Source organism: Erpetoichthys calabaricus, chromosome 16 (assembly GCF_900747795.2).
Source record: "Erpetoichthys calabaricus chromosome 16, fErpCal1.3, whole genome shotgun sequence".
Taxonomy (NCBI): domain Eukaryota; kingdom Metazoa; phylum Chordata; class Cladistia; order Polypteriformes; family Polypteridae; genus Erpetoichthys; species Erpetoichthys calabaricus.
The window spans coordinates 82,570,654-82,714,832 of record NC_041409.2 but is presented as its reverse complement, the minus strand read 5'-3'; the positions used below and the strand labels follow the sequence as shown (position 1 = coordinate 82,714,832).

At 41.3% G+C, this 144,179-nt stretch overlaps 2 protein-coding genes across 3 annotated transcripts in view; both read left to right on the top strand.

Moving 5' to 3' along the window:
• vipas39 (VPS33B interacting protein, apical-basolateral polarity regulator, spe-39 homolog) overlaps nt 1–2,894 on the top strand; it is a 136,428-nt gene extending 133,534 nt beyond the window's left edge. For both annotated transcript variants that reach the window (XM_051919775.1, XM_028821225.2), the window contains exon 20: nt 752–2,894. In XM_051919775.1, the coding sequence (XP_051775735.1) occupies nt 752–772 (21 nt within the window). In that variant the 3' untranslated portion in view covers nt 773–2,894. The remainder of the gene's footprint in view (nt 1–751) is intronic.
• Nucleotides 2,895–50,095: 47,201 nt separating this feature from the next.
• gpr132b (G protein-coupled receptor 132b) lies at nt 50,096–111,513 on the top strand. The gene is made up of 2 exons (XM_028821942.2): nt 50,096–50,312; nt 110,171–111,513. Exon 2 carries the CDS (start codon nt 110,212–110,214, stop codon nt 111,235–111,237), a length of 1,026 nt encoding a protein of 341 aa, XP_028677775.1. The 5' UTR covers nt 50,096–50,312; nt 110,171–110,211; the 3' UTR covers nt 111,238–111,513.
• Nucleotides 111,514–144,179: the final 32,666 nt, after the last annotated feature.

Below are 144,179 nucleotides of genomic sequence, written 5' to 3'. Positions count from 1 at the left end.
CGATTTGTACGTGTTCAGAGCCGTTCGTGAACCGAGGTTCCACTGTATAGAGTTTTCTATATTCTCTGATGTTATTCACGTAGGCAGCCATCATATCTTTTAAGTTCTCCGTGTGACATTTCTCACTGTGTTGACAGCAGCATCTCTTCAGCTTAGTTTAAAAATTCATTCAGAAATGTATGGTAATAAGCCAGAGGCCAAATCTTAACATTACTAATTAATAACATTAATTAATTATGGTATAACCATTAGTAATCCTAAATGTAAAAAGGGAAAGAGAGCCTCTGTAAAGGCTGCCACATGGCACGGTGCCCAGAAATGGACAAGATGGATGACCAAACCCTACCATTTGGCTAAATTTGTAACTAATCTCAGTATTTCTCTGCTATTTGTGCTTTTAATGTCAGCATCCTGTCTCCTATGTAATTTACACTGTACCTGAAGAGCAATTACAGCCTGTCAAATCCTGTCCACCACATTCAGATAAGTCATTGACCAGCTGTTTCCCAGAAGTATTTGGTGCACTTTTTGTGCAACATTGCTCACCATTAAAACACAAATGAAAGTGGAGAAAATTTTATTTTTATTACAAATTCTCACAGCACTTCACATTTGCATGTTCTGTATACAGTAATTATGAATATATTTATTGCAACTGATAGTTTTCATTATTTTACAGATTACTTATAAATGTAGTTATCCAGCAAGTTTAAAGTTTTAAAATACCTGTATTTTTTTTTATCATTTGCAGCAAATCCGGTGGAAAAACTGAAGCAGACCTTGTAACAACTTCAAGAAACGTACAGTGTGGAATCCTGTTAAACTGCCAAGGATTTTTTTTTTTAATTTACCCAAGATTTTCTTAATGAACAATTTATCTTCTATATTGACTGAATGTTATGCATTTTAAAACAACGTATTATGAAATTAAATGTGTTGTATACATGAAATCTGTGAAAATGTACAGCTGTATGTATATAATGTATAATTTAATTGATTAACTTTGTCACATGTCCCATGTTTATGGCAGTACAAAAAAATGCAAGGAATGCATGTTTGTTCGATTCTGAAGAAATAAGGTGAAAATCTAAAGCAAACCCAGATGGACAGTGTTTATTTTGTGATTTAGTAGTTGTCATGCTCGCACTGGCTGACCACATCTTCAATTGCTCACTCATTGCGTTTTTTTGACAATCGGCTTCATGACGTAAACACTGAGCGACTGGGACAGAGAGAAGCAATGCAGATCAACAATTAGTTTAATTAATTTAACCACTGATGTGCAATTTAAAAAAAAAAAGAAAATAGAAGTCTGTTATCCAAAAGAGAAGTTCTGAAACAGGCAATAGATTACAATATGGTCATAAAACACTAAAAAGAGGAATGGAAAAAGGGAAGGTTAGAATCCAAAAAATGGACACAAGGTGAAGTAATTAGTCTTCTACAGACTCCACTACAAACTATTGCAGAAGTGCAGTGTTAAAGCAAAGAGCTCTAGCCAGGTTCACTCTTTTATTCCCCTTACCCCTCTTAATCGTGTGACTTCAGTGCAATTAGCATTGCCTAGCAACAGACAGAAATGGTAGAGTGATTAAGCAAAGTCAAGGCCCCATCCTACCATCTGTTCATTAAAAAGACACACATTTGGCTCCAGAGTTACTGGCACACATGATGAAGATAGAAAGATAAACAGTACTTTATTTGTCCCCAAGAGGAAATTAAGACTTTACAGAGACACAGGAAAAACAAAATATTATAACACAACAATCTAACCCCCCACCCCCTAAAAACACACACAAGAACTTTAATAGCTAGGATAATGATAAGCTGTTGATGACTAATAACAGACTTGTTGGTGGGAATAAGATGAATCAGATTGTGATCAGGTTTACCCAGTTGTCCCACAGGTTTACATTTAAAGACAATTAATTTTTAAATAAAGCAGGTCAAACTTCTTGTGTCCGTGAATGGAGTGTAACACATAATGATGATGAACGTTTTTGTCATTGTTCCTTTCAAACTTCCCCTGGTTGAAGTCACCACCGCGTCAGGGTCCGAATAATTCATTATTACAGTAGAGTGTTGATGACAGAGTGAATAATTTCTGTTGTTGAGTCCCTGTTTGCAGATGGAGAAATATAAACATTAATAAGGATGATGTGATATATAAAGACTAATGAGGATAATGCAACTTTTCTCCCTATGCAGTAACATGACAATTCAGTGTCTGAATTATACAGTTTACTTTTAATTGGAATGTGCTTAGTTTTAAATCATTGTTCATTCTCATAGATGTCCAGTCCCCTTCCTGCCTTTTCCATTCTGTCTGATTATATCAAATGAAATCCATCCAGCAATAAAATAGTCTCTGAAATAAGAAGTTTAAGCCAGTACTCTGCAGTAGACAAAATGTGACACTACCTAAATGCGCCATGACTTGCCATGAAATGAAACAGTTAATCCGTCTTATTTGAAAATGATTGAACATTTCTCGTTGTATGGAGGCAAACCAGTTCTGAAACATTTCCACCTTAATTTTATCCTCGCTGTGGTTCTTGCCCTTATATCTTTGGACAAGCTGCTCCTCCAGTAAGGTGAAAAAGAGCTCCTTATGTGCCAGTAATGCACAGTGTTAGCTGACTAAGGGAAATTTCTATGTACTCCATTTTATATTTCTCAGAGTCACTTACATTTTCAGATGTTGAAAAAGTAAGGTAGCCTTCAGATCCTCTTTTCTCTGCCTGCTACTTCTTCCATGTTTGCATCATGTCTTAAAGGCAGTTGTGACAGGCCAGTGCTTGGGTGTGCAATGACAACAGCATATCTTCATTTTTCATTTTTAGTGACAAGCCAGATGATATTTAATCTTAACATGAATAATTGTTAAAAACCAAGTTTGTATGATTTTTGTTTTTAGAAATGCAGGAGATCCAATAATTTTGACACCTGTATTTTGTGTATGTTGATTAGCACATACAAGTAAGAATTTCACTGTACTTTGTACAGTGTCAGTAATGATCTATAAATAATGTTCTATCTCTTATTTAAAATTATTTCTTTTCAAGTAGTTGAATTAAGATAGAAGCCTGTAGTTTCTCCCATTTTAATAGATAGCTAAAATTGTATTTATCCCAAGAGAAAATTGAACCTTTTTATATACTTCATTTCTTGTCATCATTTTTCAAGGTTTCTTTTTGTCTGAAGGTGCCAATAAGATTGTATTAGTTTCTATGGTGTATCACTCAGTCCAAGAAGAATGGACTTTGTAGATGTATCTGGCCTTCAAGGGTAAAATAACAGCTCCCATGTTTGTTTGTAAAAACCCGACAATACTATGCCTAATAATTATTATTTTTTAAAATTTCTAATGGCAATGAACACGGGGAGTACATAGAGTGTCAATTTTATTAGGCCTATGGTTGCAGTGGGCTGAGAAATACACCCACCCATCATTGGAGGATGAGAAACACATTGTCTAATCTGATAAATACTGGTTCCTAATTCACAATTACGAAAAGACCAGGATATGGTAAAATCTCTAAATTGTTGACGACTCCATGCTGAGTTTTAACAGTGCAAGCTGGTGGCTAAAATTGTATGGGATGAGTTTTTGTGGCTTCTTTTACTATATGTAGTGTATAGATTAAGTGGCACAGGATATCCAAGCATAATTAGTCCTAAAGTGTATCCCTTCCTAACAGCAGCGTATCCATCTACCACTGGGCTTTACCAGCAAGTAATGTTCCATGGCCACAAGGCTAGGATTGGCTCCAGGAGCATGACGGTAAATTTATCTAATCTCAGTGGCTTCCTCAGTCTCCTTATCTTTATCAAAGAAAACACCTATGGGAAGACACAGAGCCAGCTATTCACTTTACAGTTCCAGGTGTGGAACTCTGGTGCATCATTGCACAGTGGACACCTTGTCAAGACTGACAAATTCAGATGTTCAGAGAATACGTTCTGAAGCAACTTGCTTTTAGGTGTCTCAATTGGCTTTAGCTGTGGTGACCAGGACTACCATTATATTCATGTTCTTCAAACTATTCATCTACCATCAGGACAGAGATGAATCAACATATAAAGAAGTTAATCACTAACCACTTTTTTATATTTACAGACATTTAATTTGTGGAATTGTTACATTTGAAGCATAACTCGTACAATGAACACAATAAAACAGACACGGTGTGTACCATACATGAGCTTGTCTGCTTGTTAAGAAGGATGAGTCATCTGAGCAGATATTTCTCCCCTGCTTCTGATCTTTGCACCACTTTAGCCACAAAAGTGCATTTTTAAGAATTAATGGGAGGTTTATGCCCACAGACTAATCATAGCACCCCTTTGTGGAGTTCTCAATTAACTTTACTGGTTCTGCCTTCAACTGATATTTGTTGTAGTATGTGAAAGAGTTTACAGTTCAAGGAGTTTGCTCTTTCATCCAAAGGTGACTTTAGCTAGTTATTTCTTTCCCTCCAAATTTCATGCTAACAGCACCTTAGGTTTGTTAAACATCAGCAAGTTGAGTTTATATGCCAACAGTCAGGATTTCTCACTATTCTTCAACCTATGGCATCCGCCTGGTACCCATGAAATTCAAATAATATTCAATGTGTCAATGCCATCTGTATATTTAATAAGTTTTACAATCTATTGTATGACTTGCTTATGAAATATTATTCTTTCCATATATAATAAATACAGTACAGTGGAACCTCGGGTCACGACCGTAATTCGTTCCAAAACTCTGGTCGTAACCCAGTTTAGTCGTGACTCGATTATAATTTCCCCCATAGGATTGTATGTAAAATACAATTAATCTGTTCCAGACTGTACGAACTGTATGTAAATAGAGATAGATAGATACTTTATTAATCCCAATGGGAAATTCACAAAATATTTAAAAAGATTTTTAAGCACAAATATAGTTAATTATACCATAGAATGCACAGCGTAATAGTAAACTAAGTGTAAAAACATTGAATAACACTGAGAAAACCTTGAACAACAGAGAAAACTAACATTGCAAGAGTTCGCGCTATGAACTATATATGCTATTAAAACCATTTTTTTAATGAGTTTTAAGCACAGAAAAAAAATGAACATTTGAAAAATCCGTTAAGTTAATAAACAACCAAGAAAAGTAACATTGCAACAATGCACGCTACGAACTGATCACTGTAAACAGAAGTGGAGGTTAAAATCCAATAGGAAAAAGTCTTCATTAAATACGAGGTTAAAAAATTTCTCGAATCTCTTTAAAAACAAGCCCGTGCATTCTTTAACTGCCTTCTTGGCCTTATGCAGCGCTCTCTCTCGTGTGTGTGTGTGCGTGTCTTTCTCTCGCATGCGTGAGTGTGTGTGTGTCTCGCACGGCTGCCTGTCTCTCCCTCACTCGCTCGCTGCATAGGAAATGCACAGGGAGAGACTGAACACGTGCGCAAATCATTGGCTCGCACAAACTGAAAGGGAAACTGCCTTGTTCGTATACAGAGTGTGTGGTCGTGAACAGATGCAAAAGTTTGGCGAACTTTTTGGTCGTAACCCGATTTGTACGTGTTCAGAGACGCTCGTGAACTGAAGTTCCACTGACCATATATATTTTCTTTCCAACTGTGGTATATCTTCAGTTAGGGCACGACACCTTCAGTTAGTGCCCGACACCCCCACCCCATCTCCCAGTAAATAAAATACATCTCAAACTCTTCTCATTAATTTAGGATATTGTTAAAATGTTTAATAGCAAACAACATAGTTGTGATCATCATTTTCCCCCAGTTTTCTGTAATATTTTCAATGCAGTTCAATTTATTTTGGAGTATGTGTGATTTTGTTTGTGTCTGGCTCCACTAATCTGTTTCAGGGGTGTTTTTTTGTAGTGTTATGATCAGTTGGTTTTTTTGCTTTTTTTTTTTTTTTTTTTACTGCTCACACGGGATCATTTGATTCACTCTGTCTATTTAGGGTTTTCGGGACCCAAGGATTATGAATATTATCCTAGTTTTGCATTTAAATAAATTAAGTTGAATGTTTTTAGTATTTCGTCTTTATTTTATGTGAGCATATCTTTATTTTATGTGAGCACTCAATAAATAAATTGTTTATTTTTTGTGAGAAAGACACAAAAGACAGAGCCACCTAGATTGTTACACAGGTTGTATTAATATTTTTTTGCCAACATTCACATTTGAACTCTGCTTATATTTTAGATAAATGATCTATGACACATAAATAAATGTGTAACTTTATCTCTCCTGCACATTGGTTGGTACTCCATCTTGTTGGTAATGTAACGTGTGTTGCAGTAGGTCTCTGCCTACAGCTATTCTCTGTCAGAGTTTAGGAGACACTTTCCAATTTACTCAAAGCCTTTAATTATAATGTTTCAGCCAGCATTTCTCCCCTGGCTGGGGTTTAAAGTGGTATTTCTTGTTTGTGTTATGTAATTTTATGGCATTTATTTATATTTATGCTTTTATTTTTATGTACATTTTTCTTTGTGTTTTATTTATAAGTGGTAAAACCTAGATTATGTCCCATGTGTTTTGTAGGTGGTTCCCCAAGGGGCGGGACCACCTGCTATTGATTTCACACATGATATGGAGTGGACTGTGTATACTGTGCTTGTGCTATTGCCTTGCGAGATTTCTGGGTTTTTTGAACTGGTATTTTCGACTGTGATTTTTGATTCTGTATTGGGTCAGTAGTTGCGTTTTCCCAAATTTACCAAAGTTCAGCAGGTCTAGCATAAAAATGGATTTCAACAGAAGCCTGACGTGCTGAAATGATTCCACAGACAAAATATCTTCGTTTTTAAAAGTTTTAGTTAAAATTCAAAGTAAAATAGTTCACACACACACAAAAGAAAATTAAAATAACAAAAAAAAGAAAATTTCTTGTTAAGAAAAGTTTAGTTCAAAGCTTAAATCTTGTTACATTTCAAATTGTTACAAAATTACTTCCAAAAGTTTCTGAACCATTTTAAAACGTTCAGAAGTTGAAAATGGGTCTTTTAAGTCCCTGTGTACTGGAACTTATTCTAAACATCGACTGACTTAATTAACACACTGTATCTTAGTTATAGCAAGAAAGTTCTATCTCATACTAACTTACAAGGGGAAGAAACTATTTTTGTCTATGACTATCCATCCATTCATCCATCCATCCTCTTCCGCTTATCCCGAGATCGGGTCGCGGGGGCAGCAGCTTGAGCAGAGATGCCCAGACTTGCCTCTCCCTGGCCACTTCTAGCTCTTCCGGGGGAATCCCGAGGTGTTCCCAGGCCAGCCAGGAGACATAGTCCCTCCAGCGTGTCCTGGGTCTTCCCTGGGGCCTCCTCCCAGTTAGATGTGCCCGGAACACCTCACCAGGGAGGCATCCTGATCAGATGCCCGAGCCACCTCATCTGACTCCTCTCAATGCGGAGGAGCAGCGGCTCTACTCTGAGCCCCTCCCGGATGACTGAGCTTCTCACCCCATCTTTAAGGGAAAGCCCAGACACCCTGCAGAGGGAACTCATTTCAGCTGCTTGTATTCGCGATCTTGTTCTTTCGGTTACTACCCATAGCTCATGACCATAGGTGAGGGTAGGAACATAGATCGACTGGTAAATTGAGAGCTTTGCCTTACGGCTCAGCTCCTTTTTCACCACGACAGACCGATGCAGAGCCCACATCACTGCAGACGCCACACCGATCCGCCTGTCGATCACATGCTCCATTCTTCCCTCACTCATGAACAAGACCCCGAGATACTTAAACTCCTCCACTTTGGGCAGGATCTCGCCCCCAACCCTGAGAGGGAACTCCACCGTTTTCCGGCTGAGGACCATCGTCTCGGATTTGGAGGTGCTGATTCCCATCCCAGCCGCTTCACACTCAGCTGCGAACCGATCCAGAGAGAGCTGAAGATCACGGCCTGATGAAGCAAACAGGACAACATCATCTGCAAAAAGCAGTGACCCAATCCTGAGTCAACGCCCTGGCTGCGCCTAGAAATTCTGTCCATAAAAGTTATGAACAAAATCGGTGACAAAGGGCAGCCCTGGAGGAGTCCAACTCTCATTGGAAACGGGTTCGACTTACTGCTGGCAATGCGGACCAGGCTTTGACACCAGTTGTACAGGGACCGAACAGCCCTTATCAGGGGGTCCGGTACCCCATACTCCCGGAGCACCCCCCACAGGATTCCCCGAGGGACACGGTCGAACGCCTTTTCCAAGTCCACAAAACACATGTAGACTGGTTGGGCGAACTCCCATGCACCCTCCAGGACCCTGCTAAGGGTGTAGAGCTGGTCCACTGTTCCGCGACCAGGACGAAAACCACGCTGTTCCTCCTAAATCCGAGGTTTGACTATCTGATGGACCCTTCTCTCCAGGACCCCTGAATAGAATTTTCCAGGGAGGCTGAGGAGTGTGATCCCTCTGTAGTTGGAACACACCCTCCGGTCCCCCTTCTTAAAGAGAGGGACCACCACCCCGGTCTGGCAATCCAGAGGCACTGTCCCCAATGTCCATGTGATGTTGCAGAGGCGTGTCAACCAAGACAGTCCTACAACATCCAGAGCCTTGAGGAACTCTGGGCGTATCTCATCCACCCCCAGGGCCCTGCCACCAAGGAGTTTTTTGGCCACCTCGGACTACTTTCTATGACTATGAAAGAAATTTATATTCTATTCAAATTAAGCAAACACTAATATGAGTTTAACTCAAAGCTTTAACTTTCTAAGATTGGCTCTTACAGAGACTTTGTTTACTGTGATTACGCAATTTCTTTGTGCTCTTAGGAGCTGTATACACTGCAAGCTTTTTGTTAAAATAAACATTGTTATTTTATAAAGACTTCAGCAAGAGTGAAAGGGAAGGTCTACAGGACGGTAGTGAGACCAGCTGTGTTATATGGGTTGGAGATGGTGGCACTGACCAGAAAGCAGGAGACACAGCTGGAGGTGGCAGAGTTAAAGATGTTAAGATTTGCATTGAGTGTGACGAGGATGGATAGGATTAGAGATGAGGACATTAGAGGGTCAGCTCAAGTTGGACGGTTTGGAGAGAATGTCAGGGAGGCGAGATTGCATTGGTTTGGACATGTGCAGAGGAGAGATGCTGGGTATATTGGGAGAAGGATGTTAAGGATAGAGCTGCCAGGGAAGAGGAAAAGAAGAAGGCCTAAGAGAAGGTTTATGGATGTGGTGAGAGAGGACATGCAGGTGATGGGTGTGACAGAGCAAGCGAGAGAGGACAGAAAGATATGGAAAAAGATGATCTGCTGTGTCAACCCCTAATGGGAGCAGAAGAAAAAAGGAGAAGATTTTATAAAGATTTTTCAAAGCCCTTTATGTGTCTAGTCATGGTTTTTGATGGTATTTTCCTCCCAGATGGCAACCTTTGAAAGTGCTTTTGGGACTCGCAACAAGTGACAACATTAATTTATTGACTTCCCGGTAATGAATTTCTTAGTCTGGTTCCAGACTCCTGAATTTAGGTTTCTCGTTTTGGTTCTGACAAAAGATTAGTTTGACTTGTTGGTTTGTTTCTTTGACTAACGTGTCTCCCAGTCCTTTTTGTGTTTTCAAAGGCAGGCTGTTAGACTTTGCAGTGCTCTCACCTGACCTTTGCTCAGGGGTGCATATCTGCAGCCTGAAATTCTCAGTTCTGACTTGGGGCATTAACATTCATTTGCGCTTCTGCTTTTATTGTTGAGTATTCGACATTGCTGTTGAAATACTCTTTAATCCTGTCCTTTGGTGGTTATATTGTAAGGTAGCATTTGATAGCTTTTTATTTGATGTGATTGTTTGTGGCATTGTTTGTCTGATATTGTATCATCACTAGCATGTCTCTCCCTCACGCCCTAACATGTCTGATCTTCCATGATAGCTCCAAAGATCTTTTTTCTGCCACATCCCCTGCCAGCACATTCACGCCACTGACGCTGCCTCACGTCATTCACATGGGGTCAGTGTTAATGCCATCTGTGCCAACTTTTTGCTATTCCATGAGCTGAGCTGATCCAAGACAGGACCCTTTCCAAAATTGCCATGGACCACATAGCAAGTCCAATGGATTCAATTGATTTTAGCAGAGGAGCAAGTCTCATAAGTTCTGCTCTTTTAGTGCTTGATTGTCATGTTTCAGCCAGCATTTCTTCCCTGGTTGGGGTTTAAAGTGGTATTTCTGATTTGTATTGTCTAATGTAAAACATTTATGAATGTATTATGATTTTTATTGTGGAGAATTTATTATAGAGAGTTTCTTACCAGTGTAATTTATTTTGACAACGTTTATTTTTGTTATCACGTGACATTTGAAGTGCTTGTGATGTTAATGGTGACGGCAGTATAAATATGACGGCGGTTCTGTGATGCATTATTCCTCCATTGGATAAAACAACAAAATCCTTAGCGTAGTTACTTTTTGAACAAGTAGGGTAAATACTAAGGCTTCGGCTTCAGTTTTGATCTCCTTTCCTGTCATTGACTTCTTTTTGGTTTTGCTCCTTTGTCTCATTTGCTTGGATCATCTCTGCTTTCCTGGTTCTTGCCTCTCACGTCCCTCACAATGTTTCTGAGTTTCGTGCTAACATATCCTGGTCTATTCTTCTTCTTCTAATAATCCCTAGAGACAAGAGTCTCGGTACAAATACTATTTGAAATTTATCAAACACGTTTTACCCCATGCTGACATTTGAGAACCCCACCACTGTTGGCCCTCAGCAGCACAACAACTGACCTGCACAACCCAGGGGCTTTTGAATTATGCCCATCTATATCCTTCTTTTCTCCAAATTTCCCTTCATGTTCCTACAGCATCCGGGGATGGATAACAGCTGGAACACTGAGAACAGCGTAGCTGGCAAAGAGAAAAGGAGAGAGAAAGTGAGCATCCTTGTTGCTGTACAGTAGCTGCATTCATCTAGTCAATTTCTAATGCAGATGGTATGCTGAATGATTATTTAATACAAGTATAAATTATTATTTGCGTTGTGACTGGATGCTATGTGCTGAGGTATCTCAATGACCACATTTGTTTTGAATGTTATTTGTCTACATCATTCACTTTAGTCTTTCCTTTATTAGTGGGTGCTGCTGTTTTGTTGATCCTGGGCTCAAGTCACTCCCCAGTCACTGTCCTTTTTGGGGTTTATATGTTCTCCCAATATCTGTGAGGGTGTTTCTCTAGCCACCCTATCTCAAACTCATGCTTTTTACACTCCTCTAATTCTCAGTTCTGAACTGGGCCTGTGCTGTGGTGTGTGTGTACAAGTGTGCCTGGTCAAATTTCTCCCTTGTTCTGTGGCCCACTGCATTCCTGAATTAGATTAAGAGGTTTCAGAATGTTGTCTTATGAATAGGAACATTTTATGTTTATTTTATCTGTTGCCTGTATCACTCACTCGTGATAATAATATAAGAAAAAATTATTGTGAGGTTCAGTCCTCAGTTTTTACTCTTTGCACTTTCTTATGTATTTACGTTTCCTTAACAATGGATATTTCTGAGCATTTAAAGAATTTAATCTGTACATGCTATTAAACAAGTACAGATATGGAAAGAAAAAATTAAAACAAATACATTATAATAAGATCTTTCCATTTGGAAAAGTAATAGATGCAATATAAGAATTTCCATAGAGAACAAAGAAAGACAAATGCATCATAATTACATTTTTTTGTACAATGGAAAAATGAATACAAACGCATTCAAGTTAAGAGTTTTCCATGTTTCTCTTTTGCAAAGCATTGATGATACAAATAAATCTGCTGGACATTCTTCTAAAATCAGCCCAGAAGCCTTGTGGTGGAAACTGAGTGGACGTCAGAAAGCAAGATGAAACTGTAAGATAACGCATCGACACAGGAAATGAATTACCAGCCCTTGGAAGTGTCAGGAAGGTGTCCAGGAAGCCAGCTGTTTATTTCTAATACACTGCTATTAGAATATGAACTCATTTAAACCTACAGGGTGGAAACAATATGGCATAATGGTCTTTAAAAGGTAAAAGAAAATCTGTTTTTCCATTTACTTTGATATGCATCAAGAATTATGATGGACCAAACTGTTTGTATCAGCACTGGTTTTTGATTGATTCTTGTTATCATTGTAAGGCAGAATTTACCAAACATGTGATTGTTCACTCACTAATGGGAACTGTGAGCTGGGCTTAGACCACCGTGACATCATAGTTTTCAACTGTAGATGATGTGTTGTCACGATAGCAGTACAAGAAGAAGCGCAGGCTGTTGACTGAGGAGCCAATGATACAAAGCAACTATCATTAGTATTATCAATGAACACATCTCTCGTGAGGATCGTGTAACAGCACCGTGATAAAACGATGTACTTTAAAAACCGATTATTGTATTTACTACAGCTCAAAGCTAGTATAAATAGGAAAGACCCGTTAAAAAGCAAGTTCTCACCAGTTGGCCCAAGGGAATATACAGGTGCATCTCAATAAATTAGAATACAGTAATCCCTTGCTATATCGCGCTTCGCCTTTCGCGGCTTCACTCCATCGCGGATTTTATATGTAAGCATATTTAAATATATATCGCGGATTTTTTGCTGGTTCGCTGATTTCTGCGGACAATGGGTCTTTTAATTTCTGGTACATGCTTCCTCAGTTGGTTTGCCCAGTTGATTTCATACAAGGGACGCTATTGGCAGATGGCTGAGAGGCTACCCAGCTTACTTTTCTCTGTCTTGCGCTGACTTTCTCTGATCCTGACGTAGGGGGATTGAGCAGGGGGGCTGTTCGCACACCTAGACGATACGGACGCTTGTCTAAAAATGCTGAAAGATTATCTTCACGTTGCTATCTTTTGTGCAGCTGCTTCCTGAAACGACATGCTGCCCGGTGCTTCGCATACTTAAAAGCTCGAAGGGCATGTATTGATTTTTGTTTGAAAAACAAACTCTGTCTCTCTCTCTCTCTCTCTCTCTCTCTCTCCCTGCTCCTGACGGAGGGGGTGTGAGCTGCTGCCTTCAACAGCTTTGTGCCGCGGTGCTTCGCATACTTAAAAGCCAAACAGCCCTATTGATTTGTTTGCTTTTCTCTATCTCTGTGACATGATCTGCTCCTGACGCACACTCCTTTGAAGAGGAAGATATGTTTGCATTCTTTTAATTGTGAGACGGAACTGTCATCTCTGTCTTGTCATAGAGCACAGTTTAAACTTTTGAAAAAGAGACAAATGTTTGTTTGCAGTGTTTGAATAACGTTCCTGTCTCTCTACAACCTCCTGTGTTTCTGCGCAAATCTGTGACCCAAGCATGACAATATAAAAATAACCATATAAACATATGGTTTCTACTTCGCGGATTTTCTTATTTCGCGGGTGGCTCTGGAACGCAACCCCCGTGATGGAGGAGGGATTACTGTATCATCAAAAAAGTTAATTTATTTCAGTAATTCAATTCAAAAAGTGAAACTCATGTCTTCTATAGATTCATTACACACAGAGTGATATATTTCAAGCTTTTATTTATTTTCATTTTGCTGATTATGGCTTATATTAATGAAAACCCAAAATTCAGTATCTCGGAAAATTAGAATATTGTGAAAATGTTCCATATTGTAGACTCCTGGTGTCAAACTCCACTCAGCTAATTAATACAAAACACCTGCAAAGGTGTCCTGAGCCTTTAAAATGTTCTCTCAGTCTGGAAGACTGCTGACTTGACAGAGATAGATAGATAGATAGATAGATAGATAGATACTTTTTTAATCCCAAGGGGAAATTCACATTTCACATTCACAGTTGTCCAGCAGACAGTCATTGAGACCATCCACAAGGAGGAGAAGCCACAAGAGGTCACTGCTAAAGAAGCTGGCTGATCACAGAGTGCTGTATCCAAGCATATTAATGGAAAGTTGAGTGGAAGGAAAAAATGTGGCAGAAAAAGGTGCACAAGCAACAGGGATAACTGCAGCCTTGAAGCACAGCCCATTCAAGAATTTAGGGGAGATTCACAAGGAGTGGACTGCGGCTGGAATCAGTGCTTCAAGAGCCAACACACACCGACATGTCCGGGACATGGGCTACAACTGTCACATTTCTTGTGTCAAGCCAGTCCTGATCCAGAGACAACGTCAGAAGCGTCTTACCTGGGCTAAGGAGAAAATGGACTGGACTGTTGCTCAGAGGTCCAAAGTCTTCTTTTCACATGAAAGTCAATTTTGCATTTTATTTGGAAATCAAGAGTCTGGAGGAAGAGTGGAGAGGCACAGAATCCCAAGTTGCTTGAGGTCCAGTGTGAAATTTCCACAGTCAGTGATGATTTGGGGAGCCGTGTTATCTGCTGGTGTTGGACCACAGTGTTTTGTCAAGCCCAAAGTCGGCTTAGCCATCTACCAGGAAATTTTAGAGCACTTCATGCTTCCCTCTTCTGACAAGCTTTATGGAGATGCTGATTTCATTTTCCAGCAGGACTTGGCACCTCTGCGGTGGGTTGGCGCCCTGCCCAGGATTGGTTCCTGCCTTGCGCCCTGTGTTGGCTGGGATTGGCTGCAGCAGACCCCCGTGACCCTGTGTTCGGATTCAGCAGGTTTGAAGATGGATGGATGGATGGACTTGGCACCTGCCCATACTGCCAAAAGTACCTGGTTTAATGACCATAGCATCACTCTGCTTGATTGGCCAGCAAACTCGCCTGACCTCAACCTCATAGAGAATCAGGCTGATCGCCTCCATGCCACTCTGCATTGATGCAGTAATTCATGCAAAAGGAGCCCCCACTAAGTATTGAGTGTGTACATGGACATACTTTTCAGTAGGCCAACATTTCTGTTTTAAACATCTTTTGCTTTATTGGTCTTGTTTAATATTCTAATTTTCTGAGATACTGAATTTTGAGTTTTCATTACCTGTAGGCCATAAGCGGCAAAATGAAAAAAATAAACACTTGAAATATATCACTCTGTGTGTAATGAATCTACTGTATATAGGAGTTTCATGTTTTGAATTGAATTACTGAAATAAATGAACTTTTTGATGATATTCCAATTTATTGAGATGCGTCTGTACATTGCAGAAATGAAAGGACATGGCGCTGACTGGCATCCAGACTGTAATGGTGGATGATGTGTGCTGAAGAACTGATGTTCTTGGAAAACAGTACTCGTCCACCGGTTCAAGAGGCGTGTTAAGAAACCACAGGATTCCTTTAAATGAAAGCAGATACAGAGGCCTAGTCTCTCACTTTGTCTTGGTGTTGCCATATACAGTTGATAGTGCTGTATGCTTCTAATATTCCATCCAATGTTCATGTCAGACCACATCAGGCCAGAGGCCAATCAACATCCTAAGACAGAGGGCCACCTGGTTATTGGGTTGTATGTTTTTGTCACTCATTGTACTCTGCTTATATGTTGGGCTTATTATCTAACATACATGAATAAATGTGTAACTTTCTCTCCTGTTTGTTCTGGTACTTTACCAAACTGCCTGAAGTTTTAGATGTAAAAGAGAAAGGGAGGTATGTAACTACAATAGCATTCAATTCTGACAATGGCCAGGCTGTTAAGTGTAAAAATACAAGGGCCACAGATAGGATTTGAGGAATCTGGTTATGGTTTATGTAGTAAAGAGTCTAAAAGGGGAAAAGGAAGAGAGAATCCCTCCTAAAATTGATAGCCTAGGATAACTGGCGGCCTCTCCACCTGGCATGGACTAATGAGGAAAGCCACTCAAGATGGGATCAGATTAGTTGCCACCCCTTCTTCCTCTTTTGCACTGCATGTTCCGGGAGATTCCAGGGCTAAATCTTAACTAGACAATCACATTCTCGGTGACACCACAAATCTTAATGTTAGTATTTCTTAAAACTCGGCTCATCTTTCCATGGCTTCTTGTTCACCTTTGTGGTTACTACTTGATGGGTGTCTGTGCTAGATCTGTGAGACCTTAACATATTGGAGTTCATGGCCTTGAGCATTGCTTCTGTTCTTCCGGTGTTTTTTTCTTTGAACGGACTCTTTTATTCATCCTTTGTTCCTCTGCTGTATTGCTGATAACATCTCGCAGTCATTCGACTCCTCTGTCCATTCAGTTCAAGGCTTTAGATTCTCATTTTAATATTGTCGTGGAGAAAATTTCTCTCTCTTTAAAGAAGGCAGTCGCGGAGCCTAGGTGGGAATGCGGAAAAAATCTTACATAGCAATGTAACAAAGTGACTTGACCAGAGTGCAAGTGCTTAAACTAGGAAGTGCTTCGGTTTATATTACATTTTTTTATCATCTATGCAAAATACTATTCTCCTTCTAGTTCTTCCCACAGTTACCTAATGTCCATCACATGACTGCAATTAGCCATTATTACTTCATACCCTGTGCGGTTTTCCGAAACGTATTCATTGATCAATTACGCAATTTAAATCGAAACCAGAACGACCCACATATGAGATACTAGGCTGCACAAATGAAAGCTACTTGATGTGAAAGTATCTTTCAAGGCTGAAGTTTTAAGCAACTGCATTTCTAAATAACGGCATGCTTAGTTTCCTCATACTGTTGTACACACTGTCCTTGGCTTTTCATTATATCTTATTGGTGTTTAAGCAAGCAAGCAAAAAGCAGTGCTAGGCCGCTGCATGTAAAATCAAGTGTAGCCATCTTCTGTCCTCTCTCAACATTATTATCTTGCCACCTGGCCCAGGAAGTGACCATCACTTAATTTGTTCTCACATTCCTAGCTGGGGGTGGTGCGGTGGCACAGTGGGTAGCGCTGCTGCCTTGCAGTTAGGAGACCTGGGTTTGCTTTCCGGGTCCTCCCTGCATGGAATTTGCATGTTCTCCCCGTGTCTGCTTGGGTTTCCTCCCACAGTCCAAAGACATGCAGGTTAGGTGCATTGGCGATCCTGAATTGTCCCTAGTGTGTACTTGGTGTGCGTGTGCCATGCGGTGAGCTGGCACCCTACCCGGGGATTTGTTCTTGGCTTGCGCCCTGTGTTGGCTGGGATTGGCTCCAGCAGACCCCTGTGACCCTGTGTTAGGATATAGCGGGTTGGACAATGACTGACTGACTGACTGACATTCCTATCATTGAGCTGATAAATATTGTTAGTTTTCTAGTTATTTAGAAGAATGAAAAATACTGTCATCTGCGGTGGGTTGGCACCCTGCCCAGGATTGTTTCCTGCCTTGTGCCCTGTGTTGGCTGGGATTGGCTCCAGCAGACCCCCGTGACCCTGTGTTCGGATTCAGCGGGTTGGAAAATGGATGGATGGATGGAAAAATACTGTCATAAGCTTTTAATATTTCATTTTTACATGACCAAAAGCTAGTGTGAGACTTGCCCGGACACCATCAGACAAACGCCGCATCTTTATAAAACTGTCATTTATTTTCTTCTCCAACACACAACTGTCCTGCACAGCACACTGTCCTCCTTGCACCAGTCACCGTTATTCCGGGCATTTCTCTCACTGTCCGTGGGCTGCCTTTCCTCTCTCCACTGGAGCTTCATCCTGCTCCTGCTCCTGCTCCCGACTCCAGCTCCCTGATTGGAGGGAGGCGGCCCCTTTTATTCTCACCCGGATCAGCTCCAGGTGCTCTGCCTGACGTCACTTCCTGGTGTGGCGGAAGCGTCAGGAGAGCACCCGGAAGCACTCCAGGTGTCCCTGGAAGGATCAACGTCCATTGGTGTGGCGGAAGTAAATGTCTGCTGGGCTCCATGAGGCTTGGGGTGCACCCTAGTGGTGGGCACGGGCCCCAACCGTCTTGAGCCTCCCTGCTCCCCTTCCATGGCCCTCTACTGGTCCAGGGCGGTTGCCCCCTTGTGGCCTGGAGGACAAATGCACCACCTCTCTGTCCTTCCAGGCGTCCCGGCCGGGTCTGACCCCCAGCCTCCTGCGACACTAGTTATTACAATTTATTTTACTTTAATTTGATTGAGATTGCATTGATACATCAGATCATCCATCTGGCGTTCGAGTATATTGCTCTGTGTTTAAACGTGGCCTTCTCTTGTCCTTAATGTAACTCTTATCTTCTTTGTATTCTTTTGCTTTGTAAAAACCCTTTGGATAGTGATTGGTGATTTTCCTTTTTACTAGCCGGGTTTGATGGTTTTCCCTCTTTTGGGAATTTTTTGGAAGTCTTTTGGACTACATGCTTTGGAACTTATTGAATTTTTTTGTGCTTTGGGACTTCTTAGTTTGCGACAGAATGAATAACCTCTACAAATAAAACTGAACATGGTTAGTAACAAGCATAGAACTTTATACAAATGAATAGGTTTTATTTCCACAAAAATGCTCCGTCAAAAAGTAAGCTCTGTAGAGCACAAAAGACATAAAGGATTTGTCTAGCCAACAAGCAAACTCTGTCCCAATACAAATTCCGAAATCATGGCCAAAAAAACAGAGCAAAAAGTCGAAAAATCAGAGATCCAAAATATCACAACAAGAGCAAGTACACTCACCAACTCCCTGGCATGTTCGAAAGGAACTGTGGAAGGCCTGCTGGATTTATATTGCAGAGAGCAGTTCCTGACTGACAGGTGGTCCACCCACAAAACACACGAGACCTAACACAGGCTGCTTATAGACAAGAGCAAAAACAAAGAACAATGCACATAATCAACAAAAGCAACCTTAGCATACAGTGGTGTGAAAAACTATTTGTCCCCTTCCTGATTTCTTATTCTTTTGCATGTTTGTCACACAAAATGTTTCTGATCATCAAACACATTTAACCATTAGTCAAATATAACACAAGTAAACACAAAATGCAGTTTGTAAATGATGGTTTTTATTATTTAGGGAGAAAAAAAATCCAAACCTACATGGCCCTGTGTGAAAAAGTAATTGCCCCCTTGTTAAAAAATAACCTAACTGTGGTGTATCACACCTGAGTTCAATTTCCGTAGCCACCCCCAGGCCTGATTACTGCCACACCTGTTTCAATCAAGAAATCACTTAAATAGGAGCTGCCTGACACAGAGAAGTAGACCAAAAGCACCTCAAAAGCTAGACATCATGCCAAGATCCAAAGAAATTCAGGAACAAATGAGAACAGAAGTAATTGAGATCTATCAGTCTGGTAAAGGTTATAAAGCCATTTCTAAAGCTTTGGGACTCCAGCGAACCACAGTGAGAGCCATTATCCACAAATGGCAAAAACATGGAACAGTGGTGAACCTTCCCAGGAGTGGCCGGCCGACCAAAATTACCCCAAGAGCGCAGAGACGACTCATCCGAGAGGTCACAAAAGACCCCAGGACAACGTCTAAAGAACTGCAGGCCTCACTTGCCTCAATTAAGGTCAGTGTTCACGACTCCACCATAAGAAAGAGACTGGGCAAAAACGGCCTGCATGGCAGATTTTCAAGACGCAAACCACTGTTAAGCAAAAAGAACATTAGGGCTCGTCTCAATTTTGCTAAGAAACATCTCAATGATTGCCAAGACTTTTGGGAAAATACCTTGTGGACTGATGAGACAAAAGTTGAACTTTTTGGAAGGCAAATGTCCCGTTACATCTGGCGTAAAAGGAACACAGCATTTCAGAAAAAGAACATCATACCAACAGTAAAATATGGTGGTGGTAGTGTGATGGTCTGGGGTTGTTTTGCTGTTTCAGGACCTGGAAGGCTTGCTGTGATAGATGGAACCATGAATTCTACGGTCTACCAAAAAATCCTGAAGGAGAATGTCCGGCCATCTGTTCGTCATCTCAAGCTGAAGCGATCTTGGGTGCTGCAACAGGACAATGACCCAAAACACACCAGCAAATCCACCTCTGAATGGCTGAAGAAAAACAAAATGAAGACTTTGGAGTGGCCTAGTCAAAGTCCTGACCTGAATCCAATTGAGATGCTATGGCATGACCTTAAAAAGGCGGTTCATGCTAGAAAACCCTCAAATAAAGCTGAATTACAACAATTTTGCAAAGATGAGTGGGCCAAAATTCCTCCAGAGCGCTGTAAAAGACTCATTGCAAGTTATCGCAAACGCTTGATTGCAGTTATTGCTGCTAAGGGTGGCCCAACCAGTTATTAGGTTCAGGGGGCAATTACTTTTTCACACAGGGCCATGTAGGTTTGGATTTTTTTTTCTCCCTAAATAATAAAAACCACCATTTACAAACTGCATTTTGTGTTTACGTGTGTTATATTTGACTAATGGTTAAATGTGTTTGATGATCAGAAACATTTTGTGTGACAAACATGCAAAAGAATAAGAAATCAGGAAGGGGGCAAATAGTTTTTCACACCACTGTAAATACATGGCACAAAAATAAATTGAATTCCTTTATTGCCATTGTGCACAGTAATCTTCATATAAAATGACAAAAACTGAGAAATAAAACAATAAAGATATGCAATATGAAAACATAACTGCAATGTACATATACAATATAGTACAAAGTGCTCTACCGGGAGCGTTTAATGGACTGATTGGAGTGCGTTTATAGCTCTTGGGATGAGATTTGAGGTGCAGAAAAGGCTCTGAAGCATTTGCCAGATGGCAGAAGTTCAAATAGACTGTTACATTGCGGAGTTGAATCCTTGCAGATACTGGTGGCTTTCCTGAGGCAGCGTGTGTTATAGATGTCTACCAGGGCTGGAAACTGCACTCCTAAAATCCTCTGTGCTCTCAACACAACCCGCTGTAGAGCTTTCTGATCAGCAGCGGTTCAGCTGAGATCCCACACACAAATACAATAAACAGGTTAAAATGCTCACTGTGGGAGGACAACATTTTTCAACATCTCTCTATTATAAAAAAAAAAATCCTGGAAAGCAAAAGCAAGGCTACGATATGTGATCTTCTCGGAAGTTCTCGGAAGACATTTAAAAGACCCGCGACACAAAAGAGACTTGCCACGGTGCGTCTCGCGTGGACCGTAAACATGAGACTTGGTGCCAAGAGATTGTCCCAGGGCCGTCTCGCGGGATCGTGGAACATGAGATTCTTGCAAGACATGCCCTACTTACAAAAGATATCATATAAGAGCTCACCCATCAAAAAACACTCAGTGGTATAGTACACACAGATCATGTGCTCTCAGCACATATAAAGCGTATATGGACAATACGGAGAATAGAGACCCAAAGGCGTTGGAGAGAAAAAAAGGCAGATAAGAGATTATGAAAGCAGTGGAATTCGAAAGGCTCAAACAAACGATGGCACAATACACATGCAGAGAAAGGTACAGAATATGAAAGGAGTAAAATTCGAAAGTATTGTAGCGTCCCAGCCAGGTTGAGGGCTTTTTGGTTTTAAATGACTGTTAGGTCCGATTGAGGGAGGGTGGAGTACAGCACGGAAGACTGATAGCGGGGTATTGATTGATGCAGTAAGGGGGGGGGGGGGGGGCGTTGGAGAGGGTGCTAGAAAGTTATGTTTGGGGTTAGGAAGTCGGCGATTGTTCAAGTAAAACTTTTGTGACACTTTATCATGTCAGTCGCTACAGTATCAAAGAAAAAAATAGAAAAGATCGCATTACTGCAAACAAAAGGTGATTAATCATAAGAACCAGGTGTAGCTGAAAAAATAGCAGGACAAATCGAGGTCAGAAATAAAAGGCAAAGAGTAAACAACAAAGTCATTCAATGCACAAAATGTGGATTTACACAATAATGGACCATACGCTATGAGAATCTGTGGTCCCGGAACAGTTAAAGCAACGACAAGTTAAATTTCAAAGAATACATAATTTGGTCAGGTGTATATTGATGATCACGGAGAAGCGATGCAAATTTTAACAGGCAAAAAGAAAGGTAATGTATATATTCCGCAAATAACATAACACACCAAAGGAGATCGTGATATGCCATCCGTATTAAAATGTTTACAGTTTACCGTGAGAATAGCGTTTGCTACGACAATCAATAAATCACAGGAACAAACATTAGAAAAACTAGGATTATCCATATTACTAACCGAGAATGCTAAACCGGATGATGGACGCAGGCACATCCGGCCATGGGCCGTAGCTGCAAAAAGACGTACTGCGCCGGCGCAACAAACAGTCCGCGAGAGTCGGCTGAGGACCCGAGAAAGGCGGACAAAAGAGGGCGAGAGAGGCAGATGAGGGTCCGCGAGAGACGCAGGCGCAAAAAGAGTCCGACAAGAGCACAGAAAACAGGAGTAAGCACATACAGAAAGGAGTCACAAAAATGAGGCTCAACAAGCACCAAACCGGATGATGGACGCAGGCACATCCGGCCATGGGCCGTAGCTGCAAAAAGACGTACTGCGCCGGCGCAACGAAGAGTCCGCGAGAGTCGGCTGAGGAGCCGAGAAAGGCGGATAAAAGAGGGCGAGAGAAGCGGATGAGGGGTCGCGAGAGGCGGACAAGACCACAGAAAAAAGGAGTGAGCACAGGAAAAATGGAGAAATGAGGCGCAAAGAGCACCGAAAAAAGGAAAAGGCACATAAAAAAGTATTCAAACGCAAGCAAAGCACGAAACACATTGCACACGAAACTAGACCCAAAAAAAAAAAGAGGCTCGCGCACAACAGCAAGGCACCCCCCCCCCCCCCCCCCCCCCCCCCCTACAGGCACCGGACGGGACACACACCAAGAGGGGGATTCAACAAGACACAGGAACACAAAAAGAAAGAAGACGCTCGCGCGACAACAATCCTCAGCCCCCCCCCCCACACACACACATCCATAAGAAGTGACACCCAAAGCCACATATTCTAAAGTGAACATCAACACCTACACACTAATCAGCATAGGTGACAGCATTGGTGGATCTCCTTACAATAAAGCACTATTAACCGTTCAACTGCAGAAAAAGAAACATATTAACAGTGACTGCGATCCTTCTTATTACTTATCCATATTTCGGATGCTGAGAAAGAAACAAGTCATGAATACACGGTCACGGGTACAAAACGAAAAGGAAAGGATAACAGGAACAAACACACGAACACGAAAGAAACAACAAAATAGACGGCTATGCAGCATAGGTGGATCTCATTACAATAAGGCACTATTAACCGTTCAACCGCAGAAAAGGCTCCATATTAACAGTGAGTGCAATACTCCTTATTACTTATCCATATTTCTAAAAGAAAAAATGTCTCGACTCCAAAAACGCAAAGCTCAACTAAAGCTTCTAACTAACGATGTACCTAAAAGTAAAAACTTTATGAACTGCATTACATCCTACAATGGTTCATTTGCTTTTGCATATACCGGAGTAAATATCAGGCCACCAAAAGGCAATGGCCCATACTACTTTCGCATATGTGCACAAATACTGCATCGCATTGGAACAGTGCACCCTGAAACAAATCAACAACGCAAATATGCACAAATCTACATCCTAGATCCACATGACGCAAACTATCAATCAAAGTGCTGCATCGCAACAGGCACGGATTCAAAACGAAACACCTCCCGTCTCAGACATACGTTAATGGCAGCGAAGGCTACAACGGGCTTCTCACACAGCACAGGCAAATCGATTACAGCTCCAAAACAACACGTCCCAAATACTACACATGCAACAACGCGCCTCTCAAACGGCACAAGCAAAACATACACCAGAAAAATTCATTCGGATTAATGAATGTCATTTGCAATCATTGTCATTCAGTTCACTTCCCTGAAGAAACAACTGGCAATACAAGTTATACATTTACACGTTGTTGTCAAAAGGGTCAAATTAGACTGCCTTCTTTACATTCATATCCTGAATATCTACAGAAGATTCTAACTGACGATGTACCTGAAAGTGAAATCTTTATCAACTACATTAGATCCTACAAATCGGTATCCACTATGAACATTAACGGTGGCACTGCACGTGACATCCGTCTTGAAATAATGTTGTTTATTGATGAATGTTCAATGGCATGAAGTCACTTACTCAACACCATTCAGAAACTTCTACAAACGTTTATGAATAATAATATTCGATTTGGAGGAAAGTTACTTTTATGAGGAGGAGATTTTAGACAGTGATTAGCTATTCTTCCAGATGCCATGCACTCAGCTATTGTTCAGTGCACCTTAAAATACGCAGACAATTGGCATTGCTTTCAAAAGATACAGTTAGTAAAAAAGATACGATGTCCAGAACCAGATCATAACAATTGCTTATTACAACTGAGAGATGGTACACTCACCAATACAGATGGACTTCAGCCACATATTATTACAATTCCTCAAGCGTTTATCTGCGACAACTTAGTTACAGAGACATTTGGAACAGCAATCTCATTAGACCAAATGCCCCTTTTAACACAACGCACTATATTATGTCCAAAAAATATTAATGTGGAAAACATAAATACCCAAGTCATTCCATTACTTCCTGGAGAGACACAACTCTTTCTAAGCTCTGACAAACTTGACTCTGATCACAACAATAACCATCTTAAATGACCTTACATGTTCTGAGCTGGAATTACCTTTTACACTTAAACGGCGTGTATAAAGAAATTTTCAAATAAACCTTTACACTGTGCCACACACTTTATTGTTTGCTTTCTATTTGCATCATCTACACCGTCACACTATTCTATATCTCATTCATACATCACGCTCTTTCTCATTCCCAACACCAGGGGTTGGCGAGCGAAGCGAGCAGGGGGCAGAGCCCCCTAGTGATATATACCCCAGGAACCTTAAGCTTCATACACACTCCACCCTGTCCCCATCCATGAAAAATGAAGCATGATCTTCGTTGCATGATCTTCTGAAATTGATGATGAGCTCCTTGGTGTTCCCTGTGTTGAGGGACAGGTTGTTCTCTGAGCACCATCTCACCAGATTTTTCATCTCCGCTCTGTAGGCAGATTCATAATGAGTGAAATCTAGCCCAATCACTGTTGTGTCATCTGCAAATGTTGTGATGGTATTAGTGATATATGCAGGTACGCAGTTGTGAGTGAAGAAGGAGAAGAAGATGGAGCTCAGTACATAGCCTTGTGATGTGCCTGTGTTCACAGTTATGGTGGAGGAGAAATGGGGGCCCAGCCGTACCACCTGATGGCACTCCATCAGGAAGCTGAGGATCCAATTACATAGTGGTAAGCTGAGACCCAGCTGGTGCAGTTTATGCATGATCTTGGAGGGGACAACAGTATTGAAAGCAGAGCTATAGTCCACATATAGCATCCTCACGTATGTGCCCTGTAAACTGATACGAGTCCAGGGAGGTGGGACGTTGGCTTTAAGGCAACAGAACCAGCCTTTCAAAACACTTCATTATTGTTGGTGTCAGAGCAATTGGATGATAGTCTTTGTTACCATCTCCATTATATGTTAAGGGTGGGATAACCGGTTTATTAATATTATTGAATCGATGGAGGAAAAAACACCACACACATGCAATAATTGTCTCATTGTTCTAAAGATGAAGAAAAACTTTATTTAAATTTCCGTTATTAACACGGATATTGTTTCACCTTTAGAGCACAAAGCCTTGTTCTGTATTACCAAAAACTCCAACCAAGCAACAGTTTTTCATATTACTGATGTTGGTTTGTTTTGGCACTGGCACAATAATGACTGAATGAAGGGATTCATGGACCATTTCCAACATCAAGGAGAGGAGGAGGAGGTGGAAACATGCACTAATACAGAATTAAAGATATTTGCAAAGACCTCAGAAAGCTGCTCAGAAAAAAAAGAGATGAAACCAGACTTTGAACCCCTAGCCAGGAGTGGAAACCTGGCTTAAACATGTCAAGACCTGAAGATGGCAGTTTAAGGATGCTTTCCTTCCAGTCTAACAGAGCTTGTAGAGATTTACCAAGAAGACTTGAAGCTGTAATTGCTGCCAAAGGTGGTTCTAAAAAGTACCGAATTAAGGATTATGAATACCTTTAGGAATAAGAGATTTCATTTTTTTGATGTTTAATAAATTTGCAAACTTCCAATAACATGTTTTCACTTTGCCATTACGGATTGTTGAGTTGTAGATTAGTGGGCAAAAATATCACATGTATCCATTTAGAATTAAATCTACCACACAAGAAAGTGTGCAGAAAATGAAGGGATCTAATAACTTTATGAATCCATGGTTGCCTCCGAGTTTTGTCCGGACGGTGTGCTCAGTTTCATCCCTCAGGTTTTCATGGGATGCAGGTTTCCAGCCATCAATGGAGACGCAGTGTCACTTGCCAGGTGAGTCAGCTCCAGGGTTGTCCTCTTATATCTGGGTGAGCTCAACATCAGGAGTGTGTTCAAAGTTCAAAGAGAAAGTTAAAATTCAAAAACACAAAATTGATCTTTATGTTGTGTTATAGCCAGGGTTATTTTGATTTCTCTTGTTTTTTCTGACTTTTTTTGTTATTTTTAAATTATAATTTTGATGTGCTTATGTAATTTCTGTTATGTTTGTCTATGGTTTAATAAATGTGTACTGTAACTTTAAATGTGCCTCCATTCCATGTACTGTGAGGTCACCCTGACATCACTGCTGGTGCATGGGGGCTCCTATCTAATCTCGTCTGTCAGCCTGTCCATCATCTTTGCAAATAAGAAAGGGCTCAGAGCCGATCCCTGATGTAATCCCACATCCACCTTGAATATATCCGTCACTCCTACCACAGACCTCACCACGGTCGCACTTCCCTCGTACATATCCTGTACAACTCTTCTCTGCCACTCCCGACTTCCTCATACAATACCACAGCTCCTCTCGAGGCACCCTGTCATTTGCTTTCTCCAGGTCCACAAAGACGCAATGCAACTCCTTCTGACCTTCTCTAAACTTCTCCATCAACATCCTCAGAGCAAACATCGCATCTGTGGTGCTCTTTCTTGGCATGAAACTACATAGCTGCTCACTAATCATCACCTCACTTCTTAACCTAGCTTCCACTACTCTTTCCCATAACGTCATGCTGTGACTGATCAATATTATCCCTCTGTAGTTACTACAGTCCTGCATTTCCCCCTTATTCTTAACAATTGGTACCTGTACACACACTTCTTCTTCACTCCTCAGGCATCCTCTCACTTTCCACAATCTGGTTAAAAACTCCACTGCCATTTCTCCTAAACACCTCCATGCTTCCATAGGTATGTCATCTGGACCAACAACCTTTCCATTCTTCATCCTCCTCATAGCTGTCCTTACATCCTCCTTGCTAATCCGTTGCACTTCCTGATTCACTATCTCCACGTCATCCAACCTCTTCTCTCTCTCATTCTCTTCATTCATAGGCCTCTCAAAGTACTCTTTCCATCTGCTCAACACACTCTCCTCGCTTGTGAGTACGTTTCCATCTTTATCCTTTATCACCCTAACCTGCTGCACATCTTTCCCAGCTCGGCCCCTCTGTCAAGCCCACTGGTCCTTTTCTCCCTCCTTTAGTGTCCAACCTCTCATACAACTCATCATATGCCTTTTCTTTAGCCTTCACCACCTCTCTCTTCACCTTGCGCCTTATCTCCTTGTACTCTTGTCTACTTTCTGCTTCACTCTGACTATCCCACTTCTTCTTTGCCATCCTCTTCCTCTGTATACTCTCCTGTACTTCCCTATTCCACCACCAGGTTTCCTTTTCCTCCTGGCTCTGTCCAGATGTCACGCCAAGCACCCTTCATGCTGTCACCCTTACTACATCTGCTGTAGTTGCCCAGCTGTCTGGTAACTCTTCACTGCCACCCAGTGCCTGTCTCACCTCGTCCCTGAATTCCACCTTACAGTCTTCCTTTTTCAACTTTCACCATTTGATCCTTGGCTCTGCCCTCACTCTCTTCCTCTTCTTGATATCCAACATCATCCTACAGACCACCATCGTATGCTGCCTAACTACACTTTCACCCGCCACATTGCAGTCTTCAATCTCCTTCAGACTGACCCTTCTGCATAGAATATAATCTACTGGTGTGTATTTTCCTCCACTCTTATACGTCACCCTGTGTTCCTCCCTCTTCTTAAAATATGTATTCACCACAGCCATGTTCCTAACCCTAACCCTAACCCTAACCCTTCTTCATTCCTCTCCTTGACACCATACCTACCCATCACCTCCTCATCTCCTCTGTTCCCTTCATCAACATGTCCTTTCAAATCCGATCCAATCACCACTTTCTGTCCCTTGGGTACACTGTTCATCACCTCATCCAACTCACTCCAAAAATTTTCTTTCTCACCCATTGCACACCCAACTTGCGGTGCATATGCACTGACAACGTTCATCATCACACCTCCAATTTCCAGCTTCATAATCATTACTCTGCCTGGCACTCTTCACTCCAAAACACTCTTGACATACTGTTCCTTCAGAATAACTCCTACCCCATTTCTTCTCCCATCCACACCATGACAGAACAATTTGAATCCACCTCTGATCCACCTGGCCTTACTCCCCTTCCATCTGGTCTCTTGCACGCACAATATATCAACCTTCCTTCCCTCCATCATATCTGGTAACTCTTTCCCCTTACAAGTTATACTGCCAACATTCAAAGTTCCTACCTTTCTTGCCTTGAGCATGGGAAAGGCGCTATAAAAATAAAATGTATTACTATTATTATTACCCTCACTTCCACTCTCTTTATCTTCCTCTTCTTCCTTTGCCTCCGGACACATCTCCCCGGTCTTCTATGGCCAACAGTAGCCCATTTTTTACCAACACCCTGTTGGCTCACAGTACTGGTGGCAGCCGTTGTTAACCTGGGCCTCAGCCGATCCGGTATGGAAATCTTTATTGTTGTCCTCATATTGATGTAGCAAGTACACGAGATGCCCTTCCTGATGTAATCCTCCCCATTTATCCAGCCTCAGAACCTGCACGAAGAAACACACTGGTTTGTGCCTACCCTGTTGCTGGGTTTATACTATAAATAGGCTTCAATTTTATTTTAATTCTTACTTTGTCTTTTATTTTTCTTTTCTAAATCATGTAAAGCACTTTGAGTTACTGTACATTATTTTTATGAAAATATGCTATATAAATACAGTAAATGTTGTTGTTGTTATAAATAAAGAAACCGTGATAACGTCTGGATATAGGGAGGTTGAAGGAGCAATGATGTACGTATTTTAAATATTTCATTAAAATACACAGAATATACATAATTCCCCTTGGGATTAATAAAGTATCTATCTATCTATCTATCTATCTATCTATCTATCTAGATAATTGTATACCAAAAATTAGAATCAGTAGGATGACTAGTTGACATCCTCAGTGCATGTGTATTATTAAAAAATAAAAAAAGATGTGAAAGGCACTTCTGTAAAATTGTAAAGACGAATATCAGCCGTGATAACTCCATGCGAAGGCATCTGTTAAAAAAGGAAATGAGAAACACCAAAAGGTTACTAGAGAAAGCGCAGTTCACTTCGCCATAATGTCTGAGAGGTGCTGGTCGGGCTTTTAGATTTTTTGGCTCACACTACACAATGCCCATTATGCCCAGCTTCACCCTAAGCCAATTGTAACGGCCACATTGGCCTAAGGTCGCTATTTCTTCAGGAGCACCTTTTCTTTTTTTGCTTTGTCCAAATCTGATTACTTAAAGACGTCACTTCCTGGTCTGGTTTCATTTCCCTTTTCTTTACTCTAATCAACGTTCCCGTCACACGCGGCGCACAATCTGATAGCCACGATTAAGTTCACTGCTTCCCACCAGCAGCTCCACGTGTGCGTCACACTTGCTGTTCTGTCATTTTATAATCATTCCATTAACTCCTTCAGTAGAGTACTGCTACAAGCGCTGCTCTCTATAACGTGATCTTCAGCCCTCTCTGCTTGTCAGCCAGTATCTGTCTCTCCCACATTTCTGTCCAGTTCTTGACGACTCTCTTCATTCGTTAATCCACTCACACAATGTGCATTATCCTGACTTCCCCACTGGTTACAGTTTTACGCAGATCTGTGTGCCGCGGTTCTCAAGTTCGGTCCTGGCCTCAACTGTTGCTCTAAGTATTTGTTCCAAGCAGTTTGACAAATCCGCGAGTCATTTAACGTTTATCTGATCTCATTCTTTAATTTGCTGGGCTGTTAGTTGTCTTCACAGAATAATAATAATAATTTATTTATGTAGCGCCTTTCATACACTCAAGGACACTTTGCAATTCAATAAACACATTAACAAGACAGTAGAAATTACATACAAGAAAATGAATAACACTCATTGAAAAGATGTGTTTTTAACAGAAGTTTGAAACGAATAAGAGATTTTTCCTCATGAAGGTTGAGAGGAAGAGCATTCCAAATTTTAGGGGCCATCACACTGAAAGCTCTGCCCCCCACAGTTACTAACCTGTATTTAGGTACAGTGAGTAAGCTAACGTCCAATGATCTTAATGCACGGACAGGAGTGTAAGGGAGCAGCAGCGCAGACAGATAATGAGGGCTTTAAAGGTGATGAGAATAATTTTATATTTGATTCTTGAAGAAACTGGTAACCAATGCAAATCATGGAGGACAGGAGTGATATGATTTTTTTTAGTGGGTGTAAGTAAACGAGCAGCAGAATTCTGAGCATACTGTAACCTACTGATACATTTAGTCGGGAGGCCATAAAACAATGCATTGCAATCGTCCAGACGGGTTATGATGAAAACATGAATCGGTGTTTCAGTATCCTTCACACTGAGGAAAGAATGCAGATGAGCAATGTTACGGAGATGATAAAAGGCCGTCTGTATTATTGAGCTAATGTGTGGTTGAAAAGTAAGAAGCTGATCAAAGATGACACCCAAATTACGGGCTGATGCTGAGAGTTCAACCAGGATCACATCTACGTCAATTTTTAGCCCACGAAGGGTAGAAGAGAGGACAGATTTGGTACCAACTAATAAGATTTCTGTTTTATTGGGATTGAGTTGTAAAAAAGTTATCTGTCATTCACTGATTGATTTCCCAAATGCAGTCAGTCAGCGCAAGAAGATGTTACAGTTGCATCAACACTTACAGTACATAAAATTGTGTGTCATCGGCATAGCAGTGGAAGCTCAGACCATACCGACGAATAATCTCACCTAATGGGAGCACAGAGATGTTAAAGAGGATTGGAACAAGAACTGACTGTTGAGGGATACCTTGTGTGAATGAAGTAGTGGTAGATTTGCATTCCCTAATGAAGATTATGAGAAAAGCAGTAACTGTGCATGTCTGCTCATCCGTCCATCTGCATGCAATAGCTTGGCTGCCACTGGGCGACTTTTATTGAAACACTTGCTCTTCAAGGATATTCCTTGGAAAAACAGTGGCATTGCTGCATTAGTGGCAAGTGGGGCACTGCCCCCCTCATCTCCCAAAAGAGATGAGATATTTTGCTAAAGTGCAAAAATGAAACTAGTATTCAGTTTACCTCAGTAATTTACCATACAGTATTGCTGATGCCTTTATCCAGGGCGACTTATAACATTTATGATACAATACAATACAATACAATTTATTTCTGTATAGCCCAAAATCACACAAGAAGTGCTGCAATGGGCTTTAACAGGCCCTGCCTCTTCACAGCCCCCCAGCCTCGACTCTCTAAGAAGACAAGGAAAAACTCCCAAAAAACCTTATAGGGAAAAAATGGAAGAAACCTTAGGAAAGGCAATTCAAAGAGAGACCCCTTTCCAGGTAGGTTGGGGCGTGCAGTGGGGGTCAAAAAGAAGGGGGTCAATACAGTACAATACACAGAACAGAACAAATCCTCAATACAGTATAAAAAATAACAGTAGATGATATCCCATAATATGATTGGGATTTGTTTAGAGTCCTGGAGACATCAGCTATCAAGCTGCCTCCCCCATTTGGGCATTCCACAGCTGAAACAGTGCTGTGCCAGCCAATCCGATGAAAGGACCCCTCTACCCCATGATTCCTGTAATCCTCCTTCAGGGATGATTTCACCTTAGGCAGGTAAAACAACTTGGCAGTGGCACCAAGTGCCACATTTGAGTACCGAGAAGAGAAACCGAATAGGTGAGGGTTAGTATCCAATTCTAACTATCATGTTACTTATGTTTTAGTGCTAATGACTAACAATAGAGATGCAGTCTGTACAGTTAATCAGCAGCTCTAGTCAGGGTGTGCTAAACTGAAGTAGTGAGTCTTCAGCCGGGATTTAAAAGCTGAGACCGAAGGGGCATCTCTTATAGTAGCAGGCAGACCACTCCACAGTTTATGGGCCCTGTAACTAAAAGCTTGACCTCCCATTGTTATTTTATTAATCCTTGGAACCATAAGCAGACCGGCATCTTGAGATCTTAATGTGCGCTCTGGTTTGTAAGTCATGATAAGTTCAGATAAGTAAGCTGGACCTTGGCCATTTAATGCTTTATATTGTAAATGGAGGATTTTGAAATCTGCCCTAAACTTAACCGGGAGCCAGTGTAAGGATTTAAGAACTGGAGTGATGTATTCGTATTTTCTTGTTCTTGTAATCATTCTTGCAGCAGCATTTTGGATTAACCGGAGGCTGTATAAAGAACAGTTTGAACATCCAGTGAACACCGCATTGCAGTAGTCAATCCTACTAGAAATAAATAAAGGAATTAATTTCTCAGAATCCTGTTTATTTAGAAAGTGCACTGCCGTACCCATCACACGATGAACCATCTGGATTAATTAGTGTTCCCTAATTCTATTTTCTTATTTATTTTGTCTTTTTTCTCCTTCTTCATTATGTAAAGCACTTTGAGCTCCATCATTTGTATGAAAAATGCTCTAGAAATAAATGTTGTTGTTGTAACAGTGCCCTGGATTCCTGCAGGGCATCTTGGGACTTGGGAGTTCGGTTGCTCAGCCCTGTTGGGTCCCATAGGTGCCCACCCCTCAGCCGGCTGCGTGTTTCTCGGATTCGCAGAAATAAATTTGGTACTGCAAGTGAACTGTGATACGTAGCGAAATGAGAGAAGTCATACAATTGGTTACATTTCTTTTGTTTTTCCAGTTGGAGCAGAGGCAGGTCAAGTGACTCACTCAGGGTCACCCAGCATCAGTCAGAGGATCTGAACCCAAAACCACAGGGTGTGAAGTTCACAGCCTTAACCACTGCACCACACAACCTGTCACCATAATGATATTTTCCGATCTTCAATGATCTGCTCAATGTAATTTTTTTTCTCTAGAAAAATATTTCTTTTTAGAAAATGTGAAATTTCTGGCTCAGCTGTCCTGTTTTTGGGCTGGTTGGACCCTTCAGTGTCCTCGCCATGCATCTGCTTGTGTTTGCAGCCGAGACTTTTCACTTCTGCCTTGCGGCTTGAAGCCGGAGCTCTGGAAAGTGTCCTATTGATTGACTTTTTTGTAGAGCAATTTAAATTGTATACACTTCTACAGTGCATCTGGAAAGTATTCACAGCGCATCACTTTTTCCACATTTTGTTATGTTACAGCCTTATTCCAAAATGGATTAAATTCATTTTTTTCCTCAGAATTCTACACACAACACCCCATAATGACAACGTGAAAAAAGTTTACTTGAGGTTTTTGCACATTTATTAAAAATAAAATAACTGAGAAATCCCATGTCCATAAGTATTCACAGCCTTTGTTCAATACTTTGTCGATGCACCTTTGGCAGCAATTGCAGCCTCAAGTCTTTTTGAATATGACGCCACAAGCTTGGCACACCTATCCTTGGCCAGTTTCGCCCATTCCTCTTTGCAGCACCTCTCAAGCTCCATCAGGTTGGATGGGAAGAGTCAGTGCACAGCCATTTTAAGATCTCTCCAGAGATGTTCAATCAGATTCAAGACTGGGCTCTGGCTGGGCCACTCAAGGACATTCACAGAGTTGTCCTGAAGCCACTCCTTTGATATCTTGGCTGTGTGCTTAGGGTCGTTGTCCTGCTGAAAGATGAACCGTTGCCCCAGTCTGACGTCAAGAGCGCTCTGGAGCAGGTTTTCATCCAGGATGTCTCTGTACATTGCTGCAGTCATCTTTCCCTTTATCCTGACTAGTCTCCCAGTCCCTGCCACTGAAAAACATCCCCACAGCATGATGTTGCCACCATAATGCTTCACTGTAGGGATGGTATTGGCCTGGTGATGAGTGGTGCCTGGTTTCCTCCAAAAGTGACACCTGGCATTCACACCAAAGAGTTCAATCTTTGTCTCATCAGACCAGAGAATTTTCTTTCTCATGGTCCGAGAGTCCTTCAGGTGCCTTTTGGCAAACTCCAGGCGGGCTGCCATGTGCCTTTTACTAAGGAGTGGCTCCCGTCTGGCCACTCTACCATACAGGCCTGATTGGTGGATTGCTGCAGAAATGGATGTCCTTCTGGAAGGTTCTCCTCTCTCCACAGAGGACCTCTGGAGCTCTGACAGAGTGACCATCGGGTTCTTGGTCACCTCCCTGACTAAGGCCCTTGTCCCCCGATCGCTCAGTTTAGATGGCCGGCCAGCTCTAGGAAGAGTCCTGGTGGTTTTGAACTTCTTCCACTTACGGATGATGGAGGCCACTGTGCTCATTGGGACCTTCAAATCAGCAATTTTTCTGTAACCTTCCCCAGATTTGTGCCTTGAGACAATCCTGTCTCGGAGGTCTACAGACAATTCCTTTGACTTCATGCTTGGTTTGTGCTCTGACATGAACTGTCAACTGTGGGACCTTATATAGACAGGTGTGTGCCTTTCCAAATCATGTCCAGTCAACTGAATTTACCACAGGTGGACTCCAATGAAGCTGCAGAAACATCTCAAGGATGAGCAGGGGAAACAGGATGCACCTGAGCTCAATTCTGAGCTTCATGGCAAAGGCTGTGAATACTTATGTACATGTGCTTTCTCAGTTTTTTTATTTTTAATAAATTTGCAAAAATCTCAAGTAAACTTTTTTCACGTTGTCATTATGGGGTGTTGTGTGCAGAATTCTGAGGAAAAAAAATGAATTTAATCCATTTTGGAATAAGACTGTAACATAACAAAATGTGGAAAAAGGGATGTGCTGTGAATACTTCCGGATGCACTGTAAACAGACTTGCTCCGCTAGTGCCTCTGGGGTCTTGAATCCCCGCACTTTCTTGAGAAAGATGGCTGCCCTTTTAGAGTGATATCAAATCATTTAGTCCGGGAATTTATTGAACAGTTAGTTGTACCTGAAGTACATAGGGACATTCTTTTGCAGTTAGCCCACTCTCACATCTTGGGTGGGCACCTGGGGGCTGATAAGACTAGAGATCATTTATCAAAACGATTTTATTGGCTGAATATTGGAAAAGATGTGGAGCGAGTCTGTACTTCATGTCCTGATTGCCAGATCGTCTCTGCTTGTAAACCTCCTTGGGCTCCCCTTTCTCCTATGCCTATTTTGGAAGTCCCCTTTCAACGGGTGGGATTAGATATTGTAGGCCCCCTTCCTAAGAGTAAAAATGGGTATCAATATATGCTGGTGTTGATTGACTATGCAACGCAATATCCAAAAGTGGCTGCTTTGAAAAAATCCAATTCCTCCACTGTAGCCAAAGCTTTGTGTGAGATTTTTACTCGTATTGGCATACCTAGTGAAATTTTAACCGATCAGGGCACACCTTTTACTTCTCACGTAATGAAACAATTGAGTACCACTGTTTACCATCCACAGACGAATGATTTGACTGAACGATTTAACAAGACTTTAAAATAGATGATCAGGCGAGTTGCTCATGATGATCCGACATCTTGAGACTCTGTCCTGCCTTTTACTATGTTTGCAGTGCAGGAATCACTGCAGGCGTCCACAGCCTTGAGTCCGTTCGAGTTGTTGTTTGGTAGGCACCCGCGAGGCATCTTGGATGTTGTACGTGAGGAACAGACAGGAATCGGGACAAAAGCTCATGGGCCGAGCTTTGTGGATTGGGTAATATTGTTGCAAGATAGGATTTCTAAACTTTCTTCTATCGCTGTGGAGCATCAGCGACGTGAGCAGGAAACCCAGGAACGTCTTTACGATAGGCGCTGTAAGCTCCGTGAATTCAAACCTGGTGATCGTGTTCTGGTTCTGATTCCATCTGACCCGCACAAATTCCTAGTAAAATGGCAGGGCTCTGCCATTATTGAGGAGCGTATGGGGCCGGTGAATTACAAGGTTAGAATATTGGGCCGGTGCAAACCATTCCAGATTTTACTTGATAATCTCTTGCAGGAATGGCATGACCCGCAGGGGGTTTACGCTTCCTTGGCTGCTGTCTGTTGCCATTGGTGACGATTTGACTGACTTGCAAAAAACAGAGTTGCTAACTTTGATTGAACTGAACACTGATGTTTTTTTCAGATTTGCCAGGCGTGACTAACCTTGCAGAACATGAAATCACTACTGAACCCGTTGTTAGGGTGCAGACGCACCTGTTTCAGATACTGGAAGCACGACGGAATATTGTGCGTGAGGAAGTCAAAAAGATGCTGGCATAGGGTGTAATTCGTGAAAGTAAAAGTGACTGGTGCAGTCCGGTTGTATTAGTCCCAAAACAAAACGTTTCGGTTCGTTTTCAGGTGCTTGAATAAGGTCTCTAAATTTGATGATTATCCAATGCCACGTGTTGACAAGCTGTTGGAAAAACTGGGTCAGGCGACCTATATCTCCATGCTAGATCTCATGAAAGGTTACTGGCAGTTGAAAGAAATATAGCATTTGTGACTCCTGACGGACTTTATGAATTTACTAGACTCCCGTTTGGTCTTCATGGTGCGCCTCTAACTTTCTAGCGTATGATGGATCAGATCTTGCATCCTCATTCCGAATATTCCGGGGCATACCTCGATGATGTCGTGATTTTCAGAAATGATTGGCAAACGCATTTATATCGTCTTCAGGCTGTCCTTGAAAGCTGGAGACAGGCTGGCTTGACAGCTAACCCTAAGAAGTGTAAGTTGGGTATGTCTGAGACTCATTATCTGGGTTATTAAATGGGCAGGGGTTTACTCTGGCCACAATTTAGAAAACTGTAAGAGATGCTTGCTTACCCACGTCCAGAAACGGAGGAACAAGTTTGTGCTTTTCTGGGACTTGCCGGTTGTTGTAGAAGATTCATCCCTGACTTTGCAAATAGGGCTGCTCCTCTTTCTGATCTTACTAGAGGCAGAAAGAACCGCCATGTTTTATGAACAGAAGTTTGTGAATGTTCCTTTTGTGATTTGAAAACTGCTTTGTCTTCTTTTCCGGTTTTGCGGAATCCTGATTTCTGTAAGGATTTTGTTCTACAGACAGACGCAAGTGCATTTGGTTTAGGTGCCGTCCTGTCTCCATGCACCATGGAGCAGACTTTCTTCAGCGAGTTCTCTGTATTTGGCTGCATTCATCCTTTCCTGACAATGAGAAGCACCTCCATAACATGATGCTGCCACCACCATGCTTAACCATAGGGATATTCTTAGGCATGTGATGACCAGTGTCTGGTCTTCTACAGACATAATGCTTGGAGTTCTGCCTAAAGAGTTTAATTTTTGTCTCATCAGACCACAGAATCTTTTTCCTCATAATCTCAGAGTCCTTTAAACCATCATACGCCTTTTAATCAAGAGTGGCTTCTGTCTAGCCGCTCCGCCATAAATGTCTCATTGATGGAGGGCTGCTGAGATGGCTGACCTTCTGACTGGTTCTCCCACCTCAGCAGGGCACTTCTGAAGCTCTGTTAGACTGGCCATTGGGTTCATGGTCACCTCCCTGATCAAAGCGGTTACTCATTTGAGCCAGAGATTCACCTCTATGATGAGTCCTGATGGCTCCAAACATTTCCTTTCATAATTACAGTGGCCATTGTGCTCCTTAAAACTTTAGAAATGGTTTTATACCTTTGCTCTAATCTGTGCCACACCACAATTTGACAGTGGAGGTCTACAGAGAGCCCCTCGGACTTTATGGCTTGGTTTTTGCTCTGACATGCAGTGTGAATTTATTGGAGTTTTGTTGTTGTTTTTTTTAAATATTTTTTATGTTTTTATACATTCATTTTACAGGTTATCGACGCTCCTGATTATAATTATGGCAATTATTTTTGGAAATTTCAACCATGTAAAAAGTTTGGTCAATTTTTTAAATTTTTTTTTTACCATTTCATCCACCATTTTACATTTTGTGTTATTGCCGCTATATTCTGTTCCCATTGTCAGGACCGCTTCACACATTGCTAGGTGTGTGTCCTCAGAGTTTGCGACCATCAGGTGCCACACAATGGGATAAAAGATTTTCCAGGAAGTTACTTCCTTATCTGAGTCGCTGACCATGATTTGTGTCTCTCATTTTGGATTTGACGCTCCTGTCTTTAATCTCCCAGTTTGACCCCTTTTCTGCCACTTGTCATCTCTCAAATCTCGTCAGTTCACTGACATAACAAAATTGTGGGACCTTCCATACACAGGTACATGTGGGCCTTTCTAAATGATGTCCAGTCATTTCAGTTTGCTGTAGGTGGATTCCAATCAAGTTGTAGACACATCTTAAGAAGAAGGCAAGTAAATATGATATACAGTAACGGACCACAATTCAGTGAGCCGCAGCAAAGAATCTGAATACTTTTAATAATTAAACGGAGGGTTCAGTTTTTGATTTTTTAATAAAATTGTAAATTACTCTCCAAACATGTTTTCATGGGTTGAGTACGGATTGATGGGCAAAAATGGAAAATATGGCCATTTAAATTGAAACCTACGACACAGTAATGTTGGCAGAAAGTAAAAGGGTCTCAATACTTTCTGAGCCCCCTGTGTCTATCAACCTATCATTTTTTCATCAAGTCACAAGATGCCTACAGGCTGCAAATCATTTCATGTTTTATGAACACACTCAATTTGATTCAGAGGGTGGCCCAGTGCTTTCCACCATTTAATAATGAAACCTTAGAAGTATTTTCCTAATAAACCCACCCCACTTCCCCGATTCTTTACCCATTTCCATAGCTATTCTGTTTTAACACTTGCTTCTCAGTTCATAACATCATTTGAATCTTCACAGACATTTTCAGCATTTCCTCCAAAATCAATTTCTTCCTGTCTGCTTGCACATAATAAGCACACACCAGAACCCAATCTTCATGTCCTCTCACCTAATGCAGAACTGATTTGAGCAAAGGAGCTAAATACCCAACAACGGTAGATTGAACAATGGAAAGTAAAAGTCAAATTTATTTTGTATAAAATCGCTGCTTGATGTTTGATAACAGACTGTGCCCATTGTGGGCTTAGAGTCCTGTTTGAAAGTTTAGTGACAGTGCTATCACATTACCATCAGGCAAATGAGGAAACTAAGCAGGAAGCTGATGCTAAAAAGGATACTTTGAATGTGTGAAACCACAAAGAGTTATTTCACACGTGCCACTCTGGGTGTGTATGGCATCGAAATTATATGAAGGTTGCACGTTCCCCTTTTTGTTTCTGTTCTGCAGTTTGGAAACCAATCTAGATAGCTCAGATCTAATATGCTGTCTGCATGATGTTGAACAAATCCAGTTCACAAAGCATTACTTGCTGGATGGTGTAGATATGGGCACTAAAAGTTTGTTGTATGTTAATCATGGCCCTTTATCGTAAATGAGCACCTCTTGGATTCATTTAAACACTACTGAGGACTGCCTGGAGTTTTAGTGGCCTGAATGGAACCATCAACCTTGATACCAATAAGGCCGACTGTACACTTCAGCACACAAATGTCTTCATATGTAAATGGTATTTCAGTCAACACAGAACTTAAGTTAGCAATACGTCATTTTCTGAAACTGTTTATACCACTATTGGCTCCTGAGGAATCAGAGATAATCCTGAATGAGATGCCAGCCCACCACAATGTATATTTATACGCACACAGTATCATTCACACATCTGGACAACAGGATGAGGGAATAGTATGTGGATGCTATTTATTGTATAGACTATAGTTCTGAATTTAACACAAATTAACCCCTCTTTGCTCAACACTAAGCTCAGAGACCTGTATCTGATCATCTCACTGTTCAACTGGGTTTTTAACTTCTTGACAGGCAGACCTCATGTGGTTTGAGTGGGTGGCCACACTTCATTATTCTTCATTCTCAACACATGTGATCCACGGGGCTGTGTGCTGAGTCCTCTGCTGTACTCCTTCTACACATACAGTAGGACTGCATGGCTATACTTGGCTTTAACATCATGAGAGCACAGCTGTGGTGGGCTTGATCACTTACAACAATAAGCAGGCTTACCTGGATGAAGTGGAGCATCTGGCACACTGATGTCAGGACAACAGTCTACTCTTGAATGTCAGAAAGACAAAGGAAGTGACTGTGGACTTTGGGAGAGCACAGAAGAGGCACTACCACCCTGTCAGTATTAATAGAGCTCAGGCAGAGAGGGAGGGCAGTCCACGTCACAGAGGACCTGACCTGGTCCAAACACATCAACACCTTGGTGAAGAAGGCAGAACAACTTCTTAGATGCCTTGGAAATTTCAGGCTACACTCCCAGATACTAAAGAACTAGAAAAGCGCTATATACAGTAAATGCAAAGAATTATTATTAATTATTATATTATTAAATCTCTGCGGTGGGTTGGCACCCTGCCCGGGATTGGTTCCTGCCTTGTGCCCTGTGTTGGCTGGGATTGGCTCCGGCAGACCCCCGTGACCCTGTGTTCGGATTCAGCGGGTTGGAAAATGGATGGATGGATGGATATTATTAAATCTGCCATTGAAAGTATTATGACAGGAAGTATTACCACCTAGTTTGGAAGTGGCATGCAGCAGGACCATAAGGCTCTGCAGAGTGCGGTGTGGGAAGCTGAAGGCATCACTGAGGGTGCCCTCTTTAACATCCAGGGCATCTATACCAAGTGATGTCGGACCAGAGAAAATAAAATTATCAGAGATCTGTGTATCGGTCAGGGAAATGCTACGACTACCTGAAGATCAGTTCAGAGAGACTGAGGAGGAGCTCAGTCTGCATCCAAAATTAATACAATATCTAGAGTTCCATGAAGTCTGATAAATAATCTCATGAATAAAAGTTACCAAAAGTTATTAGGTTATTTATTTATTATTTATCACAATATTATATAACCAGTAACGGCACACTGCATGATAACGTGCAGTGAATACACTTGACTTGAGCATTCCTAGTTTTCATCCTCTTTCTCTGTACATATAGCATTCGTTTGCTCAGAAGTTGATACGCTTGCTCCATCCTGAGCAGATCTTCTTTTCTCCACCCTAGCGGCCCGCTTCTTCTCTTCTTTCGTCGGCATCTTTTTGCGTTAAAGCTGATTGTCAGTGTTGCAATTACTTAGTACGTTTTATTTAATTTTTCACTTAAGCTGGTACTTCAGTCTTCAATCTGCTTCAAGAATGATTTAAGATAGGAAGAGGTAGGGGAAGTAACGGTGAAGGAAGTATGGATGAAAACGGCGCCCGTACTCATGCGCCGATTCTACAATAAAATAATTAAAAAAGGAGTAACCGTAGAGGCCAATAATCACCCCGAAAGTGGATAGTAGACATCACGTAGTATATGTGTACCAAATTTCAGGTCAATCGGTCAAACGGTTTGCGAGCTACAGGTGATTTAAAATCCTGAACAGACAAACGAACAGCCACAGTAGCGTACTATACATAAAGATTCTATTATAGTGCATGCTATTAATTTAACATAATGGTTTTTATTAATATTTATAAAATCATGTATTGCTAGTATGCTTGTATATATTTCTTAAAGACTAAGTCTTGGAGTTAAAGAACTATTTTCACTGTACAGTAATCCCTCGCTATATCGTGCTTCGCCTTTCGCGGCTTCACTCCATCGCGGATTTTATATGTAAGCATATTTAAATATATATCGCGGATTTTTCGCTGCTTCGCGGGTTTCTGCGGACAATGGGTCTTTTAATTTCTGGTACATGCTTCCTCAGTTGGTTTGCCCAGTTGATTTCATACAAGGGACGCTATTGGCAGATGGCTGAGAAGCTACCCAACTTACTTTTCTCTCTGTCTTGCGTGGACTTTCTTTGATCCCGACGTAGGGGGATTGAGCAGGGGGGACTGTTCGCACACCTAGACGATACGGACGTTCGTCTAAAAATGCTGAAAGATATTCTTCACGTTGCTATCTTTTGTGCAGCTGCTTCCTGAAACGACATGCTGCCCGGTGCTTCGCATACTTAAAAGCTCGAAGGGCACGTATTGATTTTTGCTTGAAAAACAAACTCTGTCTCTCTCTCTCTCTCTTTGTCTGCTCCTGACGGAGGGGGTGTGAGCTGCCGCCTTCAACAGCTTTGTACCAGCGGTGCTTCGCATACTTAAAAGCAAACAGCACCATTGATTTGTTTGCTTTCCTCTGTCTTTCTGACAGACTCTGCTCCTGACACGCACTCCTTTGAAGAGGAAGATATGTTTGCATTCTTTTAACTGTGAGACGGAACTGTGATCTCTGTCTTGTCATGGAGCACAGTTTAAACTTTTGAAAAAGAGACAAATGTTTGTTTGCAGTGTTTGAATAACGTTCCTGTCTCTCTACAACCTCCTGTGTTTCTGCGCAAATCTGTGACCCAAGCGTGACAATATAAAAATAACCATATAAACATATGGTTTCTACTTCGCGGATTTTCTTATTTCGCGGGTGGCTCTGGAATGCAACCCCCGCGATGGAGGAGGGATTACTGTACTCTGTTTATAATTAGTATGTGGCAAATAAATGCAGGACCCATTTAGATTGATCTAAACCTACATGTCTTTGGAACAGAAGAGCTGTCATTTGGTTTTACACTCAATAGATGCGTGTTTGTCTCAGTCTTTCAATCTCGGTTCACGTTACTGAATTATTCTTCACGTCATTGAGAAATGACAACAATTTACGTGCAACTTAGTACTCTATGTTATTATGCTTTGACTCCCCCTGTTCTCCTGCTTTTTCTTCTTCTTATTATTATTATCTTTGTAGTGAAGCCTTAGAGTTTGTATCAGAACACTAGTACTGGGGTGTGCCAGATCAGAAGACAACAAAACACTCATCATGAGTGCCAATTTACAGCAAGGGGGTGCCATAAAATCATGACATCATTCGTTCTCAGACTAGTGATAGCACAACAGACAAAAAAGACAATTAATACAATCTCATACTTGGAATGCAACATATATATGTCCTTGTATATACAGTGACTTGAAAAAAATTCACATAAATGATCGTCATATCCTAACATTTTGATCAGTTTGATTGGGATTGCTGGGATAGGCTCCAGCTGCCCCACGGCCCTGCCTTATTATAAGCAGGTTAGGAAGATGGAAGGAGGGATGGAAATGCTCTTTTGTGAATCAAATACTTCACAGCACTGCCCAAAGAAAAAGAGAAACATTTAAACCTTTAAAAAAATTAAAAAAAACTGGTGGTGGAATGAGGAAATACAGGAGAGTATACAGAGGAAGAGGATGGCAAAGAAGAAGTGGGATAGTCAGAGAGATGCAGAAAGTAGACAAGAGCACAAGGAGATAAGGTGCAAGGTGAAGAGAGAGGTGGTGAAGGCTAATGAAAAGGCGTATGATGAGTTGTATGAGAGGCTGGACAGTAAGGACCAGTGGGCCCGACAGAGGGGCTGAGCTGGGAAAGATGAGCAGCAGGTTAGGGTAATAAAGGATAAAGATGGAAACGTACTCACAAGTGAGGAGAGTGTGTTGAGCAGATGGAAAGAGTACTTTGAGAGGCTGATGAATGAAGAGAACGAGAGAGACAAGAGGTTGCATGATGTGAAAATAGTGAATCAGGAAGTGCAATGGATTAGCAAGGAGGAAGTAAGGACAGCTATGAGGAGGATGAAGAATGAAAAGGTTGTTGGTCCAGATGACATACCTATGGAAGCATGGAGGAGTTTAGAAGAAATGGCAGTGGAGTTTTTAACCAGTTTAATGGAATCTTGGAAAGTGAAAGGATGCCTGAGGAGTGGAGAAGAAGTGTACTGGTGCCGATATTTAAGAATAAGGGGGATGTGCAGGACTGCAGTAACTACAGGGGGATAAAACTGATGAGCCACAGCATGAAGTCATGGGAAAGAGTAGTGGAAGCTAGGTTAAGAAGTGAGGTGATGATTACTGAGCAGCAGTATGGTTTCATGCCAAGAAAGAGCACCACAGATGCAATGTTTGCTCTGAGGATGTTGATAGAGAAGTTTAGAGAAAGCTAGAAGGAGTTGCATTGCGTCTTTGTGGACCTGGAGAAAGCATATAACAAGGTTCCTCGAGAGGAGCTGTGGTATTGCATGAGGAAGTCGGGAGTGGCAGAGAAGTATGTAAGAGTTGTACAGGATATGTACGAGGGAAGTGTGACTGTGGTGAAGTCTGCAGTAGGAGTGATGGATGTATTCAAGGTGGAGGTGGGATTACATCAGGGATCAGCTCTGAGCCCTTTCTTATTTGCAAAGGTGATGGACAGGTTGACAGATGAGATTAGACAGGAGTCCCCGTGGACTATAATATGTGCTGATGACATTGTGATCTGTAGCGACAGTAGGGAGCAGGTTGAGGAGACCCTGGAGAGGTGGAGATATGCTCTAGAGAGGAGAGGAATGTAGGTCAGTAGGAACAAGGCCAAATACATGTGTGCAAATGAGAGGGAGGTCAGTGGAATGGTGAGGATGCAGGGAGTAGAGTTGGCGAAGGTGGATGAGTTTAAATACTTGGGATCAACAGTACAGAGTAATGGGAATTGTGGAAGAGAGGTGAAGAAGAGAGTGCAGACAGGGTGGAATGGGTGGAGAAGAGTGTCAGGAGTAATTTGTAACAGACGAGTATCAGCAAGAGTGAAAGGGAAGGTCTACAGGACGGTAGTGAGACCAGCTATGTTACATGGGCTGGAGATGGTGGCACTGACCAGAAAGCAGGAGACAGAGCTGGAGGTGGCAGAGTTAAAGATGCTAAGATTTGCATTGGGTGTGACAAGGATGGACAGGATTAGAAATGAGGACATTAGAGGGTCAGCTCAAATTGGACGGTTGGGAGACAAAGTCAGAGAGGCGAGATTGCGTTGGTTTGGACATGTGCACAGGAGAGATGCTGGGTATATTGGGAGAAGGATGCTAAGGATAGAGCTGCCAGGGAAGAGGAAAAGAGGAAGGCCTAAGAGAAGGTTTATGGATGTGGTGAGAGAGGACATGCAGGTGATGGGTGTAACAGAGCAAGATACAGAGGACAGAAAGATATGGAAGAAGATGATCTGCTATGGCAACCCCTAGTGGAAGCAGCTGAAAGAAGAAGAAGAAGAAGAAAGACATTACATTCTGAAAAAATGAAATGACAGCAATTTCTTATCGCAGATACAGTCTCTCAGTTTTTGCACAGCATGGTTTGACAGTTCTTCCTCAGTTGGCTGGAGAGTGGTGGCAAACAGCAATTTTTAGGTCTTGCCAAACTTGTTCAATGTGGCTAAGGTGAGTTGTTTAGCTTAGTTACTCTGTGACATCAGTTTTCTTTATTTTAAGCGTTCCATTTTTGCTCTGGCAGTGTAGTTTGGTTCACTGTTCTGCTGAAAGACAAACTTCCTCCCCAGTTTACGTTTTCTGGCAGAAGGGTGCATATCACTTTCATTAGACCACAAGACTTGTTGCCACATCTTTGCAGTCATCTTCAAATGACATTTTGTAAATTGTTTACTAATATATAATATATGGTTTATCAATACATAAAATATTGAGAGTCTGACTATGTCTATCATGTGTACAGCCCATCGGCAAGGATGTGCCAGGGGGGAATTCTCAAGATATAAAAAAAGGCTCTTTAAAAAATGACATCTCCAGGCCAGGACAAAAATCCTGGTTTAAAAAGCCATAGAGCTTCCCACCCTACTTTACAGCTCAGAATCCTAGACAACATAAAGTGGACTCCTGAGGTCCATCAACAAAGATGCCTCAGAAAAATCCTCAACATTAGCTGAGATGACAAAAGTATAAACTCCAGCATACTGGAAGAAGCTAAACATCCCTAGTATGACTGCTGCTATTGCTCAACACCAGCTCAGATTTATGGGCCTGGACATCCCAGTGCCAGACTCACATATGCTAAAACAAGTCCTTTACTGACAACGTCTTACAGGGTGTGATGTGCACGAGGAGATGAAAAGAGGAGATACAAGGACAACATTAAAATAAATATCATACAGTGCCACATAGACCTCAACAGCTGGGAGTGACAGGGTGGCCAGGAGAAAAACACTTCTGTGAGGGCACTTAACGTTACAAACAAAATCTCCACAGCGTCACAGAAATCAAGTGTAGATTCACACAGGAGAGAGCTTCTGCCACAAAGACACAACCGATAAACACCATTTCCTTTTTGTCTGTGCTGCACAAAAATATATGGGGGTAGGACTGACCTCTTTAACAACCTGAAGAGCGATAAGAACCAGGACCTCGAAGGAAGACATAGAGTTCAGGTGACCATTGATGAGGTGTGTGTGTGTGTATATATACACAGTATATACAATACATAAATATATATATTGTGATAAACCCAGGGCGTCAGTGAGCCCCAAACCCGAACATGAACACACTTGTACAGTAGTCCCGGGTTCAAATAATCAAAGGTTTTTATTTTAACTATTTCCAAATGTGACATAAACACAAGCAAATACGAGTCTCTCTCACAATAGCTCTCTTTATCTCTCTACCGCACTGCTGTCCTCCACTCCCTCACTCCACATACATACATACATACACATATTATAATATATATATATATGGTATACTGTATATATATATATATATATATAAACAACCTGTATTGTGGGTGGGCGGCACGGTGGCGCAGTGGGTAGCGCTGCTGCCTCGCAGTTGGGAGATCTGGGGACCTGGGTTCGATTCCCGGGTCCTCCCTGCGTGGAGTTTGCATGTTCTCCCCGTGTCTGCGTGGGTTTCCTCCGGGCGCTCCGGTTTCCTCCCACAGTCCAAAGACATGCAGGTTAGGTGGATTGGCGATTCTAAATTGGCCCTAGTGTGTGCTTGGTGTGTGGGTGTGTTTGTGTGTGTCCTGCGGTGGGTTGGCACCCTGCCCAGGATTGTTTCCTGCCTTGTGCCTTGTGTTGGCTGGGATTGGCTCCAGCAGACCCCCGTGACCCTGTGCTCGGATTCAGCGGGTTGGAAAATGGATGGATGGATGTATTGTGGGTGTTACTATTTTATTATTAGCAATGCTAATAAAATGAAGGCAACGAAAGATAACAAAACCTTGTTGTGAAACTCCATCGTCATTCCCTGCTCTTTTCTAAGGCACTGCCTTTGCAGGCTAGTGGGTCCAAGTGTCATAATATGGTTTTTATTTTTAACGTCGTTTTTCTGCAGCATGGTCTTCTTTTCTCTGTGAACACCAGCAGGTTGATGATTGGTTGCTAGGACCTGAGGCCATGTCGCTCGGAGACCGTTCTCGGAGGTCATGTGCCCTGACATCAGGCTGATTACAGCTCATTATGTCACCCACCAGACGACAAACAGCCCGGATTGTTACCCGAGTGCAGCCATGCAACGACGTCACTAGTGCGACATTTTTAAAAAAGCTGATGTCATGCGTACCTAATTCATCCAACACTGGATTCCTGACAAATCTTTGCGTCATTTCATATTGTCAGTTTTTGATTCTACTGGTTCTGTCCTCTGATTGCAGTTTAGATCTCATGTTTCTTGGCTTTGGTTACTTAACACCCTTTCAGCTTATGATTTACCACTTTGATTTCTCTGGCTACATGTCCAGAGTTTTATTTTTTAATGGTTGCCTTTCTAGTTATGACGTTTCTCTTTTGTCCTCTGATTACGGTTTACTGCTCTTGTTTCTTGGCTCTGATTGCATCTTCTCTTTTTGTCTTATGATTTACTGCTCTGTTTTCTGACTATGATTCTGGTTTCCCGTCTTGAGGTTTGCCATTTTAATTATTGTTTTTCTGGTTACAATTCCTGCACACATTCTGACTTGCAGCAGCCATACCACATGCACTTCAAAACAGGTCATCCACCTGAAGCTAAGCATATTCAGGCCTGGCCAGTACTTGGGTAGGAGACCAACCAGGACAAGATTGAGTTACGACTTTGAACCCTAAGGTTGTAGGTTCAAAGCTTACTGCCGACACTGTGTGACAAATGAGCAAATCATTTCACCTGCCTGTGCTCTGATTGGAAAAACAAAAGAAATGAAACCAACTGTGTTTCAAATTGTGTAAATTGCCTTGGATAAAATCATCAGCCAAATATGAAACATTAATAATACTGTTTGGGTGTCATGCAGCCAGTGAGGATGGAAAGCACCATAACATAACTAAGAGAAGATTTACATTGAACTTCATCCCCTCTTATATGGAGACGCCACATATATAAAACAAACTGTCTTGCAGTAAATCTTATTACATACCAGTATGATTTATAGTCATAATGGGAATAACAAAAAAACAGAATATTCCATCATTAAAACCAAACCTTATGCTCTCCAGCCTGGTGCTAAAGCTCAGAGACCCTCAGTTTGACTTTCTGACAAACAGACCCCAGTCAGTGAGGATTATCAAAAATGAATCCTCTGCACTGTTCACCAACATGGTGTTCCACAAGGCTGCTGCCTCAACCCACCGCTATAAAGTCTATTCATCTCTGACTGTGTAGCAAAGAATGAAGTCAACCCCATCATCAAGTTCATAGACGACACCTCTGTGATTGGCCTCATCAGCAGCAATGATGAGACTGCCTGCAGTAAGGAGGTAAAAGACCTGACTGTATGGTGCCATAACGACAACCTCGCCCAGAATGTCGGACAAAACAAAGGAGGTCATGGTTGACCTCAGAAAGAACAAAGGCAGTCACACTCCACTCCACATCAATGCCTCCCCTGTCCTGACAATTAGTAGCTTCAGGTTCCTGGGTGTCCCGATCACAGACTGCTTTTCGTGGTCTATCAACACCATCTTCTCAACCAGATGTCTGAGGAGAGCCGAATCCATCACCTCTGATGGCAGCCATCCAGCTCATCCTGTTTTCATTTTTGCCTACTGGGATGCGCTACACGAGCCTCACCACTCACTCCACCCACTTCTTTCCCGAGGCCATGATGTCAGTGAACTCCCAGTAACCCGATCCTACCTGCCCAGAACTGTGTACTGTACCCACCAATAGGTTTATGTGTAACTGTGCTGTACATTCTTACAAATACTGACTCTTTAATGGCATTTTATGGTTCTTTACTGGGTTGTGTGGTTCCACTATTGCTTGGCAAAGCACCACTTCATTCTGGGAAGGGACCTTTGCAAATGAAGTTGGTTCTTTGTGCTTTGAAAAAAACTCCTCATATTTAGAAAACAAAAACCTGAAATCTTTCATGTATGGTAGGCTGCCTAGCAGGACACCAACAGATTAAGAAAACCTGCACTTAGTCTGTGTTACTGTATGCAGTTGAGGGTCCTTTTAAATTAAATCAGGAGCCACCAGTATTTCACAAATCTGTTACCATCTATTTATGGTAATTTACTGTGTGGAACCTGTTACAGATCTTAATAAATAAAGGGTTTTTTTTCCAGATCCTTCATCTGGATTGGTCTTTTGGGAACCAAAAATGGCTCCCCTATTGCATCAATTTGAAGAGCCACTCTGGCACCTTTACTTTTAAGAGTGTATGTTACGGTTTTTATTTTTATTTTTTAACTCTTATTTATTCCTTCATTTATCTTCTACTACTCTTGTTTATTTTCTGTATTTTTTATACATCACCTCAGCTGTGACACAAGAATTTTATTATGCTCTTGCAGTGCATGTGACAGTATAGATTTCTAATCTAATTTTGGAAAAGGCACTATTTAATAAAACTGAATAAACAGAAAGCTGCTAAGCTGGCCTTAGTGCGTGGATGGTGTGTGTGTGTGGATGTGGGGGAGTCTGCCCTGCGATGGACAGACACCCTGTGCCTTGCACTCTATGGGGTTGGCTTCAGCAGACCCCGCAACCCTGTTCTGGACTAATTGGGTTAGAAAATGACTGACTGGTTTCACTTTAGATTGATTTTTAATACTTTTGTTTAATGTTAGCTAATCCATTTGTGCAGTTCTGCGGGCAGTTCTAGAGTGTTATCGTATCATATTTTAAAGGCATACGTCTTAAAAGCTTTATCTGCTTCATGGCTTTCCCTTTGAGAACCCCGAAGCATTTCATTTTTAATATCTTTAAGGAAAAGCAAGCCCTTGCATCATAATTTATGTAATATTGTGTGTTTTAAAATAATGATAATTATTTCTTAGCTATGGATCTCTCGAGGACTTAATAAGCAGAGGAAGTTTGAGAAGCCCCGCCCGGCTGGTGCAGCCCGTCTGTTCTCACTCACACGCGGCATTCGCTTTCACTGAGGCCGTTGTCAGGACAAACCCCGCATTACGATTGTCAGCCCTCGGAACAGAAAAATTCTTTATTTAATGATAACAAACCGATCACCTCTCGGAAGATCATAATGGGTCCCAGAGGAGCGCTTTAATGATGCTTTTCACAAAACGGTGAGTCTGAAATTCTTTTTGTACAAAATTTAAGACGCGCGGTGTGCTTGCTGTTCCTCGACCCATGAAGAAGCGTGCTCGCACAACCGTTATCTATGAATTCTTAAGAGGAGGAAGAAGATTAAAAAATAGAGAAAGAAAGGGTCGTCAAGTGGCGTCAGATGCGCGCACTGTGTAAGCATGAGCCTGACCTGAACGAAGCCGGTGTGAGAAGTGATTTGGGGCCGCCGCCTTCGGTACCGGAGCTGGCGCCTGCAGGAGAAGATCGCGGCTGGCTGCCGCTTGTCCAAAGGTGCGGTGAGCGTAGCGCTGGGTACATCTGCAGCACAAGGGTAGATCGCTAAATCGATCTTTTATTACCCAATTCTACTTTTCTCTTGATTGTGCACTTTTTTTTTTCAATACCGGATACAAATCAAACTAAAACAAATCAAGTGCGGTGGGTTTCATATCTCCGTGTACGTTTTCTCGGTGGGGTGCCATCCAGACAGTGTTTAATTATTAAGGGGTCTGGCACAAAGGCATCTGGTGCCATGGTTTTATGATGGATCAATTTACAGTTTATTGTATTTTGATTTGTCACCCCTACCTGAAATCTCCCAACACCGATCATGAACCTTCTACCTTCCGCGGATGTCATTTTGCCATTTGAATTCGAAACATTTCGCCGTTTATGGCCGATGATAACCAAAAACCCCGCCACCACCAACCTGGATAGTATGAAAATCCTCGGATGTGCCACAAGAGCAGAACTGGGTAATAAAAATCGTTTGACTGGCACGTATACTTATTGAAAATATGCCATCCTCCCGTAAATCGGGGCACAAAACTTCAAATCTAAGTACTGTAATGACTGGCCTAAAATGTCTTGCTACCAAAATACATCACAGTTTTTTTTTTTATTGGTGCTGTGGTTTACGATGGTGCACAGTATAGCTTCAGCAGTTTGAGTATGGGCCGGTCAATTTCTATCTGCTTGTGGTCCGAATGTCCTCTCAGTGCTGACTTACTGCAGCTCTACAAGCAGCACCCCGCGTACGTTAAACAGCGGCCCTTATCTGCAAGTCCATCCATTTTATGAGCCCCTTTAAACCCTGCTTTGGGGTCGAGGAAACCTTTGAAAGCAAGAAAACCACTAACGGCTGGGCGCCCGGTTTTTTTCAGTATCAGTTTTCTTCATTTGCAGTCAAAATGTGATCCTGACGTGAACTTGAATTGTTTCTTTATTGTCTTCAAGTACAATGAACTTGAGAAGAGCTTTTGGAAAAATTAGATAGATAGATAGATAGATAGATAGATAGATAGATAGATAGATAGATAGATAGATAGATAGATAGATAGATAGATAGATAGATAGATATGTAAGGCACTATATAATAGATAGATAGATAGATAGATATGTAAGGCACTACATAATAGATAGATAGATAGATAGATAGATAGATAGATAGATAGATAGATAGATAGATAGATAGATAGATAGATATGTAAGGCACTATATAATAGATAGATAGATAGATAGATAGATAGATAGATAGATAGATAGATAGATATGTAAGGCACTATATAATAGATAGATAGATAGATAGATAGATAGATAGATAGATAGATATGTAAGGCACTATATAATAGATAGATAGATAGATAGATAGATAGATAGATAGATAGATAGATAGATACTTTATTAATCCCAATGGGAAATTCACATTCTTCAGCAGCAGCATACTGATACAATAAATAATATTAAATTAAAGAATGATAATAATACAGGTGAAAAAACAGAAGGAATAAGAATGGATGTTTATTTCAGTTTGATCTTTATAACTGAAACACGCCCAGCATTAAAAAATATTGTTATTGAAATGTGTCCAACTGTAAGTGTTTATGGGTCTTTTCACTTCTTTACTTGTTATTGTGTTATTTATTTATATGTGACTTCCAGTGCTCGGGAGTGTCAGACGAGAGGCTGCTGTCGTAACCATTCTAAAGTCCCCTCTTTCAAGTACAAAACTATATCTTTCTCATCATTCACTGTCTTCATATACGTGGAGATCAAATTTTTAGGGTCGCAGCGGCAGCCAGCTTTTTAAGGATATGTTCTTAAATGCAAGCCGGGGCCGTCAGAGCCAAAACTGGTAACGTGGTACAAGTGTGCCAGTCCAGAATGTATGCTCTTAAAGTAAAGGTGCCACAGCGGTTCTTCAGTGCGATGCCATATATAGTGGGACCATTTTTTAGGTCGCAGAGTAACCGTCCACAATAACGTTACAGAAAGAAAAACCTTCATATATTTAGATCCCTAAAAATCGACGACGACAGATTTGTGAAGTAACAATGGGTTTCAGATTTTTAAATGTCTCACTGCTACTTGCAGTATAACATGGGCTAACTTCAGGTTGTCTTGCTCTATCATGCCTGCTAGACATTAAATATTTCATTGCAGTCCACATATTAGGAACCTTAAAATGAAAACTGTACCAAGAATTGTCACGCAATGGCTATACGAGGAACCAAGCAACCCCGTGAAGTGACCCTAAACACCTGTTAAGAAACCAGAGGTATAAATCTGCACGGGGAGAACGTGCAAAGTTCACACAGATAACGTAGATCTTTGAGGTGGAGGCACCATTGCCCTGTCGTCAGCTTTACACGCTTGATTTATTGAAAAGAACAAATCGGTTTTTTTCCTTACACCCCTCATAGAATCATAAACATCAAAAAGGGAGGTGGCAATACTTTTGGCAAATGCCATTTTAAAAATTCAGAAAACGGGCAAAGATGATGGGTGCTTTATAAATGGAAAGGTTCCAAGGCGTTACAGATTTAGAGGAAGCTGGCATGATATGATTATAATAAGAGAAGACAGGCCAAGAATGGATGCCAGCTAATAATGAGGTCATTCGACGGCGGCCCTGTCTCTTTAAGGGGGCTGCATCTCCTGGTGTATTCAACCAGGACATTGAGTGCTGGCTTTACGTTTTGTGCTTTTAATCATCGACTGGAGGTGTCCGTCTGCCAAGGGCAAAAGAGGCCCGGCACCTACGTCGTCCAACCCCGCGGTACTCCTTGACTGTCTGAAGGCTTTGTATGGCGGACGTGTTGTCAGGCTCGGGGCGACGGCTGTGCAAATGAAGGCTTTGTGGCGGCGGCGGAGTATCAAAGCGGCTAATGCCCAGACTAACGCATACATGGGCTTGTCTGTTATTGTTTTGCTCCATTTGTACCTGAAATGAATTGAAGTCGGCGGTTAACGTAGCACTGCCCTCTTCTTGTACCGTGGACTGCTAATCTGTTTCTGTTGATCTGCGATCAGCGATTCACCGGAGCAGCTCCTTGTCTTCAGCAGTAAGTCCGTCATCCATAGGTGTTCTCTCAGAGGATCCTGTCAGCAGCCCGTCTGCCTTTTACAGATTTTTTTAGGCTGACACACTTGCTGATTACGTATTCACCAGTACACCTTTAGATAACGGAATGGCGCTTTAATGAGTTGTGTGGTTCCTCGCAGAAGCATTTCATTCTGGGAAGAGTTCTTCAAACCTGGAATTGATTCTCTAGACTGTGAAGAATGTTGGACAGAACAGAAATCTTTCATGTCTAGCATGGTACTTATAAATAATGCAAAATTAAACTGTGTTACTGTACGTAGCATCGAGACCTTGCAGGAACCTGTTAGTAGTTCAGGAATCTGTTACGATCCATTCAGGGTTATTTATGGAACCTGCGCATGGAGCTGAATACACTCAAAAAAAGGTAACTAAAATTCTTTCAGTTATGGACAGTGGTTCTACTTAATTAGAGTACTTTTAAAATAAAACATTCTTTTAAGTTAATGCAGTCACTGTGTTTGGAAAACATAACAAGATGAATTAAATGACTGACATTGTGTAGAATGATAGAATTAAACCAACAGAGTTCCTTTCAAATTACACATATTTATTAAACATTGTCTTTTTACCTGAAGATACATCCATCCATCCATTTCCCAACCCACTGAATCCGAACACAGGGTCACGGGGGTCTGCCGCAGCCAATCCCAGCCAATCCCGGGCAGGATGCCAACCCACCGCAGGACACACACAAACACACCAAGCACACACTAGGGCCAATTTAGAATTGCCAATCCACCTAACCTGCATGTCTTTGGACTGTGGGAGGAAACCGGAGCGCCCGGAGGAAACCCACGCAGACACGGGGAGAACATGCAAACTCCACGCAGGGAGGACCTGGGAAGCGAACTCAGGTCCCCCAACTGCGAGGCAGAAGCGCTACCACTGTGCCACCGTGCCGCCCATAATAATAATAATACGTTTTATTTATATAACGCCTTTCCCATGCTCAAGGCGCTTCATATAGTTTCAGAAAGAAGCAGCAGGTACATATAACAAATGGATACAAATGTTTCCTGAAAAGAACACTAAAACAGATACAGGATATACAAAGCATTCATAAAAGACGAACCAGAGTAAAATAGGATTTTCTTTTAGTGTTGAAAATAGTAACAAATAACGTCGCTATAATCCACACACACAAGTTACCCTGCCAAACTCAAAGAAGGGACAGAACAGGTTCGGTTAAAAGCCTTCCTGAATACAGGAGTTTTAAGTTGTTTTTTGTAGTACTAGGGTGTTGTACCGTGTTAGCCATTCTGGATGTAATGAATGAAGTCAAGCAAAATGACCCCTCTTATTGGCCAACTAGAAAGACTACAATATGCAAGCTTTCGAGGCAACTCAGGCTCCTTCTTCAGGCATTTTGCCTGGAGTTGTTTTTTAAAAGAAGGAATTGAGTCAGATGATCCATGTATAGCTAACGGCCCTGTCACCCATATAATTTATAAGTAATTTATATTTTCAAAACACTTTTGATATTGGATAACATCTTGCTTGACTTCCCTTGGGTTTAATAAAGTTTATCTAATCTACTCTATTATGAGAAGTTGAAAAGTGGATGCTCTTCATTTATTTATTAATGCCTGCCGTTTTGATTATCGAGAACTAAATGCAGTTACGGCTGATCAGAATGTTCCCTTCCCCTGATTAGATCCATCCATCCATTATCCAACCCGCTATAGGGTCAAGGCAGACAACAAATTTGCGCGCACACACACACCCCAAGCACACACTTGGGGCAATTCAGAATCGCCAATACACCTGACCTGCATGTCTTTGGACTGTGGGAGGAAACCGGAGACAGACAACCCCACGCACACACGGGGAGAACATGCAAACTCCGCGCAGGGAGGAACTGGGAAGCGAACCCGGGTCTCCTAGCTGCGAAAAGCAGCGCTACCCACTGCGCCACCCCCCGATTAGATCTCTTAACAAATACTAATTGCAGGCACACTCGCACACAGTGAGCTGTATACTGTCTGTAGGGAAAACACGCTGAAAAAAATCACGAGCAAGCCGCAGTCAGAGAAATGACCCGACATCGGACTTGAGACTCTCGGGCTAGCAGACGGCGGCACCAGCCAGCCCAACCCTTCTGACTGAACCAACAAGCCCCACGTTCTGAACTTGCAAAGCCTCATTCGGGGTCGCAAGTGTGTCGATCGCAAATGGGGACAACAAATCCATTGAGGTGAACACGCGCGCATCACTCAGGTCTATAAAGTCGCCGGTTAACGTAAATCTTTGAAATTAGACTGGAAAAAATGATAACACACAAACACACTTTATATACGCAGTATACTGCACAATACCGAGACTTCAAATCAAGTTAAGGGTGTGCAGCAACAAATATAATTTAGGAGGATACATCTCGCAGGTAATTTATTGTTTTGGTGTCAAAGAAGCTCTTAAATTTGGGACCAGAGAGAATTTGTGGATATAGTGAAGAAGAAAGTTTTGAACTTCTATTTGAAATTTTTGGATTTCTGGCACGGTGGCGCAGTGGGTAGCGCTGCTGCCTCGCAGTTGCGAGACCTGGGGACCCGGGTTCGCTTCCCGGGTCCTCCCTGCGTGGAGTTTGCGTGTTCTCCCCGTGTCTGCGTGGGTTTCCTCCGGGCACTCCGGTTTCCTCCCACAGTCCAAAGACATGCAGGTTAGGTGGATTGGCGATTCTAAATTGGCCCTGGTGTGTGCTTGGTGTGTTTGTGTGTGTCCTGCAGTGGGTTGGCACCCTGCCCGGGATTGGTTCCTGCCTTGTGCCCTGTGTTGGCTGGGATTGGCTGATTCAGCGGGTTGGAAAATGGATGGATGGATGCATTTGTATGTCCATCCTGGGCGGCATGGTAGTGTAGTGGTAATGCTGCTACCTCTCATTAAGGAGACAGAGGTTTACGACCCAGAAGCTCCTGTGTGGAGTCTGCATGTTCTCCCTGTCTTTGGCAAGTTTCCTCCCACAGTCCAAAGATATGCAGTTTAGGTAGATTGGCGATTCTAAATTGGCCCTAGTGTGTGCTTGGTGTGTTTGTGTGTGTCCTGCGGTGGGTTGGCACCCTGCCCGGGATTGGTTCCTGCCTTGTGCCCTGTGTTGGCTGGGATTGGCTCCAGCAGACCCCCGTGACCCTGTGCTCGGATTCAGCGGGTTGGAAAATGGATGGATTTCTTACAAAAGGAGCGACGCGCTCTCAGGTATAGCAGACACCTTGCCTGCTCGGTTGCAGATGCGCCTTCTGTCTGTCGATGTGATTTGTTTATCACTTGCTAAAAATACAAAACCAGTGGCCGCCAGGATAGGATCCAGTACGACGCGATAAAATGCGGGTATAAAGTATGGACATGTGACATTAAAATAATAATAATAATAATACGCCCGAGCATAGGCTGGGAATGTTTTCCGACTGCCGGTGACTGTTCGTCCTCAAGTGGTCTCCGCAGCCGATCCATTCTTAGGGCCAGCGGACTGTAAAGGCGATTGTGCATACGGCAAAACAGGCGAATATTCAATTTAACACACATATTAAATATGTACCAGTTCTAAAATTACTAATTAGTATAATCTGTAATTGTATTTAACTGAGAATTCTCCACAGCGCTCTGCGCCTGCGCAATCACTTAAGAATCAGTTAAAATAAGTCCAGCCTTCCATTCATACATTCATTCATTCATTAGTTTCTTTTTTGTCTTTCGCTCTTGTGTAACTGGAAGTCGAGCAAAATGACACCTTTTATTAGCCAACTAAAAAGATTACAATATTGCTTGAAGAAGGGGCCTGAGTTGCCAGAAGGCTTGCATATTGTAGTCTTTTTAGTTATCCAGTAAGAGGTGTCATTTTGCTTGACTTCTCATAATGGCTAACACGATACAACACCCTAGTACTATTGATTCTGGTGGATATTTTGTAAATAACAATGACCTCTTTTATGCTATGTAAACCTGAAACTCCTACAATTTAATCCTGTCCGTGGCACTTGCCAAAAAGCTAATTATCGAGCGAAATCACACTCATGGATATGACCGGCATGCCTTTTTGTAGCAGCAGTAATTCACCTAATTAAATGGATTAAATACAGCAAAAGATCAAACCTGACTCGTGTCTTCAACTCAGCAAAAGGGGTGCCATTCTAATAGAGACACGAGTGGGGGTTTGTACGCCTATTTGTATAAAAGAGAACCCCAGATAATAGGATCAAAGCTGACATGAGACAAGCGACACATGGAGCGTTTACTGTGCGGCCATCATTAATAAGATCAACAGCCATTTTACAATTCCAGGGTTTAGCCCAAAAGGAACAAGCAAGCAATCCGTTAAAAGTAACAATAAAAAGAGAAGATCGGGGAGGGCAGGCTGTCAAGCCACCAGCCTCCTGTCTGGGTTTTAATGGCTGATGAAATATTAATCCGATCCTGCACTTCTATTGTCTCCTTGATCCATTTTCAGTATGCCGCATGTGCTTCTGCTGTGCTGATGGGCTGGTGTGACAAATGATGTGCCCCTAATTGCCTAATTACCATAGTTTGGGGGTGTAGATGACAAAGTGGAGATCTTGATAGGTGAACATTAATTAGACGAAGAATAAAATGCACTCCTTGTAACATGTAAAGTGGTGTGAGAGTAAATTTACTCCATGTAAACGTTTTAATGATTTTAGAATCGCCATGATAATAATACTGATAGATAAATAATTTTTAAAAGCAACTTTGAAATGTCACATTTGGCACTCCTACTGTTTTGTCAGTCAGAAATACAATTTAATCTTACAGAAAAAGTTGTTGTATCTCTCTACCTAAATCAGTGCACCAAATGCCTAAAAATCGAATCAGATGGAAATGATTGCAACATCTTTAGGGAGAGTCCTGCCTTATATAAATATATTGTGCCTTCAGAAGGTGTTCGGGCCACCACTTTGTACACATTTTATTATGCTGCGGCCTTGTGCCAGAATCATTTCATTTTTTTTCGAATATCCCAGAATGACGAAGCAAAAGCAGGATTTTAGAAATGTTTGCAAATTTATTAAAAATAGTAAACTGAAACACCACATTGACACAAACATTCAGACCCCTTGCTATGACATTTGAAATCGCTCCCATTCTGTCGATCATCGTTGAGATGTTTCTGCTCCTTGTTTTGGAGCCCACCTCTGAATGGCAGCACACCAGTCTATAGAGGGTCCTACAAGCGAGCCCTAACCCTGAAGGAATTGCCTGCAGAGCTTAGAGATAGGATTGTGACAAGAAACAGACCTGGGTAAAACTACAGAAAAATGTCTACATCATTGAAGGTTCCCAAGAGCTCAGTGGCCTCCATACGTCTTAAACAGAAGATTTGTGGAACAAACACAACTCTTTTAGAGCTCCAAACTGAGCAACCATGTTAGAAGGGCCTTGGTAAGAGAGGTGAAGAAGAACCCAATGGTCACTCTGGGTGAGCTCCTCTAGAGAAGAAACTTCCAGAAAGACAACCAACACTGCAACACTCCACTAATCTGAGCTTTATGGCAGAGTAGCCTGCAGGTGACACACAATAACCCACGATGAGTTTTCAAAAGACACGTAAAACACTCTCGGACTATAACAGTGGTTCCCAACCTTTTTTTTGGCCATGCCCCACCTAGGCCTCTCTAAAATCATGATGTCCCCCACTGTAACATAGACCTTATTCTTATTCTTACCAATTCAAAAAGTGAACTCCTACTCACGTGGAGGAAGCCCATAATGTCATTAATTTGGTCTAAACAAGCTTCCAAAGAACATGGAAACAAAAGAGGGAAAGGAGAGTTGACATAGAAATCACTAAGAAATTGTTAAAAAAAATGATATGACGTAATATGAAAATACAGCAAATACAGTTTTGAAAACATATAATAAGAGACGTGATATTCAAAAATATAAAATAACTTTAATGACAGCTTTTTCTGTAATATTTTGATCATTTTATATTTTTGTTATATTGCAAAATTTTATAATCATTGTTACAATTCATATTATTTTAATGGTAAAAACGATTTCTAAGTAGAAAAACCCAAGCCAGTTGTAAAATTATAAACTAAACGGTTGTTCACCATCCCTTCTATGTTTATATAAATAATATAAATGTCTCTGTAAATAATAAAAATTATTTGTTTAGTTTTTTCTATCATTTTTAACAGTGAATTTCTGATTTTTCATTTTATAAATTATTTAACGTACTTAAATTCTCGAATTGCCCCCCTAAAAAAATCAAATTGCCCCCCAGTGGGGCGTGCGCCCCACATTGGGAATCACTGGACTATAAGAAACAACATTTTCTGGGTTGAGAAAATAAGATCGAACCGTTTGGCCTTAATTTTAGGTGTCACATCTGGGGGAAGCCAAGCAACGTTCATCACTTGTGCAGTACCATTCCAACACTGAAGCATGGTGGCAGCAACATCATGCTGTGGGCTTGTTTTTCAGCCTGAGTCAGGGATGAGTCAGGGTTTAGCTGAATGGAGCAAAGTATAGAGATATCCTGAATTCTGCAGAGTACTCTGGACCTCAGACTGGGCTGAAGGTTTAACTTCCAACAGGGCGATGATCTTAAGCACAAAGCAAAGATAACAGGTGTGGTTTAAGAACAATTCTGGGAACGTTCTTGAGTTTCCAGACTAAAACCTATTTGAAAATCTCTGCAGAGACCTGAAAACAGCTGAACTCTGATGGTCTCCACCCAACCTGACAAACCTTGAGATGATCTGCAGAGAAGAATAGCAGAAAAATCCCCAAATCCTGATGTGTGAAGCTTGTCACGTCAGACCGAAGAAGACTTAAGGCTGTAATGGCTGCCAAAGGGGCTTCAACTAAGAATCTGAATACTTTCATCATTATATTTTATGTTTAATAAATTTGCATAACTCTCTAAAATTCTCTTTTCACTTTGTCATTCTGGGGTATTGAATGTCATTTGATGATGCAAGAAGATACATTTAAACGATTTTAGTCAAAGGCTGCAACATATAATGCATAAAAAGTGAAGCAGTCTGAAAACTGCCTGAAAGCACGGCATATGTTTGTGATTTGGTTTGGTCTTAGCAATTTGTGGCCGTTGTCTGTGAAGATTAAAGCAGAGATCTCTGAAGTCCCCAGAAGAAGCATTTTTGATACCAAAGAGTCTGCAAAGAGTTTTGAAGCCATTTCCAAGCAATTTTTTGGCAGTCTCCATGCTGTCAGAAAGATCATCAAAAAATGGAGAAATTTTCATAACACTGGCCATCTAATCAGGTCACGTTGTCTCACCAAAGTCTTGAAGATCCCCGGGGTAATTTTCAGGCAAGTCATGCTTTAGTCAACAGCAAAGTGCAGTGAGTCAACTGTTTGAAAGAGACCGCACAACCTTGCAATGTATGTGAAGTCAGGAAGGAAGAAGACTATCAAAAAGAACAGAAGTGCATGACTGAAGTTAACCAGACAACACCTACATGAAGAGCAGCACTAGCTGGAATAACATACTCTAGAAGGCATAGTTGTTTGGTTACAATGGTAGGCATCATATTTGGTGAAAGCCAAAAGCTACCTTTGATCTAAAGAACCTCATATCAGTTGTGTAAAGCACCATGGTGGAAGCATTATGGTTTGGGGTTGCTTTTTCTACCACTGGGCCTGATCAGTTTGCCATCATTGAGTCAACAACACATTCCATATTGTACTAGAGAGAATTTGAGAAAAATATGAGGCCATCAGTCAAACAACCGATGTTGAACTACAACACCTTGCCACAACGTAAATACCCCAGAAACACTCAAGCAAATCCATAAAAGAATGTCTGAAAAAGAAGAAATGGGAGATTATGGCATCACAAAGTCAAAGACCAGACCTAAACCCCATAGAAATTCTGTAGGGGGGACATATAGTGGGCAGAACTTGTCAGCAAGCCCTCAAAACAATGTTGAAGGAGTTCTGTAAAGAGCAACGGGAAGAATGAACCATTAGAAAGAAGATATTACTGGCAAAGATGGAACATCTGCTATTTAAACAATGGGATATTTCCAAAGCAGATTGTTGTTGAATACATGATTTCAAAGAATACAATCCATTGCTATTTGGTAAATCTGATCATCTTTCTATCAGTATTTTTCAAATGAAGATCAACTGTCTGTACATACAAAAATATCAAGGAACACAGACCTTTTTTACTTTTTCACAGCACTGTAACCTAATACTGTACAGTATTCTCAAATACACCTAATCTAATTCAAGGTTATGGAGTAGTACCTCCTAGAGCAGTGTGGGCCGTAGTGGCATTGCAGGTGGTAGTCAACTGACCACAAATGAAATCCCATTCTCCCCACCGCTCCGATGATTGCACTCAATTCACAGTGGCAGCATCGCATGTGGATCATGGCCGATCCTAGATGACCTCCCTCTGACGATCATGCTCAATTCATCTAACACTCTGACTCTCTGGTGATCATATGTGGCCCCCTTTCCTAATGTGATGATTGTGCTTGATTTCACTGAGGGGGACCACCCCACTCTCCCTACTCAGGTTATCGTGCTAAGTTCACATTTGGGAACCCCCCCCCCCCCCCCCCCCCCCCCCACCAGGGATCCTGCCCTGTTGGTCACAAGGACACTGGCCTGTGAAAAACTAGGTTGTGACATTACAGAGGTTGGGAAACACTAGCCTAGAGAGACCATCTTTAAAGGTAAAGTGAATAATTGTCCTGCAAAAACAACCTTGATGTTCTTTCACGATATCCAGTCCACATTCAGGGCCAAATCACACATCCACACACTTCCTATTGCTCACACTTGCTTAGGTTCCAGTTTGGAGTTGCCAATTCATGAGACGTGGGAAGAAATGGGTAATCAAACTCCATGGACAATGACTGGGTGCAGGGTTGCATCCAGGGCACAGGAACTCATACCCTGTCCAGGGTTAGGGTTGCATTTTCTCTTTCATTATGTGGTTAAGATTGGTGGAGCCGAGAGTAAAGGTCCAAGGTGGTCAGGCAAATTCCATGGTGGCCTAGTAGACCTCTGAGGGGAGTATTCCAGTTGTAGTAAATGGGATAGAACTTTGACATTTTCTTTATAAGTTGTGTTGACCATGAAAGTCCTAAATGGCTGAAATTGCATGAAGATCTGAGGAGGTTGGGAAAATCCTAGAGCAGGCCAGTTGTGCTCCCATAGGAGTGTTCCCATTCTAGTCAATGGGCCTGGACTTTGCACCTCCATGGTCAACCTAACCTGCAGAAAGCGCCCCTCTGCAGCTGAGGGAAGGTCCATGGAGGTGGAGCATATTCTTGGGTGGCCCAGTAGACCTCTGAGGGGAGTATTCCAATTGTAGTAAATGGGATAGGACTTTGACATTTTCTTTATAAGATGGGTTGACCATGAAAGTCCTAAATTGCTGAAACTGCATGAAGATCTGAGGAGGTCAGGCAAATCCTAGAGCAGGCCAGTTGTGCTCCAAGAGGAGTGTTCCCATTCTAGTCAATGGGCCTGGACTTTGCACCTTCATGGTCAACCTAACTGCAGAAAGTGCCCCTCTGAAGCTGAGGGAAGGTGCACAGAGGTGGAGCATATTCTTGGGTGGCCCAGTAGACCTCCAAGATGAGCATTCCCAATACTCCTCCGCAGCTGAGTGAAGGTTCCATGTGGTCTGACAAATCTTGGTGTTTTGAATAAAATTTGAAATGATTTAGGAAGTGTTACATGAAATGGAAGCCTGACCATTTATTAAAATCTGATCAAACCTGACTGCATTGCATCTAAAAATAAAGAATTGAGCGAAACAGAAAACAAGACATGATTAATTGTAAATTCTTCTTGGCTAATTCTCATCAGTTTGTTGGTCTTTTTTAGCCTGGCTTTAGGGGTCACGAGGAGCAAATGTCTGTCAGCAGCTTTGGGTCACCAGCTTACTGCAAGACACACTCAAGCACATATCCGCACTGGCCTGTCTTATGAACATTACTAGGGGGCTCTGCCCCCTGCTCGCTTCGCTCGCCAACCCCTGGTGTTGTGAAATTACAAAGAGCGTGATGTATGAATGAGATATAGCATAGTGTGAAGGTGTAGATGACGCATATAGGAAGCAAATAAAGTTGTCCATGTCCAAAAACGGGCTCAGAGAGGTCATATTTTTTGGACATAATATAGTTCGTTGTGTTAAAAGGGGTATTTGGTGTAATGAGATTGTTGTTCCAAATATCTCCGTAACTCTTTTGAAAGCAATGCCAATTGTCTGCGTATTTTAAGGTGGACTGAAGAATAGCCGAGCGCATGGCATGTGGAACAATCGCTAAGCACTGTGTAAAATCTCCTCCTAATAAAAGTACCTTTCCTCCAAAGGGAATATTATTATTCATCAACGTTTGTAGAAGTTTATCAATGGTGTTGAGTAAGTGACTGGATGGCATTAGATGCAAAAGCAAATGACCTATTGTAGGATCTAATGCAGTTCATAAAGTTTTTACTTTCAGGTACTTCGTTAGTTAGAAGCTTCTGTTGATATTCAGGATATGAATGTAAAGGAGGCAGTCTAATTTGACCCTTTTGACAACAACGTGTAAATTCATTACTTGTATTGCCAGTTGTTTCTTCAGGGAAGTTAAGTGAATGACAATGATTGCAAATGACATTCAGTAATCCCAATGAATTTTCATGAATAGTGGACTCATTATTGAACGCGTTGTCAGCTAACTGGCGCAGTCGTTTAGCAGGTGTCAGTCGTTGATGTCCTTGACGTGTATGTTTTGTCTGTGCCGTTTGAGAGGCGCGTCGTTGTATGTGCAGGATTTGGGACGTGCTATTCTGGAGCTGTAATCGATTTGCCTGTGCTGTGTGAGAAGCCCGTTGCAGTTTACCGGCGTTCATTGTTTGTATTGAGCCTTGCCCGTTTTTGTATGTCGGTTAGTCGACCGACATGTATTGTTTTTTTTCATGCGGGTTCGTGTGTTTGGTCCCGTCACTCGAGCCGTATCGTTTTGTACCCGTGAGCGTGAATTCATGACTTGTTTGTTCTTCAGCGTTAGAAATATGGATAAGTAATAAGGAGGATCGCACTCACTGTTAATATGGAGCCTTTCTGTGGTTGAACGGTTAATAGTGCATCAGTGTAATGAGATCGACCTATGCTGCATAATTTGAATGTGTTCAGATGACGTATATTTAATACGGACGGTTCGTTCAGTAATGGGGCTTTGTGTCTCATTTCTTATTTAGGTTAGTGTGGTCGTGGGTCCGAATCCTGCTTTTTGTGTATGTTTCGTGTGCTATGTCCGTAGTCTGTCCCGTTTCGTGTCCAATGGGTTTGTGTGGCGCTCGCGTCTGACTTCTTTTTTTTTTGTGTGCTAGGGGGCGTTGCTCACTTTATTTTATCTCTGTTAGTGGAGGGGGTGTTTGTGTGTCGTGGGTCTCAATTCTCTTCTTTGTGTGTGTTCCGTTTCGTGTGCCATTGGCTTCGTGCGGCGCCGGCGTCTGACTCCTTTTTTCTGTGTGCTATGGGCGCCTCATTTCTTATTTTACGTTGCTTTGCATCCGGTTTCCGTTGCTTGGAAGGGGGGGTTTTGTGGGGGCGCCTGCGCAGTACGTCTTTTGCGTCCACGGCCCATGGCCGGATGTCCCTGCGTCCATCCGGTTTACCATTCTCGGTTAGTAATATGGATGAGTAGCCAATTAAAGTAACACACACATCATAAGGTAACTGAGAAATGAGTAAGGCAACTATGTAGATATAAAGATGTGGAAAACTGAGAAGGGGGTCCGAAAATGAACTGCCAAAGGAAAGTTAACACATTGTATTCCTTGTAGCAGCAGAGATTAAATTCAAAGCTTTGAATTCATTGGGAAGACACTTGGGAGGTCCTATGGCTCCTTTCTGCTTATTCAGGTCTCTTCACTTGTGGTGATCAAGTTTGCAACTTTGTCCCGTAGCACTTCTTCTCAAACAATCCCCCAGACTGATGGTTACTCGATTATGTTGACATTTTTTGCAAGTTGTTTTAAATAAAAGCGTCTGCGAAGCAAATTAACGCAAGTGTAAATGCACAATGTAGCATCCTGGGTCCTGACCTGAGAGCTCCACGTGTCGCAACTGACCGAGGATGACCATAAGGAGAAGGGTTGAGAAGCTGGCCATTAAAACAGCTTCTGGGTGGAAGGATAAAAAAAGAGGAGTGTGTGTGTTAACCACTTACTGAAGCACTCTGAAAATGTCACCCCACTGCCTAAAGTCCGTCGGTCTAGGTGTGTGACCTCAGGCCAGCCTCGGGTGTGGCTTTGGAAGTGTGGCAGGCACTGGCACAAAGCAGGCAGGAACGCAAGGATCCTCACAGAAGACCTGGACAATGTAGAGAAGTGGCTGATGAAGGAGTTAGTCATAAAACAAACCAAAGGTCCTCGAAAGAAAAGACAAAGTGAACATTCATTAAGACATTCTTTCTATCATTAAAAAATACAGACGTAAACACACTTCCAGGTAGTGTTTAATTACTACAGCTACATAGAATTCATGAATATTTCCTTTTGAAAAGTTCATCGGCAACAATGTTTTAAATTTGGAGTATTAGCAATTTTAAGACTTTCATTTTCACAGTACTCTGATTTTTTTCATGTGATTATATTTCTAAGAGAAACAACTAATTCAAAAATGAGTCATTCGTAAATTATGTATGTTGGTCTCTGAAGAGCATAGAGGGACACTTATTTCCCACAGTCTAGTGGATTGACACTGATTTGTGTGCGCCTGCGTGGTGGTCCCTTAGCATCTATTTTTACAAAAGTGTCACAAATGGGGTGGCCCAGCACTTTTTAACCTTTTACAGTCAAACATCACACTGCGTCCCATTCATTAGATGTAGGAGTGAGCGTATTACACCAGTCCTTTTGACCCAGGTTACCCACATTAGGCAAAACTCAACTGAAACTTTACAAAGTTTTGCGAAACTGTGACAACTGGGGGGGCTCAATGCTTTTTAACCTTTTACAGTGCCGTTTAAACATCACAGTAAAGATTCAGAAGTGTGCCAACTTTGCAAGTCCTTTTGACCCAAGTACCCATATTGGGCCAGGAAAAGGTCTAGATAGATAGATACTTTATTAATCCCAAGGGGAAATTCACTATTCTACTGCAGCTTGACAAAGTTTGCACAAAGTGTCAGGATTAGTTGACCGGAAATGAATACGGAGCAGGAGCTGCAAATAAGTAGCCATCTTCATAGTCATGTCTTTTCTGAAAAGTGTGACAATTGGGGTGGCTAGGCTTCTTCTTGCCCACTCAGGTCTGCCAGTGAACAGTGTCTGGTGATGCCACCTCTGTGTGGTATCAGGTCTTAAACCAGACTCTTTTCTTGTGTACTTACCACTTGGTAGAGCGGGCTGCCAACCTCCATATGTACTGCTGACTCCCTCGATGTATTTAAAAAGCAATTGAAGACCCCTCCGTTCTGTGATTTGATAGAAAAAGAATTCTTTAACTCTGTGATCCTTTATATTGTTGGTTAATTTGTTGTTTAAATTTAATAGCTTTATTGAGCAATTAAGATAGTAAATTATTAGTTATCACATCTTTTCACTTGCTGCAATCAATTTTTGTTACCTGTCCAAGACTTGCTGAACAATTGGGCCCTAGCCTAATGTTATTCCTTTATGTTTACCTCTGTTGTCTGCTTAGCAAATTAATGTAAATGTAAATTTTCAGCCTACTGATACACAAATCGGCCTGGAAAACTTTCACGCCCTGTTACAATTCAAGTAAATTATACTAAACCAGAGCGCCTCCTCGTTGACTCGGGCTCATCTGTATCCATTTGGGTTAAGTAGCAGATACTTGTACTTTATCTGCTCCTCTTGTACGTCAGTTCTGTTATTCCAAAAGTGAACGGACTATCACGGGATGCCTCCAAGCTCGAGTTTCATACGCAGCTGTCACGGTGCCGGTTACTTTCTTCATCGTGCAAATCGGTGCCCCCTTACTGGGCATGGACTTATCATGGAGGTAAGAGTACTTTACTGGTGCCGCGCTTGCCGATATCTTTACGGACTGAACTAAGCCACTTGCTTGATGCGGGAATTACTGAGTCTGTGGACGTTTCGCCGTGGGTGTCACTGATAATCGTCACACAAATTAAATCTGGTGATATACGCTTATGTGTGGACCCCCGTGAGCCTAATAAGGTTGTTATTGCGAATTCTTTTCCGCTGCCACATACTGACTAACTGCTTTCTCAGTTACGAGGTGCTACTGTATTCTGCATTAAAGGTCTTGCAAGCGCTTATCACCAACTGCTCTTGCACGAGGAGAGCAGGACGCTGACTGCATTTATAACACACGACGAGAGTTCCGTTTTTGTTGTGTCCCCTATAGCAGTGCTCCGCAACCTTTTCTCACCTACGACACACCAAAGTTCTTCCTAGAATTCCGCGGCACATCAAAAGCCAAAATATATAGCAGTGGCGTAGCTGGGGGGGGGGGGGGGGGTTTTATGGGGGTGTGGTCCGCTCCGAGCGCCAGCTATTTAGGGGCGTCCAAACTACGGTAGTTTCCTTTTTTTTTTTTGTTCCTTGAGGAGGCGCAAAAAAAATTGCTTTCAGCTTTGGGCCGTCAAATTTTTCACCAACATGATCTCCAGCTACGCTACTGATATATAGATATTAATTTAATACACAAATTTTACAATAAATTTTCATTTTTTATTATAAGTATACATTTATTATAAGTATACATACATAAAAACTATACTATATTTACTTTTATGCAATCTTAATAATTATTATAACATAATGACTGATTAATGTGATACCTGCGCTTGTTTCAATGAACACAAAAGTTTTATATTCGGCTCAATATTTGACAGCGCAACCCGAAGTTCTTGGTCAAGATCTTTTAAGAATGACCGCTTATCATTTTTAATTAACACAAGAGTTGTTTGTCTTTTTTGGCGTAACTGGGATGGTTTGAATTTAGATGGCGATTTAGTTTACTGGGTGCCATTGCCTCGTTTGATAGCTGATCGCCGCAAATGATGCATTGTGGCTTTGGAGCCGTTTCGTCACCACACCACGAGAATCCGTATCGAATGTAGTCTTCGTTGTACTTCCATTTCACAATCTTCTTTGTTTTTTTTGCAACACTTGTGCTGGGTTCTTCATCATCTGTACGTGAAGACGAATCTTTTCCACGTAGAAATTTATCCATATTTAAAGGGGTATAAAACTAAATATGAATCACACGAAGGACGTTAACCATACACAATTCAGCAACACAACTAACAGTAATGAATGATAACTACTGTCGCAAGACGAGTGAATGCGACGTAGCACGACTAACACGTCGGCTTGAATTGAATCTAGGTGAGGGCACGGAGCGATCTGCCTATCAAAGCATACTACGGAGTTGTCTGGCGACTACGTAGGGCCTACGTCGTAGGCGCCAGGCGATGGGATTTATTATTTCAGAGAAAAGACACATACAATTATGAAACCTTTAAAAGGCTATTTACGCGAATATTTCATTGCACGTATTCTCGTTATTGTGTTTCTAAGGAGGACCGTTGAAATATTATTTAGTTAGAAAATTGTCTTATTTGACCGCGTCACACCTGTATCGGCTCAAGGCACACCAGTGTGCCGTGGCACACCGGTTGCGGAGCACTGCCCTATAGGCTGGCGTCAGCTCCAGTCGCGTGTCTAAAGTTCCTGTCAACCCTTCTCCACCATCTCCCGGGTGTCCAGAATTACCTTGATGATATTATTATCTACGGATCTCCGGTTGCAGAACATAATCTCAGCTGTTTAAGAGCGCCCAGAGAAGGTGGGGCTACAATTAAACAAAGGCAAATGTCACTTCAACCAGTAGTCCCTTCGTTTTTAGGGGCTTGTAATTTCTGCGGAGGGTATTTTAACACACACGGAGCATGTGAATGCTTTCCTTAATGTTTCCCTCTACACTGATGCTTCTGCCCTGCGTTGATTTTAAGTACTAACGTCATGGTATGCTAAGTTTACACCTTATTATACCACGATAGTGGAGCCTGTGCCTGCTTGTTTACGTGTCGACAATCCAACTTTGACTTCATGGAGGAGACACAGCTTAGCATCCATAATGTCAAACAATTAATTTTGACCAGTCCTGCTCTGGCAATTTTGGATCTTGATTTGCCTTTAACTGTAGCAACTGATGCTTCAGTCTACTGGCTGGTTACAGGATTTACACAAAGGCAAGCCGGCGGAACAAAGCGCACCGTCGCCTTTGCTTCTCGCAAGCGTTTGGGCAGTTGGAAAGTGGCGTACGTATCTGTGGGACACCGATTCACTTTGAAAACAGACCATCAGGCCCTTACGGCACTTCTTACTACAAAAGGTATACCCAGACCCAGTTTTGCATATTGCCCGTTGGTCAGAACGTCTCCTTTGCGGAGTGGTGGTTCTGTGGCTAGGGATCTGCACTGGCAATCGGAAGGTTGCTGGTTTGAATCCCGTAAATGCCAATAGGGACTCTGCTCTGTTGGGCCCTTGAGCAAGGCCCTTAACCTGCAATTGTTGAGCGCTTTGAGTACTGAGAAAAGCACTATATAAATGCAAAAATTATTTATTATTAATTGTGATGTGTTGTACCCAGTGGCGTAGCTCGAGTTCGCGCCACTCGGGGCGGGGCGGGGCTTCAATTTGCCGCCCTCCAACGTATCTGAATATGTTAACCCAGGGGTAGGCAACGTCGGTCCTGGAGTGCCACAGTATGTGCAGGTTTTTGTTCCAACCCAGTTCCTTAACGAGAACTCAATTATTGCTAATGAAGCACATATTGCTTAAGTGACATTTTAATGCTTCATTTTAGTGGTCTCGCTTGTTAAGGTTCTCCAACCTTAATTGCTTATTTCAATCTTAAACTGCTGCATTCAGTGTTTTAATTGCTCCTTATTAGCAATAAGATGTAAAAGACAAAGCAGCCAGCAGTTCTCCACCTAGCTTTTTTCCATCTCCCTCATCTACTCATCGCGAGCCTGTAACAGGAGCTGCATTTTCACTTGCGGAGCACGAAAGCAGAAGCGAACTGTCCGAACTGAAAGAGATGATCGCTACACAGAAAGAGATGATCGCTACACAGTCCACTGCCATAGTTACGGCCATGAAGGAGCTTAAGAAAGATAACACAAATGATCTTAAGAAGGTGGCCACTGAGCTCAAGAAGGATAACAAAGATAAGGAAACGCGTCTATTTGAACGTTTCGACGTGAACTTTAAAGGCACGTTGGAGAAATTAGTGGAACACATTGAAGAAACTAACTCCAAACTGAAAAGGCTTGATGATCATATTAATGACGTTTCAGATCAGCTGGAAGACGTTAAGCAGGGACTCACGGCTCGAGTGGAAACAGCGGAACAAATGGCATCTAACGCCGATGAAAAAGCCACAGCTGCGAACTCGGAATACAAAAAACTTGGAGACAGACTTGCAGCCCTGGAGGATGGGTGCAGAAGAAATAATATAAGAATTGAGGGTATACCTGAGAAACGAGAAAGCTCAAGCCCAGTGAAATTTGCAGTAGAATTACTGTCTAAAATAATTGGAGATGACTTTAAACTCGACAATGAGATAGCCATGGCTTATCGCACAAAGATACCAAGCGCCTTTAAACCTAGGTCTTTTATTGTCCGCTTCGAACGACTAAGATGTAAGCTTGATGTGATGGCACTTCTCAGACATAAGCAAGAGATTATATTCGAAAATAATCTTATTCGTATTTTTCCCGACTTCTCACCATCAACAGCTGCAAAACGCAGATCCTACAACGACATTAAAAGGATGCTACGGGAAGCCGATATCAAATACAGCCTCTTGTATCCTGCCAAACTGAAAGTGGAAGTTCAAGATGGACATTATATTTTCTTCAGCAAAGAAGAAGCTGAAAAAGAATTAAAGAAGCTGTTTCCGACACTTTTTTGAAAGTTAATTAAAATTAAAGAGCCGTATTCTATCAAGGCACGGGAAAGACCTATGATCTGATCGCTGGATCCATGTTTAAAGAGACTGGTCAGAGGAGTTGTGTCGGTTAAACTGAGTCAGGCAATTGTGGACCAAGCACACGGAAGTCATCAAGGAATTACCTGCCTCCGATTCCAACAGTGAACCCACCTGCTTTATTGGCCCATGAAGAAAGTGGGAGGACCCAGGGCCATCTTAACGTATGGGCACTGGCTGAGGTCCCCAGGCAACACAGGGGCCCACGATGTTTATAATTGGATGGATATAATTTTAATTGTCATGGCATTATATTTTTTCATACTGAATATGCTTTCTGTTAGTGGAAGTTACACTCATTACACAGAAAGATAACTGAGTCAACATCGCACCACCATCAATCAATGTGGCAGACGTCTAGACTTTGATTAATACCTTAAAGGCCAGTCATCGTATGGCAGACAGACTTACCACTTAGATTATGCAATTTGAAAGTCTACTTGTAAAGTGTATGCCTGTGTTCATATGGCAGATCAGGGGGCAAACACTTTATAGGGTTGTGCCAAAACTGAACTCCTTCTTAGTGCTGCTAAATCTTTGTTGAACACACATTTTATGTGTTGTAGTAGACCTGCTATGAGCTTCCAAATTGTTTTTTTTTCATGCAAATCATATAATGAATGTGCAATGGAGTAGACAAAAAACAATTGGACCATGCGTAATATTTTTGCACATCTTAGTTTCAGACGTTTGATTTCTATTATGCCGTCAGTCATCTTTTTGTTCCATTACAACGCTCCATCAGAACTAAGAAGCTCATTTCACACAAGGTATTTACTGCAAATGGCCGCACTGAAGCCCATTTAAATGGAGTACTGTAATAATCTTGATTTTGAAATTTCCCAGAAAAGCCCTTAATAGAACTCTTCAGAATTCACTGGCTTGTATATGAGAAAAGCTGGAATATTTCCAGTTCAAACATACAAAACATCACTATGGCATAATGGGAGATATGATGGCATTGATGTACCTCAAATCTGATTATAGCACTCATCAATATGTCAAGAGTACTTTATAGAGATTTACAAATGCACTTTTGAAAACCAAGCAGCTTTGATATACAGTTGAGTACATAATCACACACATTAAAGCACATAAATGGTAATGCTGGAATCAATAAAGTTAGAGAAAATGTAGTCAGAGTCTTGCTATCTGAAGTCATGGATAATAAAAGCTCTGGCCATTTGACAAGGAGTTGAAGGAAAACAAAAACTCCAGTTGACATGTTTCCTGGAGAAATACACCCCTTGGTGGTCTATGGGCCTTTGGAACAAGAAAGTTAAGAGTTCAGATGAGCCAGCCCACCTGGTCACCCTCTCCTACAACATCATATCCCACACGCTGGAGTCCGCATCTGTAGTATACAGAGTTGAGGCCTGGGGTAGTGGGGTGACTGTTGTGGGATTCGTGGAGTGATGGCAGCAGGGGAGCGGCAGTGAGCTGATGAAATCGGAGCATTCCTGGCCTGCGTGGTTGTTGCTAGTGCTGCTAGTTACCTTCAGGTGTCTCACTAGCTTCCCTCTTGTTAAGATCTCCACTCGTGTCTTTTTGTCCTTCACTCCTGGTTTTTATAATGAACCTTTTAAAAGACTCTTTAACTGCCATATTTGTATCCTTCCTCTTCGACTAGCTTTTTATTTCTTCAGTGGACTACTGTAATTTGTCCTGATCTCTGCTTGTTTCTGCCATTTTTACATCTGTTTTATTTTCCCAGCTAGTATGGTTATAATAGCTTTGAGCTTGTTAGTTGTGATGTGGTTCATGATGGAAGTGCCCTCAGTTTTGTGTAATGCCTCTGACCTCCCACTAATTTACAACTCATTTTGAATAAAAAAAAGTTTTGGTGCCACTTTATGAAAATATGTATGTATGTACTGTATATATAAACCACTCAAAATATTAAAGGAACACTTTTTAATTAGAGTATAGCATCAAGTCAATGAAACTTCTGGGCTATTGATCTGGTCAGTTAAGCAGCAGAGGGGATTGTTCATCAGTTTAATGAAATGAACAACAGGTGCACTAGAGGGGCAACAATGAGACGACCCCCAAAACAGGAATGAATGGTTTAACAGGTGGAGGCCACTGACATTTTCCCCTCCTCATCTGTTTTGTCACTAGTTTTTTATTTGGCTATGGTCAGTGTCACTACTGGTAGCATGAGGCGATACCTGGAGGTGGTGGCACAGGTAGTCCAACTTCTCCACGATGGCACATCAATACGTGCCATTGCCAGAAGGTTTGCTGTATCTCTCAGCACAGTCTCAAGGACATGGAAGAGATTCCAGGAGACAGGCAGTTACTCTAGGAGAGCTGGACAGGGCCCCTCATAGAAGGTCCTTAACCCATCGGCAGGACCGGTATCTGCTCCTTTGGGCAAGGAGGAACAGGATGAGCACTGCCAAAGCCCTACAAAATGACCTCCAGTAGGCCACAGGTGTGAATGCCTCTGACCAAACAATCAGAAACAGACTTCATGAGGGTGTCCTGAGGACCTGATGTCCTCTAGTGGGCCCTGTGCTCACTGCCTGGCACCATGGAGCTAGACTGGCATTTGCCATAGAATACCAGAATTGGCCGGTCCACCACTGGCACCCTGTGTTTTTCACAGATAAGAGCAGGTTCACCCTGAGCACATATGACAGACGTGAAAGGGCCTGGAAAAGCCGTGGAGAACATTATGCTGCCTGTAAAATCGTTCAACATGACCGGTTTGGTGGTGGGTCAGTGATGGTCTGGGGAGGTATATCCATGGAGGGATGCACAGACCTCTACAGGCTAGACAACAGCACCTTGACTGCCATTAGGTGTCTGGATGAAATCCTTGGACCAATTGTCAGAACCTATGCTGGTGCAGTGGCTCCTGGGTTCCTCCTGGTGTACGGAAATGCCCGGTCTCATGTGGCGAGAGTATGCAGGCAGTTCCTGGAGGATGAAGGAATTGATACCATTGACTGGCCCCCACGCTCACTCGCCTGACCCAAATCCAATAGAACACCTCTGGGTGTGACATTGTGTTTCGGTCCATCCAACGCTGCCAGGTTGCACCTCAGACTGTCCATGAGCTCAGTGATGCCCTGGTCTAGATCTGGAAGGAGATCCCCCAGGATACCATCCGTTGTCTCATTAGGAGCATGCCCCCCCCCCACCCTGACGTTGTCAGACATGCATACAAGCACGTTTTGAGCAGTTTATTTTCATGTGTGTGGAAAGAGGACTTGCAGACTGGGAATGGGGGGTGGATAAGGGGATTTTAGATTGACCAGGGTGGGGCCCCTCAACCCCAGAGATGGCTCTGATAATATAATAGTCCAGTGCAGGATCAATAACAATTAATGCTTAAGTTTTCCAAACAATCTGATATTTCATTGTCGTGACTGTCAATTTTCCCCGAGAAGTGTCACTAAGAGCCGAGCAGGATACCACGAAGAAAAGCAAAATGGAAAAGAGGCATTTAATAAAAAATAAAGAAGATTCTTGACAGAGACCTTTGTAAGTCTATGCCTGGCTTAACTGTTTTAATGTATTGTACAAGCATGGAAGTGTTTGTTTGCAAAGTTAGCAGTGTGTGGAAACTGTGTGGACTAGAAAATACTCCAGTTACTTTCAATCATCTATTAAATGAGAGTTTTCTCCCTGAGGGGTCCCTGTTGTGGCTTTTATGTCGCTTTTATAGTGACGTGGTTATGAAAAAAGGGAGTGTGCTCTGTTATGTTATACATTGTGGCTTTCCTGGTGTTTGTACCTGGCTCTTCTGTTTTTTAAGTGTTTCATTCATCGTTACATTTATGTCATTGTACATGCAGTATGTTTATCTGGAAATAACAGTAATTGAATAAATGCAACACTTAACTGCTGGCACTGATCAACCACAGTTTATTTTCGACGAAATCAGAAACACGTGTGACTTTGATAGTCATGGAGTTTTTACGCAACAATCAAGATTCCCACCCTTTACTTCAGAATGTCAAGTGTGTTCTTTTTTGAGTTTGGGAATTTCTGGGTCATCCTGATGTGGTAATGAATTCATCCCAATAAATCCCTTGGATAGTTAACTCAGGAATTTTCCAGGTTCTGTGAGTGCAGATTGTTGTGGATACCACTAAGATCTTGAAAATTCACCCGAAAAACGCTAGAGAAAGATCATTGACATCACAAGCTACATCAGAAGTCAAACACGGTTACAAGTAGAAAGTGCAAAGCCAGAAACATGACAAGTGTGACAGAGGTAGGTGTTGGCACAGTGGTAGCGCTGTTGCCGCGCAGTAAGGAGACCAGGCTTTGAGTCCCGGTCCTTCCTGCATGGAGTTTGCATGTTCTTTAAGGGTCTGTGTGGGTTTCTTTCCAACATCCAAGGACATGCAGGTTAGATGAATTGCCAATCCTGTGTGGCTGAGGTGTGTGTTTGCCTTGTGATGCATTGGCACCCAATCCAAGGTTTGTTCCCACCTTGCACCCTATGCTAGGTGTGGTTCACTCCAGAAGACCCCTATGATCCTGTACAGGATGAAGCGGTTAGAAAAGGACTGATTATATATACACGTTTAAAGTAGACGTTTAAAAAGCGAGCACGTTATTAAAATATAAAGATTTAAAAAAATTAAGAAAAAGGAGTACAGGTGTAAAAGTAGACATATAAACTTTACTGGCAATGTAATAAAGGGGAAGAAAACATGGATAAAATGTAATAATGTCCCGACAATACTTTTTTTTAAACCTGTGTAATGTAATAAGTAAAGTAACAGGAGTTAGAATTGTGAATACAAAGCGTTAGGTCTTAAGTAGTGGGTTTTAGATGAGGAGCATTAAACCCACAGTTTCACATGGGATCTCAAGCAAATACCTCATTTGTTTACTGTGAGACCTCCACTATAAGCTGTCCAAACTTAAAGAGCGCATGATGATAGTTCTACCTCATGACCACAGTCCTATGTTCAAGGGTGCACAAAGCAAAATAAGTGAATATGTAATGAAGAAAAGAGGCGGATTGACGGGACATCACACCCCACACTCTACTCTACACGTACCTGCTCTGATAGACTCGGAGAATTAAACCTGTTTAAGGCGTGGGGACCTATTTCAGGTCTTCAAAAATCTTCAAATGCATTGATAAAGTTGTTCTAGTAGAACTCTTTTGGTTGAAGGGTAAATTGTGTACTCAAGGACATCAGTGGAAATTAAGGGAAAGTGCGATGAGGATGGACAGGATTAGAAATGAGGACATTAGAGGGTCAGCTCAGGTTGGACGGTTGGGAGACAAAGTCAGAGAGGCGAGATTGCGTTGGTTTGGACATGTGCAGAGGAGAGATGCTGGGTATATTGGGAGAAGGATGCTAAGGATAGAGCTGCCAGGGAAGAGGAAAAGAGGAAGGCCTAAGAGAAGGTTTATGGATGTGGTGAGGGAGGACATGCAGGTGATGGGTATAACAGAACAAGACGGAGAGGACAGGAAGATATGGAAGAAGATGATCAGCTGTGGCAACCCCTAACGGGAGTAGCCGAAAGAAGAGGAAGCATTTCTCAAAGCCAGGAAACACTTCTTTATGCAAAGAGTTGTGGGACTCTGAAGCAAACTACCGAGACATGGAGTTGAAGCAGAAACCTTGACAGCCTTTAAGAAAAATCTGGACAGTTTAGCTATTAGCTAAACAAGCAGACCTGATGGACAGAATGGTTTCCTCTCGTTTGTCAAATTTCTTATGTTCTAGAAAAATAGCTTGATTGTGATTTCAGATGCATCGACATTGTAGGGGCCTGTGAATCTCACATTTTTTTAGAACGTACTCTGGTTTCTCTGTTTGCTGCTGTCTCAACTCCACTGAAACCTGGTGCTGAAAGGCAGGCCTTGCTTTCTCAAACGAAGGCTATGCAGGTGTGGGGTGACACATTTCAGGACTTTGTGAACCTAACACATCTGATGTCATTATGCTCATATTCTCACTTTAACGCAGTGGGACCGTGTGAATTAATGCTGACTTGTTTTTTTTTTATGAGTAATCATTTTTTTTACAACATTTTGAAAAAAAAATTCTGAAAGCACAGAGTTCTCCAGTTCAGACTTGTGTGGGCCAGAAAGTCTCCCTGCAGCATTAGGTTCAAGGCAGGAAACATCCCCGGGTAGTGTGTTACTCCAGCGAGTGGCCTTCTCACGCACTCATCTACACTCACGCATATGCAGGGCCAGTTTAGACTTGCGAGTTAAACAAACCTGCACATCATGGAGCGGTTGAGAGGAAAATCCATACGCACTCGGAGAACATACAAACTCTCTGTGGAGAACAGCCAGAGCAGGACAAGACTCAAACCCAGGACCCTGGGACCACAAAACAGCAGTGCTAAGCATTTGCACCTGTGCCTTCAAGCATTGATACTATTACCTACAAGTAGAACTCATGTCTTCAGCAGTTTTTTTTTTGTACTGGAAGAAAAATATGTGTTACTTACTACCACACTGACTTTTAGTGTGTTAAAATTCTTTAAAATGAAAATGGCTATGTCTGCCCATCTGTTGTCTGAACCCACTATAGTCATTTTCAGAGTAAACATGGAGCTTGACCTTTCCTGGGCAGCTTCAAACTCAAGGTGGAAAGCAGGTCTGGAAACTATAGCAGTACTTAACAGGACATACTCATGTTACCTCCACACAGCAGGGACGTTCTCAGGCGTACGCGAACTACGCATCCGCGTAGGGCCCGACCATGAGGGAGGCCCCCGGCCCGGCCCCAGCTTACAATTTTTTTTTTTTGTCAGGCTGTGGGCCTGGGGCTGCAGCCATCTGTGCCAGTCCCAGGAAATTCAGTTCAGTGCATCTCTTAGTCTTATTAACGATGGTAATTTATTATCCAAATTGCAGTCTTCACCTAAATCCCTACTAATATTGTCACGCCGTTGTAACTTTGCCAAATGCACTATAGCAAACATTAATTTTAGAGATTCGTTTTGGATTCATTCAGAGAGATCCCCATAAAATCATGAAATATCCCTATATTACCGGCCTTTACCAGATCCAGAACAAAATCAATATTTTGCCACTCTGCATACACACAAGCATACATGTAGGCCTACTGGTCATCTAAGGCCTTTTCCGGATGTTTTATTAGAACACCTTCCTGAGCTCCAAGGGGGGCCCCGCCCTCCCGGACCCCTTTCCCCCCCATACGGGGCCTGCACATTTCTGAACCGCGTAGGGCCCCCAAACTGCTAAGAATGGCCCTGCACACAGTCTTTTCACCCTGGAAAAATTTAGAGCCTTTAGTTAGATAGACAGATGGAAGTTTGTCTTCCAAGATGAAACTTGTCAATCTAATTAATTAGTCTAATGCACTTGTCTTTGAGGCGAGGGACAAAATCCTCTTTTCAGACATGGGGAGAACATGCAAACCCTGCACATGCGGTAACCGGGCTGAGGCTTATCTGCAGCACCAGCTGGTCACAGGCCGATGTGGGAAAGATCCAGATGGACTTGACCAGGGATGGCCAAATGGTTAAATGCGAGGGCTACAGAAACCAAGTAAGAGGCCCCATACTATATACATGATACAAAATACAGAAAGATTTGTTTATTAACACTAACACATACCTGTAAATGCTAGCATATTGCTTGAGTATACATAAGGCTGACAGTGCGGAGAAAATTGTTACAAAGAAATTGTTGAACAATGGACTTGAACACAGAAAGCAGCTTCATGTTAATCAAAATGTACTCTCTACACTGAGTCTAATCAAGGAATATCAAATAAAAGTTATATTAATACAGTGTAACAAACACAAATATCATTTCACAGCTCATAAATGTTCTCTGTGGAATAGAGAGATAAATATGAATGGCACTATTGTGGGTTCACTTCCCAGTTCCTCCCTGTGTGGATAGCGCTTTGAGTACTGAGAAAAGCGCTATATAAATGTAATGAATTATTATTAGTATTATTATTATTATATAATAGAAAGTGACCTAGATATGAAAAGCACTATATAACATATAGATGATAGATATGAAAGGCACTGTATAATAGTTAGATAGATAAATATGAATGGCACTATATAATAGAAAGGTAGATATGAAAGGTACTATATAATAGACAGATATGAAAGGCACCATATAACAAATATAGATGATAAATAGGAAAGGCACTGTATAATAGTTAGCAAGATAGAATGAATGAACTAACAAACTTTACTTGTCATCAGGGGGAAAATTATTGAACAGACGGTAAAATAATCGCCCATAAAGTGCTAGACGTCCTAAATGATATGCCAAATTTATACTTTGTTAGTATAAAATCCGTGGAGGAGTTATAAAGCGAGTTTTGAAGAATTCACCCTACGTGTATGCATACGTCTGACTTTAACTGTGTTTAACAATGCTCCTTAACTTCTATGTGTGTATCACATGTGAAATGTAAATTCCTAACAGAATTTTACTGTGTAGATCAGTTTCTACGTGATTAACCTGCAGTAACACTTCTTATCATTTGGAGTGTTTTTCAGCTCTTGAAATGCGCCATTGTGAATTCAAGTTACATTCAGCTGTAACTCAGTGCCCCGTGAAAATACTGATGTAAAACTGTTCCAAATCATGTAAAACATACAGTAGTTCCATGATGGGTAAGAACTGTTTGGATGGTTTCCTAAGTGTTACTCAAGGTACACATCAACATCTCAAGTTCACTTGTTTTCCCCATTGAAAGACATAGGGCGAAACTGAAGTTGAGTGTTACTCAATGTTCCTTAACTTCTATGTGTGGAAACCACTTGTATCACATGTGAAATGTTGGTTCCTAACAGAATTTTACTGTGTAGATCAGTTTCTACAAGATTAACCAGTAGTAACACTTCTTATCATTTGGAGTGTTTTTCAGCTCTTGAAATGTGCTACTGTGACTTTAACTGCCTTATGAGCAAATCTGCAGAGTGTCCAGCCTTCTTGGATATGATGGCTGTGGTGGGTGACATGGTACCCTGCACTGATACTGTAGTCTTACTGGGACAGTTGAGTGAGCACATGGTAAATGAAACATCATCGAATGTTTAGTTGTTATTGGGTGTTGGTGCCATGGACCATCCATAACAAATTCCATTTTTTTTCCATACAGACTGGAGCACCGTGAGTCAACAATCAACAAGTCAATAATTGAATTTGTAATCTTGTCAAATGTTCAGTAATGAGGCACCGTGAGCCCTAGACAAAGTGCTTTTTTTGTTATCGTTTTTCTTATTAAGTAATAGGAAAATTGTTTGTGCTTCTAAATTTTATTTTGACTGTGAAATATATTCTTATTAGAGGAAGATAAATACTTTGATAATATCTCAACAGCACTGCAGCACAGTGGTTAGCTACTGTCTATCTCAAGTTAAAACGTTCTCCAGTTGTCCAGCTTACTCTTAAATAACAAAGATGTACTTGTTAGATCGACTGGTATCTTTAAACTGGCCAGGAAGTATCCAGCGATGGACTGCTCTTCTATCCAGTGCTGGTTCCAGTGTTTAGCCTGGTAGTTTTCACTCGCTGATGCCTTGTAATGAATCATGTGAGTGCACAAGTCAAATAAAAGAAAATATTGTGCTGCCAATTTCATAGAAGTATAACAAATGGTCTATCCATTGCTTTTCTTTTAAAGCCTGTCTCTATATCAACAGGCAGGACTACTCCTGGAGGGCAATGTCATTTCATTGTGTGGCTGTTGCTCACAAGCCCATACATGACACCTTAAATACAAGTTCATACAGTGAAGAGTCTCCCTGCAGTCAAGAGTCAAAAAGGTGGGGCAAAACATGAAGAGAGATCAAGAAAACCTAAAGAAAGTGAGAGAAGGGTAGACAGAGACAAAGAGAAATCCAGGTGTGCTCTCCATGCACCCAACAAGGGGTGTCTGACCCTCTGAAGATGAGAATGAGGTTTGGAAGGGTAGGCAAGAAAATCAAACTCTTCCTGTGTGCTACTAGCACCTGAGAAATGCGATCAGGTTACCCTTTTAAAGATGAAGACTAGGAGGAGGTCAACCATTTCTCTAAGCCCTTGGTTGAAGTACCAACCACTCCATGGAGCAGAAGGAGTGGAAATGTGAGCTGACATCCCTCAAGTAGGCCTAAGGCCATCGCTGACCCCAGATGTACTTCTGGGACTTGGCCCTATCATGATTTTGTTAAAATGTTCCTGGCTTCAAATCTTTTACTTCTGAAAATTTTTTTGTCCTAAGATTTTCAAAGTCAATGTTTTTAGTTTTATGGTAATTTTGTTGTTTTATTTTCTCCTAGCACCAGCAGTGTTATTTTATAGTTATCTCTAGACACCTGAATGTCTTTAGGTAGGTGGTGGCATTTTGTTGTACGGCTACTTGGATGCTCGTGCCAGTTTTATTTTACTCGTCTGGGAAGCTGAGCCGCGTCGATGGCACAATTTACTTAAACCAGTGGCACATATTAAGTGCTATATATCAGTGCTTTTTATTTTGACGTTGTCACTTACTGACTGCTTTCTGACTTGTTAGCTAGACACCCGTGCAGAGCATATTTAATTAAACTGACAGGAATATCTCTGAGATGGAGGAAGAAGCTTTAGTAACATAGAAAACATACAAGTTCCATATTATGACCTGCCTGGCAATCAAACCTTAATCCCTCGAGTACTGAGGCTAAGCACTTGGTCACCCACTCCCAATTTACACAATATCTGTATTTTATATAGTGTCTTCTCAGAGCTCACCATCGTAAGATCTTCTGCAATGCACCCCAGAATCAGGTCTCATTCAAACCAATAGCTGGCCTTAACAGTTTATTTATTTATTTATCTATTTATTTTACTAACCCTTTGGTATATTTAGTCACTTGAATGATACTGAAAATAATGACTTAATTTTTGTCTCTTTTTTTTAGCTTCAGAGTCCTCTATTCTTTGCTTAAATTACTAAATGCTTAGCATGCTTGCATAGTAACACCGTAGGAGAAGTTGCAGTGATGCAGAATTACTTAATATGCTGATATGAGACCGATGGATTATTAAATTCTGCTGTCTAGCAACGTCGTGTAGCATTTCTCTCTCATTCCAGCCACTCACACTCAGCCACACAGCCTACTCAGACGTTGTAAAGTGGTTCCTGTTTCTCGGACTCTTTCTTTTTCTATGTTTGTGGCAGATGAGCTTGAGGCATTCTGTGGCTTTTCTTTGAAATGTGTTTTTGTTGTGTGCATGTGCTAAGTACAAAAGTTTACTAATCTGGTATTGCTCGATTTAATAGTTCAAAGGTGTTTTAAAGGTTCTATACAATTGTTACCATTTATCTGTACCTGCAGCACTGTCAGGCGGTTACTTGCTCAGGGTGGCAAAGTGAGTCAGGTGAGTGGATTGCTCTGAATATGAAATTATACACGTTTTTTATATAGCGCCTTGTCTCTGCTCAAACTGTTTACAAGAATACTTTCCATGATGAACACCATCTTATGACACTTTAAATCTGCTTCTTTATTTCTACAATGTGAATGTGCCAAGTAACGAGACTCATTCAGAGACAGAGTGACATAATGAGCCATGAGATAGATAGATAAATAGATAAATAGATAAATAGATAGATAGATAGAATTTTATTTTTCTTCGGGAAAAATTTGGCTTTTTACCAAAGCCTTGTTTACTGAAGCCTTTTAAATAAATAGATAGATAAATAAATAAATATATACACTACGGTCTGAACACACACCAGAATCACTAAAAAGCAAGAAAATCTGAAATTTTCTTTCTTTTTGACTTTGCAGTCCCAGTCCCAGTGAGGCATGATCCAGACATATTGCTGATGATATAAAGGAGCCCTCTTAGCGTTTCCTGAGACACTTCTGCTGAATGATTTGTTGGCTGAAAGTCCTCAGAGTTAGTGGGTCAGAGAGAAGTTGTGCAGCTTTGTTCATAAGGGCATTCAGTTTTGCTTTAATTCTCTGCTTTGCTATGACCTCCAGAGGGTCCAGAGGATGTTCCCTAACTGAGCCTGGCTGTTTAATTAGCTTGATGATTTGTTGGGCCTCTCTTGAAGTGATGTGACCCACCCAGCACACCACTGCATAACAAAGCACACTGGCCACTACAGAGTTGTATTAAGATGTGAAGGATGTCACTGACCCCATTAAAGGAACACAGTCTCCTAAGGTCTGCTCTGCCTTTTGTTTATATAGTTCATCTGTGTTACGAGGCCAGTCCAACCTATCATTGGTGTGGACCCTCAAGTACTTGTGAGAATGGTCCACCTCTACATTCAGTCCTTGAATAGCGATTGGTCATAGAGGCTATTTAACCTACTCCATGGCTGGTAACACTTAACAACACACTCTTTTATACCAGGCACACTTTTTATCTACCCATCTATCCATTTTCCCATTACGTGTTTGCAGATAAACTAGAGCCTTTACCAGCACTACTGGACTCAACCATCCAAACCTGAATAAGATCTTCTGTCCATTTTGGGTCACACTGCATGCAAACATCCATCCCCCCATGGCAGGACTTTAGGAAACAAACTCTACTCAGAAAGCTTCAAAGGCCTCGCTGATGAGCCTGTTCATTATAAGCTGAAGTTAAATAAAATCTAGCATGCACATCTTTGGATGACCGAGGAAGCCGGAGCATTGGTGTTTACTGCCACTGTCCCAGACACTTTCTTAGCCAGTCTGCCAATCGTCTACCTCGGAAACAGATTATAACCAGTGGGTAAGATTTGTACAGAGTTCTGGAATGAATGGATGAACTAAAAAGTTTCCAACTTAAATCAAAACCCCTGTTATTCTTATGATTTTTGTTCAGTATGCTTTGTAAAATAGCCTGCCTCCTCAGCACTCGCCTCTCTTTCTTTTTTCTTGGCATTTACGGGTCGCTCACAAAAGGAAATGACCTTGATTTAGAATACTACAGTTTTGTGAAAAATTAGATTAGAATCTTTGCAAAAACAAAATACTACTTTGTTTGCAGTTATTGAAGCAAAGGCTCATGACCTTTGGCTGATACAATGCTGCTGGCATGCACAATGTGGGCAGTAGAGCCATTGATCAAAGTTTATTTTATAGGGCATCTTTAACAAGGCATAACATCACAAAGAACCTTACATGGTGACAGGATGACATCAGATTATGAATTATAGCAATTAAAGAGTATAAAATAATCACACCAAATGCACAAAGTGTCTCGCGGGCATAGAACCTACTGGATAACAAGCACCAGAAGGACATCTCCAATTCCAGAACAGCTAGGATTACAGTGACAGAAAGTGTAGTGTTAGGTAATAAAAACACTGACCATGCACAGTAATAGTATAAAACTACAAAAGAAATCAAAACATGGCACAACTAAATCTATTTGCTTTGATGTTTTTACTTCCATGTGAATGAAAGGTTGGTGATGGGGGAGTGTTGGCTCTGAGTATCTGAACGTTGCCTGTTCAAATCCTCTTACTGCCAGAATGGATCCTACTCTGCTGTCCCCTTAAGCTAGGCCCTTCACCTGAAAATTGCTCTAGGGGGTGCTGTACAATGGCTGACCCTGAGCTCAGACCATCATAGTCAAGTCAAGTCAAGTTGGGGAGCATGTACTGGTACAGTGCGTTGCCGCACCCACTACACAACGAAACAACTCGGGATCCCAGTTTGCAACCCCCTGGTCCAGGCAAACACGCGGTCCAGTCCCACTCTCCGGAAATGACCCTCTATCTGCTGCAGCCAGGTGTTACGTGGGCGACCCCTTGGTCTGGTCCAGCCACTCGGGTCCCCAACAATGAGGATCTTACAAGCTGGATCACCCTCGGGGGAAACGTGCCACATGGCCGTAGTGCCGTAACTGACGCTACCTCAAAATGCAGGTAATGTGCCTCATTTGGGACTCCGTGAGCAACCACTCATTCGACACAAAGTCAAACCAACGGTACCCAAGGATTTTCCGGAGAAACATAAGGAGTCCGGTCTTCGTCTCAGGTCATATGAAAAGACAGTTTTCCCCTAGGGGCTTGATAAAGTATATTAAATTAAAAAAATTCACTATGGAGTTAAGTTCAGCTTCTGATTCTGTGATGTTCAAAACGCTCATAGCGTGGTGTCTGGGGATGTTAGTGGAAAACTGAAAATGAGCTTCACATGGTAAAATTAAAAATTTAATTGGATTTTTTTTTCGCCTTGTATAATAACACTCCCTGCGGTGGGTTGGCACCCTGCCCGGGATTGGTTCCTGCCTTGTGCCCTGTGTTGGCTGGGATTGGCTCCAGTAGACCCCCGTGACCCTGTGTTCAGCTTGGAAAATGGATAGATGGATAATAACACTCCTGAATGACAACATCTTAAGAAAGAAAGATCCTTTAAGGACAAACAGTTTCCGAAACATCCGCCCTGAGCACTGAGACCTTCGTACAACAATAATGTCAGAAAAAACAAAATGGACTTATTTTTTTTCAAACGAGTTGCGTGTGTTTCAGTTGTTTCAGGCTCTTGTCTTCAGTGCAGTTTGGTTCAGTACTTATCTCCATATCTTTCAGAAACAGTTTGATACGATAAATGCCATAGATGTTGATTAAATTAACCAGAATTTTTACAGCCTGCTCTGTCTGATCATGGGACCAGGTTTATTAATTTGCAAAATGTACCCACAAATAGTTTTGGAGACAGATAATTTATTTAAAAATGCATGTACACCCGCATGGAGGCACACACAAGAGCCCGCATGCACACACTCACTGAAAGAAATTATAAGTGAAGATGAACACACACACACACCCACCCACACACACACATAGATCTATAAAGGTCGACGTTTCACAGAGGCTTTAAGCCACCCCTGTACTAATCTTTCTATTTATGCAGCTTGTTTAAATCTTTTCATCCAATGTGTTAATTTTCACACATAGTTTACTTGAGTCAATTTCCGGCTCATTTTATTCTACATGTATTTGTGTACATAATAAATATTATATAAGTTAATGCATTTGATTGTATACTTTTGTACAGTAAAGTCGGTTATTTAGTAGTGTAAAATCTTCTGTTATTTCTGCAGTATCACTAAAGTGTATTTTATATGGACATATTGGACGGACTATTCCGTAATGACTTTTACTTGTAAAGTTGCAATACTGGAGACACAGACAGGATGCAGTCAAGCTGCCTTGATGAACTACAAACACACAAGCACAACACAGCAACTACCTTCGTAGATAAGTTAAGCTTTTATTTTGCAAAACTGTCACTAGTGTCCTTTTTATAAAGAGAAGACAAAATGGAAGGTTTCATGTAACAAATAACGTAGACTTACAGCACTTGCAACAATCTCCCTTTTAAATTAGCCCATTGTTATAAAGAAAACCGCTGTTTATAACATTCATTTCCAAGTTGACTTTGGCATAGCAGAATTTTAGCGTATCATTACAGTGAAAGTGCTGTCAGTTCAAGGGATTGTTTCAGGGTAACACACTGAGTTATTACTGGGGACTGAATCAGCATCCTTGTGTTTTTACAGCTCCACACCACCGTCACGATATCATAATTAGCACATTGCCTTTAAAAATGTTTAAACATGTATGTTACATAATTCACTTTCCATGGTGAACACTATCACCAGCTGTTTTAACTGTACTATACTATACATTTATTTTCATACGTCTTCAATGTGAGAATTTCAGATTGTTAGTATTGGTGTAAAAACCCTTTTGGTTGGTGATGCACTGCAGCATATAATGATACTGGTGCTGGATGTGGTCCTGGGACACTTTCAATTACACACATGACACAATAGTCCACAGAAGGTGAGGAGTGGAGTATAGTTGGCATCTCAAAATGTCTCCTAACAGGGAACAACAACAACAACAACAACATTTATTTCTATAGCACATTTTCATATAATCAATGTAGCTCAAAGTGCTTTACATAATGAAGAAAGAGAAAAAAGACAAAATAAATAAGAATTAAAATTAGGGAACACTAATTAACACAGAATAAAAGTAAAGTCCGATGGCCAAGGAAGGCAGAAAAAAAAAAAAAAAACTTCAGACAGCTGGAGAAAAAAATATCTTCAGGGGTTCCAAGGCCACGAGACCACCCAGCCCCCTCTAGGCATTCTACCTCACATCAATGACCTCAATCAGTCCTCATTGTATTCAGGGTTCTCATGGAAGGACTTGATGATGACGGTCATGTGGACTTCTGGCTTTTAATCCATCAGTGTAGGGACATCACGGTGCTTTGATTAGGTGGTGGTGGTGCAGATCTCCACCACAGAAAACCGGAAAAAGAACTGAACAGAAGGGAAGGGTGCAAATGTCACACAGGCATTCCTAGCAGTCATGCACGGTTACGGATTACATTTGGAAAATGTGAAAACAACCAGGCTTCTCATTATAGGTTATACGTGTTTGAATGGGTCATCTTGGCATGTTATACTGGGATCAGCCTGCCCTTAACAAACAGCAGAGATGACCTGTTTATGTCCTACAACCTTCACACTTGCTCTTTCTTTGGTGTGCTTTGTCACAGTACCATCTGGATTGCATCTTTGTACATGTTGATCCCTCAGAACACACCACAAATGATAACCCTTCAGCCAGTCATATCAGTCCAAACTACTCAAAGCCAACATCAGCCAGTTCACAGTTGCTGATGGTGAGTGGATAATAGCCAATGTTTAAAACGGACATCTGGAGTAAAGACTCACCTTTTGTGAGCATTTGGTTCTTGCTCCACCAAGATTAGCATCACATCTCTGTGATTGTTTTAAGTGGTGATATGGGCACTATGATGGCCTGTCTTACAGTCTCTCTGTTTTTTCTGTGCCATTGCTACTTTGGGTGTCCCATATCCTTCCTGATGGGACTGTGAGCCTTCATGCAAACCATCATGCTCAGCATTGTCCCACAGACATGTTTGCTGTCATATTCTCCAGACAGAAGAGCAGCTTCAGCGACAGACTGCTGTCACTGTCCTGCTCCACTGACAGACTGAGGAGATCGTTCCTCCCCCAAACTATGTGACTCTTTAATTCCACCCGGGGGGGGGGGGGGGGGGGGGGGGGGTAAACGTTAACATTTAACATTATACATAGTTATTGTCTGTTTTTCACCTGCATTATTATCATTCTTTAATTTAATATTATTTATTGTATCAGTATGCTGCTGCTGGAGTATGGGAGTATTTCCCCCTGGGATTAATAAAGTATCTATCTATCTATCTATCTATCTATCTATCTATCTATCTATCTATCTATCTATCTATCTATCTATCTATCTATCTATCTATCTATCTATCTATCTATCTATCTATCTATCTATCTATCTATCTATCTATCTATCTATCTATCTATCTATCTATCTATCTATCTATCTATCTATCTATCTATCTATCTATCTATCTATCTATCTATCTATCTATCTATCTATCTATCTATCTATCTATCTATCTATCTATCTATCTATCTATCTATCTATCTATCTATCTATCTATCTATCTATCTATCTATCTATCTATCTATCTATCTATCTATCTATCTATCTATCTATCTATCTATCTATCTATCTATCTATCTATCTATCTATCTATCTATCTATCTATCTATCTATCTATCTATCTATCTATCTACACTTGGATACAAAAAGAAATGAATAGCTGACTGTTTCAGACATAACCAAATATAAGAATGACAAACACTCTGCTGTTACATTTTGGCATCATTTTTCCATGATCCATGTGTACCTAGTTGTTATCTTACATCAGGCTCCATGAGTGGCCCATTATTGAGTGTAACAGACATGCAAACCTCATAATTTGCATTTATGGTCGTACTGATCTCTCATGTCAGTTTTCATGCAAATCAGACCATTGCTTCTGGGTCAGTGCAAATAAAGCAAAGCAGATTTATCAGTCACTTTAGCACAGAACAGGGACAGGCAACCAAAAATGTTGTGTTAAATGCTGACAGACTAGTAGGATGCAAAATCTGCTAGTCCTAAGAAATCTATATTAGTACTTATGGTAAACATCAGAAACATATCAAAATGAGCAAGACATGTTAAAAGGTTTAGAATTAAAAGTGTTGTCCTTTAATAAAACTAGTGGGCTCTGCTTCCTGCTCGCTTTGCTTGCCAGTCCCCGGGCTTGCCACTTCACGGATCTGCCGCACCCGTATGGGGAAGCTGATGTACAATTTAAACAGATTGCTATTTTCATGGGAATTGTTACACATGCATAATAGAACTAACTATTTTACATTACAGCGAGTAATTAACCATAGTAAAAAATAGTAAAACATAATAAATTGAAAGAAAATGATATTCCATGTTGCATTAGAGGTATTCGTTGTGTTATTTGTTTTCATTCTGTTTGGCATTGAAATTAACACACAAATACTTTTTAAGCTTACACTTTTACTGTAAAACTTGAGTAAAAACAATTTTTTGAATTAACTTTTCGTCAATATCGCATTGAATTTTGATTCTGTGTTTGGACTTACATTGTGACAACGCGACGTACAGTATAACTTCCCGTGAGTGAATATCATGTATTTCTCTCTAATAAATAAACCGACGTTTTCGAATGTATGTCCCTGTGACTTGTTAATTGTCATAGCAAAAGCGATTCTAACGGGAAACTGTAAACGTTTTAATACGAATGGCATATCAGGATCTCCTTTGGTGTCTAATGTTATCCACGGAAGATGTACTATATTACCTTTCTTGTCGCCTGTTAAAATTTTACATGTTAGAATTGTTTGACAGCAAAGTCTATTGATACGCATTTAACCAATTTGCCATGTAACTGACAATTTTAGCATTAATTCGTTTGACTTCATTGTTTCTCTGTGCTAGGATTGCCCATGTACTCTTTTACTCTGTTGATGACCCTTTGGGATGAAATTCTTCAATAAGATATGGATATAATAAGTCTTCTTTAATTGTGAACTTAAAGTGAGGAAAACGTAAAAATTTATAAGAGCTGAGAGGACATGAACTGTGTCTGACAAAAGCATTCACACGAATGAGAGGTGAGATGGCCATGTGCGTGGTTGTAAATGGTTGAGAGGAGGGCGGGAAATCTCTTGGCAATAGTCTCGTCTCAAGATTTTCTTTTATAATAGAGATATGAATTTGTTTCTTAATCCAAATCAGCGTATTCAAAGTTGAAACCATTTTAACATGTAATGTCTTGTACTTATTTATTGTACTGTCCTGATTTATTTATGACGACTGCAGTTTTCTAAATCTACAGCTATTTTGATTAGTCAAAATTCTAATTAATGGTATCTAAAAATTAGATTTTGGCTACCAGTTATTTGAAGTGCAGTCATTTGTAATTACATTTTGATTAGTGAAAACTAAGTGATTTTTCAAATTGAAATTAAAGGCCAATTGAAAATTAACCAATTAATAAAATCTGAATCAATCAATTAATCAATTAGGCTAATTAAGAACTAACCAATTAACAAAATCAGAATCAACCGATTAATCATTTAGCCCAACCTGCATATGTTTGGGGTGTGGGATGAACAACAGAGAGTACCAAAAGAAGAATCCACACAGACACTGGGAGAATGTGTGAACTTCAGACCAGGGTTGCCAGGCCCTGAAAAAATCTATAGCCCAAAGACAGACAAAAAAATAGAAAAATTGCCCCCAAAAAATAGCCCAATACTTGATATAGACAAAACGACACACTGGAAAGCAGAGCCTGAGGGTTAGGTACATACCATCTAAGCCTTGTCCCTTCAAAGATATTTCAGAGACATAGAACAGTTATATACTGTCAAATAACTGGGTCCCCCTTGGAGATTTTACAACAGTAAATAACATATACAAGGGAAAATAGTGCAGGAAGGGCTGCCAGATGGATGAAAAACATGGTAAAAATGCAGTGGTTTGAAAAGTAGCCCAAAAATACTGCATTGTTTTAAATAAAGTAGCCCAAAAAAACACAACCAATGAAAGCCCATTTTTTCCCACAAACAGTGATCAAAAATAGCCCAATTAGGTGGGAAAATCACTGTCCTAGCAACACTGCTCCAGAGAAACAAGGGCTTATAAGGTGTATGGCAACCCCATGAGGTAAGCAGGTGTTGACTTATACTCAATTTGCTTCTTCCATGGCCAGCTTTATGTGGCATGCTGAAACATAAGTAGCAGCACCACACCTTTGAATATTTGTGCCTTTAACATAACTTGAAAAATTTGTGCAAAATTTCTCATGTTGAGATTTGCTGATGGCATTGTGATCTGTAGCAAGAGTAGGGAGCAGGTTGAGGAGACCCTGGAGATATGCTCTAGAGATGAGAGGAATGAAGGTCAGTAGGAACAAGACAGAATACATGTGTGTAAATGAGAGGGAGGTCAGTGGAATGGTGAGGATGAGGGAGTAGAGTTGGTGAATGTGGAGGAGTTTAAATACTTGGGATCAACAGTACAGAGTAATGGGGATTGTGGAAGAGAGGTGAAGAAGAGAGTGCAGGCAGGGTGGAATGGGTAGAGAAGAGTGTCAGGAGTGATTTGTGACAGACGGGTATCAGCAAGAGTGGAAGGGAAGGTCTACAGGACGGTAGTGAGACCAGCTATGTTATATGGGTTGGAGACGGTGGCACTGACCAGAAAGCAGGAGACAGAGCTGGAGGTGGCAGAGTTAAAGATGTTAAGATTTGTATTGGGTGTGACGAGGATTGACAGGATTAGAAATGAGGACATTAGAGGGTCAGCTCAGGTTGGACGGTTGGGAGACAAAGTCAGAGAGACGAGATTGCGCTGGTTTGGACATGTGCAGAGGAGAGGTGCTGGGTATATTGGGAGAAGGATGTTAAGGATAAAGCTGCCAGGGAAGATGAAAAGAGGAAGACCCAAGTGAAGGTTTATGGATGTGGTGAGAGAGGACATGCAGGTGATGGGGGTGACAGAGCAAGATGTAGAGGACAGGAAGATATGGAAGAAGAAGATCTGCTGTGGCAACCCCTAATGGGAGCAGGGAACAGCCAAAAAAAGTAGAAGACATACAGTATATGTGAACAAGGTGGGGAATGTCTGGGTAAGTATTTAAAATGTCACCCCGTCTAGATGTACACACTGAGCATAATGGGCCAAGAAAGAGGCCACATGGATACAGAGACCACATGCTTAAATGACCTGAAAATGTATCCCTAGTGGGGCAAGAAGGGAAATGAAGCTGCATTATAGCTGGCAGTTTAAATTCATGTTGTTTCCCTAACCTCTTCAGTACTGGAGCTGTGTATTACTCTCTTGGGCTAAGATTTAATAGCAGAAAATGTGGCCTTCTCATAATATCTTGCAGTGCTTTAGTGGTCACCTGCCACTGCCAGGGAGTTTATTAACATAGGAGTGTAAGATGAGCGGGTAGTTTGGCACGTTAACCTAACAATGGTGGAAATGCAACTTAATGCAAATCAGTAAGGACAAAGATAACACACAAATGGATTTCCTGTAAACCTGAATGCTTGAGGCAAACTAATTATTAGTGGAGTGGAATAAGAAGACTTTGTACACAAGCAGTTTCCAGATTGCTGCTCTCAGTAGACCCTCTTTGATATTTTGTACACCCACTATAGGTTTCCTCTCTTCTAAGCCTTCGGTGACGCCAGTTCTTCAAGTGTGCTGCCCTTTCCTTCTTCTCTAATCAAAACTGTTTTCAGGAAGTAGTTTGAAAATCCCCACTGAAAAGAGATGATATATTTGGAATTCCCAAGTTGCAAATATTTGGGTCACACTAACGTTAGTCCTTTCACAAGTTTCATCCTGTCCTTTAGGGGATTTATTGTGAATTAGGCATTTGTTCAAATGGTGTAGATTTTTATCTTGTCTTTGGGCAAAGCGTATGCCTGTGGCATAGCTGCATAATGAAGGCAGCTTTTATATAATACTTTCTTCATACAAGTTTCTTTCGTGTTTTTATGTAGTTTTGATACTCTTGAACCATTTTTGAAATACAGTAATATTTGGATCATTGAATTAGTTTCTACTCTTACCTTTCTTAGAAGTGTCTCTCCTCTTGTGGCCTTACAGATAGTGCAATTTTTGCTTAAATCAAGTGCATTCTGAGCACTTTATATAACTATTTGCTTCCTAACAAGCCCACCAAACCACCAACCATTGAATTTGTTTGAACAGTGAATACGAAAGGTCATGCTGTCTGTGGCACTTGATCTACTTTCAGTTCAACTATTGTTGTAGAAAAGTAGAGAGTCCCACACAAATGACAATGATGACAGGAATAGCTGTGTGACAGGGACCCGTGTCTGACTGAGGGAAAATATGAATGTTTGCCAGTCTTCGCAGCTTGGTGAGAAATTTTGACTTCATAATAGAAAGTACATCTTTAGCTATTAACAAATAAAGGAAAGAAGAAGAAAGTCATTTGGTGAAAATGAGTGGGGGTGACAGTTGCAGACCATTATAATTACAGTAACTTGCATATGTGAATCATTTATTCAACGACAGGTTAAGAATCACTTTTTTCATCATGGAGAATTTTTTTCAGCTGCTGTCAGAGAACAAACTGGCACTCTTTGAAGTTCACCATTGCATATCAGTTGGTTGTATGAGAAAAAAAGAACAGATTTATATAGGTTTGGCTAAAGCATGCTTTATTTAAAGGAATACTCCATCCAAAAATATGTTTTCATGTATGTTAAGTACCCATGTAGTTTGTTGTGATGGCCAGGCATTTTATGGTATAGTAGAAATCAATAGTGAACAATACTGTAGATCTGCAAACCATGTGAAAAATGTCCATAAAAAGACAACTGGCCTAAAAGGTAAACAATAAAACTAAAGGAAAAGTAATTTGGATTAAATAACAATACCAAATATAAGTGGAGCTCTCAAATTTAAAAAAATTTCACTGCTATCAATTGAAACTGAAACAACAGCTGTCTTTTTTTGATAACCTGAAAATATACGTTTTGTGGGATAACCAAGATGTCCAGTTATTCTAGCTGTACAAGTTATTATAGTGCCAGCTTTATCAAAAGATAGACAGATTCAAGTACCAGTCCACACCAGACCTGATAACTTAATTATCCTCAAGTGCCTAAAGAGGTTAGTGATTGTTAACCGGTGATGCATATATTTTTCACATTTTATTGATTATAATTAGAAGCAGATAACATTCCATACAATCAAATCAAACTTAACAAAGCACAGCAAAATTCTTTCTCTTGGGTGGAGGTTGAAAGGAGAACCAGCAACCAAAGCTACTCTTACCTGTATAAAAGGATCAAGAAAGGAAAGGTATCCTTTTCGCCGAAGTGGAAGCTTATTCTAAAATGTTATTGATTAGATCCTGCCATATTTTTAAAAAGTTATGAACAGATGCTCTATGTGAGAATTAGATTTTTTTCCATTTTCAAATAGTATATAGGACATCTGTTACCCACCAACTTAAAAGTGGTGGGGTGGGATTCTTCCAGTTGAGCAAGATAAGTCTACGTGCTAGTAGTGTAGTAAAGGAAATTCCAGTTTGTCCTTCTCCACTTTAAGCCCATCTGGGAGTCCACCAAACACAGTTGTCAATGGGTTTGGAGTGTTTGTGATGCCAAGGCTGTCAGAGAGGCATGCAAAGGTTTTCGTCCAAAGTGTTGTAAATTTGGTGTACATCCAGAACATGTGAGGATGGAGCTCGATTGCAACGTTCACAGGTTGAATCTTGTCCTGGAAACATTTTAGATAGTTTTAAACAAGATTATTGCAGTAGATAAGATTTTTAAGTTGAATGATTGAATGCTTTGCACATATGGAGCTCAAGTGTGTTCTGTGCATGGCTGCCTTCCATTTCTTTTCTGAAAAATTAAGTGACAGACCCTTTCCCCAATGTACTCTGGCATCTTTGAAAAGATGGGACTTTAAAAGATTTTTTATAAATTATAGAGATTGTATCTGACTCTTCAAGTCTGATCAGTATTTCTTCTGGAATAGGACAAGGTGGGATGTGAGGAAAATTGGCCAGGTTCTGTTTAGCAACGTTTCTAGCTTGAAAGTAGTGAAAGAATTCTGTTGATGAGAAGTTGAATTTAAACCTCAAAAGTCTCCTAGTGTTTTAATCTTGGACATTTTCCAGACATTAAATGGTGTATACGTCTGAGAGGGTGGAGAAAGGTGGTTGTCATGTAGAGGTGCAACACATAAGAGCTTCTCTGTTTTAAAGTGCTTCCTGCATTGGTTCCATATTCTGAGAGAATGAAGTGCAATTGGATTATTAGTGTATTGATGATAATTTGTATTAACTGGGACACACAGCAGGGAATATAAAGAAGTACTGCAAGATTGTATTTCTATTGCAGACCAGGCTTGTGTATATTCATCGATGTGTGTCAATGTCCAGGTCTTTATAGCTTGTAAATTTGCCGCCTAATAATAGAATTGATAGTTAGGTAGTGCCATGCTCCCTTCTGCTTTAGGATGTTGTAGAGTTGCCTGTTGGATGCATGGATTTTTCGAATTCCAAATAAATGACGTTATGATTGAGTCTAAGTTCTTAAAAAATGATTTGTTAATGTAAATGGGGATGCTTGGAAATAGGAAGAGAAACTTGGGAAGATTGGCCATCTTAACAATGCTGATTCTCCCTTCTAGTGTGAGATGGAGGGCGGGCCATTTATTCACATCTTGTTTAAGTTTTTCCATGCAGACAGCAAAATTTATTTTTGAAGAAGAGCTTTATATTTGCTTGTGAATATCAAATATTAATAATTTAGATAAAAATGGTGATCTGGCAGATCCAAGTAACTGTAGACCAGTAAGCTTAATGTGCATCACAGGCTAATTAATGGAAGGAATTATTAAGCAGGAGATTAAACAACACCTGGCAAGAACAGTAGTTTTACTGAACAGTCAGCATGCGCTCAGATGGGGGATGTCGTGTTTTACTAACATGCTAGAATTCTGTAAGGTAGCAACAAAAAGATACAATCAGAGTGATGCATATGATATTATTAATCTTGACTTTCGGAAATCATTTCACAAGGTGCTACATGAGAGGCTGGGCGTCAAACTAAAGTGGGAGTTCTGAGTGTTGCGTGTAGATGTGTGCAGAATTGAATGAAACACAGGAAGCAGGGGGTTATGGGGGAAGGAACCATATCAGAATTGGGTGAAGTTAAGAGTAGTGTCCAGCAGGGGTCAGTGCTGTGGCCGTTGCTATTTTTAATATATACAGGGTGAGTCAAAATGATGTTAACACTAATGGTACTGCTATGTATATACATATATACAATTTTTGTGGACAATTTATGTGCCACATATGGTACATGTGTTGAACATGATGGCGAACAGGTTGAGACATTCCTGTAAATCATCTTGCACATATGAAGTAGGTTTTGTGAATACAGTAATCCCTCCTCCATCGCGGGGGTTGCGTTCCAGAGCCACCCGCGAAATAAGAAAATCCGCGAAGTAGAAACCATATGTTTATATGGTTATTTTTATATTGTCATGCTTGGGTCACAGATTTGCGCAGAAACACAGGAGGTTGTAGAGAGACAGGAACGTTATTCAAACACTGCAAACAAACATTTGTCTCTTTTTCAAAAGTTTAAACTGTGCTCCATGACAAGACAGAGATGACAGTTCTGTCTCACAATTAAAAGAATGCAAACATATCTTCCTCTTCAAAGGAGTGCGTGTCAGGAGCACAGAATGTCACATAGATAGAGAAAACAATCTCTAGCAAACAAATCAATAGGGCTGTTTGGTTTTTAAGTATGCAAAGCACCGCCGGTACAAAGCTGTTGAAGGCGGCAGCTCACACCCCCTCCGTCAGGAGCAGAGAGAGAGAGAGAGAGAGAGACAGAGTTTGTTTTTCAGTCAAAAATCAATATGTGCCCTTCGAGCTTTTAAGTATGCGAAGCACCGTGCAGCATGTCGTTTCAGGAAGCAGCTGCACAAAAGATAGCAACGTAAAGATAATCTTTCAGCATTTTTAGACGAGCGTCCGTATCGTCTAGGTGTGCGAACAGCCCCCCTGCTCAATCCCCATACGTCAGGATCAGAGAAAGTCAGCGCAAGAGAGAGAGAAGAGTAAGCAATCTAGCTTCTCAGCCATCAGCCAATAGCGTCCCTTGTATGAAATCAACTGGGCAAACCAACTGAGGAAGCATGTACCAGAAATTAAAAGAACATTGTCCACAGAAATCCGCGAACCAGCAAAAAATCCGCGATATATATTTAAATATGCTTACATATAAAATCCGCGATGGAGTGAAGCCGCGAAAGGCGAAGCGCGATATAGCGAGGGATCACTGTAAATTGCTTCTGTCATTCAAATGTTAATATAAATTTGACTCACCCTGTATATAAATTATTTGGATAGGATAAGAAGTAACACGCTGGTTAAGTTTGCAGATGATGCCACGCTAAGAGGACTGGCAGATAATCGAGAATCTGTTGAATCATTACAGAGGGTCTTTGACAAATTTGTGGCCGATGAAATTTAATGTAAGTTAATGTTAGGAAGTAGGATGTAAAAATGTTAGACTTTAATACACTTTTGTGAGGCCTCATACTTGAAAGTACCCCTTATGGGAAGAACCTGAGAGTCATCATGGACTTGTTAACCTCTAGGGTGTTTAGAAGCCATTAAGAAGGAATGTTAGCAGAATGTTAAGTTACATAGCACCCTGATGTGTGGAGTACAAGTCCAAAGAGGTTCTGCTTAAGCTTTATAACACACCAGTGAGGCCTCATCTGGAGTCCTCTGTGCAGTTTTGGTCTCCATGCTACAAAAATGACATAACAGCACTAGAAAAAGTCCAGAGAAGAGCGACTAGGCTGATTCCCGGACTGTGGTGGACAAGTAATGAGGAAAGATTAAAAGAGCTTGGAGCCTTTTCAGTTTAACCAAATGAACATGATTGAAGTATTTAAAATTATGAAAGGGATTAGCACAGTAGATCAAGACTTTTACTTTAAAATGAGTTCATTATGAACACAGGGACACAGTTAACTTGTTAAGGGTAACTTTCACACAAACATTTTTTTTCACAGAGAACTACAGACACATGGAATAAGTTATCAGAGTGTGGTAGACAGCAGAACTTTACGGACCTTCAAAACTCGAGCTGATGTTATTTTAGACGAAGTAAGTGGATTGGGCTGGTAAGCTTTGTTGGGCTGAATGGCCTGTTCTTGTAAACTCACTAGCACTTTTTTACTGTTTGATACTGCCGACCCCCAGGGCAATAACTAGTTCACCTCTAGCTTTGTCCGAACCAGCTGTTCACCAGACTACAATTAATTTAACATTAAACTTACTGAGAACAACTGGTGACACAGCCAGAGCTATGTATAATTTATTTCTTCGTTACAGATTCTACAATTAGTAAACAAAGTGGTTCAGACTTTCTAGGCATATGCCTTATTTATTCTTTGCAAATCACTTTGATTTGATCATTTTTATTATTTTGAGTCAACTAATTAGACAATTACAAAACCAAAATGTTACTTAAAATGCATTGGTGTCTTTATTCAGAAAAGATCGTATCTGTGCATGATTACAGTGAGGCTTAGCCAGGTTTGCAAAAGTCATATCTTAGGTGTTTTCTGTCACTAGCGGGTAACAGTGCTGCATTCCCCCGTAGAACCAACCTGACAAGCTCAGATATTAGCGAGTAATGCATTCACAGTGTGACTTGTCAGGGTTTCAACAGGCATGCTCCATGATTCTTCATCTTAGCTCCCAGAAATAACCAATCAATAGAAAGTGAGAGCCCTGCTCTTCTTCATCCATGGCTTACATCAAGGACAGGAATGACGTGTCCTCCCCAGGCAAGTTTGCCATGAAAGTTATAGATTTCTTGTGAAGGAAGTACAGCATTAAGTATTTCCACATATACTGGCCAAAAGGTTTTTTCTGGTGCATTTTAGATCCTGGAGAGGTGGAGATATGCTCTAGAGAGGAGATGAATGAAGGTCAGTAGGAACAAGACCGACTACATGTGTGTGAATGAGAGGAAGGTCAGTGGAATGGTGAGGATAGGGGAATAGAGTTGGCGAAGGTGGATGAGTTTAAACACTTGGGATCAACAGTACAGAGTAGTGGGGATTGTGGAAGAGAGGTGAAGAAGAGAGTGCAGGCAGGGTGGAGAAGAGTGTCAGGAGTGATTTGTGATAGACAGGTATCAGCAAGAGTGAAAGGGAAGGTCTACAGGATGGTAGTGAGACCAGCTATGTTATATGGGTTGGAGACGGTGGCACTGACCAGAAAGCCGGAGACAGAGCTGGAGGTAGCAGAGTTAAAGATGATAAGATTCGCATTGGGTGTGACAAGGATGGACAGGATTAGAAATGAGGACATTAGAGGGTCAGCTCAAGTTGGACGGTTGGGAGACAAAGTCAGAGAGGCAAGATTGCGTTGGTTTGGACATGTGCAGAGGAGAGATGCTGGATATATTGGGAAAAGCATGTTAAGGATAGAGCTGCCAGGGAAGAGGAAAATAGGAAGACCTAAGAGAAGGTTTATGGATGTGATGAGAGGGGACATGCTGGTGGTGGGTGTTACAGAGCAAGATGTAGAGGACAGGAAGAGATGGAAAAAGATGATCTACTGTGGCAGCACCTAACTGGAGCAGCCGAAAAGAAGAAGAATTTTAGGTCAAGTCTATAATGAAATTTACATTTGTGGTTCTGTTACTATATTGGTAAAATAGATAGCGGAAACAGTTTTTAGTTTTTAACCAAAATGTATCTGTAGAAAACCAAAAATATTACTACTTGGACTGCCTGAAAATTATTTGATTTTCATTATAATTTCCTCACATCCTGTAAGCAAGCATATCATTTTATGACTTATGTAAATTTTAACCTTAATATCCGTATTCGCTCTTTGCTGTGGTAACTGCATTTTCAGCTCACATAGCCGACGGGCCGCTTGTACCTAACCTATTTTACTTTCCGCTCACTGACAGGTGTCTTTAAGCAGAGCCACCAAGGATGAAACTGCAGTTTTGATATACAGAAACAAGTGATCACAACACAGGCTTTGGTCAGGATGTTTTTGGTGTGTCTATTTCCATAGTTAGAGGCCTTTTAGTACATGATGCTCAGCACTTCACTAAATCACCTGCATTTGATCTGAGTCAGTGCTAAACGGAGCCCCTTTGGGCGTTCATTTGCATTTTCAGTTCCATTCAAAGAATTCCTCTTGACAAATTCAGTCGTGAAATGAAGACAGCCTAACAAGTTGTTAGAGTCATTGCTTTAATGTGCTTGAAAATATAATCAGTTACACCAGGAGATCAGATTATGATTAATAAAAGACACTCAGTATGTTCACTAACAGGTGCTCAGCAATGTCCTTCCTGCAAGTCAAAAGGCAGCAGGGAGTTTCACTGACATTTATGGTTTATACATGCAGGTCTATCGTTGTTCTTCAGAAACGTGCATACTGTTCAATGATAGATATGTTTATTTACTCATCATGTCTACAACCAAGTTTTCAAAAAGCTGAATGTTCAACAACAGCATGCTTTTTTTGTTTGTAATAAAGGAGACAGCCTTTCCAGGCTTGTTCACAGCTCCAGTCTTTTTATCAACATTGGACCAAGTAATACATTAAATTCAAGTGTACTTATAACATTATATCTGCATTTGTTTTCACAAACTTAGCATTTCTAATCTTGTTTGAAACTGTATTCTTGTGTGTAGGCAGTAAAATGTGCCATATCTACAGTATATACTCTATAATAAAACCCTAAGGTTTGTGTGTCTTGCCCCTCAGAGCAGTCTGATTGGTCAATCTGGCTTTTTTTATGTGATTGGTCAGTTTGGCTTTTCTAAAGCAATCAAAAAGTTGAATTGTGAGTGTGAGACACATGACGAGGAGTAAAGGCGTAGGAGGCTCACTGAGAGTCGCCTTCAAAGACAGGAGGTATAAAAGCAGACAAGAGGTGAGCAAGGCGCCTCAGAAACAGCAAAAATCTTCGAGGTAGGCTTTACGGTAACGCATTTCAGAGAGGGAGTGTCAGTTAAGCGAGGAAAGGGCCTGAATGTATACATAGGACAAGATAAATCAAATACTTTTAAATCTATTCACTATGACAGGTAACATGGCTAGTTGTATATAAAGTTTAATTGACTGAACAACAGACGAAAGCCATAATAGGTTTCCTGCATTATGAAATTCCTCTTTCAGTCCGTTTTTTTTTTTTTTTCACAAAAGAAGTGAAAAACGTTTTTTGGCTTACACGTCTAGATATCAGTTTTCATTGACACTCTAAAAAACATGAAGTCAGTTTGATCGGAGAATCAAACAATCCTGCCGGCAGGGTTTAGATTAGATGGGTGTGTGTGTGCAGAGCTGGCTTCTTAAACAGCAGGTGAGTCAGCCAAACAGTTGACAAATTGCTATTAATGTACAACATATTTCTCTTTTTAGCTGTCTGGTAAGGAGATTCTATCCTTCAGGATCTGTTTTTTGGCATTAATTACTAAGGTGATTGTGAGTCTAAGCAGGACGATAATCTTACAACTGTTCATCTATTGACTATAGAAGGAGTGGTAGCTCTGAGACTTTCCAGTTCAAATCCCGTAAATGACAGGAGTGACTCTACTCCCTTGTGCCCTTGAGCAAAGCCCTTAACCTGCAGTTGCTTCATCCTGGGTATGACGTTAATTTGCATCTAGTCCTGCAAACAGGTCCCCCAACTTACAGGTAAAACCTGGGGGGTGGTGGCAGAATTGACACCCCAGCCACTGTAAAAAAAACTCACACTGTTCCAGTGTGGTGCTGAGGTGTCACCCGTCGTGCTCGGGTCCCAATCCAGGTGGTTCGTTGTGTGCAGCAATGCTCTACCAGCGCGTGCTTCCAACCTCTTTATTGACTGTGTACGTTTATAGTTGAGTTTGGTTCGTGTAAAGTTTTCTAGTACATCAGTGAATTAGACAAATTAACCTCATATTTCAAGACCTGCAGACAGTCATTAGAAGTAATAACATTGCATAATACTGGATACAAAGACAGCCCATACAAGTAGCAACATGATCTAAATCCTTCTGAACACAGCGCTCTCTGATGTTAACTTTCTTTGTCACTGTGTACTTTCAGTTATTGCAGGAGTGCATACAAATTAGTCACTCTATACATACATTAACCGCTGCAAGAACCTATAAAACGTCAACCCACAACCCACCAACTCCACATAGAAGTAGAAAAAGATGAAGGGGGAAGAAGAATAGTCTGTCCTTCAGGCTTTTAGTGCTGGGCTGCAAATAATTTTGCATGTGCCTGCTTTATTAACTTATTTTTATTTTCCCTAATGTATAAAGGTGGTTTGATATGCATTTCCTATTGTAGGAGATGGCCGGCAGTTCAACCCGGCCCGGGATGCCCCTAAAATGGAAGGATGGGGGAAGACAGCTACTTGTCAACACTACCTCCCCCAAAACCCTAGATGGCAGCTCCCCTGGAGTGTAGCGGTGACCTAGATTCCCGTAGGGCATCCTGGGACTTGGAGTGTGGTTGCTCAGCCCTTTTGGGTGCCGTGGGTGCCACGAGGGGGAGCTGTTAAAGGACCTGGGGAATCGCACTTTCCCTATAGCCCGGATTACTAGTGGATCATGAAGATGGGAGCCCTGAAGGACTTCCGGGCTGATTAGAAGAACTTGGATTCTCCGGCTGACCCGGAAGTGCGGGCTAGTCATGTGGGCAGAAGAATGGAAGCACTTCTGGGTCAAGGACTGTTTAAAGGACTGCTGGTAACCCAGCAGGCGAGCCGGAGTTGGAAGGTGTAGAACAGAGCTTGCTGGGAGGTGTGGTGGAGAAAGAGAGAGAGAGAATTTATTATTGTACTTGTGGGCACTTCATAAGAAGGAAAAGAAGAAATTAAATAACTTCTTGGTGTTTTTAACCTGTGTCCTGCATCTGTCTGTTGGGGTTAAAGGGGCAACAGTGACCCCTAGCGTCCACACATTTACACCATAAAAAAGTATTTACCACTTGGAGAAGTTACATTTTTTAGTATTATGTAACATTTAATCCCCGTGGATTTAATTTGTCTGTTTTGACGCTGATCAACTGATAAAAAGACTGTTTAATGTCAAAGTGAAAACAGATCTCTGCAAAGTGGGCTAAATGAATGTACATAATTAAAGTTAAGGATGTCTATCTGCTGGCGCCCTGCCCGGGGTTGGTTTCCTGCCTTGTGCCCTGTGTTGGCTGGGATTGGCTCCAGCAGACCCCCGTGACTCTGTAGTTAGGATATAGCGGGTTGGATAATGGATGGATGGATGGATGTCTATCTGTCTGAGTGTCACTCAAGAACGGCCACTACTATGATCAGTTGGCTGCAGCCTTGAGGATGTAAGGGTGTGTTATATTACTTATGAGATCGATTATTTTGTGCTTTACATTTGTAATTAATTTAGACCACTTTATAGACATCTGTTTTCACTTTGACACTCAAGAGTCTTTTTCTGATAGTCAATGTCAAGAAATCCAAATTTGGTCCACTGTGATTATTATTACTTCAGAGGTTAGGAGCACACAGTGATACAGGGCATTGTTGCACCCACCACAAAGCAAACCAACTCAGGACCCCAGGTTAGGACCCGAGGGCATGCCATGCAATGGGTGATACCTCAGCACCACACTAGTCCAGATGGAGTGGAACCAGTGTGAGGTTTTTTATGGTGGATGGAGTGTCAATTCTGCCACCAACCCCCAGGTTTTGCCCTGCAGGGTGTAGGGCCTGCATGCAGGGCTGGATGCAGATTAACGTAATACCCAGGGCGATTATTACTTGGCTGATGGCTTTAGGCGGCACAGTGGCCCAGTGGGTAGCGCTGCTGCCTTGCAGTTGGGAGACCTGGGTTCACTTCCCGGGTCCTCCCTGTGTGGAGTTTGCATGTTCTCCCCATGTCTGCGTGGGTTTCCTCCCACAGTCCAAAGACATGCAGGTTAGGTGGATTGGCGATTCTAAAGTGGCTCTAGTGTGTGCTTGGTGTGTGGGTGTGTGTGTGTGTGTCCTGCAGTGGGTTGGCACCCTGCCCGGGATTGGTTCCTGCCTTGTGCCCTGTGTTGGCTGGGATTGGCTCCAGCAGACCCCCGTGACCCTGTGTTCGGATTCAGCGGGTTGGAAAATGGATGGATGGATGATGGCTTTATCCAAGGTGACTTACACATTTGAGATACAATTGCTTACGTTTCTTTTTTCTTTCTTACCAATTAGAGCTCCAGCTCATGATCACACAGTGCCAGTAGTAGGATGTACACCCATAATTTCAAGGTTAAAGTCCAAAGCCATAACCACTATGCCATTCTGCACTGATTGAATGCTGTATAGTAATAAAGTGTGAAAACTTTCAAGAAGGCTCCGTATGTGACACAGGCTGCATGGCTTTTAATCCTTACCAAATATGAAAAGCAAGGCCAAATCATTATTGTGTGTTCATTTTTGTTGTCTGCTTCAGCTTTAGCCAGACATGCAATTCTGGTTATTGTATTATTTTTAGGCTTGAACCATTGTTTTATTTTCAGCTCATTTTCATTTATGACTGAAAATGTACTCAAAAAATCCAGCAGCCTCTATATTAAAGTCATTGTATGAACTTTTCTGGAAATGTCATTTTCTCCAGCACCTTGTATTTGTGTGCTTTGTTGTAAGATCTGATTTTGGTAATGATGCTGCCCACCGTCAGCAGCAGCAGCATATCTGCCCCTTTCTTTGTGGAATCTGTTCCATTATGGTCGCTATGTAATACTTTAGCAGTGACCCTCATTCCATTAGCCTGTATTCTTGCTTTTAACGTTTTGTTAAGAATGACTTTCTTTATTGTTCATGAGAGCCGTAAGTCAAATTCCATTACATGCCCGTCCTGTTAGTTTCCACACGTGTCCATCACTTCATTTGTGCACCTTTTTTGTATTTAGTTTCCTGCCTTTTTTGGTTAAAGAAGATGTAAGAACATTTTTATCTCTGTTCTCCCCTTGCTGTGTTCCATTCTGCTTGTATTTTGAAGACGGCATCTCGTCTTTCTTTAATCATTTCTTGCTTGTTTCTTTATGTCGAATGCTTGCTCCAGTTCTCTCTGGACATTTCCTATAATTACTGTACGCTGCCCACCTTTTCTCATGTCTGGCATCTGAATCAAACCCCTCCATTGTTCCTTTGACGGCCTCCCACCATTTGTTGTCTTAAAAATGTCTCGTTGGATTCCCTCACTATTATTTCATCCTCCAGAAAGCTGTTTCCAAATCAGTGCACTCTTGCTACTCCATTTCCGCACAAGGCGATGAAAGAGAACGCTGAATTTAGCTGACACTGCCCACACAAATGCAGTATTTCAACTGTGAAGATAAAGTTTATATTCTCGGCCCCCTTACTCCATTAGCCCGTCCCTCCCCACCATTTGTGTTTTTCAGCACAAATCAGTTTCTTTCATCTTTTTGCTGTTTTGTCACATATGTCCCTGTTTCTTTTTCCTCTTTTTGAACAGTTCAGATCTCCTGCTAATATGGTTACTAATTCTTTTGTTGACAATGCTTTTAGTTTTTTTAAAGCACTTCCACTTCTTTACCTCTGGGCAGGTGTGCATACTTGAATTACTGTTAATATTTCTCCTTTCTTAAATTTCATTTTCAGCAGTGTAACCATCCCACTAACCATAGTTTCCTCTTTTTAACGACAATTTCAGGATTTCTAATAAACACCGCCATTTCTACACTTGTTTGAGCCCAGCCCTCATCCTCCTCTTCTTCCTCCACGTATTCCTCTTTAAAGGAGATACCTTACATGTACGCCAGTATTTACGGCTGTCTTGACTTCTGCCTTTTCGACTTACACGTTTTTCTGTGCTTCCTTCTTTTAAGTTGTGTGGAAGATCAGCCTCGACACAGACAGGCAGACACCAAAGTTCAAACCCACCACACGTTTATTTACAATAATTTACAGGTGTAATCAGTCCCGCACGCAACCCAGTGCCCCTGCACCAAACACCCTCCAGTCCAGGCCTCTTAAAAGTCCTGTCCTCCTTCACCACCTCCACTCCTCTCCTTGAGCTTCATCCTCTTCCACCCGACTCCAGCTGATGACTAGAGGGAGGTGACCCCTTTTATGTCCACCCGGATGTGCTCCAGGTGCCCTCTGATGAGCTTCCTGCGGCACTTCCTGGTGTGACGGAAGTGCCACATGAGCACCCGGAAGCACTCCGGGTGTCCCTGGTAATACTTCCGTCAGCAACTCCGGGTGTGGCGGAAGTGCTGACGTCCAGGGCTTCACAGTCTTCTGGGCACTCCCTGGCGGTGGCCACAGGCCCCTAAGGGATTGAGCTTCCATGCTCAATTCCCGTGGCCCCCACACAAACCCAGGCTGCTGCCCTCTTGTGGTCCGGTCCTTCTCAGCAATCTGGTTGGCAAAGCCCCCAGCTGCCCGCCACAGTTGGTAATTCAGAATATTGAATTCAGCAGATATAATTACCTGGGTTTGTTTCTCCTTCCTCATGCCTCTTTTCTGTTGTTTCTAGTTATTTCTTTTTTGCCTTTGCAAAGTTCCTCATTTTTGCTTTCCCCTTCATATTTCCTTTTATATACTGTTACACTATACTTTAATTCTAGTATGCCCAGTGCTTCCCTTTGTTTCTATAATTTGATGCTCAGCATATCTCTGATATCTACATCCCTAAATGATCTGCTAACGTTTGGGTTTTCTCCATTTCTATTCCACAGACTTTGTTCATGCTAAATGAATTCTTTCCTTGCTCATCTGCCTGTCATTTATTCACTTGTCCTTTCCTGGCCCAGATCTTTTCTATTTCCCATTAATTATGTTTTTCTTTTTTTTTGGATTACCTTTTCTTTTTTCTTTTTTCTGCACTGTTTCAATTAGCATCCCATTAGATTTAACATTGACCTTTCATGAGATGGTCTCCCACTTTCTCCTCCTCCACAGCCTTCACCTTGTTCTTTTTTTATTTTACAGTCTTGGCTCGTTCCTTCATTTATTTTCCTTTCATTTGTTTCCTTCTGCTATTTTAACATTCAAAACTCTTTCATTTTCTAAGCCTGAAAAACGGCATCCTGGAATCACCGTCATCTGCAGCAGTAAAAAAGATGGTGACTGGTGTGTTTTTAAGGAAGAAGCCAGCTGAAGAGCTGGCAGGCATCTGTTTCTCACTACACGCTCTCATGTCCTTATTCTCTTAGCCAGTTGTCCATCTGGGCCTTCCTCTTCTTCTGTTCTGGTTATGCACTTTGTCATTTCTAGAGGGAGCGGTTTCATTTTGGACATTTTGGAAGTCAGAACTGAACTTTAGCAATGCCAGTACATTGTAACCCAAGTGAACAGAATAACAGGTGTCAGCAGTGCTAATGGAGTTACAAAGGTTTCTCTAATAACCAATTAGGATTTAAACATGAATAATTAAGGATGAGCTAAGGGAGTTCACCATTAGCACACTGGTGGAATGGCTGTTGAAAATGGGGCTTTGTGGTCCTATTTAGTTTAATTTTCGAGCAGTAATTGACATTAGCAGTACTAGTAATTTCTTGGCTGTATTATAAAATCAAGTTAATGGTATCTTGATAAAAAATGAACAAGACGAAGATGTTAAGCATGGTAGGGTTGGATGAGAAACGTTTGCTGCACAGAGATCCATCACTGCAATTTATTTTAATATAAAGAAGATTTGATTACATTACTCTTGTCAAAATAAACCCTAAGTGGAACAGTGCTGATCATCTTCCAAGCACAGCCTGGTGACATCACAATCTCCTGTTAAAAACTTTGCAATACTGCCGCATGGTAAGTATATTAAGATTATTGCAGTCTGACCATTTGCTATTAATGGAGCATTTAACACAGAGAAGTTCATCAAGATAATGTGACAAAAATGTGCTCTGTGACACCTCACTAGCCACACTGAAACATCAGTACTAATATAACCCGAGTAAAACTAAATGTATACCTGTATTGTCGGCTTGGTTGATAGCATTGATTGCATGCTACGTGTCTGAATAGCTGCGGTGTCTGTTCAAACTTGGGAAATCCTACATGGCTCAAAATTTTCAAACTACTTAACTTTATTTTCCAAAGTAACATGTGGCATGCTTTATACACTTTTTCATTGAAGTTTTGTAAAAGCTGAGAACAGAACATCTGTGAGTGATTGTCCATTATGGCCAATAATATCCATAAAATAAACCTGTGGTGAGTGATGAGGCTTTGGTGATCACTTTCAGTTCAAGAAGGGAAAGATGACAGGTAGCTGGAATGACCAATGAAATCCACAGATTCCAACTTCAGCGAGTCTGGTATCTTTGCAGCTTTGAGCATCCACCCTGGAGCTTCAGGAATACAAAGTTAAATTAATGGACTATCGTCACTGTTTGAGTCAGATAACTCTCCCACAACCCTGATCTTAACCATAGTGTAGCTAGGCAGAGCTCTGGAGGTCTACAGTTAGACCATATCAGCACCCATTGGAGTCGCATCCACCTGCTTTGGAGCTCCAGGGTGGAGGTTCTGGGCTGCACAGATGTACACTTGGTGCCTCCACTCTGGAGCTCCAACTATGTGCAGTTGACTTGATGGACTCTTGTCATTTTTAACCATTAGTGTAACAGGAAGGAGCTGTGGAGGTCTGCAGTTATACCCTTTTGGTGCCCATTGGAGTCATATCCACCTGCTCCAGCAGATGTATAGTTGGAGCCTCCACCCCAGAGCTCCAAGCACGCATAGTTGACTGTCGTAATTATTTGAGTCAGATAACACTCCCACAACCCTAATGTTAACCATAGTGTAACAGGGAGGAGCTCAGGAGGTCTACAGTGTGGAGGCTCTGAGTTGCTCCACCCTGGAGCTTCAAGTACACTGAGTGGACTTCATGGACTGCCATCATTATTGGAGTCAGATAACTATCCCACGGCCCTAATTTTAACCATAGTAGTGTATGGCGGAGCTGTAGCGGTCTGCAGCTGGACCATATTAGCGCCCATTGGTACCTACTTAGAGCTCCAGTGTGGGCTGCAGAGATGTGTGGGTTACTTGTACATGCACATGAATCAACACTCTTCTAAGCTAATATTACGTCTATGTGGTTTTAAATGTGCTGGCAACAGTAAGATCATATTTATATTATGTACAAAAGCTAGTATGCTGAAAATCAAAATGACAAACAATAGCTTTGATTTCATTTTTATTTTCTTGTTTGAAGTTTGTTCTAGTTTTCAAATATTTTTTCATTTAGGTAATGAAGTGGTTATTTTTGTCATGAATGACCAGTTTTGTCTTTGTTTCCACTGGTGCTCTATGTGTACAGTGTAAGTGTGCCCACGTGTAAGTGTGCCCAGATGTTGTCAGAGTGGTCTCTGCCTCTCCATAACTGTGCACCGGAAAACGAGGACTGTGACTGCGAATTGTGGTGTTGTCTACCATGTGAGTGTTTTGCTTGCCTGAGGTCAGCCTAACTTAATTCCACATTTCAATTAAATGTTGACTTCGTACTAAATGACTGGAAATCACAATTAAGTTTGTTTTGTTGACCATTTTGTTTTTCTTTTCTATGGTTTAGGTACCTCCACTTGAATATATTACAAGACAGCCAGGAAAGCCATGGATGAGAATACGTCCAACTGCTCGCTACCGTATGAAAAGGACAAGATCCCCCTAATGACTGTCTACACTATTGCCATCATTATTGGAGTCCCAGCTAACTTGATAACCATTGTTTTGACGTTTCAACAAGTTCAAAGGAAAAATGTGTTGGGAATATACCTGCTGAGCTTATCTCTGTGTGATATGATGTACCTGTGCACGTTACCTCTGTGGTTGGTCTACGTATATTATGAACATTTTTGGATATGGAGTGACATGGCATGCAAGATTACTGGATATGTGTTTTTCAATAACATGTACATTAGCATTTTCCTCCTGTGCTGCATCTCTGCCGACCGCTATATGGCTGTGGCGTACTCGCTGGAGTCTCGAGGGATACGACAACAGAAGTTGTCCGGTTTGATTACCTGTTTTATCTGTATAGCAGTTGCTATAACTCACAGTCCTGTGTTTATAATGGATGAAGGGAAGACAAACCAGAATCACCACAAATGCTTTGAACCACGCAATTCGACGGCAAAAGTGGCGGGCTTTAATTATGCCCGTGTCTGTGTTGGATTCTTGATACCATTAGGTATCTTGATTTACACAAACCGTGGCATCTTGGCAAACATCCAGGCCAGCAGTGGACTGCAAAAGCATCAGAAGCTGAAGATTAAATACTTGGTCCGTGCTGTGATCATCCTCTTTTCAGTTTGCTTTGCCCCTTATCACATCATTTTGCTCCTCCGAGCCATGATGTTTCATGTATTGAGCAATGATAATGACAGCTGTAATTTTGAGAGAACAATCTATTTGCCATACACATGTTTTCTGGGCTTGTCTACAATCAATAGTGCACTAAACCCTATACTGTACGTCCTGGCCAGCGACAACATCCGAAAAGAGTTACGACGTGGCCTGTCCAGCATCAGGAGTCGAACTTCCTCGCAACACCGAGTCACTGACAGCAGTCTTCCGAAACAGCACTGCTCTAAAAACTCACTGGATTCAACTCCATCCCGAGAAAACAACTCCTCCTGAGCAGCTGGCCAGCAAGTCATTCGGTGGCCAGCCTTTCTGCTTCTTCAATTTACTTTTTTTGGAACAATTTTGTTTGTCATATTCATGCACTGTCCGTGGAAATGTCTTTGATATCTTTAACTCCAACTCCATTCCCAGTCCAGACACTCCACAGTAGATCAGCAGGGTCTTACCTGTATGTAAAGTGGCTATTTGATTTTATTCATATGCAAATGTTTATCTGTTTTTGTACCGTATTTTGTATATTTGCAACAAATAAACGCAATGACACGTTGATTGTTTTTTTTGTACACAGTTTTTTTTTTTAACATTTTTAAAAATTAGTTTTATAAATTATGTTAAAAAAATTAGTGAGAAATAGGTCAGGCTGACAATGCTGTATTATATTCTAATCCAGTCTGAAAGTCCCTCCACTGGCGAGCAAGAAATTAAAAGATTTAATATGAAGAAATGACTTAAAGGTACTGAGCCACCTGAAAGGTGAGTGCATTTTGCACGCATAATTAATTTAGGACAAATTTCTGCCAAATTCCAAAGCGGTTTTGGAGAGTTCCTCATGAGCTGATCTTAAATAAACAAGACGCATGATGATGAAGATGATAGGTGGGGTAGGATTTGTCTAGCTGAGCAAAATAAGGCAACATGTTAGCAATGCAGTATACGATACGTCAATGAATTGTTCATTAAGAATTGAGTCAGAGCTGTTAGAGGATTGGGTGTTATTGGGAATCCAAACATGTTACTCTGATATGTCCCATGTGTAGGGCATTCTAAAAACATGTCACCCACTGAGACAACTGTCAACATTTCAGATAATCCAAATCAAGGGGAACGCACGTGATGCACACTTATAACCTGAGTTAGACTGTCCTTCACACAAACTGGGAAGGCCATTAGTAGAGTGGGTCCTAGCTGTTACTTTAAAAGAAATTCAACAAGACGCAGGGACAGAGATGGAAACTCAATAACGGTAGATTGGCACACAAACAGGAGAAGTGCTGTGGTAGAGAGCAGGACCTTATGGGCCTTTAAAACTCAATAATAGTTGACAGTAATAGCAATATGAATAATGAGAAGTGATTCACATTGAACATACTGTACTGACTGTAAAAAGGATTATCAATCTGATTAATTAAAGAGTGAAAATCAGGAGAATTAAACAACTTCTATGACAGACTCACTGCAATTGTCCTGCAGAACCACAGCTTCTTACAGCAGTGGGGTTTGGTGCCGCAGTCTGTGTATTGATGTTTATTGGTGGTAATGGAAATGATGGGCTGCTTCACCCTCAGCCAGGCAATTGGATAGATAGATAGATAGATAGATAGACAGATAGTGTGGTCAGGTGGTGGAAGGACAGACTGGAAACAGTCAGAATGTTGGGACACCAACCGGGTCGTCCCGTTTTAATCGATGCGAGATGAACAGACAAACAAAAGTAACGAGAATAGCGCTTCAGCGCTCTCCCGTACAGGGACTTCTTTCACAACAATCAGTCCTTTCAAAAAGTCACGGGCTTCAGAGTGCGGCTCGTTCAGGTATCCCGGCAGAAGCCATCTTCCTCTTTGCCGACGCTTCCTTTATATCGGTATTTCCGGAAGGGGAGGGGTTAAGTGCCCTTGCCGGGTGGCTTCTCAGAGCTGTGGAGGAAGAGGAAGAACCTTTCCCTTTTGCCCTTAGAGTAGTCCTCTGATGCCCATGTGTAACAATAGATAGAAATGTAAGGCACTATATGATAGATAGATAGATGGATAGATAGATAGATGTGAAAGGTGTTATATAACCGATAGATAGATAGATAGATAGATAGATAGATAGATAGATAGATAGATAGATAGATAGATAGATAGATAGAACTTTTTTTTGTCCCCAGGGTGAAGTGTGGCTTTTTACAGAAGCTCTTTAAATAAGATTAAGGTATGTATATACACTCACACACACACTGTGGTCTGACCACACACCAGAATCACAAAAAAGAAAGAAAATTACCTGACTTAGAGGCTCTTGGTGTGATGAAAATCAATAAGCAGTTCCTTGGTTTTGCAGTTGTTAATCTGCAGACAATTCTCTTTGCACCAAGTTCTCCATCTGACTCCTTTCCTCTGTCTCATCCCACTTATCAATACCAAAGTGTGATTTGTAACAAACCTGTTTGTGTTTTATGTGTTGTAACATTTACATTGGATAAGGGTAGGTCTTTGTCATTTGTGCATTATCTTCTCCGCACACTGAGATTGATAATATAATGAATTATCCACCTTCATAAAAGGACATGTATTTGCATGTTCATCCAGTTCCTGTGTCTCTGTTACATGCCATTTGGTATGGGATTCATAAAAGCAGTGCTAATGTTTGTGATGCGTCATCTGCTGAAATGAAAAATGCAAAGCATTTTATTACTACATGCATTACAAAATACATTCCAATAGATGGTGCACTGCAAAAGTTAATGTTGATGTTAATAACCTGAAGTCTACTTTGATTGCTTAGATTTCAAAGCATCTTAGACAAGTAGCACAGCTTGTGCACCCAGAGGTCTGCATGAATGTGACTACTAGATAGGTGGTTCTAATCAGAATCCCATTCTTCTGGATTTATCACTTAGAGAAAGGTCAAGAGCACACGCTGATACAGTGCATTGTCACACCCACCACATGACAAACCACCTCAGGATCCCAGATTAGGACCCGAGTGCAGCCATGCAACGGGTGACACCTCAGCACCACACTAGTTCAGATGGAGTAGAGCACTCTGAGGTTTTTTATGGTGGCTGGAGTGCCAATTCTGCCACCAGGACCGGATTTTCCTATAGGCTAACTAGGCTTCAGCCTAGGGCCTCAAGATCAAGAGGGGCCTACATTCAAATTGTTAGCAAAATTTTATTATCTCTCATGTAATTTACAAACTTAAAAATGGAAGGTGAAAGGGCCTCATAAGTGGAATAGCCTAGGGCCTCTTTTCATATAAATCCGGCCCTGTCTGCCACCATTCCCCAAGTTTTCCCTGCAGGTTGGAGGGCCTACTTGCAGGGCTGGATGCAGATTAACGTCATACCCAGGACAGATGGAGCAATTGCGGGTTAAGGGCCTCGCTCAGTGGCCCAACGGGGTAGAGTGACTTCAGGCATTTACAGGATTTGAACCAACAACCTTCTGATTGCCAGTGCAGATCCATAGCCTCAGAGCCACCACTCCACCCAGTGCTATCGCTTAGATAACATAAAAGTTATTAATTTATTTTATTTTATTGATTTAATGTTTTCTACATCTAGTCATGGCATTATTCTACTTTTGAAGGAAGGTGTCTCCATAGTTTGACCATTTCAGGTAACTCATGAACGTTTTGACACTAGATACATTTAATTGTCTAAATTGCACTGTGACGTGGAGTACTACATAGAGTTCAACTGGTTATATTTTTGTGTATTGATTGGTTTGTCAGTGTTTTACAAATCAAGGATGATCCTGACAGCTTTCTGATGATGTGATAACTGTTATTGTCAGGTCTTAGCTAATCTAGCAGGAATATATAAAACTGAGCTATGTGACAGGACATAGTGTAAATAACATGTGCTCTCAGAGTCTGAGAATAACAGGTCAAGGTTAAAGGAGTAAAGCAAATGTCTGGTGCAGGGAAGCATGGGATACTTGACATCTCCAACTGCTTCTGGTGGCACAAGCACAGAGAAGAAGTTTATGTTAAACCCTTGAAAACATTTTCTGCAGCTGTCTTACAAGGTACACTCTTTCTTGTATGTACTTTTCAATTAGTCAGTTACTCCTCATCCAAATGCTCTCAGTCTCATTGATGTGCCTTTGTCGTTTCGCTCTTCCTCTCATGCATGTCTCAGTCCTTCCAGGTGGCTAACGCCTCTACACTCAAAGGGTTAACTACGACACCCAAGAAGGAGGTGCAACATGGCACCAGTTACAGTTAACACGTTCCCATCACTGTTAACACGTTTGTAAGAGTAAATCCCAGAGGTGAAAAGTTCACAAAGTTCAATAAAAAACCCAGTGCGACTGACTTACTCACAGCAACAGTCAAAACCTAAAGGTTACCAGCACATAAGTCATAGCCCACGTGTCTGGGAAAGTGCTGGGGCGAGGAGAAGACATCCACACAACTGCGGAGTTTGTGTGTATTGACAATGCGCTTCACCGCCTTAACATGGGGCACAAACAGATCTGTGCTTCACGTGTGATGAAGGCTAAGCTGCACCCATCACTGTGAACATACAATGCAGGACTTTTATGGAGGCAGGATTTGTGATTCTCGGCCAAGTTTTTTTTTTTTTCCCCTGAATTGTTCAAAAAAAAGGAAACGAAAAAATGTGACTTGAATATATCAGACTTGTGGGCCTTTTGATATGTCACCGAAAGCTGCTGAGGTTAACATGAAGAAGCAGCGCCTTCAGAAAGTACTCAGACCCCTTCACTTATTATGCATTTTGTTGCCTTGCTTCCTTGTGCTAAAATCATTTCAACTCATTTTTCCCTCATTAAGCAACACTCAGTACCCCAAAATGACCAAGCAAAACCAGGATTTTAGGAGTTTTTGCAAATTTATTAAAAATAACAAACTGAAATATCCCATTGACAAAAGTATTCAGACCCTTTATTCGGTACTTTGTTGAAATTTTTGGCACATTTTTAGCAGATCAGTAAGAATTTCATCCAGTATAGCAAATCAACTGGTTTATTGCGCACTCCTAGTGAAGTTACTGGATATCATGGCCGCCTGTACACTGGTATTGTGAGTGCTCTGCAGAGTGGAGGCAGAACCTCTGCGTTTTTCCCAGTTGATTCAGGGGTTCATCAGGGGTGAGTTTTTGCTCCTACTCTGTTCAATGCTTGCATGGACTGGGTGATGGGCAGGGTCATTGGGGGGCATCTGTTGGTGATTGACTGATCTTGACTTGCTGTATGGTTGTGAGACATGGATGCCATCCATTGACCTGAAATGAAGACTGGACTCCTTTGGTACTGTGTCTCTTTGAAGAATCCTTAGGTATTGCTGGTCTGACTTTGTGTCGAATGAGTGGCTGCTCATGGAGTCCTGAATGAGGCACATTACCTGCATTGTGAGGGAGCGTCAGTTGCAGCACTACGGCCATGTAGCACAATTCCCAGAGGATTATCCAGCTTGCAGGATCCTCATTGTTGTGGACCCGAGCAGCTGGACCAGGCCAAGGGGATGCTCACGTAACACCTGGCTGAAGCAGATGGATGGTCATTTCTGGAGGGTGGGACTGGGTTGTGTGTCTCTTTGGGGAGTTGCCAACCAGAATCCCAAGTTGTTTCGTCATGCTGTGGGTGCGGCAGCAACACGCTGTACCAATGTAAGCTCCCCAACCTGACCTGACCTGACCTAGTGAAGGTACAGTCGCCACACTGTAGTGCACTCCTCCATTTATGGGCTGCTCCTTATTCCCACGGGGTCACCATGCCCTCTCTGTGGAGTCAGTACCTTCTTCCCTTGAAGGTTACCTACTTACCTCCAAAATTTCCAAAGAGATGCTGTTAGATGGGATATGTGAGTGGACTTGTGTGTAGGAATGTAAGCCTTGCATCCACTGCTTTTGAGAAATGTTCTTGATATTCACCACCATAACTGGAACGAAATATTTGTAAAAAAGGCCGATTTACTTCTTAGAGCCACACAACCTATTAGATGGTATCCACTTACAACTGCCCTACCACAACCAGATACTTCTTGGGTCCGATTCCTGTTCTGTTCTTTTTGAAATATCATTAATTATTAGAAATGTAAAAGTTAAGTAATGCCAGCACCATGGGACATTATTGAAGATAAAGACTGTACGTGGCATGTTGATGGCACATTATTTTAATATATTCTGCAATTTCAGGCTAATCAGGATATGAATTCATATTTTTTGCCAGCCTATCTGACTGCCATATTTTATTGATGTGTTTAATGAAATGAAATATGTCTGACATGTTTATGGGTTGTAGATAAGCAGTAGCCTACATTGAAGGTAAAATCCACTAAAAATGGAGAGTGAAATCCTCTGGATAGACAGATAGATAGTTGAAAGGAACTATATGATAGATAGATAGATAGATAGATAGATAGATAGATAGATAGATAGATAGATAGATAGATAGATAGATAGATAGATATGAAAGGCACTAAATGAAAGATAGATAGATAGATATGAAAGGCACTAAATGATAGATAGATAGATAGATAGATAGATAGATAGATAGATAGATAGATAGATAGATAGATAGATAGATAGATAGATAGATAGATAGATATGAAAGGCACTAAATGAAAGATAGATAGATAGATATGAAAGGCACTAAATGAATGATAGATAGATAGATAGATAGATAGATAGATAGATAGATAGATAGATAGATAGATAGATAGATAGATAGATAGATAGATAGATAGATAGATAGATAGATAGATAGATAGATAGATAAAGGCACTCATACATTTATATAGGACTTTTCAAGGCACTCAAAGCGCTTTACACTTCAACTGCCACAAATGTGTAGCACCCAGTATGCAGTATGCTCACCACTCATTAGCTGTTAGGTGATGAACTGGTGAGAGGTAGTTAGACAATCAGAGACGGGATGATTAAGGGGCCAGGATGATAAGGTCATAGTGGACAATTTAACCAGGATATTGGGATACACCATAAACTTTACAAAGGATGCCCAGAGATCTTTAATGACCACATAGAGTCAGGACCTCGGTTTTAAGTTTTATCTGAAGGTCGGCGCCACTTTTACATCACAATGTTCCCCCATCAATGCATTGGGGCATTGGGATCCATATTCAGACCACTGGGTAAGCGCCTCCTGCTGGCCTCACCAACACCTCTTCAGCAGCAACCCAAGCTTTTCCTAAATGAGCTCCCGTCCAAGGCCTGGCTGGGCCTGAACATTCTGAGCTTCAGGTGGTTGATGACCTTTTCTGAAGTGCAGGTGGTATGGCTGCTGGCTGACAGATAGATAGATAGATAATGAAAGGCACTAAATGATAGATAGATAGATAGATAGATAGATAGATAGATAGATAGATAGATAGATAGATAGATAGATAGATAGATAGATAGATAGATAGATAGATATGAAAGGCACTAAATGAATGATAGATAGATAGATAGATAGATAGATAGATAGATAGATAGATAGATAGATAGATAGATAGATAGATAGATAGATAGATAGATAGATAGATAGATATGAAAGGCACTAAATGAATGATAGATAGATAGATAGATAGATAGATAGATAGATAGATAGATAGATAGATAGATAGATAGATAGATAGATAGATAGATAGATAGGAGCATTTACAAAAGAAAATAGAAATGAAATATGATGGGTCAAACTTGACCCCATCTACATGGCAGTGTTCAAAATATGTAGCAGATGTACAAAAATTTAATATTTTTAAAGTTTCATTTGTAAAGTTTTATTTTAGTCTTTATTAAAAAAAGGTAGCTGAAGAGATTGCATTCAGGATGCTTTTCATGGATTGTAAACAGCCATTAGTCATACCACCTGCACTTCAGAACATGTGATCGGCCTGAAGCTAAGCATGTTTGGGCCCAGCCAGTACTTGAATGGGAGACCACCGAGGAAGTTATAATAAGTTTGTTATAATAAACAAAGTCAAACACAGTCATTCTTGGAGACCTCAGCCAACTGGCTGCCCACCCCCTCCTGGTCATTCTACTGTAGAGCCTCAGGTGGCTGTCTACTTTAAACAACTCCGCCTTTCCATCTGATGACACCAGTGCTTCCAGTATCTCAGATGACTTTCCATGGGCTTGGCAGTAGTACAGGACACCAAGAAGAGAAACAGGACAAAGGAGGGTTAAAGCGGTTCAAAATTCTGTCGTTGGGGTGTTTCTTTTAAATACATGGGAGGTTTCCCCTTTGTTATTTGCTGTTCTGTTACATGCACATGTCCTGTGGATTTGGCTGGCTGCTCATTTCGTGTCTTTGAGACAAATCATTATTTCCATGCCATACCTTCAGCTCTATGGCTGCCCACTCGCCCACCCCCACATGGAGTGAACTAGCTGAGCTTATGAGAAGGACGCCTCTTTATTTTTCCCTCAGCAGTCCCAAATGGAAACTCAGCTTTGTTCAGATCACAGAGTTGTTTTGTTGCTGTCCGCTCAAATCATATGTAATCTGCAAACTATGTGTGCAAATGGCTGAAGCAAGTGAAAAATAAATATGGTGAGCACTGAGACGTCCATAGTGGAATGATGGGGGTCAGGCCTGATGCAGGAATGAAAAAGAGACTATGGTGACCACATTTTTCTTTTACTTATTAGCTTTTTTAACTTTAATCCCATTTGCTAGACAACTTCAGTATTTTATGAGCAGATTTGATATTTTATTGACATATTCGGTATAATTACAGGGTTGCTGTTCTTGAGGGTTGCAGTAGGTTTTCCTGTAGTCAGGCTTCTTTGAGCTCACCATGGACATGCTTGGCTAGTGGTACTCCATGTTTACTAATTGGTGCAACATGGCGGTGCTGCCACTTCCCAGGTCCAGGAATCTGTTTTTGTAATTGTAGTCAATTGTTTTCTGCATGATGTTTTATCTTTCAGCTTTGAAAGAGTTCAGATTTGTGTGAGTAGAGGGGCATTCTGTCCAGCGTTTCTCCTGTGTCCTGAATCTAATGTCACTTGAAAAGTTTGGGGGCCCCAACAGCCCAGAACTGTGATGAGTGACTTCAGAAAACGAATGAACTATCAAGACATAGTGAAAAAGCAATACTGTAGTGGAGAGACAGACATGAGATAAATAAAATCTAAAATGACTTCATTTGTAAAAGGTGGGTCTTTGTGACAAGTGGACATCTTTGTGTATTGCTGTAAGTCTGAAGTGTAACAGAGGGTTGTTTATAAGTTGTTTCCACTTGCAATACATTTTTCTAATGCTAGACTTAAATTTTTACACAATCCCTACATTGTGAAGGCTATTATTCTTTGTTTTTTTTTTTTTAATTGTTATGTAGTAAACTTGAAATGTTTAATTGATTATTATTTATCATTCTGCCGCGACCTCCATCTTTGTTTTGGGATGAGCACCGTCACTGTAAGCTCTGCCTTTGTCAAGGCTCAACTACTTGATACTAAGGAGCGGATAAACGAAATCAGGCCAATTGAGCTCATCAAGCCTGATGGTATTGAAACTGATAAGTGAGTTCCACTACTGTCCCAGTTTTTGGGGGCAATTCCTAAATAAAAGATGGTTTTGTCTTTGAACTACAAACCTTGTGGGACATTTTTGACTTTGATTTGTGGCTGACGTTTTGGTCTGAGTGCCTGTCTCTTTTGATCTCCTGGTTTTGACCATGCCCGTCTGCAACTTCGTTTTGATTAACGTTCATTTCCCGGTCGTCTTTTCTCACTTGCATCGCCTCTCTTTGCAGGGAGGCACTACATAATCTAAGATCTTTCAACAATGTAGAATACAGAAATGAACAACAACATTAAGAACAACTTCGAGCTCAAAAGACATACAGTACGTGGGCACAACTCAGTAATGACTCACGTGTGTGTGAATATGTTAGGATTAGCCATAAGTGTTGGTGAATCGAAAGAAAAGAGGAGCAGGAAATGACCGTTAATCAAAACAAAATCGCAGAAAGAGTCAAAACTGGGAGATCAAAAGAGGCAGGCACCCAAACTGAAACACAAGCCAAAAATCAAAGTCAAGAATATCAGAGTTCAAAGACAAAACAATTGCTGATCTTTTGTTTAGGAAATGCCCACAAAATTAGAAGAGCAGTAAAACGGACTTACTTGTTTAATCACCATTGGGTATGATGAGCTCTTCCCTGTGTGGAGTTTGCATGTTCTTCTCGTGTCTGCGTAGGGTTCCTCCGGGTGCTCTGGTTTCCTCCCACAGTCCAAAGACACGCAGGTTAGGTGCATTGGCGATCCTAGTGTGTGCTTGGTGTGTGTGTGTCCTGCGGTGGGCTGGCGCCCTGCCTGGGGTTTGTTCCTGCCTTGCGGCCCTGTGCTGGCTGGGATTGGCTCCAGCAGACCCCTGTGACTCTTGTTAGGGTATAGACTGACTGAGCTCACTCGGTGTTATCTGCTCCTTAGCATCGAGTCGTTGAGCTTTGACATCTGCAGCACTTACAGTGACGGTGCTCATCCTAAAACAGCGTTTCTCAACCTTTAAGTATTCGCGACCCGAGTTTTCATAACAGTTTTAATCGCGCCCCCCCCTAACGTTTTTTTGAAAGGAGCCCACTAATACCAATTTGTTCTTTTTAAATTAATGATATATCATAGATGCATATTTTATTATACCTACTTAACCTTTATCGACATTTATCTAACTCTATATTTATTTTTCTAGTATCAGAATGTAGTTTAAGTTAATTTGTTTTGATTTCAATAGATGTATTTTTCATATTTTTGATTCTTGTTTTCTTTTTTTCACATCTTCGTGCCCCCCCTTTTTGTTACTTCGTGCCCCCCTAGGGGGGCCCAACCCACAGATTGAGAATCACTGTCCTAAAACAAAGATGGCATCATGGCCTAATGACAAATAACAATTAAATATTATAAGTTCAGTACACAACATACTAATATAGTAAAATTAGAATAATAGCCTTCACAATACAGAGATGATGCGAATTGCAAGAGGAAACAATTTATAAACAATTTTGGGGAATCCTCCTCACTCAAAGGCCCAATCGAGTCACTTCTGGTGTTCGAATCCTGTAAACCCCAGAAGTGACTCCACTGTGTTGGTTCCTTGAGCAAAGCCCTTAACCTGCGGAGTCAGCATCAAGTGACTCCGTGAAAAACCCGAACTACAAAGAGGACTATTTCATTTATGTTAGGTAGAATGTCCAAAGGGGACTGGGCGGTCTCGTGGCCTGGAACCCCTGCAGATTTTATTTTTTTCTCCAGCCTTCTGGAGTTTTTTTTTGTTTTTTCTGTCCACCCTGGCCATCGGACCTTACTCCTTTCTATGTTAACTAATGTTGTCTTATTTTAATTTCTTATTTTGTCTTTTATTTTTCTTCTCTTCATTATGTAAAGCACTTTGAGCTACTTTTTGTATGAAAATGTGCTATATAAATAAATGTTATTGTTGTTGTTGTTGTATCTGTCCTGGCTATCACGTTAATCCTCATCCAGCCCTGGAAGCAGGACCTCCATCTTGCAGGGAAAACTCAGGGGTTGGTGGCAGGATTGGCACTCCAGACACTGTAAAAACACTTACGCTGTTCAGTGTGGTGCTGAGGTGTCACCCGCTCCTCTTGGTCCCCAGTCTGGGTAGTTCGTCATGTGGTGGGTGCTGCAATGCGCTGTAATCAGTACCTGCAACCTCTCTCTCTCCCACAAAATACGAGGCACTCACTGATACTAAATAATAACCAAATAGAATAACAGATACTAAATGATTAAATTATAAATGAAAATGACAATACAGTACTATAAAAAATGGTAAATGAACAAAAATGAAAAAAGGACAAAGATGATAAAAAGAAGCACTTTAAACAGAAGCCCTGGCTTGACCATAACAACTATACTGCACTCTAATATATAACAGTACTAACATATAATGTATCGAAAACCTGTGCACTGTCAGCCCATGCAGTCTTGTTTATTTATATTCATGTTGTGTGTAAAATTGCAATATTCCATGTAAGGAATACATTCTGTACACATTTTAATCAGTGCTTACATTTTCGTACAAGGAGCACACAATTGTGCTTGCCAGACCTATTTTTAATTCTTCACGCCCGTATACATTTTTCACATCCTGTTGCCTTTTCGGTGCTTTATTTTTTATTCTACTGGTGCATGCAATGCACAAATATGGAAATCCTCCAAAAGTAATTAACTCTTGAATCACTGGAGTCAATTTGTGTAGCACTGATGTCCATGCAGTTGCTTTGTCGAGTGACAAGATGGTCTTCTTTGCACATTATCTTAGGATCTCTCAGGATGTTTGGTCTCCTGACCTTCTATCCACAGGTTTTCTGACATACCTGAAGGCTGTCGTGTTCTCACAGCTTCTCCGGTGGCTCATCGCCCTGTTGGCTATCAGGCTGATCTTCTCCTCATGCCTGCTCCTCAGACACCCTCATCTGTCTTTTGTCTTGTCCTTTGAAGGCTTTCATGTCTTTGCTGCTTCGAATCCCTCCAACCGCCCTCACCGCCAACACACTTTAATATCAGGATGGCGCAAGTGCTGTGTTTGGTTTCATTTGTCCAAAATGATCTTCTTTTCTTTTCATTTTACAACAAACCCCTGCCGACAAGTTATTAAAGCAAAGCTGAGTGTCACTGACCAGATTTTTGTTTTTTTAATTAGGTACTTTCTTTTTGCTCCCCCCTCCCACAGAGGGCCATGTCTGAGGAGTCATCTTGAAATTTCCGTACAGTCACATTTCTTTCCAATTACAGTCACAGGCCACCATGGCTCCTCTAGAAGCAATGTCAAATCTCGGTGACCCAGGGTCACTGATTCCGGAGGGACAGCCCGTTAGATTGTGGGGTCCAGGGGAAGGCCAAGCGGCTTGCACTGAACAATGATGGATAGGATGGATGTTTACCTACAGGATAGCCAACCAACACTGAAATCTTTTTTTTGCCATCTTTCTCCAGTCTGTGTCCAATAAAAGGAGTTTTTTTTTTCTTTGCCATGTTTAGCTGTTTGTTTCAAATTCCCTTCATACAACAGGAAGAGCTGGATAATTGAGCTGGAAGTCCTGGATGAGTGGATCTCCATGGCCAGTCTGCCTTAAGCAGACATCTGAGCTCATCTGGACGTGCAGAAGTCTCTTTCAGGACTGATTTCATGTTGAAGATGAGAGTGTGTTGTGTCAATTACAGAAACTCCTTCTCTTTCTTTATGCATGTTTGTAATGACCTTTTCAAGGTCTGGTGGATATTTATATAAGAATATTTAAGTGTTAAAGCCAGGAAACCATTCTGAAAATGTTATAAATGAGTTACCTTTTATGAAGGGTGAGGGACCACCAGTAAAACCAACGTGGGAGAAGACCCAAGGAGCTGAAGTGGAAAACCAATGGACGGATTGTAACAACTTGTAACTTCATTTATAAAATGTGGTTGCTCTGTAAGAATACATTTATTTCTATAGTAAATCCATAAAAGATAATGAATTAACTCAGTGGTTCTCAAACTGTGGGGCAGGCCCCCCTATAGGGGGGCGCGAAGTAACAAAAAGGGGGGCGCGAAGATGTGAAAAAAAGAAAACAAGAATCGAAAATATGAAAAATACATCTATTGAAACCAAAACAAATTAACTTAAACTACATTCTGATACTAGAGAAATAAATATACAGTTAGATAAATGTCGATAAAAGTTAAGTGGTTATAATAAAATATGCATGTATGATATATCCATCCATTTTCCATCCCGCTGAATCCGAACACAGGGTCACGGGGTCTGCTGGAGCCAATCCCAGCCAACACAGGGCACAAGGCAGGAACCAAACCAATCAAACACACCCACACACCAAGCACACACTAGGGCCAATTTAGAATCGCCAATCCACCTAACCTGCATGTCTTTGGACTGTGGGAGGAAACCGGAGTGTATGAATTAAAAAAGAACAAATTGGTATTAGTGGGCTTCTTTAAAAAAAAAACGTTAGGGGGGCGCGATTAAAACTGTTATGAAAACTCGGGTCGCAAATACTTAAAGGTTGAGAAACGCTGAATTAATTTAACAAGCAAGCTTGATTGTCTGAACTTTTTCTTATGTCTTTAATGGATGAATATTAGCCCCATATGATGTTTCAGATGACAGGACTTCATTATCTAAATACCATTCTAAACTTTGTTGGTTTGATAAAACAAATGTTAAAGAGGTTAATAAAACGATCAAATTTACAGATTGATGCAGATGTCTAATATGCTGTCAAAATATGTATAGGCCTACTATAAAATGTATGGAATCTCTACTGATGCATATTTTTTAAAACACGTGGTCAGTCTTTATCATATCCTTGCTATTATATTTCAAAACGAAGCAGGCCATTCACTGGAAGAAGTCAAAAAGGCTAACAATAGCATAATGGAGACACCGGGGGTCCGCATCTGCGCAGCCGCTCGGCAGGCACCGAAGTCGCACTTTCACGTGACAACATCGTGCACGCGCTTCTCAACCTCCACCTGCCTCGGTGCGCACGTGATGCAGCGATTGCTAAAATGCTCTTTTCATTTACTGCTCATCATTTATTCTGCGATCTCTAATACGCACAAAGATCAACAGAATCACCGCAAAAGCTGACTAGTAAGAATGTTCTTCACGAGCAGCTCCAATGTGAGTAAAATGTGAAAAGGCTTTACTGTATTGCACCTTGGCGTTCAGTTTTTGTATTAAATATGCAGGCAGTCGTGTGGTGTCGAGTTACTGCTCAGCACGTGCCGGACTCATCTTGTAATTGTTTACAAGGCCTCGTCACTGCTTAAATAATTGAGAACTTTAAAGGGTGCAGGAGCAGCATGCAATTCTTTTTTTTTTTTGGTTATTGCATCTTCTGCACCTGGGGAACTTGTGCACTTCGTGACATGATAGTGTTTAAAAAATACCAAGTTACCTTCTCAACCAAAGAGAACAACAGTATATAAAAATTAGGAAAGGCAGAAGACATGAAGATTTGATTGATACTCTGAAACGTCCATCGCGCAGTTAAATGACGACCAGAGCAGCACAAAAAAATCAGATCGGGGATGAGTAATACGTGGAAATAAATAATTAAAACACACACATTTTTAAACAGTCAATTAGGCTCAAGAAGGGAGAAGCTGAAAATTCTATAAGTTGTGGTCTGCATTTCTTGTCAGTCTTCATATAAAACCCGAGGGTTAGTTGTGTTTGTTTAAAGCTGAAAGAAGTACAAGCAATGTGCACTCTAAAGCTGCCTTTTTGTTCTTTGCTCAGTATTTAACAGCAAAGTCTGAACACGCATTGTCTTTTTAAAAGAACCACCCAGCAATGGCTATTTCAATGTAGATGTTACTAAGTTTATATAAAATGTTAAATTTTCTTAGCACACTCTTTTAAATCCCTTTTGAATAAAGGCATTCATATAACTGCAGCCTATAGAACAGGGGTGACGAACTCCAGGCCTGGAGGGCCGCAGTGGCTGCAGGTTTTCATTCTAACCCTTTTCCTAATCGGTGACCAGTTTTCACTGCTAATTAACTTTTTCCCCATCACTTTAATAGCCCTGTTAGAAGAGTTCAGCCCTCTGAATTGATTCCTTTCTTCATTAAATGACAGCCAAGCAGGAATGAGATGTGAAACGAGCCAACAGATGACCAGCTAAACTGGGGCTTCAAACTCCAACCAATTTCACTCCAATCACTTTCTTAATGAGAAGCCAATTCTTGCTGTTAATTAAACCCGTTATTTAATTTCATGGCTCGTTGCTGCTCTCATTCTGCCACAGCACACATTTTGAAAACTGTTGTTTTTCTGTTCTTTTGTCAAAAAATTTTGGCAACCTGAGAGATCAACCTTACCGAGACCATCATCTCTCTTTAATTTCAGATATTGTGTGATGGGCACAGGGGAGCTGATCATGTGGTGGCTTGTTTTGTGTCTCATTATTGTTTGGCTGCTAATTAAAGAAAAAAAAATAACTATGGGGCCTGAGTCAAGTTAATTAAAAGAAGTAATCAGCAGCAAAAACTGGTCACTAATTAAGAAGATGGTAAGAATGAAAACCTGCAGCCACTGCGGCACTCAATGCCTGGAGCTCGCCATCCCAGCTATAGGCAGTGGGCATAGCTGTGTCAAAGAAATGAAGCATCTAAACACAGAGAGTATAAGGTATAAATAAAATAACAAGACGTCATAAAGGAATGAAGTTCTAACCTGTGCCAAAGAAGTCAAGTGTCTATACATGACACACACACACACATATATATATAAAGAAGTTACAAAAGAAAGAACTTGCTCTGTCAAAGAAATTTAGTGTCTACATATACAGTATATAAATATATATAAATAGCAAGAAGTTATATATAAATAGATACAATCAGTTGTTAAAGAAAAAAATTATAGGCTGTGTCAAAGAAATGTAGTGTAATATACAGTATATATATATATATACACAAACACACACATATATATATAAATAAGAAGTTATAAATGAATAAAGTTATAGCCTGTGTCAAAGACGTGAAGTGTCTAAACTTATACAGTAAATAGAATTACATTATTAAAGAAAGAACTTATATATAAATAAAAAGAAGTTATAAAAGAAAGAAGATAAAGGCTATGTCAAAGAAATGTAGTGTAAGATATATAGCATATACATACACACACACATATTTATATACACATATATACATTTACATAGATACAGTGGTGTGAAAAACTATTTGCCCCCTTCCTGATTTCTTATTCTTTTGCATGTTTGTCACACAAAATGTTTCTGATCATCAAACACATTTAACCATTAGTCAAATATAACACAAGTAAACACAAAATGCAGTTTTTAAATGATGGTTTTTATTATTTAGGGAGAAAAAAAATCCAAACCTACATGGCCCTGTGTGAAAAAGTAATTGCCCCCTTGTTAAAAAATAACCTAACTGTGGTGTATCACACCTGAGTTCAATTTCCGTAGCCACCCCCAGGCCTGATTACTGCCACACTTGTTTCAATCAAGAAATCACTTAAATAGGAGCTGCCTGACACAGAGAAGTAGACCAAAAGCACCTCAAAAGCTAGACATCATGCCAAGATCCAAAGAAATTCAGGAACAAATGAGAACAGAAGTAATTGAGATCTATCAGTCTGGTAAAGGTTATAAAGCCATTTCTAAAGCTTTGGGACTCCAGCGAACCACAGTGAGAGCCATTATCCACAAATGGCAAAAACATGGAACAGTGGTGAACCTTCCCAGGAGTGGCCGGCCGACCAAAATTACCCCAAGAGCGCAGAGACGACTCATCCGAGAGGTCACAAAAGACCCCAGGACAACGTCTAAAGAACTGCAGGCCTCACTTGCCTCAATTAAGGTCAGTGTTCACGACTCCACCATAAGAAAGAGACTGGGCAAAAACGGCCTGCATGGCAGATTTCCAAGACGCAAACCACTGTTAAGCAAAAAGAACATTAGGGCTCGTCTCAATTTTGCTAAGAAACATCTCAATGATTGCCAAGACTTTTGGGAAAATACCTTGTGGACTGATGAGACAAAAGTTGAACTTTTTGGAAGGCAAATGTCCCGTTACATCTGGCGTAAAAGGAACACAGCATTTCAGAAAAAGAACATCATACCAACAGTAAAATATGGTGGTGGTAGTGTGATGGTCTGGGGTTGTTTTGCTGCTTCAGGACCTGGAAGGCTTGCTGTGATAGATGGAACCATGAATTCTACTGTCTACCAAAAAATCCTGAAGGAGAATGTCCGGCCATCTGTTCGTCAACTCAAGCTGAAGCGATCTTGGGTGCTGCAACAGGACAATGACCCAAAACACACCAGCAAATCCACCTCTGAATGGCTGAAGAAAAACAAAATGAAGACTTTGGAGTGGCCTAGTCAAAGTCCTGACCTGAATCCAATTGAGATGCTATGGCATGACCTTAAAAAGGCGGTTCATGCTAGAAAACCCTCAAATAAAGCTGAATTACAACAATTTTGCAAAGATGAGTGGGCCAAAATTCCTCCAGAGCGCTTTAAAAGACTCATTGCAAGTTATCGCAAACGCTTGATTGCAGTTATTGCTGCTAAGGGTGGCCCAAGCAGTTATTAGGTTCAGGGGGCAATTACTTTTTCACACAGGGCCATGTAGGTTTGGATTTTTTTTTCTCCCTAAATAATAAAAACCACCATTTACAAACTGCATTTTGTGTTTACTTGTGTTATATTTGACTAATGGTTAAATGTGTTTGATGATCAGAAACATTTTGTGTGACAAACATGCAAAAGAATAAGAAATCAGGAAGGGGGCAAATAGTTTTTCACACCACTGTATATATATATAACAAAACGTTATAAAAGAATGAAGTTATATCTTTTGTCAAAGAAATGAAGTGGCTATACATACACACACACACTCTCTATATATATATATATATCATATGTGTGTGTGTGTATACATTCACACACATATATAAATAAAAAGAACTTTTAGAAAAAAAGAAGTTATAAATTAATAAAAGGAAGTAAGCGATGTGTCAGATAAATGAAGATGGAGCTGATGCAAATGAAATGTGTTTCTAATTTTCTGTTTATGTATTAGTATGAAAATATGAAATTATTTATAATACTGAATATATATATATATATATATATATATATATATATATATATATATATATATATATTACTTGAGATTCATAATTTTATTTATTCAGATTTAGTCACAAAATAAGATGTATAGTTGCGTACAGTTTAAACACATATATACAGTATGGTGTGTATTATGTATAACATATGTCTATTAAACAGGCACTCATCTGCTCAACCAGCACAGTTGTGAAGTCAACTTTAAATGTCTTAATTTTTTGATGTCAGCCTTTGTTCTCACGACGTTAATTTTTGTCATTTTTTTATATCTCTGTTGTGTCATCAACATATGCAAAGAAATGTATGGAAATTGAAATGGAACAAGAAGATAAAAACTGTTTTTATTCTACAACATTTTTAAAAAATATTTAATTCAGTAAATACATTCTCAATATATTGCCAGTATATAAGAAGTGTTTCGTATATAAAATTAAACTCCGTGGCAGCGGGAGTTGCTGCATGTCGAACATATTTGTAAACTCTGAAGTGTATCAGTTGAACCAAAACTGATACGAATATAAATCTGTTCTGAGTCTTTTCTCGGATGCTCCTGTTGGCTTTGCATTTCAAAATGAATCTGATGTTTGAATGAAAAATAAATTAAAAGGGGCAGCGGAGACAACAGAGCTGAAGAAGAGCTCCAAGAAAACAAGTTATTTCGCAACCATGACGGTGTTATTTTTAATTAACATGCAGAACAGTATAATTTATAAGAGTAAAGGGAGTATCAGTTTCTTGTAGAAAGCCCCTTTTTTTCTCGGCCCGATCACTTGTTAGTTTCACGGTTATGCCAAGTAATTTCTCCGGTAGTTAAACTTTAATCTTCATTGTCACAAATCAGACCTGACTGATTACTGTAATTCTTATATTGTGGCTAAACAGATAAAAAAAATGTATCCCACAACTCAAATGGCAATTTATTACAAATATCGATCGTGGGCTGTCTTTAACATGCTTTTCTTCGCCGATTCTTTTTCGGGGTTTCTTTCGCCGGCTGTTTTCATCTACTTTGCTGTAAGCGGCGCAGGAAACCATTGACACAACCAGCAGCACGTAGCAGACAGGAAATGTATCAACAAGTGCGCTTTGGGGTTTTAACAAAGATTATTCCTGCTACTGGAAAAAAAAGGTCTCAGGGTTCTGTCATTTATTTAAACACAAGTTGAGAAGAGCACTTTCAAATGGCGGAGTTATTGAAAGACGTCAGTCTGTGAACGCAACAAGCTGAAAAGATAAAGAAATAAGAGAATTTCATCCCAAAAGTGAAGACCAAGTATGTTGATGTGGCCTAACAGCGATTATTAGACTGAAAAGAAAGATAATGTCTAAGTTTTAAAGAACTGAAAAACCTCTCGCTTGAGAAAGATTCAAGTGGAAATAAAACATTTGGAGAATTTGATGCAAGCTTGATCACATTTGTAGATTCTCTAAGAACTTCCAGCTTTACACCAAATATAATATACATACAAATATAACAAAAATAAAAAAAAAACAACCAACACCCTCAATGTGTATTTGGTAAACAAACACCTTTATCGAAGATGACTTTCAAACCCGATGACATTGCAGTTGCTTGGTGCGCCTTTAGTTCTTTTGGGTAAACCGGTGCGGTCAAATACCCAGGACTGGTAAGCCCATTTGTGATATTCAGCTGTGACAAGTTCAATCTGCTGCTAATTCATAGTCTGTTAGGTGCTTCCTGTAAAAACGGACACGAAGACTTATTTGTCTCAGATATATTGGTGGGAAATCAGATCAACTTGTATCTCCGTTCAGCAGAAACCACCCAAGCTCACGCCACGCGGACCAATCACACAGTGTATTGTGCAATGTTTTAAAATCCATGGTGTTGCCTTTTATGCATTTTAAATACGAACTTCTGAAAAAAAGAAAGCTATGACAAAAGAAAAGAGAAACATCCTGATGAAGCTTCAGTCCACTTGTTGCTTTACAGAACGCCCACGACAAGACAGCAAAAGAGACAAATTACGAGTCTTGTCAGCTTATCGCTTAAGAAGAGCACACGGCGCTTGCAGCAGTTCTTTCTGCACAACTCAACTCCACTCCACTCCTCCATCCTGAATATTTTCTGACTGGTGCCCTGAAATAAACTGCAATTGGTCCTCAGTAGGCATCAATTTAAAAGTTCACATGATATATCCTTGTAATTTTCAATTGGTAAAGATTATGTTTTGGTACCTCTAGAGCTCTTTGCATTGTTCCGTTTTACTTCTTTTTTTTTACACCCTTTTCACATTAGTTTTACTCTCTCATGTTTCTTGTGCTGACTCCATCCTGGTGTTTTTGGGTTATATGCAGGGGCGTGCGGTGAGGTTCATGGCTGGTGAGGCACTGACTCCTTCAGAGTCAGATTTACAAATACATGAGCCCAAAAGAGTATAACTTATTCACTATTTAGTTGGTAGCATGCATTGACTACTGGTTATGTTTCATATTTCTTCAGCATTCTTTACACACACAGAGGTAAGGCGCATATTTGGCTAAGAAAGAACGTTACATTTATAGCTGCTAAGAGAGAGCGAAGAGAGCGCATTTGCTCTGCGCCCTCCACGTGTTCTAAATTTGCAGTTGAAATTCCACAATTCAAACTATTCAATACAAATGAAAGTATAGAGAGGTGTACAAAAATATGGATTTCAGTTTTGAAATTAATTGAAATATTTAGTTGTTTTTAAAAGCTTTTAATTCAGACTGCCCAACAAAAGGATAAAAAGAAAAACAAAATTATATTTTATCTAAGGTCAAAATTTAGTTTTTAAATATTGGATTGTTTTCTTTTCTTAGTCTCATCCTTTTTTTTTTTTTTTATAAAATTGAAAACCGTTTATAGTCTTACCTTTATTTGTAAACTAGCAAAATACCCGCGGTTCGCAGCGGCGAAGTACAGTACTGCCTTAAAATTTTTATTAAGAAGAAAAGTAAACCTTTTTAAACTGAGGGAAAACATACCAATAATTATTTGTTAAGGAGGCGGCACGGTGCGCTGCTGCCTCGCAGTTAGGAGACCCGGGTTCGCTTCCCGGGTCCTCCCTGCGTGGAGTTTGCATGTTCTCCCCGTATCTGCGTGGGTTTCCTCCGGGTGCTCTGGTTTCCTCCTACAGTCCAAAGACATGCAGGTTAGGTGCACTGGCGATTCTACATTGTCCCTAGTGTGTGCTTGGTGTGCGTGTGCCCTGCGGTGGGCTGGCGCCCTGCCTGGGGTTTGTTTCCTGCCTTGCGCCCTGTGTTAGCTGGGATTGGCTCCAGCAGACCCCCGTGACCCTGTAGTTAGGATACAGCGGGTTGGATGATGGATGGATAAAATGTTGATTTTCAAAAACAAGGGCGGCACAGTGGTAGAGTTGCTGCCTCTCAGCTGCTGCATGGAGTTTGCATGTCCGCTCCGGTTTCCTCCCACAGTCCAAAGACATGCAGGTTAGGTGGATTGGCGATTCTAAATTGGCCCTAGTGTGTGCTTGGTGTGTTTGTGTGTGTCCTGCGGTGGGTTGGCACCCTGCCCAGGATTGGTTCCTGCCTTGTGCCCTATGTTGGCTGGGATTGGCTCCAGCAGACCCCCATGATCCTGCGTTCGGATTCAGCGGGTTGGAAAATGGATGGATGGATTTGTTAAGGATCTCTTTGTATAGCACGTTGTCAGTTCGGCCATCCGGTTGTAATATGACCAAGCTGTGAGCTGAGCTTACTTTTGAGCATGCAACGTACAAGTTGGCCATGTGAAAAGCAATCTTGCCTCAAATCAATGCCAACCTTTTGTAGGGTCTGTCCCTGAGACTTATTGTCATTGCGAAGCAGAGCCTTACTGGAAATTGGAGGCGTTTGAATTGAAATGGGTTTCATCGATAACTTCACATCCAGCTTTTGAGAGTTGAAACATTCATAAACATCAAAGTGTCCACTACTCAAATCGTCACCTATGAATCTAAGATGTTTAAGAGGCATTGGTGGTTGTCCAAAGGTGTAAAATATTTGGCCATTTCGGTACACTTGAATGCGACAACCGAACAATTCAGCGGCAGCCATCAACTCACATGCAGAACCATAGGTGAAGGGCTTAAGCATTTCACTCTTGTAGTGCTCCTGTGTAGTATAATTATCTCCTGTACCGTCATCAGTCCACACCTTGAACCTGTCCCAGGCATTCAATACATAAGAAACAATCTTCCTCCGGATATCAAAAGTGAGCCTGATATGGCCGTGCAATATGTAACACAGAGTATGGAAAAGGCAGTCGCCATCTCCGGGCATGGAAACCACTTGGTATGTGACAGTTGTTTGATCGATGGTGATCACCTCGATAGACATGTTAAAATGCGTATCTGAACAATGTAAACTAAATCTAAAATACCTACACAATAACTATAATCGTAATAAACAAACAATAAAACAAGAAGCCGTGGATTAAATAAAAAGGCTACAGTTATCAGCAGGGAGACGTGAACACCGTGGCGAAGCAAGGAAGGGAATGAAGAGACCGGAGCGACGGACGGCCAATTAGCGCACCGCATTTGTGCTTCCTTTTCATCGTCCCGGACGAAATAAAGTTGCAAAAATTTGTGTTCCTCAGTCGGCATAGATAAAAGACTGCCAATCAAGTGATACACTTGTCCCTGGACTTTAAATGAAGGCATATAATTTCCCTCAACGATTTGGTTAGCACCAAATGATGTCATTTGAAATGCGCGGTTGTACTTTCGACTTGCTCAAGAAAAGCTCACTTTGAGGAGCTTCGCCATTTAACAGGCCCTGAAGAAGGTCAGGAAGCTCATGTAAAGGAGTGAGAGAGACTTTACCACCGTTACAGCACAAACCAGGAGACTCGCATTTCCACCTATGAGCTTGACAATACTCACAGTCAACATCTATGGATCCAATGTGTACTGTTCTGTTGGTTTCGTATGAGCCGCTTTAGACGCGCTATGAACTTGTGGATTTTTCTGCGAGTATTTGGCGGCAGCGTCATGAAGTTGTTTCCGTCTAGCTGCATCAGAACATGTATGACAACGTCTGACACGCCTCCTTTTTACTGTTTTCTCACAGCTTCCGAAATAAGTACGTACATCGGGAAGCTGCCTACCAAATTTCATGAAGATGGGGCCATAAATACGAAAGTTTAACATGGCGGACGTTGTCGACTGTTATGACCGTTACGCGTAGAATTTCGAAATGAAACCTGCTTAACTTTTGTAAGTAAGCTGTAAGGAATGAGCCTGCCAAATTTCAGCCTTCTACCTACACTGGAAGTTGGAGAATTAGTGATGAGTGAGTCAGTGAGGGCTTTGCCTTTTATTAGTATAGATGAAGTCCATGCGCCTATCCTTCTCCACGAAAATCTCGGTCACTTTCTTTTAAAGGGCGGCACGGTGGCGCAGTGGGTAGCGCTGCTGCCTCGCAGTTGGGAGACCTGAGGACCCGGGTTCGCTTCCCGCGTCCTCCCTGAGTGGAGTTTGTATGTTCTCCCCGTGTCTGCGTGGGTTTCCTCCGGGCGCTCCGGTTTCCTCCCACAGTCCAAAGACATGCAGGTTAGGTGGATTGGCGATTCTAAATTGGCCCTAGTGTGTGCTTGGTGTGTGGGTGTGTTTGTGTGTGTCCTGCAGTGGGTTGGCACCCTGCCTGGGATTGGTTCCTGCCTTGTGCCCTGTGTTGCCTGGGATTGGCTCTGGCAGACCCCCGTGACCCTGTGTTCGGATTCAGCGGGTTGGAAAATGGATGTCTGAAAACCTTATATTGGCAACACAGAGAGACAGCAACAGGCATCGATTACAGGCATCAACCCCGTGTGTGAGGGAGAGCGCAGTCCGAGGTGAGGCTAGTTGCTGACGCACCTCACGTTTCTCCCCTGTATTTGAACAGGAAATGTGCCAATTCAGCGATTTTGACTATAAAAATGATCAAAATGTATTTTATGTTATCATTATTAGTTTTTTTACTTTTCATGATGACACCTGCCTCCCCTGACTGCACGTCCCTGGTTTTATGAACCCCATTCTTTTGTTAGGATGTGTCTGGAGCTCCGCCCCTGGCCTCTCCTTTTACCCCTCCTGTTAGTGTCTGTGGCTATGCAACGGCAACAGTGTTAATCAAGCTGCAGTCACCTGATGGGAGTGGGAGACTAACAAGGAGTCTGTAGTATGTGCATCAAATCTGTACTCGCTAAAGAGAACAGGTCATTCTTTAACATCCTGTTATTGTAGCCATTTAACTGGCACAATGTCTCACAATGTAACATTTCATTGCATTGCATGTCAGAAGATGGTGCTGTGCACAACTCTACACTGATGTGCAATCGCTTACTGTAATGGGGATTACAGTCAGGACAAAGGCAGGACATGACCGGATAAAAAGGCCGATTGGGCAGATCTGATCCAAGTATAGTGGTGCTTCGTACTTCGAAAATTTCTAACTTCAGACATCAGAATTTAAACACTAAATTTGAGAGAAATATAATCCGGAGTTCGAATGATGCTTCTATGTTCGAACAGCGTGCACAGTGAAAAAATCCAGCCATAGATGGTGCTTACGTAGCGAGTGTAAACGTCATCTATTCTCTGCCAAAGTTGGCTCTTGCTGTGAAAGCATCTCTTGCGTTACATTCGTGTGTTTTCAGGCCTTTATTGACTTTATTTTTGGTGTGTTTGGTTATACTGTATAAAACCCCAGTCTGTTAACCACAGCATCCACATGGGACATCACCACTCCACACTAAGGTACAGTATATGCAATTTTCATTTTATTTTACAGTCTTTGTGTATTTTATTTATTGTTTTCCTGTTTTAATTTATTATTTAAGACATTTAATTGTGTTATTTTTACCTTAAATTATGTGTATTTGCTGTTTAACTTTATTAAAATGGGTATTGTGTAGGGTCTGGGAACGGATTAATTCACCTTCCATTATTTCTAATGGGGAAAACTGATTCAGACTTTGAACAATTCAGAGTTCAAACAGCCTCCCGAAATTAATTAAGTTTGAAGTACGAGGCACCACTGTAACTATGAGCCAGTAAGCTTAACATGCATCACAGGTTAAATAAATGGAAGCAATTATTAAGAAAATGATGGAGCAACACACAACAATATCATGAGGATTAAAGATCAGTCAGCATGGGTTCAGATGAAGAAAGTTGTAGTTCACGAATATGCTAGAACTCTTTTGAGGAAATCAACAAAAGGATACATAACAGAGGTGTATATCATATTTAGCTTGATTTTCAGTAGGCTTTGATAAGACACCACTTGAAAGGTTAGTGATCAAACTACAGTAAACACAGTGGCCGTTTAGGGCATAGTGTGTAGGTGGTTATAAAACTGGCTCAAACACAGGAAGGAAATGAATTAGGTGATGATAAATGTCATGTCCCTCAAGGGACAGTGCTGGGGCTGTCACTTTTTTTAATATATACTGTATAAATGATATGGATAGGAATATAAATAACAAGCTGATTAAGTTTGCAGATATACCATAGTAGGTGGATTGGCAGATAATCTGGAATCCGTTGAATTATTACAGAGAGACTTGGACAGCATACAGACTTGGGCAGATTTGTGGCAAATGAAATTTAATGTAAGTAAATGTACAGTATTACATGTAGGTGTCATGAACAGTCCTGGGTATGTCCTGTCCTGTCCTAGGTAAGACGTTAAACTGCATCTGGCCCTGCAAGTGGTCCTCCAAATTGGCACTCCAGCCTACAGCTCCAAAATGGCAGACAAGACTCCGTTCTTCTCTCCGTGGGAGTAGCTCTGCTGCACCTGCCCATAGCAAGACTCGGTAGCCTTGTTAAACCGCCAGTGAGCCAATGAGGTCAGGCTTGTTGGGGATCGAAACTGGTGTGGTGCTGAGGCGCTGCCCGATGCACGGCAGCACTCAGGTCCCAATTTGAGGTGGCTCATCCGGGTAGGCACGTGGAATGTCTTGTTTCTCTGGCATGATGATCATCTTCCTCTGTTGTCAGAGGAGATTCGTAAACTCTGTATTTCTTTGGCGGCACTCTCTCAGGTGTGCAGACCTAGTGTGAAATCAGCCCAATAGTGGGTACACCTTTTATTGGTCTGGTCACTCTGATGGCTGTCATACTCAGGGAGTAGCTGTTGCTATGGTGGATTGGCTCCTTCTGATGGTGTCACTCCTTTCAATGAGCATATTATGAGACTCAGATTAAGGCACTCTCTGTTGTGGCTCCATGTTCCTTGACCTTGCAAAAGGTCAGGTGCTGCGGATCATTGGATCCTAGTTCCAGCGGCCTGAGATGCATCGTCTGACTTGGTACTCCAATATTGGTGGTGCAGTGAAGGAGATTGATCACATCCTCATGAGCAGATTCTGTGGTCTCCTACAGAACTGCAGGGTCTACAGAAGTGCCCAGTTTGTGAATTCTGACCACAGAATTGTTACTACTCTGAAGACCCATCTTAGGTCCTACTAGGAGAATGAGTCTAGACCTGGCCAGACTCCAAGAACAGGCTGTGTCTGATGAGTTTGCATGCAGTTTATGTGAGGAAATTGCAGACTTGGGTGTGACTACTAATCCTAATGTGATGTGGGAGACGATCTGTGACAAGACCCTAAAGGTTGCTGAGGGTTCTGTTGGTGTTGCTGGTGTTCCCAGAAGGAGGTGTTTCATCTCGCAGGGCACCCGGGATATCATTGAGAGGAGTCACTGCACACAGCTTGATGGCAACTCTGGTCTGTACTGAGAACTGAGAAGGATGACTGCAATGGCTCTGAGGGCAGATAAGGAGACATTAAGAGGAATCTGTGAGCAAGTGACACATCATCTATGGTTCAGTGACCCACATCCTGCTTACAGAGGAATCGAAGCATTATGCACATTCTAAGCTGTTCCTCGGAGAGTTGCAGTCAGGGCGGCTGATGAAATGGTCCTTACAGATGACACTGCAGTTGTGACCCACTAGGCTGGCTACTTTGAGCAGCTGTTTGAGCATCTAGGACGTTGGACATCACTGGGTCCACGGACCTTGAGGCTGATCCTCCAATTAACTGTGAACCACCCAATCTCATTGAGATCGCACAGGTAGTGAATGAGCTGAGGGTAGGGAAGGCTGCAGGGATCTGTGTAATCCGGGGTGTGCTTCTCCAGGCAAGTGGTAAGGCTGTCCTCCTGGCATTGCAAGCAATCTTTTCTTCCATTTGGGAGATGGACGCCATCATAAAATGGGACTTGTTGTCACTATCTGGAAAGGGAAGGGTGATTACCTGGATTGCTGTAACTACAGTAGGATAACACTGCTCTCGGTGCTGGGTAAGGTCTTTGCTAAGGTCATCCTTAATAGGATCCGTGATCACTTGTTCTCCTACCAGCAGCCGGAGCAGTCTGGTTTTATGCCTAAGAAGTGTACTATTGACTGCATCCTAGTTCTGAGGGTTCTCATCAAGCGCAAACTTGAAAATCGGTAGAGATCCTTTGCAGCCTTTGTCGATTTTCAGAAACTGATCCACTCAGTTGATTGAGCTGCCCTATGGGACATCCTGAGACATTGTGGGATCTGCCCAAAATTGCTGGATATCATGGCTGGCCTGTACATTGGTACTGTGAGTGCTGTGCAGAGTCGAGGCAGAACCTCTGCATTTTCCCAGTTGATTCTGGGGTTTGTCAGAGTGTGTTCTTGCTCCTACTCTCTTCAATGTGTGCATGGACTGGATGTTGGGCAGGGTTGTGGGGTCCAGTGGCTATGGGGCATCTCTTGGTGATGAAAGATTCATTGATTTTGACTTTGCCGATGATGCTGTAATCTTCGCAGAGTCAATGGAGGCTCTGATGGGGGCACTCGAGAGACTGAGTGAGGAGTCTGAGTGTCTGGGCTGTTAATGATCTCTTGGGCGCAACCATCAGCATTTTGTCAGTCTGCAAAGGGACTGTTGACCTTTTCGAGAGGTTTACTTACCTCGACAATGACATTCATGTCTCTGGTGACTCTTTTTATGAAGTCAGTAGACAGTGTGAGAGCATGGGGGAGTCATGAGGTTGCTGGAAAGGGATGTGTGGTGCTCCCGATATCTCAGTAAAAGCACGAACGTCCAAGTCTTTAGAGTCCTGGTGCTTCCTGGTTTGCTATATGGTTGCAAGACATGGATGCTATCCAGTGACATGAGACGAAGACTGGACTCCTTGTGTCTCTTCAGAGAATCCTTGGGTAATGCTGGTTTGACTTTGTGTTGAACGTGCAGTTGCTCATGGAATCCCAAATGATGCACATTACCTGCATTGTGTGGGAATGTCAGTTATGGCACTATGGCCATGTGGCGCAATTCCCTGAGGGTGAACTGGCTTGTTGGGTCCTCATTGTTGAGAACCCGAGTGGCTGGGCCAGGCCAAGGGGACGCCCACGTAACATCTGGCTACGGCAGATAGACCATCATTTTCAAGGCAGACATGTGGGACTGGACCACATGTCTGCCTTGGGGGTTGCCAACCAGGATCCCGAGCTGTTTTGTTGTGTGGTGGGGGCAGCAATGTGCTGTACCAGTGCATGCTCCCCAACCTGATTTCACCTGACCTGACCTGTCATGATCAAGTTCAATTTTCAGGGTTTTGCTCAGATCTGATTAAAAATGATATATTTTCGACTAAATTTTTGGTCCTTCATTAGGGTTATGTCCTGCATTTATAGGGGTCTGGCATACGAGGTTGTGACCTCCAGTTCATTAGCACTGCAGGATAAAAGATCAGCTAGGATCTCATTCCTTTATCTGAGCAATTTAGCCAGGATGTTGTGGGACAACCTTCTTTTTTTGAAAAATGCCCAGGGATCTTTTATGACCACAAAGAGTCATGATGCAGTTTTATGTCCCATCCAATTTTTTAAGTACAGTGTCCCTATCACTGCACAGGAGTTTTGGGATCCACACATAGACAACAGGATAAGCACCCCTGATGACCTCACCATCTCCTTTTCCAGAGATGTCTCAGAATTAAATAATGAGTGTAGAATAAGTTACAGCATTTGTGACTTGATCTGTTAGGATCAAGGTTTCTGTCCTCCTTATGTCTATGAGCTTTTTTTAATATGAAGGAAACACCATTTGTCAAGTTTGCTTTGTGTTTGAATAAAGCTCTGATATTATTCCTTCAAGTGCCAGAATCAAACTCTCTTTGCCCAGTTCTCTCATTTCTTTTTCTGAGCAACAATATACATTCTGCGTACTTAAAAAGGAGAACCACGTATAATTGACAACAAACAGGAAAAGTAATACTGTACTCAAGTGAACGTGTAAACAAATGAAAATCGTAAACATCTAATATTGATAATAATATATGCTCAGAATTTCATACTATTCCTACTGATTACCCATTTCAATTCAAAAGAATACCCTTTCTTGTAAAATTGTGTTTTGTAATGACTGCCAACAAAAGCCAAGTCACTAGGGAAAGCAGAGATCAATCAAATGCAGGAATGTTTTCCTCATGGACAATTATGTATAGCATGTTCATGTGTAAGCAGCTCCAGTGATCTAATAATGTTATTATTACTTGACTGATGCCTTTATCCAGGGCGACTTACAACATTTCAGATACACTTGGTTACATTTCTTTTAGAGCATGGGCAGGTAATGTAACTTGCTTATGGTCACATGGTGTCAGTAGTGGGATTTGAACCCACAACCTCAGTGTCCAGAAGTCCAAAGCCTTAACCACTACAAGACACTGCCTTCCAATATTAGCTCTTAGTAAAACAAAACCTACAAATATTGTATACAGGAAAGCACTTAGTTAGTTACAAAGTGCTTCTCACACAACTGATTAACCAACAGCACAATAACTGACGCCCATTGTCTTACAAAATTTCCTGTGCAAAGCCAGTAACACAGCTAGTTGTGTTCATAAGAATTAATTCTGAATTCTTTGAAATCACTTTAATTGTTTTTGTTTGGTGCCTTCTAACTCCCCAGTATAAGAAAACCCCCACATATGGTGTACCATTCAACATGTCTTGATGTGTAATTATTCAAGACATTAAGTTTTTTTGGGGTTCCCACCTATTTTTGGCCTCTCTAGACCTACAATACCAAAACATCATGATTATTAGGTCATTTTGAACCATATTTTGTACAGGAAATTACACTCTTATGATAAAGAGTAAAGTAATGGGTGTCTTCAGCAAAAATGATCAGAAGGACTTGAAATTGTGCATGCCACATCAGCCCACCCCTGGGGTTCACCCCCTAATGGGATGCAAAGGATCAAAGTTACTAATTTTCACAGGACTCTTAAAGAATGAGCACCAGTAATATAGGCACGTGGAGTGTCATTTTGTGCTATTTCGACATAGCATAACATGAATATAATTATTTACTGGTAGTCCAAGCCCTCTAACAGCCACTTCCAGAAGGTTAAAATGATGGATTTCAAGCATAAGCACGTGGAATATCGTTTTAGACTATTTCAAGGTCAGTGATCACTATATTTCTTATGAACACCCAGAATTAGGGTGCTAATGCTAATTAAAACTTTTCTACTTTAGTTAATTGTTGAATTATGTGGGTGTATATGTATTTCTTTATCTACCTATGTATTTATTTATTTAAAATACTTTTATAAAAAGCCAGATATCCCCCAGGGGAGAGATGCATTTCTATCTTTCTATCTGTCTAGATGTGTGGTGTACTGTTGGTGGCGGTGCAGACTCGTGTGTGGTCCTGCTCAAGTTGTCTCAATGTTGATAGTCCCATCTACTGTTTTGGGTGTACTGAGGACTGAAAATGACGTCTCCCGTGGCTCTTCTTTAACAACTCGCATAACGACACTTCTTTTCACCTCCTTTAACCCAGTGTGACAGCACACCATTTAGCCTATCCATCCATTGTCTAATCCCATACATCCAGAGCAGGGTCACAAGGCAGCGGGAGTCTAACCCGGCAATCAACAGACACATGCCGGGAGCAATCCCTGGACAGGACAACTACCCTTCACCATGACTCTGTATAGTCTGACTAAATATTTTTATAGTTCATCTTTTTGCAGACGCAGCCACCAATTCTTTCAAACTCATCATTGTAGGTAAGAGTGACAGATACCACATACTGCCGGCGGTGTGCATCGTTTACATTTACCAGGCTTGCAGCAGGTTATATTTATTTTTAAGTGTTCTCCACATAAGTGAAGCATATTTATATTTAACAGAGGACATTTTAGGAGACTTTTCAGCCGTAGACGGATTATCTGTCATAACCACAGGCTTGCTGTCTGTAATTCCTAACAAGCGCACCGTTACTCTTTACTGCTTTAATCCCCGCCCCTTTGCTGAGCTCCGCCCTCATGAGGTGTCGGTTCAGTTTAGAAATTTCAAACTAGATAGATAGATAGATAGATAGATAGATAGATAGATAGATAGATAGATAGATAGATAGATAGATAGATAGATAGATGCTTTATTAATCTCCAAGGGGAAATTCACATACTCCAGCAGCAGCATACTGATAAAAAACAATATTAATTAAAGAGCAATAAAAACACAGTGCAAGGTGGAAAGTGCGAGGCAGGTATAACAGTCAATAACATTGTATAATGTTACCGTTTACCCCCTGTTTACCGTTTAACAAAGTCGGCCGCCTAATTGTCCCCAACCACTTTTAGGCACAATTCTCTCATGGTGGCCTCCAAATGTACCTATTATATGTCTGACTCTGTGAGACCAGGCTATGGCATACCAGCACTTTAATTTCTTAAAAGGCTGTCAACAATAAAAAGTGCATTTATTTACACTGGCGCTTTTGTTATCTTCTTCTCTGTTGCTATCTTTGCAGTAGCAAACCCTGTCTTGTAGGTTTGTATGTTTGTAATTTACAGGTTCTGCACTGAATTACTTTTTATTAAATGCCTCTTTTGGTTTTTTTTTTGTCTTTGTTTTCATCCTGGTGAAGTGTGCAGCTCCATGAATGACCTGATAATGAGAAATGCTATAAGAAATTAATTTCAAATGACAGCTTTTTGTCTTTTATACCTTCTCCATGAAAAAGTCAGTTGTTTCATATACAGTATTGCTTATACAATGACTCTTTTGACAATTTCCTGTTTTTCTCAAATTGCTCCAAGTTCCGTAGAAGCAAAGAAGTTCCATACAGGAAACGCACTTCAGATTGCACCCGCCTGCCTGCCATCAGAAAGTTGCTGAAGTGCCAGAGCTGCAGGAAGCTCATAATTTATCCACTTGTGAGTGCACCTTACTAAATTTTAAGCTGCAGAAGGTGTTCTATAACAAAGCTGACTTTGTGTCGCCAGGACAATGCAAAACAGCACCAGAAATACTACAAACCAATATCCCCAGCCTTGAGGGAAAGCTAAAAATAAGTGAGATTGATTGCATAATCAATCTCACATAGTTTTCTCCACTTGTCAGTTCATCATTTTGCTTTGGGGTACAGTGGGCCACCATATAGTTCTGGAGATTTAGGGGTTACATTTACAGGCTTATTTTGTTATGTTCTCTCTGGAAGCTAAAACCTTGGCCAAGAATCTGGGACTCTTCTTCAACTGTTTTCGAGTCCACATTAGCAATGATTGTCAGACCGCTTATTTTTCACTTGCGTAACGTCTCTGAATTGCTAAACTTTTGTATGACTGCTGACTGTGAGAAACTTGTCCCAGTCT

Excerpts from the sequence above, each read along its gene's own strand:
- gpr132b (XM_028821942.2), top strand. The coding sequence starts at position 110,212 with ATGGATGAGAATACGTCCAACTGCTCGCTACCGTATGAAAAGGACAAG.